Source organism: Oryza brachyantha, chromosome 1 (assembly GCF_000231095.2).
Source record: "Oryza brachyantha chromosome 1, ObraRS2, whole genome shotgun sequence".
Classification (NCBI taxonomy): domain Eukaryota; kingdom Viridiplantae; phylum Streptophyta; class Magnoliopsida; order Poales; family Poaceae; genus Oryza; species Oryza brachyantha.
In genome coordinates, this window is record NC_023163.2 from 16,885,515 (window position 1) to 16,991,176 (window position 105,662).

At 42.1% G+C, this 105,662-nt stretch overlaps 10 protein-coding genes and 1 pseudogene across 13 annotated transcripts; 5 read left to right on the forward strand and 6 right to left on the reverse strand.

Annotated features, from left to right (window-relative positions):
* The first annotated feature begins 7,471 nt into the window (after positions 1 to 7,471).
* Positions 7,472 to 11,829, forward strand: LOC102715634 (glycerophosphocholine acyltransferase 1). Its single transcript, XM_006645979.3, has 8 exons — positions 7,472 to 7,628; positions 7,797 to 7,880; positions 8,236 to 8,293; positions 8,392 to 8,492; positions 8,818 to 8,913; positions 9,003 to 9,096; positions 10,374 to 10,611; positions 11,176 to 11,829. The coding sequence occupies exons 1-8, from the start codon at positions 7,569 to 7,571 to the stop codon at positions 11,546 to 11,548; spliced, it is 1,104 nt and encodes a 367-aa protein (XP_006646042.1). The 5' UTR covers positions 7,472 to 7,568; the 3' UTR covers positions 11,549 to 11,829.
* Positions 11,830 to 12,893: 1,064 nt separating this feature from the next.
* LOC121053309 lies at positions 12,894 to 13,620 on the forward strand. The gene has a single exon (XM_040520094.1). The coding sequence runs from the start codon at positions 12,958 to 12,960 to the stop codon at positions 13,450 to 13,452; it is 495 nt and encodes a 164-aa protein (XP_040376028.1). The 5' UTR covers positions 12,894 to 12,957; the 3' UTR covers positions 13,453 to 13,620.
* Positions 13,621 to 20,490: 6,870 nt separating this feature from the next.
* LOC102717842 lies at positions 20,491 to 21,383 on the reverse strand. Its single transcript, XM_006644250.3, has 2 exons — positions 21,192 to 21,383; positions 20,491 to 21,090 (listed from the first exon to the last, which is right to left on the reverse strand). Exons 1-2 carry the CDS (start codon positions 21,291 to 21,293, stop codon positions 20,647 to 20,649), a joined length of 546 nt encoding a protein of 181 aa, XP_006644313.2. The 5' UTR covers positions 21,294 to 21,383; the 3' UTR covers positions 20,491 to 20,646.
* Positions 21,384 to 39,593: 18,210 nt separating this feature from the next.
* On the forward strand, positions 39,594 to 44,141 carry LOC102718120 (protein ALTERED PHOSPHATE STARVATION RESPONSE 1-like). Of its 2 annotated transcripts, none has more exons than XM_006644251.3 (6): positions 39,594 to 39,962; positions 40,072 to 41,348; positions 41,527 to 41,711; positions 41,974 to 42,197; positions 42,891 to 43,221; positions 43,464 to 44,141. In XM_006644251.3, exons 2-6 carry the CDS (start codon positions 40,433 to 40,435, stop codon positions 43,866 to 43,868), a joined length of 2,061 nt encoding a protein of 686 aa, XP_006644314.1. In that variant the 5' UTR covers positions 39,594 to 39,962; positions 40,072 to 40,432; the 3' UTR covers positions 43,869 to 44,141. The 2 variants fall into 2 exon arrangements, with proteins under 2 accessions (XP_006644314.1, XP_040378926.1); XM_040522992.1 differs by having other exon boundaries at positions 41,533 to 41,711; positions 43,464 to 44,130.
* A 4,870-nt stretch (positions 44,142 to 49,011) lies between these two features.
* On the forward strand, positions 49,012 to 50,356 carry LOC102715908 (annotated as a pseudogene).
* A 629-nt stretch (positions 50,357 to 50,985) lies between these two features.
* LOC102718402 (serine/threonine-protein phosphatase 6 regulatory subunit 3-like) lies at positions 50,986 to 58,568 on the forward strand. 2 transcript variants are annotated; one of them, XM_006644252.3, is made up of 19 exons: positions 50,986 to 51,218; positions 52,091 to 52,194; positions 52,757 to 52,843; positions 52,929 to 53,004; positions 53,089 to 53,163; positions 53,330 to 53,383; positions 53,646 to 53,705; positions 53,779 to 53,895; positions 54,083 to 54,177; positions 54,459 to 54,661; positions 54,840 to 54,937; positions 55,770 to 55,873; positions 55,952 to 56,117; positions 56,189 to 56,311; positions 56,409 to 56,491; positions 56,570 to 56,711; positions 56,962 to 56,991; positions 57,194 to 57,264; positions 57,345 to 58,568. In XM_006644252.3, exons 1-19 carry the CDS (start codon positions 51,180 to 51,182, stop codon positions 57,934 to 57,936), a joined length of 2,319 nt encoding a protein of 772 aa, XP_006644315.1. In that variant the 5' UTR covers positions 50,986 to 51,179; the 3' UTR covers positions 57,937 to 58,568. The 2 variants fall into 2 exon arrangements, with proteins under 2 accessions (XP_006644315.1, XP_006644316.1); XM_006644253.3 differs by having other exon boundaries at positions 57,348 to 58,568.
* Positions 58,569 to 58,888: 320 nt separating this feature from the next.
* LOC102716183 (histone deacetylase 2-like) lies at positions 58,889 to 60,953 on the reverse strand. Its single transcript, XM_040525073.1, has 2 exons — positions 59,937 to 60,953; positions 58,889 to 59,317 (listed from the first exon to the last, which is right to left on the reverse strand). Exons 1-2 carry the CDS (start codon positions 60,951 to 60,953, stop codon positions 58,889 to 58,891), a joined length of 1,446 nt encoding a protein of 481 aa, XP_040381007.1.
* Positions 60,954 to 64,064: 3,111 nt separating this feature from the next.
* LOC102718876 (SNF1-related protein kinase regulatory subunit gamma-1-like) lies at positions 64,065 to 66,864 on the reverse strand. 2 transcript variants are annotated; one of them, XM_006644254.3, is made up of 6 exons: positions 66,670 to 66,864; positions 66,145 to 66,306; positions 65,618 to 66,060; positions 64,998 to 65,264; positions 64,657 to 64,829; positions 64,065 to 64,572 (listed from the first exon to the last, which is right to left on the reverse strand). In XM_006644254.3, exons 2-6 carry the CDS (start codon positions 66,302 to 66,304, stop codon positions 64,263 to 64,265), a joined length of 1,353 nt encoding a protein of 450 aa, XP_006644317.1. In that variant the 5' UTR covers positions 66,305 to 66,306; positions 66,670 to 66,864; the 3' UTR covers positions 64,065 to 64,262. The 2 variants fall into 2 exon arrangements, with proteins under 2 accessions (XP_006644317.1, XP_015691417.1); XM_015835931.2 differs by having other exon boundaries at positions 66,660 to 66,864.
* Positions 66,865 to 67,265: 401 nt separating this feature from the next.
* On the reverse strand, positions 67,266 to 69,068 carry LOC121054702 (probable WRKY transcription factor 72). The gene is made up of 2 exons (XM_040525100.1): positions 69,018 to 69,068; positions 67,266 to 68,279 (listed from the first exon to the last, which is right to left on the reverse strand). Exons 1-2 carry the CDS (start codon positions 69,066 to 69,068, stop codon positions 67,407 to 67,409), a joined length of 924 nt encoding a protein of 307 aa, XP_040381034.1. The 3' UTR covers positions 67,266 to 67,406.
* Positions 69,069 to 74,865: 5,797 nt separating this feature from the next.
* Positions 74,866 to 79,320, reverse strand: LOC102719153 (probable V-type proton ATPase subunit d). The gene is made up of 10 exons (XM_006644255.3): positions 79,005 to 79,320; positions 78,013 to 78,133; positions 77,790 to 77,897; positions 77,608 to 77,710; positions 77,432 to 77,512; positions 77,253 to 77,338; positions 77,075 to 77,134; positions 76,938 to 76,986; positions 75,859 to 75,993; positions 74,866 to 75,328 (listed from the first exon to the last, which is right to left on the reverse strand). The coding sequence occupies exons 1-10, from the start codon at positions 79,183 to 79,185 to the stop codon at positions 75,197 to 75,199; spliced, it is 1,056 nt and encodes a 351-aa protein (XP_006644318.1). The 5' UTR covers positions 79,186 to 79,320; the 3' UTR covers positions 74,866 to 75,196.
* A 3,023-nt stretch (positions 79,321 to 82,343) lies between these two features.
* Positions 82,344 to 85,711, reverse strand: LOC102716468 (protein QUIRKY). Its single transcript, XM_040528509.1, has one exon. It carries the CDS (start codon positions 85,709 to 85,711, stop codon positions 82,532 to 82,534), a length of 3,180 nt encoding a protein of 1,059 aa, XP_040384443.1. The 3' UTR covers positions 82,344 to 82,531.
* Between the last annotated feature and the right edge of the window lie 19,951 nt (positions 85,712 to 105,662).

A 105,662-nucleotide genomic window follows, 5' to 3' on the forward strand; every position in this document is an offset into this window, starting at 1 on the left:
AGTGAAAAGAGTGCACATTAGGGTTAGCATTTCTTGTATATGAGCACGAGTTGTGCTGGACTTGGGCCAATATATGCTAAATTGTTAACTAAGCCTATTTTGATATACACATGAATAGCAATAGTAGGTTCCATAATTGGTAACGGGGACGGGTATATACAGAACGTCTTCGTACCAGCCATACCCGCTGGGGGTGGATTTTTGCCCATTTTAACACCCGCGGGGAGAGATACGATCCCATACCCATCCCCTAATAAAACGAATACCTGTCGAATATCGCCATATCGGGTATCGGGGCCGTTGCCATCCCTAGCCACCAGGATAGCTTTGGCCCGATGGCCCCGATCCACATAAACAGTTAATAGTTCACTCACGTGGGGCGGCGAGTGTGCTGTGAGGAGCGCAGCAACGACGTGTACGGGGTCCTTCAACGACGCCTCCACCTACATTCACCCCGTACACAATGTTCGCATACTCCTAGTAAATAAAAAAAACTGTATCCGTGCCATATTGGCATGCATGAGCTGCCAGGTAAGCATGCATTGTTGGTGTCAGGGCCAAGGCCCGGCTAGTCTGGTTGACACCGCCACCGCCGCCGTCGTCTCGATAGCACCCGAAGGCCACACGAGGGAGGAGGTTATCTTTTAGCTTTTTAATAAAAATAGAAAATAATATTTATAAAAAACTGATTTGTTAAGCGAAAAGACGAGGATGAAACAATTTTCGTTGATTGAGCGAGCCACTGGAACGGATTGGATCAACTTGCATCGTTAGGATTCCATCGGGCTGGTTGGCAATGGAGGGATGCGGTTGGCAAACAAATGCAATCCTCGTAGTTCATGGAATCTGCAATAGGGGATTTAGCAAATTATATTGGAGGATATGAATAAATTAGATAAAGCTTTAGCTCGTTTTTCATTGACTTTTTACACAAAAATTTAAAGTAGACTTAATAAAAGCTTACATAAATTTAACGGTGATAGTAAGGGCTCGAGCTTACACCATCTTCTAGATCCGCCCTTGCCAATCCATAATGTGCGTCCACTCCTACAAGGAACGCCAGCCGTTCATGAGAGTGCCAGTGGCTGGCCCGATCCGCCGCCGGCCGCGACGAGCCGACGATCTTGCCGTGCGCTCGCGTTCTTTTCTTTGTGGCAAGCTGCTTCTTCTCTACATTGTAGCACTTACTGTACCAGTACGCGTCAATGGTGCAGCAGCCTTCGCATTATCGTCAGCGAGGTTGAGCCCAAATTTTGCCACTACGTAACTGTAAGTAACCCCCTTGTTCCACTTTCCATGCGTTGTGATCGATCATGGGCCTCGATGGCCCTTCTTTACTTGCTTGCAGGTGCAGTACTATTCACCGATGTTTGGGAAACTGTTATAAGCTCTTAAGGAGACGTCCCCTCGTTTATCGTATGTCATTTGTAAAAAAAAATATAAAAAAATTTATGAAGGTAAATTAATATGTGATATCACTACACAAACATACAAGTTAAAATATGACTTCTACAATCTATATCAAAAATAATAAATATACAATTGTGAGGATGTGTATATTATTCACAGTTTAATTTGTTATTTTTGTTATGGATTGTAGAAGTCATATTTTAACTTGCATGTTTGTGTAGTGATATATCACATATTACTTTATCTTCATAATTTTTTTTATATTTTTTTATGACTATCTGAATAACATGTAATAGACGAGAAGCCGAGACAACCCTCAAGAGTTGAATCCACGCTCGGACAATGAACCATAGGAAAGGGGAAACACTTAAGTCGAGGAAGAAGGGCTAGGTCATCATCTTTTTTACTTTTGTTTTCCATTTACTTACAAATCAAAATTTAAATTTTTTAAAAAGATAGTTATAATTTTATTCATCATAATTTATTTTTTAGAAGAACACATTAACAAATTATTTTCGTTTGTATTATACAGTTTGGAGCAGGCCAGCCACACGAGCTAACAGTTCAAATGGACCGGGCCAAAAGCTAGCCTGGTGACCCAAGCGGTGAACCATCTACGATGGATAAGTGAAAGCAGACTTAGCCCTGGTCTACTGTGAACAACTTAGGCAAATATATTTATGACCCAAAATAAAACTTACTTTTTGTATAGTTATATATGCTGGTAAGTAATAATTTGTCCATGGTTTTGGCTGCAAGGTGAACAGACCCACAATGTCCCAATGCAGGCAAAGCGCCAACCGGCAAAAGATGGGAGAAAAAGATGTAAGATGGCAGTGCCAGGCTGCGCACCGTGGATCTATGGGCAAAACTGGCAGCTGCACTGCAGCCAAAAGACGGAGCCTGTGGGTCCTCAAGGCCTCAAGCCCATGTCCATCCCATAATGATGGGCCAGTAAGGGTGCCATATCTTATTTTCTGTATCATGTATAAAACTTTACCATCATATAAATAAATTGGCAAATAATTATCCCTTTAATTTGTTAGTGATATGTGCAAAATTTTTGTTTTTATTTCTACTTGTATTTACGGTACACTTCATTATTTTATTCTAAGCTTCTTTTATTTTGTGTTGTATAAAAGGAGACAGGGGTATTGGAAATTCGATACCTTGATCAGAGGATAACTCGTTTATTGTATGAAATATTGGGTCGCCCTTCTTTCTTTGTTTACTAGATATATACCGGTATATTCTGCATTCCGATGAACATTCGCTAGAATGTCCCTTCATGACACATGGTTTCCATTGTTGTCCTTGGTTTCAGTTTTTCAATTTTCTCAACAGGTTTGATATAGAATTTAGCATCTGCATAGAATGATTCTCGCCGCCGTGAATGGTTTTTCATCAGCAATAATCCTAATCGTTTCTCCTTATTTATCCTTATATTTGATGCACTGGTGGAGAGTGGATGGTACATTTGTTTTTCATGCAGCCACGAGCACCCCAATAGTGTGTTGTATGAAGTGGCAGCATCTATTACATGGAAAGTCACAATCGCTAGGGCACGGTAACGGTTTTTGCAATACGGTTTGGCAAATATCGTCTGATTCATTTTTTTAAAAAAAATGGTAGGAAAATCAAAAAACATCATAATGATAGTTATGTTTTTCCTAAATTTAGTGCTAAAGAAATTTTCAAAAAAAAAGACATGAATCAATTAAAAAGGGCAAAAGGTGAGAATTGTTTTTGAAGATCAAACTGTTTCTAAGGCCCAATATGGCCCAGTGGGGAGGAATTCAAAATCGTCGCGATAATAACAGCAAATCGCATGATTATCCAATCAAAGCTGTGATTATTGTTGTATTCAAAATTACGCGATAATCATATCAAACCGTGCGATTATCGTGATCAAAGCCTTGATTATCATTGTCTTCAAAATTGCCACGATAATCACACCAAACCGTGCGATTATCGTGCCCTACCACGCGGCAATCACTTCAAAACCATGGTGACAGATTGTTTAAAAAATTCGAATTCAAATTCACGCGTTTTTTGAGTGATTATCGCTGATAATCGAGTTACCGTTAGGGGCAGTTTTGGTAGCCTCTACGATAAATGGAACCCTGATATGACCATGGCCCAAGGCTTAGGCCTAAAAACGTGTGAAGTTTGATTAATTCTTTTTGTACCATGGTAAGCCAATCATTGTCCAACATTAGGAGAAGAGAATAATGTAGGAGAGGGAAAACACATATTGTTTGGTGGTAAAGTCATAGGTGTATGACTTCACCCATCATGGTTCAAATTTTAGTGTCCACGAATATTACCCACACGTAAGTGTATTTGCAATTGAAACTTAATGAATGTTATAAAACAACATGTTTAGTATCAAAACTATATATTCTAGAGTTTAAATCGCTATCACTATAATTGTGTTGGAGCTATAAACGTTATAGTTTGTGATATAATTAGCACTAAACCTAGTAGTTATGCAATAATTTTGTTACTAAATATGTAGTTTCTATGACACTCAACATAAAATGTATAGATTTATGTTAAACTCGTGTTGAATCTATAGTTTTGTGACTTAACAGTTTAAATATATAGTTTTTGCGATAGCTCGATGAAAGCATATTTAGTTTTGTGAAGTTTACTTGAGAAGAAAGGATAATGTAGCTATGTAGATGAAAAATATTCAGAGGAGGATGGTTATGATTGATTAACATTGGGGTGAGTAAGTGTGTAAATAACTTCAGATTTAGGACGGATGGAGTATGGCGTTGATATGAATGTGTTTGGCAAGTTTAGGATGTGCGCAACGAACTGATGACCGTGCCAAATATAAGGCCAACTTCATAGATTATTTGTTTTTATAGCTATTTAATACTATAAAAGATAAAATTAACTCCTATAAAATTAAAATTTTACTCTAGAAAGATGAGATGATGATCTTATATATATAATTTTTAATAAAAAAATATATTATTTAGGAAAACATAGTACACAAAACAAGAAATAATTTATTTAAAAAATACGCAACCTATATGTGTCACATACTCGCTTGACGTTAGTGGCAGATCCGGAAAGGGTTCTCCAGCCTTGCTCTTCTTATCCCTCTCTTATTTTTTTATAGGAATTTACGCGTGTAGACTGACTGATGCCCTGTAGTTCTCATACTATATCCGTTCCTGTATGACGTGATCTTGTACTACCTTCGTCTCATAATAATTTTATTTTTTGTTTTTCCGTGTCCAATGTTTAACTATTTGTCTTATTTAAAAATTTTTACGATCATTATTTTTATTATTACTAGATGATAAAATATGAATAGTACTTTATATGTGACAATTTTTTTTGAGTTTTTTATATAAATTTTTTAAATAAGACAAATGTTCAAACATCGGACACGAAAAATAAACTTATTCTCCGCTCGCTGTCGACTGACGTGTGCAGCACGCACGCACCAGGGTGTGTCGTGACTCGTGACACGCTGAAGACATATACGCTACGGACCAGTACAGTACACCGCGCCGCACATATACACAAACAAACATGAAAAAGAAAAGGAAAAAAAAAAAGCAGCAGCAACAACAAACTTGCTGGCCACCCCAACCAACGCAAGCAAACAAAGCCTTTTCCCTCAAAACATCAAACATCGAAATTTCTCTTCTTTTACCAAAACATAAAAGCAAAACAACCCAAAAGGAAGCAAAAAATCCTTTTATTTTACCGTTACTGATTCTCTCGTATGCATCCATTATTATTTCTCTCTTATTAAAAGCTTTCGTTCTCAACCTCGCTGAACAACCTCACTTGAGCCCCCACGTGTCTCCCACCGCTGCGTCGGACGCTGGTCACATCGAACCCGAACAGCAACACCAACCCGCGCCAACCGCGTCCGACCTGCGGCGCTGCGCGTAGCCACAGATAGAACATGAGATATCAACAGGAAATTCATCGTCCGGGATTATCACCGCGTCCCCGTTTCCACAGAAATAAAATTTTCCTATCCTCATTCCCGTTAACCATGATGGGGTCTATAATCAACCCATCCCCAGTCACCGCGTAAAAAATTTCTCTGTGGTTTCCCCGACCCCGTGACGCTCTAGTTGAGATAGCGCGTGGTTGACTGGCGTTTGGGCGCAGGTGGGTGTGGGCAGGCGCCGGAGAGGGGCGGTAAGCGTCGGTGAGCGGCAAAGAGGCCCACGCGCGGAGGCATCGGCGTCCCGTAAAATATAAGGCCTAGTTCAGAGTACTAAGTAGAGGCTCAATATCGAGTATCAAAAAAAACTAATGACGTTTATGCAATGATTGTATTGAGAAAACACTCATGTCGCTTCAACAAATTTAGAATTTAGACCGGACCTTTATTTTCTTGTGGAATAAAATCTTAAAGAACTAAATTGTTATATATACTTATTATACGAGACAACTTAGACTGATTTGTAATTAAAAAACCCAAAACTATTACATATATTTAGTATACTTCGTAAATCTTGGGGCCCATAATTTTCGGGGCCCTGTGCGCTCGTCCACCTCGCACGGGTCCCGGGTAGGGATAGCAATTCGATACGGGTCCCCGTGGGTAATATCCGTACCCGACCCGAATTGACGCGGGTATAGGTATGGGTATTTTTCCTACCCGTGGGTAGCCCATCGGGTACTCGAACGTAGTTCACATATTGAATTTTGTCTAAAAACTTATTATATTATTCATGTAATAATATTTGCGATGTACTCTTTTAGCTAAAAACTTTGATATGACCTACGTATTATGAGCAAGATATTGTATTTGTTGAATATGTCACTCAATATTGTATTATAAGCAGTATATTTATTTTGTCGTATATGTTGGAATGGTTATCTTGATGCGCTTTTGACATGTGAAATGGTAGATCCGACGGGTACCCGATACCCGGTGAGTACGGGTATCAAATTTTACCCACGGGTACGGGTATGGATAGTGAATTCTACCCGTAGCCTTTAAGTTGGCGGGCGGGTAATTACTCTACCCGCACCAACCCAACCCGTTGCATCCCTAGCCGCGGGACGTCTCTGGCGAAGGCGGGTGACGGAGAGGGCGGCGTCAGTAGAAGACGGAGTGGCCGACGCGCGTCGGTGGGCGAAGGATAGGGCGGTGCCGGTGTGGGGAGGCAGACAACGGAGAGGGCGGCGCCGACACGCTGAGGCGGGCGACGGAGACGGTGGCGCTGGGGTGCGGAGACAATCAACGTCTCGATGGAGAGAGCGACGCTGGCGCGTAGAGGCGAGCGATGGAGAGGGGCGGTGGGTAGGGTCAGCTACAGAGGTGGAGAGGATGGAGATTTTGAATAGGTTTTGCTTTATATATCTTAGTTATTGGGGTTTATTTTTGGGCCAAATAATATATAAAGTCTATAGTTGGTCCCTCTACAGGGTAAACGGGTCGCCGCGTGGAGAACGAGGACGGGAAATGGTGCACCGTCCCCGTCCCCGCCATCCCCAACGAGGATAATTTTTGGACCATTTGATTTCCCATAGGTGCTAGATACCAACCATCCCTGTCCCCAAATGAGTGAATTCACCGTGAGAAATCGATGATCGGTCCCATTGCCATCTCTAAGTTACCTGACGCGAGAGAGCATTCGTGTTCAGCCGCCATCGCGCTCCGCCTCCCATGCACTAGACGCCACGCGAAAGCCAGAGACATTTAACTTTTTGCCACTTTTAGAAATAACACATAACATATTTATCACCCGCTATCTATGACACATGGGCCCTCATGTGTGTATGATACGTGGACCCAATAGTAGTGCCATTTGTAAGAGTGATAAAAAGTTAATTATTCCCAAAAGCCAAAACGGAAAAAAGAAAACAAAAAACAAACCAACTGCGTACTAGGCGACGTCGACCAGTCCACGTGAAACGGACGGTGAGGATGAAGCGACGATTAGTTAGTTTAATTAATCTGCTGGCTCGTTTGTTTGTTTATTAAAATCCACGGGAGGGGAGCGAGCAGCAGCAGATGGGACAGGAAAAAGGAAGAAAAACGAAAATTAAATTAATCAAATAATTAAAATTAGTTAAGAAGGGAAGGAAAGGTGGTGTTGATAGAGGAAGGAAGAAAGGAAGCCTTCGGCTTTACGGCTTCGGCGAGGAGGAGGGGACTTGAAGGTTCGATGGCGTCGGAGGTGGAGGACGCGCTGACCAACGGCGGCGCGGCGGAAGTCCGGCGGAGGGTGGGTTCTCTCGGTCTCTGTCTCCCCCCGGCCGCCGCCGCGGCAGCCGCCGGCCATATCTCGCGTTCCCGTTTTGTTTATTGGTTTTGTTCTTCTCTCCCCCTAATTTTGCGGTTTTTTATTTTCTCTCTCTCTCTCTCTCTCTCTCTCTCGTGGTTTGATGCGCAGAGGGACCAAGCGAAGGAGATTCTGTCCAAGCAGGCCGTCAAGATCGCCACCAAGGCCGAGGAGCACGAGCGATTCATCTTCAAGGTCGCTTCTCCTATCCTCTCTCTCTCCTGAGTCCTGACTCCATCTTCTGCTTCTTGCTCAAAATCTTGGGGCTGTCTGCCCGTGTTATCTGTATTCAAATTCGGGGATTTTCTCTCCATTTGTACCATTGTCGTGGGCATTGCGTTATGCAGGGTATATGTATGTGTTTCTGTTTTGGGGCGGCATTTGGGCAGCAGAATGCGATACTGTAGCTCACAATTTTGTGCATTTATTGCCATGCACTTGAAGTATTTATTTACTACCAAGAGGACAAGATTGCGAACAATAATTGGATGGCTGTGCCTTGGCGTTCTTGCTCTCTTACAAGGTGGGCACTGGGTTTTTTAATGTGCAGGTCACACACTTGCTGGGTGTTCTTGGATTTGGGACATTTTGCTACCTCTTGGGTGCCAGTAAGCCATTCCAGCATTAGTACTGTATTGTGCTGCGTGTTACTGCATCTCAATGCTTTTTTTTGTCGCTAAGAGTGCTCTGATTTTTTTCTTTGCAGGGCCACAGGATGTGCCATATGTGTACTGCCTGTTCTACGTCATTTTCGTTCCTCTCCGGTGGATCTACTACCGCTATAAGAAATGGCATTACTATCTCCTGGTAAATCCATTTATGTTTCAAAGTTTATTATCCTGCAAATGGCGAAAGTACCGGTAGATATCGTTATTACAGCTATTTGTAGTATTGAAGGCGGGATATTAGGAATTGCCCTTTACCTTATGAATGTTATACCTGTGATTCTTATCCAGTTCAGCATTATGGTGTCCTGTTTCACTATGTAATGTGAGTGTTCCATTTTGATTACTGAAAACTGATTCCCTTTTATGCTCTTTTGATGGAAGCATTACAGTTTCAATCCATTAATTGTCTATTAAGTCATTAATAACAATTCCCCTGTTTTATAACCATCAATACTTCTCTACAGGACTTCTGCTATTATGCCAACACTTTCCTCCTTGTTATGATTCTGTTCTATCCAAAGGATGAAAAACTTTTCATGGTTTGCTTCTCATTTGCAGAGGTATGGAAAGTTAGAAGTATTCATGTTGATTTCTGGTTTGCACCCGTAGCATGTGTGTGATTTTTTTGGTTTCCCGTGAATTCTTGCAGGGGCCGCTTGCTTGGGCATTAATTGTCTGGCGTTGCAGCTTGGTCTTTAGCTCATTTGATAAACTTGTTAGTGTCCTGATACACCTTTTGCCTGGTAAGTGATCTCATGTTTGACACTTCAATGTCCCAGTTTACTCTACGTGATATGTTAGTTATGCATGTAAAGCATCATTTTAGTTTAGTGAATCACATGACATACTTGTTTATGGAATATATTTTACCATCATTTGCAAGTACGCTACAGAGGCTTTATGGTTATACCTTGTAGTAATGTGTTATTCCAATATGCTAGCTCATGAGTTTTTAAACTAGTGCATCCATTGTTAGTTACCGTACTTCTGTTCTTTTTCTTATTGCTGACAGTTTCATGATCTGTTCTAATAAAGGGTGTTATTTCCTTGTAAATGTTGTTTGCAAGGGAAAGATAGTCTATCCATCATGTTAAATTAAATTTATAGGAAATCAAGAGTACAAGTAAACTGGACATATACAGTTTAGCAGTTGTCAAGCATTTTTCAAGTTGTTGTACAGTAGAAATCCTCCTTTATTATAGCATGGAAAGCATTCTAGCAAGCTGAGTTTAGTCAAATCTTGCTTCTTCCATCGACATTACTGGCAGTTCCATTCTATATAACTAGATCCTTGTTTTGTTATCAAATAGACATGGATACTTATGTCTTAATTTTGAACAGTAAAACCATAACAAAGCTGCATTTGAGGGCCATTTTGCCATCAAACACTAAGGCCAGATGGTTATTTGTTAGCTATTGAATGTTATTTGCATGATTGGTTTCATGACAATTACAAGTGTAGTGGCCATTCGAAAATTTTGAGCAATGGAAACGTTGAAATGATCAACATTTTATCCAAGGAATTTGACTTAAGTGTGTGAGCGAACCTCCTGAAACTATTGGTAGTGTGGTCACTGGGTGAGTAAGGTCCGCAAACTGGGGGACAGGACTTCTCCCTGTCGAACTAATAGCCTCTGCTGCTTGTTGGACTAGTTTTAGATTTATTGTTTGATTATCGTGGGGTACAATTATACATAGGGATGACTGGGTTGCCCCATAAGAGAGAAATTTTAATATTATTGAAACCAGCCTGATCGTTGCTGTCTCTACCTATCCACAATTTTTTCTATCCTTGTTTGCCTTATTGTCAAATCTTCCAATGGGTGCCGCAAGGATTGCAATAAGTGCTGGGCTACTGACCCACGATTATAATAGTTGACCCTCTCAGACTCCAGACATGAAACATGCCTGTCTGTACTGAATATATTTGGGTTTGTAAATATGCACTTACATTCTCCAGATAGCAAATTTTTAAATGTTGAGTTTACATGACTGACATTTGGAAAAATAACTTTTGTAGGCATAGTTCTGTTCACTATCCGGTGGTGGAATCCACAAACATTTGCTGCAATGCATCCAGAAGGAAGAGCAGCCAGAGTCACATGGCCTTATGTGGAGGACAAATCATACCTTTGGATGTGGCTGTTTGTTGTTCCTCTAGCTGCCTACACCTTGTGGCAACTTATGTATTTTCTCATAGTAAATGTGCTGCGCCGGCAAAGGCTGTTAAAGGATCCTGAAGTCATGACATCATACAGGTACATCTTTGTCCTTCTAACAGTGTATCTATGTAATGTGGACAACATTGCTTGATATACATTCATATCCTGGAATGTTTTATTGATATTGACTTAAATATATAAACTCATAGAGCTAAAATGACTGGAATTATGAACTAGCGGAGTTAAAAAGATAGAATCCCAATGCTAGGTTAACATGGATAGTTTTTTTTTCGGGGAGTTTACATGGAGGTTGTGCACCTGGAACCCTGTGAGTGGCATACTCAAAAGTCATGATTGTATCCTTGAATGGCATTGTAGTCACATTTGCATGTATGTACTACTCTATTGATCCAGTTTTTAGTTTTTTTTATTAATAGAGTTCAGATTGACACAATTTATATTGGTTTTATTTCCATCTTTTGTTATTTCCTTAAGTTTATGGTCCTATTCATTTCTAGCTGCCTCTTTTACTTTACAATAGTTTCAATTGTTCTAGTTGAACAAGTTAGTTTGGTAGCTGTTCACAGTTTTAATCACTGCTTAGACATGAAAGAACTCGAGGCAGTCCATAATGTGTGTATCTTCGTAAACTTCTTGCAGGGAACTCTCAAAGAAAGCACAGAAAGCAAACAACATCTGGTGGAGACTCAGCGGGCTTCTTGGCGACAGGAACCGGCCACTGATGTACATACTACTCCAGGCGCTGTTCACGGTGGCTACGATGGCGCTTACCGTTCCCATATTCCTGTCCTTCCGGATGCATGTGGTCTTCCAGATACTCAAGGTGTGCGCGGCCACATGGAACGGCGGAAGCTTCATCCTGGAGGTGATGCCTAGGCAGGTCGTCCAGAAGGAGAAGAAGAAGCTAGAGATGAAGCCCATGGAGCAGGCGAATCCGGCACGATCTGCTGTACAGCCAGAAGAGAGCCTACCAGCTGACGGCCAGCACTCATCTGAGCAGCTAAGTCACTGAAAAAACCAAACGATCGTAACTGTAGCATTTTTCAGTTTTCACCAGCTAATACACAGTGGAATGTCGAAAGCTTTCTGTGTCTACTGTGCTTGAAACAAATTATCGATGGTCTCATGGGTTGAGAATTTTGATGCGTTTGAGGTTTGATCCAGCCAGGGAGCATTTCTCCAGTGTTGCCATTGTCACTAGAAATTGAATTTGCAGCAAGTATGCCTGAGTACATGGTCGCACAGCTGGAAAACAGTTTTTTAATCACACAATGTTACCCGTTGTTTGCATGACATTTTAGTAGTCATAAAAAATATAAAAAAATTGATAAAATAGATAATATGAGTTATATCACTTTATAAACATGCACATTCAAATTCAACATGTTGTAACAAAAATAATTATAAATATGCGTATACTTAGTTTCAGTTTAATTTATTTTTTTCAATAACTTGTAGAAGTTAAATTTAAACTTGTATGTTTGAGGAGTGATATAGCTTATATTAATCTATCTTATCGATTTTTTTTATATTTTTGACGACTATTTAGATGACATGCAAGCACATGGGTGAATGTCCACCTATATGCTAAAAACTATTTTCCCGCATAGCTGCTCTTTAACCGTCCATTTTAACTTACTATTTTGTCCTCCCTCTGACCTAAAATATATGTAGTTCTAGCATTTGAATTTGTTTTCACTGTTTATCTCATTAATTAATTTTTACACAAGATTATTTCTATTTTATCTCTACATATCCTCCCACACCATCAATTTCTTATTTATTAAAGGACATTATAGTTTTTTCTTCTTAATTCTTACAAAATAATTTAAAAATATTTATGTTTTGGGATGGACGTATATTTTATTTTCCTACCTTGCAAAGGTCTTATTTTTTCTTTCACTCTTTGTTTTTATTGAACACTTATAAAAGTTCTATTCACGGTTTTTCCGTTTCTGTTTCCCAAAAAAAAAGCTGAACGATGACCACCGAAGTTTGAAGACTTCTGTAGTTGACTAGGACTGTATGCACTGCACGGCAAGTTACCTAACTTGCTACTACAAGTTCCACGAAGATTCCAAGTAATTAACACTCTGTGATATCTGTCTATATATACGCAGCTGGTCCAGGCACAAAAAACTTCCTTTTTAGCTGCTCCCGCTCCTGCTTAACCTCGTATGTCGCCGTCGGGACGGATGAGAAGAGCGTTAATACAATAGTCAAACAAGTCGGTCGTAAGATTTTTTTTATTTTTTTAGTATATTTATATAAATAGTTATATAAATAGTTATATAGTTAGCTCATTATAATTAATATATAATATTTTTTATAGTTTTTATTCTAATATTTACGATCCGCTTCTCCTCTTTCTCGCTTTCTCAATCTCTTCTCCACGTCAGCATTTGCTACCGTGCGTAAGCCATGGTGCCCCGCCCACGCGACGCCCCGACGCCGCCGCTGCCGCTGACCGCGCTCGCGCTCGTGTTCCACGCGCTCAACACGGGCGCCGCCGTGTACCGCGGCCGCCGTGACGCCAGGGCCGTGGCGTCCACGCTCGCGCCCTCGCTCGCGCTCGCGCTCCTCCTCCTCTGCGTCCGCCTCCTCGAGGGGACGCCGCCAGCCGGCGCCTCCAGGCGCCGGCGCCTCCGCGCCGCGGTCTGGCTGCTCTCCGCCGCGCTCACGGTGGCGTTCGCGCGCCGCTTTGCGGCGGCGGTGCCGCCCTCGGGGGCCGCCCTCGTGTGGGCGATGAGCGCCGCGACCGTCTCCGTAGGGTTCTACGCCCTCGTCGTCGCCGTCGGCCACCGCGGCGGCGGCGTCATCGTCGTCGCGGCGGAGGACGAGGCACCCGGCTGCTTAGCGACGCAGCGACACAACAATACACGGCAAGGCAATACAATGCCAGCCATGGGGGATTGAAGTAGCGCAAGCAACATTGCTACCAATAAATAAAATGATCTGATGCACGAGCTGCATTCTCTGTATTGTTTTCGTTTCATGTATGCAAGCGAAATGTCATGTTAGTTAATCAGGTGATCCATACACAAAATAATTTGATTAAATGGATCGCAGTATACGATTGAAGTAGCTCATATTGAGCAGTGAGCAGTGCCATGTGTACGAACAATCGTGCGTACAATTAACGGCAAATCATGGCGACGGCACTCATGGTCTTCTCGTTAGCTCCACGAGGAGTAGGCTAGCCAATCTGAATTCAAAGCCTCACTTCTACCTATTTAATTGATAGTTGATATTAGGTCCTTTTAAATATCCAAATTATTTTTTTCGTAGCGCACACCAGTTTGAAGCCCATATTAATCGGGTGAAAAGTACGTAATCAATATAATTATAGGGAAAACAGTATATAAAATATAAGTTTATTGTTGGATTGGAGTATGAGCTGGAGTGGAATACTTTACGCTCGTGTATTCAGTCCAACTGAATGGATGCGGTAATACATAACACTGGTTGCTGTAATGCTATTGCAGTTATACGTTGTGAACTATGTGTATCTGGCTGTTGATTTGGCAGCGGTTTGATCTATGCAAAGTAATACAGGGAAGACACTTTATGTAACTATTGATGAGATATTTAATATGGTTAATTTGATCCATACCATCGTAATTATAATCATTACAATTTATCTATTTTTAGCCATGTCACTCAAATTTCACAAAATTAGAACGATGACATTGTCGTCACGTTTTCCATCTTCTTCCCCATCTACATGTGGAGCTCACCCGTCAGATTCATCTTTTAACCTTTCCTCCTTTATTTCTTTCTTCCTCCTTTCTTTCTTTCTGCTCCTTCTCTTCTTCTCCCTCATAGGACAGCGGTAAGAGGGGAGATGGGGAGAGGCGCGACCACTGGCCGGGAGGACACCGGGGCGGCCGGAGCCAAGGAGGGGTGCGGTTGGGCATGGCTCAGCTAGGGGCGACGTGTAGGCGGTCGGGTGACGGCTAGACACGAGAAAGCAGTAGCCGGAGGAGAAGCAACCGGAGCACAGGAGGAGACCGGGTGGAAGACATCCAAGAAAGACGGCGACCTGTTTGGAGGGACGCCGGTAGGAGAGGAGATGGGTAAAGGTGGGACTTACGGCGGGGAGGACGGCGACAACCTGTTTAGAGGGGCGCCGGTAGGAGGGGAGATGGGTAAAGGCGGGACTTACGGCGGGGAGGACGAGCGACATAGCAGGAGCTGGGGAGGGGTGCGGCCAGGTGTGGCGCGCGGCTGGGGGCTCTGTAGTGCAACGGTGAAAGAAATGGTGAAAGGGAGAGGATGAACCTGATGGGTAGGTCCCACATGCAGACGGGAAAGAAGATGGAAAATATGATGATAATGGCATGGTTTTAATTTTATAAATTTAAGTGGCACGACTATAAATAGACGAATTATAGTGATATTTATCTGAATGCACATAGTTATAATGACACATATTGAATTAACCCTATTTAATAAAGGATGGTCCATACATCGAGTGATCACTTTTTCTATCACTAGACCAACAATTTAGTTCATGGATTTGCTAGTTCCCCTAGGACTGAGCCATTTCTCCCTGACCGTTGGATTGAAGTCCTCCTCAAGCTTCAAGCTGGTAGAGAAGAAGAAAAAGCTGGGAAAAGGAAGAAATTCATAACTCTAACAGAAAACCTAGGGTTTAGGTTTTTAGATGGATCAGAAAGGAGGAGTTCCTGGTGGAGGGGGAAGACCGGAAGAGAGGTTTTTCTTGGGCTTAGAGGAATGATCGAGGGCAATAACCAGACTAGTGATGGGTGGCGATGTGGTCAAGGCACCACCCGAGCTGTGAGGATGAAGGCTGGTGGATTAAATTAGTGACGAGGCAACAGAGGCGATGGGGTTAAAAGATGGTAGCGTGTATGGTAGGGAAGATGGATAACAGTCAATTAGAGAGGGCACTCTTTGTCATCTAGCTTAGAGAGGATGGGAGGAGATAGGGGGGTGAGAGGAGGATGTGGCCTGCCAGTGCTGTTGGTGCCTTCTAGTGTTGGCACAAAGGCAATGATTGATAAGGAGGTGAGATAGGGAAAGGCACGGAAAGAAGGGGGAAGGGGGAAGGAGGAAGACAGGATAGGCCAAGGAGGCTTGCCAACTCCTACGAGGCTGGGAGCGGCTAGCTGGGAGGGAGGGTTGAGGTGTTGCGGCTATGGGACTTTTTTTTTTATATGGTGGATGCATAGTATTTGTTTAGGGTGATTTGGGTTGTTTTCTTGTAATTTTTCATTTCAAATTAAAATTGCAATACAGCTGAGAAAACCTAACAGTATTCCTATAATTCAAAAGTTCTAAAGTTAATCTGGGGGCAGCGATCATACTCGTAGAAATTAGTTGATTTTCTAATAGTAAACTAACTGGTACTAATGTTGTTTGTAATTATTTCTTTTTCATGGTACCTCACATTCCACATAACTGGTATGAATATAACTGTGACATTATTTTTCACATAACTGTTATGGTTGTTCTCATAAGTTAGTAATAGGTTATTTGGTCACCGTCATATTTTGTTACCATGTGCTAAGAAAAGTTTTATGGCTGGTTAAATTGGTGTTGTTAGAGATATGATCCAAATCAATATATTTTGGATTATATTATTTGTTTCCTAATATGACTCCTAGTATTTTTCCTTTAGGACTCCTAGAATCTAATAGGACTTGTAGTCTTTTTCTATTAGAACTATTAGATTTTTCCTTAAATATATCTCTTGTTAGCTGTATGGGAAGGGTGTAACGGTCCTTTGTATTCTCATGCATTGTAATCTCATGATAGTTATTATCGGTTAACGTTCATGGTTTTTCCCTCACAAGGATTTTCACGTTAAATCCGTGTCTCCGTTTTGTCTTTATTATCCCTAACAAGTGGTTGTTAGCCATATTATAACAAGCTGAAGGGGATCTTGCTATACTTCTGTGAGTCATTGACATATCGAACATGTTTTTTGAAATTGAATCTTGTCATAATTATGACTGCAACAAACAACTGTCCAGTTGGTCAAAATTGTCTAATCTTAAATATGAAAAACTGTGTCAATATATAAATAACAACTAAACAACCCCTAAACATTTGAAAAGCTATGGTTTTGAGATGCCCTGCCGAAGAATCTTTTACCCGTGCCTACTAAAAAACTAATATATTACTTCTATCTCTAAAAAAGGTCCAACTTTTAGGAATAAATCTAGACACCACAGTAGATTCATCTTCAGAAATTTGGTTTTTTAGGGCATGTGAATCAGTCATGGTACTACTGTAGTATGTCAAAAATAAGTATAACCCTTTTTAAAAAAATTAAACTATAGCATTAATATTACTACAGCGTAGTGATTGCATTCGTCAGTAGGTCGAGGAAATTGACAGCGCAAGTTAAGTACATTGACGTTTACGGTTTACCCAGTCCTTTGACAAGATAAAGATATGTACGAGGAATGGACTCAGCAATTGTAGTACTCTCTCCATTTCATAGTATTTCCTCCACCCAAAGTATAATTAGAAACAACTATAGTTATCTAGTTGCATATCTAAATTATATTTTAGGAGGTATAAGAAGGGAGATGACATCCTTCTGAGGCCGCGTTTGGCATGGTATGAGTAAGTTAACTTATCTTTGGCACGGAAAACGTAGCAATAGATTAATACATGATTAATTAATTATTAATTATAAAAAATATAAAATAGATTAATATGATTTTTTAAAACAACTTTTCTATAGAAAATTTTTATAAAAAATACACCGTTTAACAGTTTAGGAAGCGCGTGTAAAAAATAAGAAGAGATAAGTTAACTAACGGGGGTGACGAACGCGATCCGATAGAGATGACTTACGTAGTTATTTATGTAATACAGCACTGGTATCTTGGTTGTGAACAACGAATTGTCCACTTTGTCGAGGAAAGCGGGGGAAATGCTGAAGTACAAGTGAATTCTTAGGTTTTACTCGTCAACTTAGTAAATGTAGTCGGACCATTACAAAATATATTTATTTTTAAATTGTTTAATAGAGACTAAATTTAAAAAGAAAAGATTTCGATGCTCTTCAATAAATATGAAATGAAAATAGAGTCAGTAGGTTAGGTGGGGCTAAGATCGAAAGAAATTTGAATAGGAAGTGTCGGTTCTCATGTTCCGACTACGATGTTCGGATGATGCATGACCTTATGGTACAAAGGGTAGTCATGAAATGCAACTATAAAGAAAATTTGGTGGATTTACACTAGTTCAAGTCTTCGGAGTGGGCAGTAGCGCTAAGCTAGTTTATATATAGGCTATAGACAATGAAAATGTATGATGAGTGTATACCTAGCCTACCAACAAATTTCGTCGAGAGGGCAGAAATTATAGTCTGCAACCTAAGGCGGCTAAGGCTATATCTCCCGATAATCTGGATCAATGTTCTATTTCATATTGTAAGACCATATATATATATATATATATATATATATATATATATATATATATGAACGAATCCAATTAACATTAAAATATCTTATAATATAAAACATGAGTAAATATTATAATGAACAGAGTGATCAAATGGCTTAAGTAACAGCCAAGAGGGGGTATTTATAGCATGTGATATCTCATTTCTAAGTAGAACGGAGGATATTATTGCCGTATACGGTTAAAATTGTTGTAGTTGTAGCCGGATTAGACTAAGTTGAGTTGTTCTTATCCATAGCATCTTGTACCATTGCTCGTAGTCATAACTATATCTAGTTTGTCTTTTACTACCTCCGTACCGAAATAAGGTCATTTTACAGTTTTTAGATACAATGTTTTGACTCTTCGTCTTATTTGTAATTTTTCGTGATTAATATTTTTATTGTTACTAGATGGTAAAACATGAATAGTACTTTATGCGTGACTATTTTTTAAAGTTTTTGCACAAATTTTTCAAATAAGACGAATGGTCAAAGCATTGGGTACATAAATCGAAAAATAATTTTATTATGGGACAGAGTTAGTATATTACATTCGGTATGTAGATGATTGTTTCCATAATTATAAGGTATGTAATATCTAATACTCTATCAGAAAATGATTGATGCAGTATTATAAATAATTTTAAAAATCCTTGTATCATGGAGTAAGATTTAAATTCTAAATATATATATATTTTGGAATGGAGACAGTATGAATCGATTGGTAGCATAAGTATGATTGGTCTTCTGCATCTCAAAGTCCATATAAGGTTCTTTGCATTGCATCGAATTAAACCACTTGCTCCACTATGTCAAGTCCATATAAGGTTCTTTGCTTTGTGTCAAATTAAACCACATGCTCTGGTGCTTGTGCGGGCATTGTCAATTCCTTTGAGTTTCATTTATGCGAACATGCTCCCCGGATGAGATACTTAACATGTTACCTACAACACTGCACGGTCGACGTGCACAACAGATAATCCAAAGCACATTTTAGATTTTTATAATTAATTTACTTTTGTCGCTAAGTTCTCTTTGTTTGTGATCATTTTTTTTCTAATATACAATCGTTCCTAACTATAATGGACTCGGTCATAGGGCACAAGTGACAGGAAACTTACATGCGGAAAAGTTGCAATCATGCAAGGAAAACACGTGATAAATTAAACTAATATTCACTACTTTTGGTGCATGTTGCTTGCTGAGATAAATAATGCAGCTGTCACTAACCCTTCTCACCGAGTTTATCCAGCGAACAAATTAAAGCACATGCTTGCGTTGTAATATGTGACCTCACTCGTCCATGATCTCTCCCTCTGTCCTATGACATCATTGTTTATCTCATTTAATTTTGTTTGAAGCCTCAATCAATCGCAATAATTCATAATTAATTTTTTCCCATGTTTTCCCATTTCAATCATTATTCATCAACTCAACTTTTATCATAATGATATCATTTTTATTTCACATTATAACATGTTATATATATTGTACTAGTATTTATTAACATATGGATGAATCCGGTTAGTATTAAAATATCTTATAGTATAAAAACGTGAGTAAATATTAATTAATGGAGAGATCAAATGGCTTATGTAACAGTCAAGAGGGGTATTTACGTAACAGCTGCATATTTGTATTGTCTGACGCAAAGCCCTGGACAACAAGCGCTCTGATAGCCTCGGTTGGCTTCTACTTATACTTATAAATACTTATAAGTCAAAATTTAAATTTAAAGTTGATTTTAAGGTTTTTTATTAGTAGTTTATTTTTTAACATTTACTTTTAGATCACTAGGAACACACATAAAAATTTTATTTATAAATCATTTTTTGTTTGCAAATATATCGTTTGGCTTTTTCAACAAAAAGTGAAACAATGATCCCATATTGTTTGAGCTATAGTTAATAAGTTATGGAAAAAATAAAGCAATAAAATTTTATTAGTAAAACCTTTATATCTAGGTTTATAAGAGGTGAAATAAACCTCGATGACAAAAATCATAAAATCAATTATAAAATTAAATTTCAAAATATACGGCGATAAGCGTAAAAATGATACATTATCTCTTTTTTCACTTTCCTTTCCTCATTACACAATAATCGAGAATAGCCTCAAATTGCTCGAGAATTCCACTGTTTTCATCCAGAAACTCCGTAGTAGGCTATTGTTACCTCCGTTTTCTTATATTATAAGATAATTTAGTTATTTTAAATTCATATGAATATTAGGCTTCAAAACCCTGTTTTTAAAAAAGTAAATCTATATACATATATAAAATATACTCCCTCCGATCAACAATATTTGTCGTTTATGACAAGATTTGATCAAACCTATAAAACTTCGAGAAATAATTTTGTGTTAAACTAAATTTATAAAACCTAATATGTTTATGATAGTACTTTTCGAGGAGAATCTTTATAGAGCATTAGTCTTTTATTTAAACTAAGCATTTAAAAATAATTTCTTGTTAAATTTTAGAAGTTTGACTATTTTTTCCTAAACGACAAATATTTTTTATCGAAGGGAGTATTTATGATTTATGGATAAATCAAGTAAAGCTAAAACATCTTATTATAATAGGATGTAGTATGCTAAGCACCGTATAAAATACGTAAATTAATACGTACATGTATGTCCTAGTTGACGAAACTCTGCAACAAGGGAGCGCACTGGCTACTGTTCAGTCCGACTCCTGCAGGCCGGCGAGGACGACGGAGCCGACGAAGAGCCCCGCGGCGGCGGCGAGGAGGAGCGCGGCGAAGACGGCCTGGAGCGCGACGAGCGCGGCGGAGTCGTCGGGCACGACGACGACGGCGGCGACGGCGGCGACGAGGAGCGGGAGCGAGACGGAGGCGAGGGCGGAGGGGGAGGCCCCCGCGGCGGTCTCGACGAGGCTGAGGAGGCCGAGGTCCTCGGCCTTGGAGAGGAGCCCCAGCTCCTCGAGCGAGGAGAGCGTGAGGCCCAGGCCCTCCGCCTTGGACAGCAGCCCGGCCTTCTCCACCGTGCTCAGCACCTTCCGCTTCTCCAGCTTCCTGAACACGTCCACGTCCACCTCCTCGCTCCCCTCCGCGAAGATCCCCGCCCCGAACCACTGCTTCGACCAGTTCTCGTCGTACCTGTTCACCTGCACCCCACCCCCCAATCCGCCATCGATGATGCACTCCGCTTTGGTCTCGTCTCTCCGGTTTACTTCCACCACACAAGCTGGAGGATAATGTAGCTTACCTTCTTCTGCGGCGCCATGGCCGTCACCGTGAAGCGCCGCCTGCTCGCCGGTGGCCGGGACAGGCAAGGCGAAGAGCAGGCGGCTGTTAGGACGGCAGCCATTTCCTCCTCCTCCTCCTCCTCTGCTCTGATCCACAGCAAAACACGCAATTTGGTGCCTTTTTTTTTTTTTGCAGGAACAGAGGAGGAATCGGGATGTGGCCAATGGTGGCCAGCTTATCGGGTGGGCGATCAAATGCATGAGCCACAAAAAATGCCACGTCGGACGCCAGCTGCGGACGTATCTCAGCCGTTCATCGGCCACTTCTGGCTAGCAGCTGGGAAATCGGACGGTTGAGGCGAGCCTACTCGAACTCTCTCCGCCTCCGTATTTTGTTTGCTTCTGGGCCAAATTAAACAGCCCGGCCCAATTAATGCGGGCCCATGGGCTTAGCCCAGCTCGCCCAACCACCACCACAAGTCCACAAGACAACCCCGCAGCTCGACCGGCGTGCCCACGGTTTCCTTCCTACGCCGGAATAAGGCCTGTTTAGTTCCCACAATTTTTTTCCAAAAATATCATACTAAATTTTTTGATACCTAAATAAAACATTAAATATAGATAAATCAAAAAACTAATTACACAGTTACGTAAGAAATCTTGAGACAAATCTTTCGAGCATAATTAGTCCATGATTAGTCATAAGTGCTATATTAACCAACATGTGCTAACGATAGATTAATTAGGCTCAAAAGATTCGTCTCGCGGTTTCAGCTTAGCCGTGAAATTCGTTTTTTCATTCGTATTCGAAAACCCCTTCCGACGTCCAGTCAAACATTTAACGTAACACTTCTCCTAAAAACTTTCTTAATCTAAACACCAACTAATTAACTCTTTCCACCACTGCTCGCTGCTTCCAACGGCTCTCTCGCTCGCTCTCCTGACTTCCGGTGGGTGGGCGGCGGGGCGGCGAGGCTATGCGATGGCGGCGAGGTCGTGGAACTACGTGGTGACGGCGCACAAGCCGACGGTTGTCGCCCACTCCTGCGTTGGCTGCTTCACCGCGCCCGACCACCTCAACCCCCGTCGTCTCGTAAGCGCTCGCTCTCCTGACCTCCGGTGGGCGGCGGGCGCGGCGACGCGATGGCGACGAGGTCGTGGAACTACGTGGTGACGGCGCATAAGCCGACGGTCTTCACCCACTCCTGCGTCGGCAGCTTCACCGCGCCCGAACACCTCAACTCCTCAACCCCCATCGTCTCGTAGGCGCTCGCTCTCCTGCCTCTCTCGCTCACGCACGCACGCGCCTCCTCCTCCTCCGCCCGGCTACTTTGCGGCTGCGCATGGGGTATGTTTTGCTCCGCTTAAACCCTAGATCTGTTCGTCGATGTTTACGGTAGCAAGTAATGATCGATTCGGTGTTTAGTTGCCTTCGTGCTAAGTTGATCGTACTACATTGAGCTGGAGGAGCTCTGTAGCTTTTTTGGGGGGCGACCCAGATTTGGTTAGGGTGGGTTTCGTGTCAAATTTAACACAAGCGTTACAATTGGAGCTCCCACGTGTATTTGTTATGTTATTATGTGTGCTTGTTTCATTGTTTGGAATTGTTAGTTCGTGGAGAGATTTGGATTCATTAGTAATTGGCATATGGGTTCTGTTGGAGAGGATGTTAGGCTACAATTTTTCTTTAATTTTTTTTGCTAATGTGATGATGGTGAAGCATTAAAACAACTTTGTATAAAGAAAACCTTGATTGATTGTGTTTCTGTTAATGTTTTTACTGTATTTGCCTTCTGTTTTCCTCCAAAATTTTATGGGCGCCCTTTAATTTCTTTTGGCAAAGGTTAACTGCATAACAACTTTCAGGAAGATTTATCTGCTCACTCATCAGGGCCAGGTCAGATACATTTACCTCCCCAGAATATGTCAATTGCTTCTGTCCCTGGCAGGGCGGAATCAAGGGTGGGGCAACTAGGCTTAAGCCCTAGGCTTAGCTTTATAATCCCACTTATATCTTATAAATTTACTGTGTAAATTCCTGAAAATGGTTAAGTACACGCTAACTCAGCCCTACATGTGATCAGTCCCTGGTTCCACGCCTGGTCGCAGCCTATCTACTGTTATGAATATTGACAGACTGTGCCTTGTCATTACTTGTGAAAAGGTGGTATTTAGGGTTTTCACGATGGCTATTGTTGTTCAGATTAACGCTGATATGCTTTCAAGTTGACTAGTTAGAATTTGTTCTGGTAGATCAACTGGTTACATGATATTCTTGCAACTATTACCTTCTATTTCCTTACCAGCTTATGCTTGATGTACCTGCGTATGGAAGAATTGCAGCAATTTACCTCTTCCATCCTTGTGTAAGTTTGTACTCTGTTTCGCTGCCTAAAAGTTGAAAGATCTCCCTGCCTTCAGATATTCTTGTTGTAGAATTAATCTTAAGATCTTCTGTTCCCTTTCCTAGGATGAAGCTCAAGATTCCCTTTTCATTTGTATGGAAAGATACAGATATTGTGTTCTTCACTGGGATGGGAGAAAGTCAGCTTCTTACAAGGTTTGGTCTCTCCGTAATCACATTATTTTATAGACTGTAATTGTTAAATTTGATTCTTGTCTTAAGTTCCTTCATCAGTAGATAGTGAATATGTCCATGGCTACAGTATTTTTCCTGCAACCATATGGTGATATAGTTCTAACGAACATATACATGTGATAGTGACCTGACTGCCGGACGGAATTTAAAGTCCAACCCACCCCCTTTAGCCTCTCATAGAATTCATTATCCTTGGAGGAGCTATAAATTTAACATTTGCCACCTTAGGAGTGAGTATCCATGGGAAGGTTTTGCTCAATTTAAGTATCTGTTGGTCCAGTAGACAGGGAAAATGTTTCAGTATGTTAGTTTTTTATGAAATGTATGATTACGAGGTTCTGCATCTTTACATTGGGTATTGGCTTGTATCAAGTTCCCACCAGCTATCAGAGCAAAGTCATCTTGCAAATGAAAATTTTGTTTGCAGTTTTTGTTTATTTGAATAAAGGACAATCAGTATATAATATGCAGATCAGAGGGAGATGCTTATAATTACATTGGACGCCACACGGACAAGGGACAGGTACTGAGATTCAAGATTAGAAGCATTTATTTTTCCAATTTGTGTTCTGTGCAGTTCTCAGTTATGCGTTTCTTGTTGACAGACAGATGGGCCCCTTTTTTGCTAAGTAATCCTAGTGGGGTGTTTATGATTTGATTGTATAATTCAAATGTAGATTGGAGCCAATGATGCTCACTGCCGTTTGATTGGTCTCCACATATATGATGGCATGTTTAAGGCAAGTTATTTGTATGAACTCTTTTTTGTTGAGTTTGCCATGCGGCTACTTCAGGTTATGCTAAAACTTAATTATCTGAATAAACAAGTTAATAGATTTAACTAATGAATGGAAACCGGTACCACTAAGATGTGTTCTTGGTGTTGTGGACTTGGAAGTCTGAAGGCTTGGACCAGGTTCAAATCTTAGGTCAAGCAAGGGTAAAAAGGAAATCTTCTTTCAAAAATTGAAGCAGTGGGAAAACAGTGACAATGTCCAATTACCATTTGGAAGTCAAATAAGTGGAACCATGGCTATTTCCAGGTTATACCATTTGGTAGCAAAGGACACCTGGATTATCCTTTTGATATCAGGTACTGTACTGATATATAATTATATATTCAATTACTTTTTAAGGTAGATAAATAATTCATTATCTGCTTGAAGATATCCAATTTTCATATGAATGTGTGATGCTACAACTTTTTAATCACTAGCCATCCCTTACTGCTATTGCTTTGATTTCCATTTTCTTTTTCCAGTTACCTTTTGAGTTGATAAATTATAGAATAACAGTAAATGGCATATGTATTGTTTATTGATATATTATTGTGTAACCATGTGTCAGTTTTTACATTGTAACATTAATGACCTTCCATTTCCCTCAAATATTTTTTTTGTAATCTATAAATCAATTATGATATTTGCCACCTCACTTGTGCTTTCAGTTTCGATACTTGGGGTCTGATGCAATATTTTTTATTTACTCAAGCTAATTTATATGTTGCTAGCAATTATATTTCCTATTAAGAGTTTTATATTCACAAAATCACAAAGCATTTGTTCAGCAGACCATTTCGCTATTAGTGATTGTTGAGAGTCGGAGAGAATGTTGTTTTCTTTGTGTGCATTAAGTCCTCTTCTCTTGGATGTGCCAGGTTTGAAGAACTTCTAGTATTGGACATCAAATTTCTTATGGTTGTGACATACCTACAGTAGTACTCATTTACCAGTTATGCTCACACCTACACAAGAATGTGTCGTTAAATAATTAACCCCCAGAGCATCTAAGCTGTGTCCTTTGTTTCACATCTTTTGTCCATCATCTGAGGATCCGCTATTTCGCAATATGCTTCCATTGAGTAAATGAAGAGTGTATTTATTGCAGCTTTTTTCCTCTCTCTACTCCTACGTTAATGGTTTGGAAGATGTACATAGTTTGTAATTTCTCATTTAACAGGGGCCTGAATGTATAATTTTCGTTATTTTTCTAGATTTAGTGATCGTTCGGTTTGTACAATATTGTGAAACCCATCTTATTATCTTTATAGAAAAATGTAGGTATTTAAACATCTTATACTAGATAATCAACATTGTTGATTTTTTGTGTTCTTGTTATTAAAGTGGGGAGACTTTTTTTTCTCTTGCGTAGGAAACTTCTATCCATTCTATATTTTGTTGGCTGATGTCTATTGTTCTGCATGAACATTCCTTGAATTTTGGTGTAACACCCAGCCCGTTTAAAGCCTGGTAGTAGTGTGTGTTTGGCCCATGTGATTCAGAAGTGGATGTGTAGCGGTGGTTTAGCACCACCTTGGAAGCTTAGGTGGGTGAGGGCTTACTTATAAGCCTTGGTGCTCTAACCGTGGTATCCCCGAATTAACCCTTTTTACACGAAGCGAGGACGAAAGTGTAAGTGGGATACTATACGAACGTGAGTCTGCTCAACGTGCAAAGCGAACTAATGCGGATTTTGGACGCAGGGTGTGATTGAAGATGTTACATGTAATTGTTTCTATGTAGCATAAAGTGAACATCCCTTGAATTTTGTAATGCCGACCGTTCTTCTTTAGCCCCCTTGATTTGCATATTTGTTATGGGTATTTCAGCCATGTTAGTAACTAACCTAGTGATTTTTGTTTCCATGTACAGGACTACAATGGTGCAAGACATGTTAAGACATATGAAGTTGCATTGCAGGATGATGGATTTGTTTAAGGTCCTTTGGTCTCAGAATAATTTCGACAACAGTGCTAATCTGTTAATGCCTGTACCAGCTCCACTAGGGGGTGTCATAGTTATTGGTGAGATAACAATAGTTTACTTCAGGCCACAACCTTTAGAGCTCTGTCTATAAAACAGGCAAGGCTCTTTTCTTGTTTTTAGCAGCTGTACTCTGCTGTGTCTGCCCACACTATTTTCACTTCGGTAATCATTTGTACTTGCTCCTCAAACTCCTTTTTTGTGTGCAGTCTATCATTGAATCTGTTGGACAGGTCGATGCAGATGGTTCTCGCTATTTATTTGGCAACAATAGTGGTGGTCTGCATTTACTTGTAGTTACCCATGAACAGGGAAGGTATCAATCCATCTAGTATTAGTGGAATTCAGAGTTTCCAGAGTCTTGAAATAAATTGGTAATCACTGCATTTAATTTTTATGTTTACATTGTGGTGGCATTCAGGGTTACTGATTACTACATGGGAGAGACATCAATTGCATCAACATTATCGTGTATGGATAATGGTGTTGTTTATATTCAATGTTCACAATTTGGTGACTCACAGTTTAGTGATGTTAACTTTAAATTGCAGCTATCTATTTACTTACAAGGGTGTCAATGCATGATCTTTTATCATGACACGTTACCTAAAAATACACTCATCCCATGTGTACATGAGCATGCCTGCATGTACAATATGACCACATTTTCATGTTTTAGTGTGACCTCGTCATTCGGACCCTGTGAAAACTTTGGGGTTCTCCATTCCATCTTTATGGGAAGTGGTGCTGTATTATGTACCTAAACATGTTATTGTTCTTAACAGCTGATAAAATTGAATAATAAAGCTGATGGGAGTGGACCGTTTGTTGGAGTTCTTGAACAATGTGTGAATGTGGGACCAATTATAGACTTTTGTTGTATCAATCTTGATAAGAAAGGGGCAAGGCCAATTAATTACTTGTTCCAGCGCATACAAAGATGGTTCAATTCGGACAGTTCGAAATGGAGTAGAAATTTCTGAGCAGGTGTGATATTTCCCATTTCAATTTATCGATTATGCCTGTGGCTAGGGTTACACTGTTCAAAGTTTTCTTCATGTGTAATCAGGCCTCAGTAGAACTCTAAGGCAACAAAAGATTATGGTCTTTAAAATCTTCATCCAATGATCCTTATGACACATTCTTGGTAGTTACCTTTATAAACAAGACACGCTTCTTGCCAATGGGTATCAAAAACGTATTGGAAGAAATTGATATATAAGGATTTAATTCACAAACACAAACTCTGTGTTACCAAAATGCCATCCATGATCAACTTATACAGGTTTATGACTCATCTGTCTATTTTTTTAATGTCTTGTTTAGACAATAACTTTCAGATTGTTGCCTATTTTTTGAGATTTATGCTTGCAATTGCTACTTTACTAATTTTATTCTTGGCAGGTTACTGCTAAGTATTTTAGTTTAGTCAGCTCCAGTTCTAAGGAATTACTGGCTCAATGGGTTGCACCAGAAGGATTTTCGGTCAATGTTGCATCAGCTAATGCAAGCCAGGTTGGCATACCTTGTGTTTGACTTTGAATACCCAAGTACCTTACTAGAATTAAGATATTAGATAACTATCACAATCAGAAACACATGTGATTCACATGATACATCTAATCACATATTCAGGATCTTACCTTTTTTATGCTGCTCATAGCTTTATGTTATAGTTTGTGATGCGATACAGTGATCTTTATCTTGCCGGTTTTGTTGGCAACTGGTGATGTTCATCTTGTGTACGTAGAAATTGCAGTCAGTAAGCTGGTTTAAGTGAAACATATACAATTCAAATATGAGATTTCTTTTCTTGACATAAATCCAATTGTTGAAGATCTACATTATAGTTTCTATGCAGCTGTTGGGATTTGGACAGACATAAGCATTGGATTATTTTACTTCCTGACCTTGAACTTATTAGGAAGGATAATTTAGGTGGAGAAATTTGTTCCTCATTCTGTTCTGCTGTGTATCATCGAAGAGGTATGCTCCTCATGTCACTCTCCTGCCAAAGAACAATTGGTTCATTGAGATTATGGAGGCTGCGCCTTTTTCCTCAGGTGTCATATTTATTCTGTGCTCTTGGAGATGGGCACCTCTTCAGTTTTGTATTGAACACATGTACATGTTAACTGTCTGACAGAAACAAGGTTTTGCTGAAGACAGAACCAATCAGCCTCCGTGCATTTGCCATGAAGAATAGAACCCATGTGTTTGCTGCGTCAGATAGACAAGTGTCATATAAAGCGGTGAAAAGAAGCTTCTCTATAGTCATGTCAAATTAAAAAAAAAAAAAAACGATGTGTGCTCTTTTAACAGAGCTGTTTTTCCTTAAAGGTCTCTCTCTCATGTTACCTCTTTCATCAGCAATGTTTCTCGTGAATTTTCATTGAGCCTTCTTGTTGGCAGTCTTGCGGTAGCTGAAGAGTGTAAATTTCAGTTCAATCAATTGATGATGTCAAAAAGCTTCGTATCCGCACAATTCCCTTGAATGAACAGTCACGTTGCATCTGCCTCCAGGAACAGTTCCGGACAGTTTCTCTCTGCAGTATCAAGAGCTTTCCCGAGTTAAGCGAGTCACATTTTGTTCATCTATTGGATTATCAAACTTTTGGGGTTTTGTCAACACATACTCTTGCTACTTGTGAATGTGGTCTCAATGTCATCAGCTGTTCATTCTCTGATGTTAATAATGTTTACTACTGTGTGGGAACAGCATATGTTTTGCCTGAGGAAACTGAACTCACAAAGGTAATGTTATCCAAACTTGTTTCATGTACAGTGTACTCATTTTAAAGCTTATTTTGAACTAGTGTTTCATTAGTTTATCTAATGGTCCTACTGTATGCAGAATCCTGAAATTTCTTTTCAAATTATATTAAAAAGTAATATACCCCTTATTAATTGCCTCTAGTCTTTTGTTCTTCTCTTGTCTCAAGTGTGCAAAATAAAAGTGTGTGGGGTGGGGGTGGGGATCTAGTGGAAGTTTGTTGTTCTTATGATTTGCTTCTAGTTATCTTCAGACCCACATTTCTTCTCTAGCAAGTTTGTGGTGCTTATTATTTGTATATCTAGCCACTGTCCCTGTGTTATGATATATTGAGCAGTACTACATGCTTATTTTGGCATAAACTCTAAAAAACTGTGTTTCCTTTTTGTTTTTTTTTTTGCCTAGAGTTGCATCTAGTCAAAAACTACCGTAGGAAATTTAGCAAAAATCAGAACATCGAATCACTGTTATTTTAAAACCAATGCAACTTTGTGTAGGGACGAATGGAAGGGGTGATTGTGTGGGTTTTCCAGGGAAAACATTGCATGGCATATTTGCAAACGAAAAATAATTTGTTAATAAAACTTTTATGTATGTGTTCATGGCGATCTAAAAGTAAAGACTAGAAAATAAACTACAATGGGAAAACCATAAAATCAACTTTAAATTTAAAATTAAAAGTTTAGATTTTTGGCTTATAAGCATAAGTAGAAACGAAAAAATGGTGGTAAAATTGTTAGCTACTATCAATCAAAAAAGATCCGATTATACAAGTGGTTGTTACAAAGCAATAGTACTCATGAATTGCAACATTGTGCCTACGGTGGGCATTTTTATTGGCTTTGTACACTCAAACCTGTGGTGACTTCATTCTGGTTGGAGACATGACGAGATCAATATCTTTGCCAACTACCGGTGTACATGGTATCCATAATTCTCAGTTCTTCCATCTTTTGCATCTTAGGTTTTTGAAGTTTGCAGCAATCTCTGCTTGATACTAACTGCTGGTGCTCCTTCCTATTGGGTAGCAAGAAGAAAGCCTGATTAAAGAGGTGGCTAGGGATTATAACACAACCTGGATGACTGCAGTTGAGATGCTAGACAATGATGTTTACATTGGCGCGGACAACTGCTATAACCTGTTTACCATGCTCAAGCCCAACGATGCAGACAAGGCATTAACGGGAGGCTTTCTAGTCATTGGGCAGTACCATCTGGGTGACTATGTGAACAGATTCCATCATGGTCCCCTCGCTGTGCACGATCCAGGCTCAGAAATAGTTGATTGGTGTCATTGCCTCTCTTCGACATCACCAATATATGTTCCTCGAGAAGCTGCAGTCCGTCCTTGTTGATTACATCGAGGAGGTGATGGTTTGGGTTTTTTTATAGATAAAATCAAACGATATATTTGTAAAAGAAAAATAATAAACTCATATAAATAAACTTTGGTGAAAAAATTTTAAATCAAATCTCAATTTAAAGTTGAAACTTTAAATTTTATCTTATAAACATAAGCAGAAACGAAAAGACGATGCGAAGAGTGTTGCCAAGTGGCGGTCATTCTGTGATGACAGGTGCATAGGTGCGGCCCAGGGCTTCTTGATGGTGATCTGATCGAGTCTTTCCTCGGCCTGGAGCCAAGCAAGATGGAGGAGGTCGCGATGATGATGTGGCTTGATACGGACGGACCGAGTAAAGATAGTGTGAAAGCGCCGAGGAAACTGCACTATCATGATCACAGAATAGAAGGCAGCTAGATTCTGACCTCCATTTGATGATGTGCATACATGACTGGATGGAACATCTGGGCGTAGCTCCATCGTCTATCAGCTCTGCAAGGTAAAGATGTTAGAGGTACTATTTGGAGCTTTAGGGCCTGTTTGTTTCCCTCTAATTTTTTTAATTTTTAAGTTCTTGTCACATCGAATGTTTAGACACTAATTAGAAGTATTAAATATAGACTATTAATAAAACCCACCTTATACTCTAGACTATTTTGCGAGACGAATCTACTGAGTCTAATTAGTCCATGATTAGCGAGCGCGATGCTACAGTAAACATTTGCTAATCGTGGATTAATTATGCTTAAAAAATTTGTCTAATGAAATAGCCTTTATTTATACAATTAGGTTTACTATCAGTCTATATTTAATACTTCTAATTAATGTCCAAACATCCGATGTGACGAGGGATTAAAAAAGTCACGGATCCAAACAACCACTTAGTCTTAACTACTTTTTTTTTGAGAACCTACTCTTAACTACTAACCGGACACATAAGAACGGATTGTGTAACCCCGTGGGTCTACTGTGGCGGATGCAACAACACATAGCCTGGATTGTTCATTTTCCATGTATGGTTGGGATGCTAGGAAATAGAGTACATGTGTTAGAAGATGAAGATTCATATATGATTTACTAGAAATCTATTTTTTGACACAGATTCATATATAATTAGTAATTATTATGTTATAATATGATTTATTATTATAGAAACTTTAAGTATGCTTTATAATTTTGTATATTTAGATATAAATTTTGAATAAGACGAACTGTCAAACGTACATTTAAAAGTCAATAGTGTCATATAAAAAATATGGAGGGAGTATTAAGATTGCTTGCTTCCGCTTTAGAGTGACAAAATTGTCAGTCTCACTCTAGTTTTATCATCTTGATTCAGTTTGAAATTATTATAATCCAGCTTATTAAGAGTGAGGTAAAACAAACGGATTATTGTGACGGATTATTATAATCTAGATCTCAGATTAATATCCGGTAAGCTTCTCTAAAAATATTATTTTTAAATTATTGGATGGTTAAAAACCCACTGCCCTTACATACGCCTCCAACGTGCCATTAACAGGATCGTACCCCATCCTCTCCGAGCGCGAGGTGGACCGAGTAGTTGCTGCCGATAGGGCAGGAGAGGCGGCAGCGACGGCACACTGGGCACGACGTGGTTGCAGATCGGCTGATCGGGGCAGGCGACGACGACGATGCTCCAGGCGGAGGCAGGTAACGCATGTCGTATACGTCTGGCCTTGTATTCTTTTGTTCGTACTGGTTATATAAAATCACAAAAGAATGAATCACGTATAAAAAAACTTAAAGGTATTCAATCTAGACTTTAACCATATAAACTCATTAACCTAGGACTCTACTAATCCATAAAACAAACAGATCATTATTCTACTTCAGCTTATAATAATCCAACTTATAGTAAGTTGGCTTAATAATTTAGATTAAATTAATACTAAGCTAAATTAAACAGGACTCAAATTCATAGGAACATGCACTACGGTGAATTGGCCTCTTTGGCCAAAGAATTGTTCTTTTAAAAAATAAGATGAACTACATAAAATTCATATATTTTTAAAAGGCCCTTAGCTAGAAAACGAGTACCCCAAAATGGCCCACCCACTAGGGTTGACAACGGGGCCGGTTAGAGTTAGGTTAGACAAGAACGGCCCTGGCTCTGAACTTCTCCCCCACCCCGATCCTAAAAATAAAAATGGGGCCAATGTCTTCCCCGGCCTAGGCCTTGGATGGGGCCGTGACACCTCGAAAAACATTGTAAAGAGATAGTAAGGAGTGTTGACGGCGACCACTGTCGTCGAAGAGAGGGATGGCGAGGTGTTGGTTGACGCGTCGTCGCTGGGCCACTACGTCGCTGCATGGGTTGACGTCGTCGCGCCGCCACCACGCTACCCTACCGGGCCGTCGGGCCGCCTCGCCATCACCTGCTCCCGTGAGAGAGAGGAGAGAGAGGGAGATAGCATGTGAGAGAGAATGGGAGAGAGTGACAGAGAGAGGACGGTGGGGTAGGGGTAGGATTTAAATGAGCTTTTATCTTTTGAGGCTTTAATTTAGTAGTCTTTACTCTTTTAAAATTTAATCTACCTCTTTAGGTCTCTGTGGGGATAAACCCTCCTCCGGCCTCAGCCTCCGATCAAGACCTGTAGGACAAAATGCTCATCCCTACCACCCACCGCTTGATATATATAATACTCGTCGTGTTTGTCTCTCTGCCCTCCCAAAGTCCAGGGGCCCCTTCTTTTAAGAAGAAGAAAAACAGCCTGAGCTGGCTCTTAATGAGTTGCTGCCTTCGCTCGTAGTTACATGCTCGATGGGTGACGTCGTGCAGGCAGCGGGGAGAAGGTGACTACTGACCTTTTTTGTGTCCTCCTCGTGGCCTTCCCCGGGTCAGGGATCCACCCATCCACCCAACCGAATACACCGTCATCATTCTCGGCCGAACGTGCCATCATTTCTGGATCCAACGCCAACCGGTGGCTTGGCCGGCAGAATTACGCTTCGCTGCTACTAGTCCTACGACCACGTACATACCCAACCGCGTACACGTACACTGCTCACTCTCACTGCGGTGAGGCCACCACGCAGAAGAGATTAAAACTTAAAAGCTCCCGTTGTTTTCTAGTTACAACTAATTATGTAAGTTAAATTTTAAATTTTAATTATAGACTTGATTTTGTAGTTTTTTTTCATCATGGTAACATGTATATGAAAGTTTTGCTCTTATATTATTTTTTGTTTGTAAAAACACGATTCCTCTTTTTCTTCCTAACAGTAAAATGATGGGAGCCTAAGACTCAGAGTCCCTTAGGTTTTGTTGTCTCCCTGACGATTCATCTTGTTTAGGAATTAGTAGGGCTTTGAAATAATGTTTAACACATAAATTACGTTCCGTTCGTTGTTTCGCTTATGATGATCATAAACCATAACGGTTTGTTGGCAAAATATAATTTATGACCGTAACTTTTATATACGTGTCGGTAGTAATTTAAAAGTAAATGCTCAAAGTAACTTAAAAATAAAATGCTCAAAAATAAACTATGATGGAAAAAACTTTTAAAATAATTTTTAAAATTCAAATTTTGGTTGCAACTTATTTCCTCCATTCCAAAATATAAGTATTTCTATAATTCATTCTTTTACTACAAGATAGACATTCATGTACTAATTCACATAATTTCAATAATTCTAATGATTACATAGTCAATCAAGTGCTTGGAAAGAGAATTTAATCAATTCAAAATTATATAAAAAAATAGCTCATTGAAGTGACTAAAAACGATTTTTTTACCTCACCTTAGTATTTGCTAAAGAAAACGGAAATGTTTGTTTTGAACGGACACAATATAAGCATATTTTTTTAGTAATGTGTTTTCAAAAGGCAAGAGTTATAATTAAATTTTATAGAAAGGTTGTGATTTATTTTAAAGTAATTTTGGTTAAGGATATATTGGTGTAATTTGTACTCGACGATTCTTGTATCTTTTTATATTCATTAGTAGCTACAGTTATTGTAGATAGGTTGGCTTTTTTTCTGAAATGAAGCAGGAGCTCTTCTGTTTCATTAAGCAGAAATAGGAAGGCTAAATTTTTCTAACAACAATAAAAGACTGAAGAACTCTCCTTTGTTTTTATCATATTTGCTTTTACTTCAAATCTATCAATTATAGTTTATCAAAAATTTATGTATTAAAGCAATGTTAATTGTGGAATGACTCCAACTCCTACTACGTTGTCCAGTTTCTTATGAGACGCATATAAAAATATTGTCCAGTTTCCATTTGAGATGCATATATCAACCCCATGTTGTCCAGTTTGTATATGAATTGACACAACATGGATCATAATTAACATTGAGCACTTGTTGTTAGTAACATATGCCATGCAATTTGAAAAAAAAAACATTGTACTTTTGTATACAATATATCACTGTAAATCCGTTGCAGCGGATGGACACCAACTAGTTTTTAATGTGGAAATATCTCTTTTTATTACATAAAAGACATACACACAGATTATATTTTAGACAAATTTTGCTACACATCATGACTTCACAGTTTTGGTACACAGTATGAAGTGACTTTTGGAGAAAGATACTATGTAAATGTGAAACTTATCTTATGGACACCTTACTTATTAGAATATTCATTTCATGTTGATTAGGAGAAACAAAAGCACATGAAAGTTATGAAATACCTCTAGACCCATATGTCAAATCTCCCATCTCTATATCTGTGTCTCTCTTTCACGCACGGTCCTGCATGTAAGCTTGTAAGTTTTAAAATGCCATCACCAGTCGTCGAGACACTCATGCACCGTGGCCTTCACATCTCCGACGATGTCGGCTTTCTCCCACTGCTCCGTCGCTCCACAGGGGATAACCGACATGTGAATCTAGGGGTATTTCAGGGGATGATTGTTTGGTCTTTTTATATAAAACCAAACGATATATTTGTAAATAAAAAATAATGCATAAATAAACCTTTTATATATGTAATTCTTGGCAATTTAAAGACAAAGTTAAAAAATAAACTACAGCGAAAAAACACCAAAATCAACTCTAAATTTAAGGTTTAAAATTTAAATTTGACTTGTAAGGATAAGCAAAAGCGAAAAGACCGGGGCTTAGAATTTTCACATGGTTTCTCAGCCTTATTCAACCATAACTGAATATTCTATTAGGTATATATGGTGTCCACGAGCTAATTTTCATGTTCACGTTGTCTCCCGCAAATCACTTCGTAGAGTGTTCTACTACTAAAACCACTGAGCCACCGTGGTCTACGGCTAAATACAGTAATACACCCTCTAAACATTGACTCGACAAGTCCAATAGCAAACCTCTAACCTCACTTACATTGCATGGTCCGGTACTTATGTTCCATTATTAAAAGTTCCAGCAAATTTCACCATCAGGTGCTTTGGCTATCTATTCCTATTTGTTTAGGAGGCCACAGTTCCTTAAACACCTATACTGTAGCAACAACGATCTGAATAAGACAGCATAAACTGTGCGTTGTCACATCGAATGATAATGTTGGTTACGAGCTTTTGCATCTTTAAAAAAAAAGTTGAGTTCGTGGTGAACTGTACCATGGATTTTGGAATATTAGTAATCTACTTTGCAAAAAGAAGAACATAGAGCACTTCCCTGTTGTTTTTTTTTTCTTTTTCGAGTACAAGTCGAACACAAATGAATCACACTCACATCATCTTGATTTTGATAGGAGCGTGCATTTGATATTTCTATAAAATTCCTACAGGATGGTTTAAAATCATGGGATTTTGAAAATTTTCTGAGATGAGATTATTTTCATGGTAAAAAAATTTCTTGTGTATCTCTTTCACAGCACACTCACGCCATCTTGATTTGTGCTCCTTTGGCACAAAGGGGTGTGCATTTGAGATTCCTACAAAATTCCTAGACGATGGTTTAAATCATGTGATTTTGAAGGAGTTCTGACATGCGATTATTTTCAAGATATTTCACAAAGCCCTATATTTTTTTTACCATAAGGCATCAAAACAACAAATTAGTTAATTCGAATATATTTTTCAAAATCCTAAGGATTTAAACTAGACACATGCCACCTTGATCCTAGGTTTCTTCTCATGTTTATATGTTTTACGGTTCCTACATGGGCGCCCTTGAGACAAATGATTCTTTTGTAGAGGAATTTTTGTAGGATTTGAATGTTATGGAAAATATTTTTATTTGGTTGTTTGGAATAAAGGATTGATATTTTTAAAATTATATGCCTTAAGACATGATGATTTTTAGAGGAAGTTTAACACGAAATCTAACCTTATGAGATTTTCCTCCAAGTAAATTATTTGTATTATTTTTACATCCAATCCTATCAACATTGTGTGTTTCTTGCTCATGATTTATTTTCTGGTGGCACTGCGTCAATACCATAAAGAAATAGTAGCGAGCTAATTAGTCAACACTTCTTTATTCCACTGTGGTACTTATGTTAGGTGTATTATATCTCATCTAGATGCACGCTTCGTCCTGCCGTCAGTGTTTTTGGAAAACTGTTAGCGCCACCCACAAGCTAACCCAAACTTGTTACACGGCTTGTTCTATTAGGAGTAAGTACACTTTTGTTGTTAAGTAGTTGCAAATTAACCAATCAGTTTTGACTCCTAGGATAGATCGTTGTACTAGGTACACGCTACTCTGACGTGTGCAATATCTTTTGAATTTTTTTTCAATAGATAGGTACGACAATAATTTGTCTTCTAAAAATTATCACTTTCACAAATGAAGATTGCTTAACAACCTAATCAAAAGATTTGGTATATTGAGAAAATCCAATATTCTTTGTTGGAATATGTCGATGTGTATGGGAAGGCACTTATCGCGTAGGTGGTGAGTCGTGGGTGATCCATCAACTAGAGTTTAAATCCTAGTGTCCACGAATATTACGTGTGTAGATGAGTTTTCAATAGAAATTCAATGAGAACAGGGAAGTGCCGTTGGTTCCTGTCTCTTTGAGCATGGATTAGAGGGCACATTCGCAGGCATATGAATGCAGTGTGTGCACGTGCCCATCTGTAGTGTAATTATAATTACAAAAAACATGTCAACACGTATGAGTGTGGTGTGTGCGTGTGTCCATCTTTCGTCATGTGTACCAGCCACACAAGATAAGTGCAATTTGCAGTAGACAGGTCATGCAATGCTTTCAAAATTTTATTTTAACAACAATGGTATATGTTCTAAGGGTATATGTTTTTAATTGTATGTCTTTAATTTAACATAGAATAATAATATACTAGAACACATTTATTCTTGTAGCTTATGCATCTGCTTCAAATTTTAAACTATAAAATTTAATTTTAGAGTTGAATTTATGTTTTTTATTGTAGTTTATTCTATAATATTTGCTTTTGAATTTATGGATATATATATATATATGGGGTTTATCCATAAATTATTTTTTTTTCGTAAATAAGTCATCTTGTTTTTTTCTTCCAAAATACAAAACGATGGAAGTCTATATTTGCATCCATAGCGGGTTTGCATCTGTGTAGAAAGGGCACATGACCTTCCTTACTATCTTACTTACACCATAAAGATCCTAAGGACAGATCTACCACCACTCAGCCTCCGCAACAAAATTTCTAGTATTACTAAAGAGAATGAAGGGCTATAAGCAATTCTCTTTCGTTCAGCCCCTCCTAATATTTTTCCTGGATTTGTCACTGAAAGATCCATATTATGATCATGCGTGGAAATATATTGAAAATTCAATCCCATCGGTTCTAAACAATCTTATTTTCCTGCACTTAAAAGAAACAAAGAAGCCATCGCAATTACTGAAAATAATAATGGATTGTTTGGTTAGCTTCCTAAACTTGTCCATGAATACCACGTGTCAAATTAGACGGGAATAAGTAAGTATGTTTGGTTCATAGCTATAATTGTGACAATATTTCTTTTTAATTATATAGGCTCTACATGGAATTAAAAATGTGGCAAGAATGTGCCATGCTAATCAAAGTGACTCTAATTTTTTTATTCACATTTTAGCCAAGTTAGCTAAAAAATTAAGTTAAAAGACGGGCTCAGTCAATAAACTCAAAATTAAATGACAAGTTGAAATCTATCGTCAAAATAGATGTCTCACCAATAAACTCTATTTGAAAATTATCTTAAGATTATTATGTTATTACCATATGATTATTTTGCTCAAATAAACATGGAAGAATATGAGAAAGTAAGTAAGACCATGGTGTGCTACCAAGATCGAGGGAGAATAAATGACTCGGCTACCATGTTCTCGAAAAGAAATCGAGGGCATCTCATCAGTTCTATTGCCTCGGTCATATAAGAGGGTCCTTGCTGTAACCACTATTTCAAAAACGTTGTTTTACAGACGATCGGGAGGTTTATTCACATGGATCCATAATCCCTCCGAGGTGGTTGTTTCTTGTGAACATGGCAAAAGCTCATGGTGAACAAGCCGGCGTGCACGTAACGAAAAACAAAACCAGAGGCAATGGAGAGAGAAGAGGACAAGTGGTGAGGAGTTTCGGTGGCAGCGGAAAAGTGGCAGCTCTGACCACATTCCCTCTTTCCTACACCACCCCCACCCACCATCCATCCATTCCCCTCCTGCACAACTTCTCCACTGGAGTGCTGTATTAAAAAAAGTACCTTTAAAATAACAATTACTATATTGTTTTTTATTTTATATTATAACACTTTATAGCATTATTTAGATTTATAGGTACGCGTACAAAATATGAATTTAGACGTACGCAGAAAGTCTCATAATATAAAACATAAAACAGATAGAGTATATTTTAAGAAAATATACACGATGTAAGGACAATTTAATTTAGGTTGAAAAAACGTATTATAATCTTTTAACGGTAAAGAAGATAGGAAAAAAAAAGACGAAATACCTTTAGACGAATGTAGTAGTAGTACTGCTTTACTGCTACTAGTACCTGCCCGCAAAACCAACCGAAAATCCCCACTCTTCTTCTTCTTCTCGTTGTCCTCGCTCGCTCTCTCTCCCAATTGTTGCCACCTACCAGTCACAGTCTGTAATTCTGTAGTTGTATCTTGGGGTTGAGAGAGAGAGAGATAGAGAGGAAGGAGAAAGATGGGTTCTTGGGGGTTGAGAAGGGTCAGATGATGCCATTGCCGATTTCCTCCGTCCTCTGTCCATCCTTCCTTTTGCCTTTCTTGGCATATTCTTCTCTTGTGGATGTGTAGATCCTTCTTTCTCCAATCCTGCTTAGCTTCCAAGCTGACCAGCAACTCCGAGATTGGTGACCTGGGCTGGGAGGGAGCAGTTCTTGCGGATGTGTGGAGCCGTTTCTGGGTAAGGCAAGCACTCGCCCGCCTCGCGCTTCTGCTCGAGAATCTGTGGCTTTTTGTCTTTTGCCTTTCTTGTTTGCTGTGTCTGATATCTTGATATCTTTCGTTTTTAGATCAACTCCGTTGGCTGCAAGAATTCGATGCGAGAGTGAAGGGAGGGGAGGGGGGGAGCGGCAGGATGTAATTTAGTGGGCGGTTGTTGGAGAAGAGGAGCAATTTTGCAGTTCGGTGCAAATTGAGGGCAATTTCGTTGAATTTCGTCGGAATCAAGGAAGCTTTGTTTGGGGATTCTGTCATGTACATGTTCCATGACTGAAATCCGGGCCACGTTACGGCGTGTTCTTCGTGATTTTGGTGTGAATTGCGACGAATTCCAGCCAATTCGGAATTTGGGGCAGGAAGGCACGCTTTTGGGGGTTCAGTTTGTGGTGCGATCTCCATTCGTTCCAAGATTACTGGTTACCTGCAGTCCAAATGGGTTGCACGCACTCCAAAGTGGAGGATGAGGAGGCCGTCAGGAGGTGCAAGGATAGGAGGAGGCTGATGAAGCAGCTAGTGCGCCGCCGCGTCGATCTTGCGGCGGCGCACACTGCCTACCTGCAGTCACTCCGAAACACAGGAGCAACACTTCGGCAATTTGCCGAGGTGGAGTCTGCATTATCACAGCAGGCCCCTGCAGGTGTTGCAGTGCCTCCATCACCATCTCCACCGCCGCCGCCGCCGCCGCCACTGCCGCCGCCAGCACATCCGGCATACTCAGTGACATCTGCAATGCCGGCATACTCGATGACATCCTCATTGCCACCCTCACCGCGCCCTCCACCACCTCTACCGTTTAGTCCGATAGTGATAAGGAGGAAAAAGAGAGATGATCAGCTCGATGGGGACGATTCGACAGACGATGACGATGACAGTGACAGCTGCTCGACTCCTCTACCACCTCCCCCACCACCTGGTTGTGACTGGGAGTACTTGGAACCTTTTCCAATGCGTCCCTTAAATTTTCCATCTTCATTGGCCGATAGAATTGATAAAGAAGTGGCCTCACAGGTGACCATGGATGATGATAACTGGGTGGAGACTAACACAGAATTTGATGGATATGACGATGAAAGTGTTTCTGGCAATGTTGATGGCATTGTGAGCAGTGTCCAATTGAATCAAGTCAAGAGTAGGGCTCTAGGTGATGACAATTCATCAATGGTTAGTTGGGTGACAAAGGACTCAGACTCTTCAGCGGCGGTCTGGAGGAGTAAAAAGTCGCTGGCAGGAATTGCCAAGGAAATTGATGAATACTTCTTGAAAGCAGCGGCGAGCGGAAGTGACGTTGTCATACTTTTGGACTCTTCTGGTGGGCAGCCAGATCCCTCAGAGTTAGAGGCAAGCAAAGGTATTATATTGAGTATCTTGTCATTGTTTACCATTAATTTAAGGTATATGTATGTAGTGTTTAGATACCCCAAAATACATATATACATCCATGGGAAGTGAAAGACGTTTCAAGACCATGAACATTCCATACATATATACAACCAACCACTTCGAAAGAATAATACTTGTTGTTCTAGGTGCAGGAAAGAATTCCAAATCCGCCAAGGTTTTTTCCACACTTTCATGGAACTGGTCATTCAAATCTGCACAAGCTAATAGACAATCCTCAATGCATTCGAGTGATTCCTCTGGATACGGTTACCATGGCAAAACACTAGAGAAACTTTATGACGAGGAGCAAAAACTCTACAAGTTGGTTAAGGTGAACTACACAGGTCCTAATGTTATTTTGTTTTTGAATTTCTTTACAATACATTGCACAATGCTGTCATGTAGGAGTTAATAGTTCGTATGGTAGATTTCAGGTTTCTTAATATCTGGGAGTTGTTTCTCCAGTAGAGAAGTTTGTAATCCATTAACAGGATACCTTAATACATGATAATGAAATGCTTACCTGCTACCAAAGTTTACCGACCAAAACTCAAAGTCTATATGTTGTTAATTGTTATCATCTTATGTTGCAGGATGAAGAATTTGCAAGGCTCCAGTACAGAAAGAACAGCTCTTTGCTACAAAGACTAGAATCAGGTGACCATGATAAATTGCATGCAGAGAAAGTTCGAGATAATATTGAGGAATTGCAAGCTCGGATAATCTCTTTGGAGGAAGCTGTTGGTTTAACATGTTTGTCCATATCAAAGCTCAGAGATGAGGAGTTATATCCTCAGATTATTGAATTATCTGCAGGGTGAGCTTCAAACTTTTGATGTGCACAGTATCTGCTTTCAGTTCCTAATATGCAGTAGTGCTATACAGTAATGCATTTCAAACATTATTCCCATTGTTAATTCACATTTATATTTCATTCAGAGCTCCTAATTACTCCCTTCAAAAATATTTGTCGTTTAGGACAAGATTTGGTCAAACTTCTAAAATTCCGACCATCGATTATTTCTTAAATGCATAGTTTAAATACAACACAAATGATATACAAAGATTCTCCTCGAAAAGTAGTATCATAATATCATAAAGTTATTAGGTTTTATAAATTTATTTTAACACAAAGTTGTTTGTGGAATTTTAGACGTTTGGCCAAATTTTGTCCTAAATGACAAATATTTTTTATCAGAGAAAGTATAAGCTTTTTAAGTTGGTATAGTCATACCCTCTGAAGTTCATGATAGTTTCCTAGCGAAATATAAGCTATATTACTCTGAAGTACCCTAGTTTTGATGTGCGACACCAATGTGGTAACATGTATGTTTTTAATTATTTCCATCATTTACAGATGAAGGTATCAACTATCAAGTTATTGTTGCAGCTTAGTGCCATGGCCACAATGCTGTTTTGCTAATACTTCAAAATTTCCTTGTTTTGATGCTATTTTGTTCTATGATATATCTCTTCTGACGCCCTTCTTTCCTTGCTTCTTCTGTTCTAGGCTTGTGCATATGTGGAGAAACATGTATGAGTGCCATCAGGTTCAGAACCACATTGCCCAGCAAGCCAGTCTTGTAGGCAACCTACCAGGGAATGAGCCAACAACTGACTCTCATTGTCAGGCAACATCTCAGCTGGAAGTTGAAGTTTCTGCATGGCATAGTTCATTCTGCAACCTCATCGCCTTACAGCGTGACTACATTACCATCCTTAACCAATGGATTAAACTCACTGATTGCCTGCCTGACAACGATGGCTTTATGAAAAGTTCATCGGGAATTCGTAGTCTGTGCGCAGAACTCCAGCGAGCTCTTACAGGATTACCTGAAAAGGTAGAGTGAAACCAAACTGTTTTATTACTTTTAATTATTATGCGGTGAAATCAAGCTTATAGAAACTTTTGCTTAGGAAGATGTCACTTTATTAAATAAAGATGTTCCCATCCTTATATTGTACTAATGTGCTGGAATTTGAGCTTTATTTTTTTTTGACGCAAGAACTTGAGCTTTATAATAATCATTCACTTTGATTTCCTTCTTCATGTTCTTTTTCTAAATGTTCTGTTTATAAACAGGTAGCGGCGGAAGCAATAAGAACTTTTCTGTCAGTTATACACTCTATAGTTGTACAACAAACTGAGGAGCGTCAGCTGAAGAAAAAATCTGACAACATTGAGAGCAAGTTCCATTCCCTGTTAGAGAAACACAGCAACAACACAACGCAAAATTCGGGCCAGCCTACATTGGCAAAGCTGGACACGTTCAGAAAGCAGGTCGAGGAGGAGAAGGCTAGGTATCTGCACTCCGTGAGGACTAGTCGAGCCATGACACTGAACAATCTTCAGACGAGCCTTCCAAACGTGTTCCATGCCCTGATGGGATTTTCAGGAGTATGCGTGCAGTCGTTCGAAGGTATCAGCAGATGCAGTGAAATTGTTGCCAGCCACTCGGGTGCAGTTTCACCTGCCATTTCTTCATGACCGGCATCCGGGAAATGCTTCCGTGATTGTTCATTGTAAGTAGGCAAAGAAACTGGTTCTACGTGAATACGCTTCTCTTCCAAAACTTAAAAAAGGGGAAGAAATTTAGCGACGATTTTAAGTCAGTACAGGCATAGTAGTCTTTGAATAGATCACATAATCTTAATCTGGGAAGAGGTGGATGTGTATGAGGTTTTACTGGAAATGATTCATGTGTAGCTGAATACTTGAACAGTTGAATAGTAATCTGTTGCTGCATGTTTTTCGTGTGCACGCTTTCTAAAATGTTAAACGGTGTATTTTTTATAAAAATTTTCTATAGGAAAGTTGTTTTAAAAATTATATTAATATGTTTATAATTTTAAATAATTAATAACTAATTAATCATATACTAATTTATTACTACGTTTTTCACGCCGGATAACTTAATCCTCCCTCTCGCCCTAAATGAACGCGGCCTGTATACTTAACCCAATAACTTGGTAAGGGGATTATATAGTTTGTATCATACAAATATCAAAGTCATGGAATGATGACACGCAAAAACTATGGTACTCCCTTTTTAAAACTAAGGCCAAAAGATTTGCTATTCATCGTTATATAAAAAGAGAAGAAATTAATCATCCTTAAGGGAAACAAAAATCATAAAAGAGGGACATATGGACTACCCGGAAGGTCCAATTAAAACACCTTATGCAACCACAGAGCATGTGCCTCAAGATACAACCAAATTGACACAACTATACATCGTTCACAGTCCAACAATTAAGCTCAGACATAGCTAATAAAGATGCACAAAACGCCACACCCAACACTTTTACTATGATTAGGATATACCATGACACATTTGTTCTAGGTTGCTATTAGGAAATGTATGACAACGTGACATGTTTGTTCTAGGAGACTATTAGGAACAGTTCTCGACAATAGTTGAAATGCACAATGTGACACATTTGTTCTGGGTTGTTGTTAGGAAACCATTAGTAATAGCAAAAATGAATATCCAACATTTACATGAGACACACATCATACATATGCATCACGCTAGACAAACTCATACAGTCATCAATACATGAATATAATAATAATAATTGCACATATGACAATAGATATTTTCTACTCTAGCAAATTGGCTATACGTTGTAATGGGATTTCAATTTAAAATAATCATTATTAAACTGTAAACATAATTTTTGCATGTATTATTTCTTAATTTAGGCATCTATTTGTTAATTATATTGATTATCTAAAAAATAAAGAGTTGGTGTAGTGGATTGGATTAACACGTGTGCCCTATAAATCTCGTACTGTCTTTTTTTTTCAAACAACTAGAAATTTGATGGCGGTGGAGTCACCATCCACCGTCATCACTATTCCTTTTCAGAGAAGCATATATAGTTAGCATTAGATTTACATCTCACAAACCTCAAATAAAAGACAAGGTATATCACCTTGCTTTCATGTAACCAAGCAAATAAGAATACAAAACTGTCACCATGCGTTGAATTAACAATCTCCAAGTTGTTCTGTTTCCAAAAACCTCAATAATTATTAGGGTAATGCTTATGAGATGACTAGGATAGTGTCTATAATATCAATTGAGATGCCACATAGACAATTTGCTGAGGTGGAATAATAGTTAAAGAGGAGAGAGAAGGACATCGTTTCTCATGCACGACACCGGGTCGTTTCGCATAACAAGGACTCATTTTAGCATTGGAGGCAAATCATCGTTTCCATTCCAAGCATTTTCCCTTTCTCTAGGATCTGTTGTATCGTATCCTCTCCATCGCCAAAATCTAGTTCCGCGCCAACCTTTCCCGCGCGTCTGAATATCCATTCTTCTCTTTTGGCGCGCTAACTCCAAAAGAACCCATCCCCAAATCAATCTCCCTTGATTGATTCTCTCCGCAACAAGCTCTGTACTCGATTTGCTCCACGGCAAGAACCCATCCCCAATCAATCCTCCCCAAAGAAACCTAATTCTGTGAAAGGATGAATCAATCTAGAAAGGGAAGCCTACAACCAGGCAAGAGATTGAAGAAACCCTGTTCAAGTTCCAAACGAGCTAAAGGGGATCTTGCCACCAGAGATGCTGCCACTCATTCCGCGGTCACCGGAGCCGCAGCCGGAGTTGATGTCACCGGAGCCGAAGCTGATGTTGCTAGAGCCGCAGCCGCATCCGTCGGTGCCCGCACAACAGTCTCGGTCGCCATGGCCGGAACCGATGTTGCCGGAGTTGCGGTCACCAGAGCCACAGCCACATCCGTCGGGGCTCGTGTAGGTCCAGCCATCGATGCTAGTGCAACAGCCACCTGCAACTACTTTTGGCAATTCGTTTGTTGTTGATTCTCTAAACAACTCTGAATGGTATGGTCTATAGTCTATACGATTCTGTCCATTTATATTATATGAATTACTAGGTCAATTTTTCTGTTAGTTCAATATTGCTGCTTAACAATGCAGTGAAGTTAGAGTTAAAAAAGCTCGTTAATTTCCCTAGAATATGCAGTACATATGTGAAATTTGCAGTAGTACATGCATTGTGAACCAAGTCTCATTAACATGCAGCAAAATCCATATTAAGTGAGGTTCTTCTCCCTTATTTTTCAGGCTGTATCCACCAGGTGGTTTCATGAATTACATACAGAATCCAAATATTGGCCAATCGTCACATTCATTTGTTAGCTATCCTAATGGAAGTCATCTTCCTGAAAATTTCCATTTTGTTGATGCTTCACTGAGCCAGACTACAATGTCACCTGCAACTCCATGTTCTAAAGGGATCCCATCACCTTGCAATACTGCTCTAAATGAACAAATGTGTTCACAAGAGAAAGAAGTAATTAGTATTGGCGATGATGACACCCTCCAGCCTCCTAGAGCTGAAGTGCAATTGACTTGGTTGCATGAAGAAGATATTTGACTAGTAAGTTAGCTTTATTAGTTTTTAAAACATTGAGTTTATATACATGTCCACCTTGAGTTTGAGAAATTATTTATGTTTTATTAAAAGGTTTATTCTTTTCCTAATTGTAGATTAGTGCTTGGCTGCAAAATTCAATTGATCCAATTGATGGAAATGATAAGGAGCTTGAACAATATTGGGGAGATGTTACTGTTGCGTATAATTCTACAACGAAAAGTAACCGTAAGAGAAACCGTAATCAACTGAAACTCTGTTGGGAGCGCATTAAGAAACCAGTTACTGACTTCAATGGCTGCTGGGTAAGAACAACTAAAGTATACCAAAGTGGGAGGAGCGATGACCAAATCATGGATCAAGCATTGGAACTATATGCATCAGAGCATGATGGAAAGGCATTCACAATGCAGCATATATGGAGAGTATTACGACATGAAAAAGAAGTGGTCTGCTTATGTCAAAAAACAAAACAACGAAAAGGGGAAGAGTGCAACTGTTAATAACCCAGTTCATGTCGTGAATGTGGAAGATATTGTAGGACAGCGTCCTATTGGGCAAAAGAAAGCCAAGGATGAACACAAAGGAAAACGGAAGGCATCACTTCCTTTATCTGAGATGAATGAAGAACTTGATAAATTTGTCGAAGCAAGCACCATGGTTAGGAAAGAGCGTGAGAAGATGTCAGAAGTGCAACAAAATTTGGCAAATAAGAAGGTAGAAGCAGCTAGGCTTACACATAAAGCAACACAGAAACATACAAAGTGTAAAATGCTAGACACTTACAAAGAATTATTCCTTGCTCCCACAAGTCATCTTTCTGAAGAAGCCTTAGCAGAGAGAAGCAAGACAATGGAGAGTTTGAGACTAAGTATGTTTGCAAAAGATGATTAAGGTATGTTTTCTAAACAAATATACGCAGTTATTTTTATTTTTCATACCATGCAAATGCAAACAAGTCTGAACCCATTATTTCACTAATGCAAACCAGAACAAGTCTGAACATATTTTTCCCTCATGCAAATGTGAACAGGTGTATAACTAAGGCCTTGTTTAGTTCCCAAATTTTTTTTCCAAAAACATCACATCAAATTTTTGGACACCTAAAGAAAGCATTAAACATAGATGAACCAAAAAACTAATTGCACAGTTGTGGAAGAAATCTTGAGATGAATCTTTTGAGCCTAATTAGTCCATGATTAGCTATAAGTGCTACAGTAACCAACATGTGCTAATGACAGATTACTTAGGCTCAAAAGATTCGTCTCGCGGTTTCTAGGCTAGCCGTGAAATTCGTTTTTTCATTCGTGTCCGAAAACTCCTTCCGATATCCGGTCAAACATTTGACGTGGCACTTCTCCCAAAAATTTTCTCAATCTAAATTAGTTTGCAAAAATTTTTGCAAAAACATCACATCAAGTTTTCGGATACATATTTAAAATATTAAACGTAGTCTAATTACAAAACAAATTTCAGATTCCGGCTGGAAACCACGAGACGAATTTTTTGAGCCTAATTAATCCGTCATTAGCACATGTTGGTTACTGTAGCACTTATGGCTAATCACTTTCTAATTAGGCTCAAAAGATTTGTCTCAAGATTTCTTCCGTAACTGCGCAATTAGTTTTTTGGTTTATCTATGTTTAATGCTTTATTTAGGTGTCCAAAGATTTGATGTGATGTTTTTGAAAAAAAATTTTTGGAACTAAACAAGGCTTCCTTCCTTCGTGCAAATGTGAACAAGTGTGAACAAACTTTTATTCCCTCATGCAAGTGTGAACTAACTTTTATTCCTCATGCAAATGTGAACGAGTGAACTCCTCTCTAGTATACATACACATACACACATTCTCACTAGTATGCCCATCCTCTCTCCCACGTTGTTTGTTTTCCCTTCTTCCTTCCCGTGATGTCCCACCAATCTGAAAGTCCTTTGCCAAGTGGTTCTTCTCCCCCTCATGATTCTGCTGATGAGGTGAGTAGCATAGACACTATGGAAGAATTCCTAGCGGAGCAAGAAATATTGGAGGATTTCTCAGATCATCTGGTAGATGAAACAATGGGCGATGTTGAAGCTCTACAAGATCAAATATCTAACACTATCCCTGGTACAAGGAGGTATGTGGTCAGGCCTCGTGAAGAAGCCAAACAACGGCTAATGGATGACTACTTTTCTCTAATCCTATTTATGATGATAATTTTTTTCGTAGAAGATTTAGGATGAGGAGATCCCTGTTCTTACGCATAGTTGATGCCTTGAGTGGTTGGTCTCCATTTTTCACCTTAAGAGTAGATGCTCTTAATCGTTCAGGGTTCTTGCCAATTCAGAAATGCACGACGGCTATTCGCCAATTAGCAAATGGCAGCCCTGCAGACCATCTAGATGAGTATTTAAAGATGGGAGAAAGCACTATAGTAGAGTGCTTGAAAATGTTTGTGAAGGGTGTGATCAGCGTGTTTGGTGTAGAGTATTTGAGACACCCCACGGTAGAAGATGTTGAGCATTTAATGCAGATTGGTGAGTATTGTGGGTTCCCTGACATGTTAGGGAGTATTAACTGTATGCATTGGTATTGGGAAAGATGTCCGGTAGGATGGAAGGGCCAATATACACGTGGTGATCATGGTATTCCTACGATCATTTTAGAAGCAGTTGCGTTGCATGATCGTTGGATATGGCATGTCTTCTTGGGTGTTGCTGGATCCAATAATGATATCAATGTTCTTAATCAATCACCTCTGTTTGTCGAGCAGCTAAGAGGGGAAGCTCCTCAAGTGCAGTACCATGTCAATGGAAGATAATATACTAATGGATATTACCTTGCAGATGGGATATATCCAGAGTGGGCTGTTTTTGTTAAGTCAATACGCGCACCACAAACAGAGAAGCACAAATTATTTGCGGAACATCAAGAGGGGGCAAGGAAGGATGTTGAATGTGCATTTGGTATTTTGCAATCTCGCTAGTGTATTTTGCGTCGGCCTGCACGTCTATTTGAGCAAGGGGATCTTGAGAATACTATGCTAGCATGTATCATTCTCCACAGCATGATAATTGAGGATGAGAAAGATATAGAGCAGATTCCTTTTGATTTGAATGAGACAACAAGCACATCGATGGTTCAATCAGCTACAATCTCACATGGACATAATATAGAAATGGAAGAAGTACTTGAAACAAATGCTAATATCCGTCGTCGTGATACTCATAAATGATCGAGCATATGTGGAATAAGTTTGGAACACCAAAATAATTAGGTACAGATATAGATCGATATACAAATGCTGATGATTTGCTAATTAGCCATTTTAGAGTATCTATATAGTTAATCTTTTAACATGATGTACTAATGTTGGAGTATCAATTTTTTGGAACTGACATTACTTGTATTTATTTTTCTTGCAGCTCAATGGTACCAGCTTACGTCATGCCTCTTCAGTGTTGCCGTGCAGTTGGCAGAGCGACTTCTTCATGATTATCACCTAAATATTGTCCAGTTATATATAATTATATAATCTCATGGCGTCACTGTCTAAATTCTTATGGTCATTGTAATTATAATGGGTTGGGATTCGAATGACTTTGTAATCAATGAAGTTTAAATCATGTTAAAATTTCATGATCTTGAACATTGTGCTAATTGTGCAATTATTTTTATGTACTGATTGATTTTTGTAGCAACAGAAACCACCAAGCAGTGAGGTTAATCAGCCTTTGTTTCCTGATTGCAATTTGCTACGTGGCTATTGCCACAACTAATCTTCTTGTTTGTAACCCATTATAATTACAAAGCATTGGAAAGGTTAGGTCTAAATAACTACTTATTACGCTCTCTCTCTCTTCCAATAACACTAGGTATAGACATCATGCATTGTGATTGCTCTTACCCCCCTCAAATAACATTTACCTGCACCAAAGCTTATTTGATTGAAGAAAGTCAGATGCAGCTTTTGTAAACAAGCCCTCACAAATCATTGACCCATCACCATCCAACCCCTCCTCCCCCCCCCCCCCCCCCCCAGTCTTCGGCCAAAAAGCAAATTAACAGCACCCCCCGCAAGCACACAGTCACACAGAGCAGCCAGCCTCCCATCCAAACCAAAAAAAAAAATCAAACCACCCCCCGGAAGAAAAAATATACTAACAAATAAAAAAAAGCGTGCTGTTCTTTTTTCCTCCTCTCGTGCGCCTCCCCCTCCCCCACCCTCTCTCTCTCGCCTCGCGATCCCAATTCGATCCGCTCTGCGCCCCCTCTCCCCTCCCCCTCCCACCTCCCGATCCGCCGCCGCGCTCTCCGGCCGCGGAGTTCTGCGCGGCGGATTCGCGCGGTGCCGGCCTCGGATTCGTGGCCCTCACCGCCGCCGGAAACCCTAGATCCGCCGCCGCCATGTTCTGGCGCATGACCGGGCTGTCCGCGGCCTCGCCCGTGAGTGCTTTCTCCCTCCTCCCCGGCTGCCGGCTCAGCTCTGTTGTAGGGATTGGGTGTGGCGGCGAGCTGGCGTTGATTTTGGCTGTTATTTTTTCTCGTTGGGTGCTTTTGGGTTTGGGCTGCGCGCGGTATGGGTGAGGCGGTTGGGCTGTACCACTCGCCCGTGTTGAACTGTGATTTTGCGGTGGGGGAGGACTTACTTCTGCAGTTCTGCTGCTCTCGGCGGATTTGGATGGTGTTGGTGGAGCGTATGATGCTGCTTGCGGATTTGGAGGGTGCTGGTGGGCGCTGTGCTCTCGATTTGGTTAGGTTTTACTGACGATTTCGGGGAGGATTGGATCAGCCAGGGATGGGGGCTGCATTTCTGTGCTAGGAGAGGGAGCTGGTGCATAGCTGCAAATAAATTCTGGATGTCGCGTGAAACAAGCTTTAAGTTTCATTTGTATTGTGAGATGAAGATTCTGATGCATTGGACACTATCAGCGTTGCTGAAATAATTTATATTTTGTGAATGTATCGTTGTGCTAGTGCAACAGGCTCTTGCCCTTTTTTTTTGGCATTGTAAATGGGAAATCTATCCTTTTGAATTACTGAACTTATGGTAAATTTTGTTTGATGTATGATTGCTGCCGATCTCATATTTGAACAAAATGCCATGATTAATTCCATTTCAATGTTATAATGTGTTCAGTTCTGGAACTTGTATTGTAGGACCCTAATTGAGTGAGAACCGTCCCCCCCTCTTTAATATTGCCCTTTTGTTGTCACTGTAAAATAACCTTGTATCTGCTTGATGCCTGAAGTTATTGACACACATACAGGTAAATGTTCTGGTTAACTTGCCTAACTCGACCTTTCTGTTGCTTCAGGTGGACACAATCTTAGACAAGGAAAATTTTACATTGGAAGAGCTTCTTGACGAGGATGAAATTATTCAGGAGTGCAAAGCCTTGAATACACGACTCATAAATTTGTAATTTCCTTAAACATTTCTGTTAATAGTTTAAGGGGCTTCGATCTGTTGCAAGTTGCAACTTACTATTCTATTCCATTTAGCAACTGGCAACAACCAATTTACCATTCTATTCCTTGTAATGTAAGGGTGTAGCAAGAAACATGTACCAGTGCTCTTATGATTTCACTTATTCATTGTGATTGATGCGAAGGCAAGTTAACTGCTTCTTAGATAAGCTAATAGCTTACAGAGTGGTTGTTATTTTTTGCTGGAATTTTAATGTTTGTTGGATCTGCAAAATTCTAAATCCATAGTTTCCCACTTGTTTATAGATTGTTTTTTTGGGAATATTGCATGTGATAAAGCCTTTTTATCCTTGGTATACGATCTGAAAAGTTCCTCTATTATGTTACCATGACTGTCTTTTTTCCCTTTTCTGGGGCTGAATTCCCTTAGGGAGCAGCTGGTTGGTTGTGTTACCGTATAGTGATTCATTTCTGCAACGTAGTGTTTCTTCAAATAGATAATAATTGTTACATTTATTTAGTTTGCCCATAGTAATTGAAATTTTTGCTTGTAGCTTGCGTGACAGAGCTCAAGTGGAGCAATTGCTTCGTTATGTTGTGGAAGAAGTACCAGAGGATGCTGAAAAAAAGCGCTCTTTCAAGTATAGCACTTGTTAATACATGCCATCATTTTTTTCTTGTAAAGAGCTGAATTTTCCCACTCAATTTGCTGTCCATATGTTGTAGGTTCCCATTCATTGCTTGCGAGATATTTACATGTGAAATTGATGTCATTTTGAGGACTCTAGTAGAGGATGAAGAGGTTGGCATTTCTTCATATTAGTGGTTGTAGCTGATTGCAATTGTTCTGCTAATGTTTTTTATCCTTTCCTTCTGTGTGTTGCAGTTAATGGAATTGCTTTTCTCATTTGTGAAATCTGATAATCCACACAGCACATTGTTATCTGGTTACTTCAGTAAGGTACTTCATTTGATCTGGCATTATTTATAACTTAACTATGGGTAAATTCATAAAATAAAATCCCTGTAGAAAAGTTTTTTTTTGGTGCTTATTGCGATTATGATGTCAAATTCCACCCTGCTGTGTTTCCTGGGTTGAAATCAATTTGATTAATTGTTTGTGTCAGGTGGTTATATGTTTGATGCTGCGGAAGACGGCTCCTCTTATGGCTTATGTTCAGGTATTCCTCATATTTATCGCATAAATGAACTAATTTATTGATTCTGTTTATGTAGACTTGGTCTGCCATTCAAACATTTGATGTATCTGTCCTGGCCTCTGTTGACTTTATTTGTCTTGCCCTCTTCCAATTTAATGCTGTTTTTAGCATAATAGATTGTTATGCACTTATGCTTGTTTATTGTTTATGCTGTGAGCTTTTATTTTGTCTGGGTTGACCATTTCAGTGGATTTATGACACTCCTAGTTTTGTACTTCTACAGGCACATCCAGAAATAGTTGTCCAACTTGTTGACCTGATTGGCATCACATCAATAATGGAGGTAAGTAGGTTACCAATAATTATTAGTTACCTTGCACTTGCACTTGGCTGATGCTGCCCTTGGGGTCCTTCAGGTGTTGATACGGCTGATTGGTGCTGATGAGACAATATATTCAAACTATGGCGATACATTGCAGTGGTTAGAAAATACAGATGTCCTTGAAATGGTTGCCGATAAGTTTAGCTCATCGGTAAGTTAAAACCTGCTTGCCAAGAAGTGTATATAATAAACACATGAATGTATTTATTCATTTATCTGACACAGTAGGCCAGCACATATATCTGCTTGTAATTTCTATAGCAGTGTTGGGATGCTAATCCCTTAAATATTGTTATCCCATATTTCCATTTTTTATTCAGTATGCTGTTGCTATGCAGGACTCCCCTGAAGTGCATGCGAATGCTGCTGAAATTCTTTGTGCAGTGACTCGATGTGCACCTCCATCTCTTGCTGCAAAGATATGCAGCCCAAGGTTTCCATCTTATATCTTTGTTACACAGTCAGTTAAATCTTTATGTGGTGATTTCGCGAAACTTTTTTCGAGTGAACATTGTGCATGAGTTTCTAAAGCAGATTTATCAACTGAGGTTTGTTACACAGTCAGTTAAATCTTTATAACTCAAGTCTTAACTTTATCAACTGAGATTTTGAATGATTAAGAACAAAGCCCCAATCGGACAAGCAGGCTCTATATTGTTCACTTTTGTTTTTGTTACCTTCAATATTTGTTTCTTATGTTCCATGAAATTTCAGTTTTGTTGGGAGGCTATTCCATCATGCACTTGAAGAATCAAGGCCCAAATCTGTGCTAGTTCATTCATTGTCAGTATGCATATCTCTGCTGGATCCAAAAAGATTGGCATCAGCTTCCTATCAAGCGTTCAGAAGCAACTTAAGTCATGGGGCGTTGGTCACTGCCAGTCCAGAAACTGTTGATGGCATGCTTGAGAGCCTAGGTGAGTGCTGGCGATGCTATAATATGTTATAATATGGCACTTTGGTTAGGTTAGGAAAAAATGTGTTTAGTTTATCAATTCTAGATGTTATAATATGTTCCATGTTAGGCTATCTTGCTATCTGCCTTTTGCAATCTTATGTTTCTGTATATTGGGTATACCTGACATAATTTTTTAGGCAATTTGCTGAAGTTATTGGATACTTCTGGCGCTGAAAATGTTTTGCCTACAACATATGGATGTTTATGCCCACCTCTTGGAAAACATCGTTTGAAGGTACTGAATGATGCAAAATGATGCAAATCTGCAATTGTCGTTTAGAACTGACTATCTGGCCATTTCAACATTCAATAATTAATTTTTGTTCTCTATAAAGTCCTTCCATGAATGGAGGGATGTGTGCATTTGATAAAAATATTTAAATTGCATAGTTTATAGGGTTAGTCTTGCTATGACTCAGACCAGACTGGTGATCTAACCAGAAAAACATGACCTAGGAGTCATACTGGTCTGGTGACTCTGGTCAACCTAATTGGATTGGTTCTGCAATTGGCCCAACAGATTGGTGTTGACCCATGTGGTTTTTTGGTGGCACAGTATGATAGAATGTGGAACCTGGGCCATTTAAGGTCCATTTAACCAATTAAATTCATAAAAATGTTGTTCCTGCCAGGATTGAACCCATTACCTACAGCTACGGCACGTACGCCTAAACCAGTTGAGCTATTTCATTGCTTTTGCAATGTGAGTGTACATTTCAATATATAGAACTCCAATAACTTATCATTATTGTAAAACAAACAAAACGTGTGGTTTATCTGATGACCTGATGATCCAAACAGTGACCTGGTGACCTGAAAAATAACTCATTAGGCTGACTCTGATAACACTCTATTTCTGATATGTTCATCAATTTATTTTGTGGGAGATAGGAGTGTCCATGAAAACAGAGTAATGCCTGCTTAAGTCCTCATGACGTCAAATTTTCTTTTATCATTCACCTTTATCTGCAGTGTACTCTTCATTCTATTTCATTTTGGCATTGAGTGATTGACCTTACTTTTTTTGGTGCAATGATGCTAAGCTGGATTTATTCTTTTCCCCCCAGATTGTGGAGTTCATCTCAGTTCTGCTAACAATTGGTAGTGAAACTGCTGAGAAAGAGCTTATTAGGCAATCAGCAATAAAGAGATCAGTTGATTTATTCTTCGAGTAAGTTCGACATTTTGTGGTTTTTTGTTCATTTATTTCCTTGCTTTTATAGCTCTTTCATATAATTCTGAACCGCAGGTACCCATATAACAACTTTTTGCACCATCATGTTGAGAATATTATTGTTTCTTGCCTGGAGGGTAAAAGAACTGAACTTGTTGAGCATGTTCTTAATGATTGTGACATTATTGGTAAAATTCTTGCTGCGGAAAAACTTTCTTCTTTGTCAACAGAGTCTAATGGGGTAAGTTATTATTAGTCTCTGATGATTTTGACTGTAATAATCCCCTTATATCATTTTTGTCCCGTGTGTAGCCTACTGTACCTTCAGAAGGAAAAGCGATTCCCAAAATTGGGAATATTGGTCACATGACAAGAATAGCGAACAAGCTTATTCAGTTGGGAAGCAATAACAGCACAATCCAGACGCACTTGCAGGTGATATTTCCTCTCTCCATTGACTCAACAGTCTAGTTTTTGAAACTACGAAGTACCTGAGTTCTGCTAACTGTCATGAACTATTTTTTAACAATAGGAAAATAGTGAGTGGGTCGAGTGGCAAACAGATGTTCTAGTCAAGCGCAATGAGGTGGAGAATGTTTATCATTGGGCTTGTGGGTATGTGACTTTCTTTTTTGATTGCATGCTAAGCTTTCATATCTTGATTCTGTTCATCTATATGTCACGTTGCTGCAGGCGCCCAACATCACTTCATGACCGTGGTAGAGATAGTGATGATGATGATTTCCGAGACAGAGATTATGATGTGGCAGCTCTTGCTAATAACTTGAGCCAGGCATTCCGATATGGGATATATAGCAATGATGATATGGAAGAGGTGTGTGAATGTTATTGTGTATATTGCTTTGATGGTTTGCTTCAGTCAACATGTTCCACTGGGCACATTTTGTTAGGTTTAATTTGAGATGATTCCATGTGGGATAAAGTATAATTCTGCTACTCGTGCTATTACATTATCTACTTGAATGACTCATATCTCCATTGTTATTTACCATATTCCAGCTTTGCTGTTCCTTACAGCCTAACTACGGTAGATGCTAATAGACTTGTATACTTTGTGAATGCAGAGTCAAGGGCCACTTGAACGGGATGATGAGGTATATTTAAGGATGCTATTATCCTATTTTATTGTTTTTTTGGGTACAATTCCTTAATATTTACCTTAATCAACCATGTTCAAGTATGGAACATTGCATGGGGATAATCTAGCGTATAGAACCATATTTGTTTTCCTTTGGTACTAGAAGGTTGAAGCTGTACTTCTGAGTGTATTGATATTCCGTTGTTTTCCCCTTTCAGGATGTCTATTTTGATGATGAATCAGCAGAGGTCGTAATATCTTCCCTGCGACTGGGAGATGACCAGGATGGGTAATTTGTGATCTTAAAATGTAGTCTGGTACCCTTGTTTTCTGCCCTTGTACTAATTTATGTGTTTATATATTTAAAAGCAGCTCCCTCTTTACAAATTCAAATTGGTTTACTTTTGATGGTGAGAGAGGTATCACTGATCGTTTAGCTGCGGTTCCTTCATCTTCACCTAATTCAGAGGAGATTTCCCCAGACACTGAGGAAAACGATGATGGTGAGGTCATTGGCACTGAGGATCAAATGGACACCGTCTGTCTGGGGAATGGCCCTATTGAGGAGGTAGAAGATGCATTGAAATTTACTGAACATCTGGCTACTAGCATGGAGGATACTGAGCAACCAGAAAATGTTGAAGGGATTGAGCAACACCTGGATGTTTCAAATGGTGATACTGAAGCTAGTATAGAAGCTGCTTCTGCAACACCAGAATTTTCTGCCCCGTCATCTGAGATGCAGACAGAGAGAACTGCAGATGAACCCACTGGCTCATCGGATTCAGGTAATCCTGCCCCAGAAGTTTTGGCAGATCCTGACGATAGTAACACTGATCCAGCCAACACATCAGTACTGTCTGAACAAACTGTGGATAGCAAAGATGTGGAGTTACCAACTAAGGAAGTTCTGGCCATGGATGTCGAAACTAAAACCGATGAAATCAAAGCAAATGAATGAAGTGGCAGGATATCTAATGGACTAAAATGGCATAGCTGACCAGAGCATTTGTTAGACAGATCCCTCAGAAAGACAAGCAAGCCATCTTTGCTTCACCTTCTCATCAGGCATGGACAAGTCTGAAGCAAACTGCTGTACAATAAAAGATTGTACTATTTTTGCCATCCACAGTGGCCCATCCCTGTACAAATGAGCGCCATCATCGAACTGCACGCTCCTCGTCGCACACCTGAAACTGGTCAAAATATGTTTCCAAGTTCACCACCAGTTCATGGAAAACTAAAAAAAAACTTCTTGGTGCCAAACATCATTCGTCAGTTAGTCTCGCGTCGTGTCTTGATATATGCGAAGGACATTCTTTGGATGGCAGCTAGTTTTGGGCAACGTTGGGTCTCGTTTCATTTTAGGTTAACTTTTGAACTGTAATGTGGGATGTGGTATTTATTTAGCCTAGCTGTTATTGTAATATTTTTCCGATGGGGTCAGTTCAAATGGAACACGTGCTTTTTTTGGGATAAAATTACCTCTGCACCTTTTACCCACCCGATTTTTTTCTGCCCCAGTTTCATCATCAACAAACAATTTTTGTATCGTTCATTTGATCGCAACAACTTTATTCAAACTTGCACAAGATTCACATTTTTATTTCTTACTAGTAAAGTGCTCATGCTTTGTAATGGTATATTAAAAATTTTATAGATTCTTTGAGGGATAAACTTGTATTCTAGAGATAAAATAAGATATTAATAACATATAGAAAGATTATTTTTAACACTATAGGATATAGAGTACATATAGGATATAGAGTAAAGAAAGCGAGATATGTGGTGTGGGGTGGCAGATTTATTGTCATCATCATTTTCTTCTGTATACCCACAACCGACCATCAAACGATATTCATCAAACATACACGAACATTTATCAAACATTAAGAACATTTGTTTTTCTTTCTTCACTTGGCCTTTCGCAGCTTTCTGCTGCGCCGCTCGGTGTCGTGTGCCTGTGCTTGGCTTGGCACCTCTCCATGGGGGTGGGGCTCTCGTCGTCGTCGCCGATCGGCTCTTTCTAGGAAGCAGAGCCGGTGCAGCCTCTGCGAGGGGCGCTCCTCTTCCTCCTCGTCGCTCCGCTCGTAGAGCGCGTCGGCGTCGGTGCTCCGGCCGCCGCGCTCCTCGAACGGCACGCCCGCCGCCGCCTCCAGCCTCAGCTTGGAGAGGTTCTCCAGGGCCTTCTGCCTCATTTCGTCTATGGACCTGGCCGTGTTGCAGTTCTTGCGCGAAGTGGACATCGTGTAGTGGAGCTGGTACCGCTGGTTCTCGTAGAAGCGGTCGGTGCCGTGCTCCGGTATGTCGTTGGGGATGTCCTTGCCGATGGCCACCGCCGTCTGCAGTGACAGGAATTCATTAGCATCGGCGATTCAAGTTTTGAGAGAGAGAAGTATGTACATCAAATTTCATCCATGGATAATACTACAAAAAAAATTAGTAGTTTCACCGTAAACAGTTCACTTTTTATAAGATTCCACGTGCAAGCAAAAAGATGTATATCAATAGCTAGCCCCCCGTATATTTGGTTTAATCTGGCCCGCCTCTTTGAACCATCCTATCTAACCCTTACAAATTTTTTCCCCTAAAAATATATAAATTTTAGCTGACTATTTTATATCTAACCCTTTAATTTTGCAGGTAAAAAAAAAATCTTAGCCCATCACCTGACCCTATTGTGTACTACTCCATCTTAAAAAACAACGATATTTCTTAGTTTTTTTATCGAGCATTTGACCATCCAAAATTTTATAAAAAATTAAAAAATAATATTCATGTTTTATTATCTAATAACATAAAAATATTAATCATAATTTTATTTAAATAAGACAAAGAATCAAATATTCTATAAAAACTAAAAAACTAATTTATTTTGAGACGAAAGTTATCCGTGTGTATTCTGTGTAATTGGGAAAAATATCCACACAAAAATCGATTGAATTTTTAATTCTTATCTACCTCGTTGCACCAGCAGGAGGCGACGTGGTTGATGGTGTAACCACCGCCGCCGAGGAGGAGCGGCAGGTTGAAGCTGCGGATGAAGCTGACGCAGCGGGCGTGGCCGTGCAGGGTCAGGCTCAGGTCACCAAGCCGGTCGCCGGCGAGAGAGTCCGCGCCGCACTGCAGCACGACGGCCTCCGGCTGGAACACCTCCATCACCCTGGCCATGATCGGCTCGAACAGGCGGTGGTACTCGTCGTCGCCGATGCCCGGCTTCAGCGGCACGTTCAGGGTGCAGTACTCGCCGGGCTTGGTGCCGACGTCGGCGACATTGCCGGACCGCGGGAAGAACTTGTCGCCGTACTGGTGGAACGACACCGTCATCACCCGGTTCGACGCCTCGAAGGCCTTCTCGACGCCGTCGCCGTGGTGGACGTCGATGTCCACGTAGAGCACGCGGCGGAAGTGGCCGAGCAGCTCGCGGATGGCGATCACGATGTCGTTCACGTAGCAGAAGCCGCTCGCGCCGCCGTGGCACGCGTGGTGCATCCCGCCGGACCAGTTTATGGCGATGTCGGTGGTGCCGCTCCCGAGGGCGCGCGCCGCGGCGAGCGACCCGCCGGCGTAGCGCCGGCAGTACTCCCAGAGGCGGTCGAACACGGGGTTGTCGGCGCCCTCGCCGTGTCTGCCGGCGACGCCGATGCCGCAGCGAAAGGCCCTGTCGCGGACGCCGCCGTCGTCGCGGAGGTAGCCGTCCGGGGTGAGGCCGCGGAGGAGCGCGACGTAGCCCCCGTCGTGGACCTCGGCGATCTCCGCCTCGGTGGCCGGCGCCGTGCGGAGGCGGCGCATGTCGCCGAGCAGGCCGTAGGCGGCGACGAGGTCGTGCGCCATGGTGACGCGGTACGGCACCATGACGTGCCCGTCGCCGTAGTCGACGGTGGAGATGCCCGGGTCGTAGTAGTAGCACACGCGCCGCTTCTTGTCGTCGCCGCACGACGCCGACGGCAGCGAGTTCCCGCCGCCGGCCATCGCCATGTGTAGACCTACCTGTGCGCGCGCCGGCGAGGGGGGACGTACACACGCACTCGTCACGGCGGCCGCGCGTTCAGGTATGCAATAATTCCAGTAGTGCACACGCACATATTTACGTACGTACGTACGGCAGTAGCCCGTTCGTGTCCGAGTTGGTCTCGCAATCCGCTGGCAGTGCCGTGCGAGCGGAAAAACAAGGGGATCGGTAGCTATGGTCGAGTTTCATTTGCGTCCCTAAATCGGACCAGAGATTGCAATTTCGGTTCGAAATTCTCAAAATTCCCGAAATTTCGGATTTACCGGTGGGGTCCGGTAGCCAGTGTCTACCGGTTGAATATTTCGGTGAAAATAAATTTTGGAAAAAAATATCTAAACTAAACACTAATATCCTATCCAAATCCACTCCCCATCCCCACTGGCTGCTGCTATGCAGGTTTCCTCCTGCCCTCTTCTTTTTCTCTGCATTTTCTTGATTTTTTTCAGAAATTTTGACTAAATTTTAAATTTGAATTTGAAAATTTTCGTCCGAAATTCCGAAAAAATTCCGAAATTTCCGGTTTTCAGAAATTTCGGTACCCCCCGATAGAAAATTGCAAACCGAAATTTAAAACCATGATCGGACAAATAGTATAGAATGCATCCCTCAACATCTAATAACATTGCAAATTAAGGGGGTGTTTGGATCCCCTTAACTTTTTTTAGCCCCTGTCACATCGAGTGCTTGGATACTAATTAGAAGTATTAAATATAGACTATTAATAAAACTTAACCGGTATTTGGACTATTTCGCGAGACGAATATATTGAGCCTAATTAGTTCATGATTAGTAAATGTGATGCTACAGTAAACATTTGTTAATCATGGCTTAATTAGGCTTAAAAAATTTATCTAATGAAATAGCCTATATTTATACAATTAGTTTTGTTATCAGTCTATATTTAATACTCCTAATTAACGTCCAAACATTCGATATGATAAGGGACTATAAAAAAGTCCCTGTATCCAAACAGCCACTAAGTCTCTTAACAGGATTAGAAGTAGTGTTGCCTGACATGGCACCTGCATGGCATGTTTAACTTGGTTTTCGTCGTATGCGATTTTGACGTGTTGCGTATACGACACCCGAAGAAAGATAAATACTAAAACAAATATATGGGGCTCATATGTCAACTAAATAAAAAATTAGATTGTAGTGGGACCCACATGTTAGTGGCTCCCACCCCTTTCTCTTTTCTCCTCTACTAGGATTGGCAACAGGACGGGTCAGGACCGGGTTGGTCGAGAACGGCCCCCAACCTTGGCAGGTCCCCATCCCTGATCGGGACCCTATGGGGGATGGGACGCGACGTCGGCTAGTGAGCGTGCGATTGCCACGGGCCCATGGTGGCCGGCAAGGGCACACACCAATGCAGAGGTCAGCGCGGGCAGAGGAACCGAGGGGTCCGTGGCGTTGAGGGAAAGAGGGCAGCGGCAATGACGGTTAGGGGAGGAGGGCGGCGGCAGGAGGACTGGAGGGAGGAGGCTAGAGTAGAGTAGATAGGGTCTAGGGTGTTTGGGGGAGTTTATATATGAAGTTGCTATTGAGTTAATTGAGCTTAAAAAAATAAGAATAATGGTGGGTCTACTGGCCTATTGAGTATTTTGGGTCCCCACGGGGGTAAAAGATTTCACGTCGCCAGCCCCAACGGGGATTTTGCCAACCCTATGAGCGACCTAGAGTGGTCTTTTTCTTTTGTTTTGTCCACGTGATTTGTTAAACGGGCCAAATTGGCTACGGCCAGTTCTAACAGTGTCTCACCAGTAAGAGAGAAAAAAAATATTACCATTCTACTAGATAATCATATTAAAGAAACAACAGGTTTGAAAATGGAAAATAATTTATGAATAAAACTTTTATATACATGATCGTAGCAATCTATAAGCCAAGTATAAAAAATAAACTACATTAAAAAATATCAAAATCAACTCTAAATTTATGGTTGAAAATTTAAATTTTGGCTTGTAACATAAACCAAAAGATGGGGATATAGGGGCTTGATCGAAACGGAACTCATAATAACTTTAAAAACAATATAACAATTGAAGTTGTATATCTATAGTTCTATAAATAAAAAGAAAAAAGAGTAATGTTGGTGACGGGCATGGAATCCGCCATCCACATGACCCACCAACAACTCTATTTTTATAAAACAAAAATGATAATAGGATCAATGTTATCAACTACGCCAATAACTATCTACTTTTTTTGGAAAGGGAAAAGAATATTTCTGAGACCGATGGATCCGTATGTTTATAATATAACTATCTACTTTTTTGGAAAGGGGAAAGAATATTTCTGAGACCGATGGATCCATATGTTTATAACAAATCAAGAGATGATATATGTAGAAAATAAATTAAAATAGCATGTTAATGATTTTTTAATAAAGTTGCAATGCACGCACAATATCCTCCTAAACTTCGAACCACCATCCTAATCTAGCCACTTCAACTTTATGATACTGCTCATACAACTCCTAAATGGTGATTTATTTGCACTTAATGATCGTTGACGCCGTGGAGTAATAGGATATTACTCTTATCATTCTAAAATATAAGTATTTCTAGATTATTTAGTAGGTATTAAGGATGAGAAAAACTATAATGCTCTCAATAAACAAGGAATGTGCGGTATTACGAGGGTAACTGGGGTTAAAATAGATTAAATTTTAAATGAGAAAAGGGTTGATGGTACAAGATTCAAAACCTAAAATTACTGATATTTTGAAATGGAGGGCATATATACAATGGTACATACGTGTAGTGCTTTCGGAATTGGTATAAATGGGTGTTTTACTTTATATTGGATGACATACTATAATCCATGCAATTTCTAGAAATGTTATATTGGCTAATCTTTTATTATATGTAGCTACGAGTCTGACTCCCATCGTCTTATACCTTATATCTTGTTTTTAGTTACCAGTAATATGTATGTGTGTTGCTTGGACACATGCAATTAGAAATGAGTTGTATAACTGATGATGCGTTGGTAGTGGTTTTTCGGGGGGTGTGGTTTTGGCGCACGAAACGACAACGCACTAAAGTAAGATTTGACATTAGACCAAGGTTTAAGAGGGTATACGAAACATTTCCTAAAAATTTAATAACACAAAGCAATCTACATTGAGACCACGGAGCAACAGCGCCATTCTTGTTCTACACACTTCCACTGCAGCAACACCACAAATTAACCTGAATTCATCAGAGCTACTACAAGTGATCTGCTCCTAAATTCAGTCTGTTATTTTGGCGTTCGTGCTACAGAAAAGCTCAACTTTTGTCCACCGAACCGGCTCCTTTGTCCTCAATCTTATCCATGGCGGACGCCACATAGTTGTCGCAGTAACCAGGAGGCTCATAGATAAAGCAAGAGATCACGTCTCGCAGTGTCACGACACCAACAACTTCAAAGTCACCGTCCACGACGTATATTCGGTGGGTTATTCTTGACGCAATGCTATCAATCACGCTGCCGAGAGAAGCATCAGGCGAACAGGTAAGAGGTGGCTTCACCAAGCCGTTCCCTGAATCAGGAAGGGTGGAACCTAGGGTCTTCATGAATTCCATGACAGTAAGTTGCCTGTAGGAAGATCATCATTAGGACCATGGAGATGCAAAGTTAAAAAAATTGTCTGAGAGTAGCAAATAGTTGGATGGATCATACCTGAAATTAGAAAACAAGTCAGGCCTAAGTAATAAAAAGCGAATATCCCTTATGCTCACGCTGCCAACGAGTTTTTTGTTGGGACCTTCTACCACAGGCACACCACCAATCTTGTTGTCCTTCATGCACTTAAAAGCTTCCAAGATTAGATCGTCACTGTTAACAGTGATAACCTGAAGAAAGCATAATAAAATTGTTAGTCACAATTACCAGTGTATCGCAAAATGAAATGAAAAGAAAGCATAATATTGTAGCTCGAAATGGAAATTATCTGGATATATATGGTACATGATCTTGCATTAAAAGGCTTAAATCTAACTGAAGAAGGGAGATGCAGCAACCTCGTCAAATGACATAAATGGAAGTCCCAAGTCTGAGAGAGGGAGTGCTGAAATGTAGTCAAACCAATCCCTTCCTTTACACTGCTGAAGTCCTTTAACAACACCAGTTTGAGTAATGAAGTTCTTAATAACTGGCTTATCAGGCTCAATAACTGGGACATTCCTTAACCTGTACTTGGATAGCAATAGTAGTACAGTGAGCATGGAACTGTCCAGCGTAATAGGGAGAAAAGGAGACCAGCGGTAGGATTCTACAATTGATTGAACCTACATTAATATGAGAAAGAATTCAAATTAGGAGGATTTACATCAGATCATCATGCAATATTCAACTGTGATCAAGAGAACATATATCCAAACTACATTTTAACAAAAAGATGCTTTGCAGCTAAGAAACCACAAGGAGTGTTTAAATCATGCCAAGATGGAACATATAATTCTAACTAGGATAGCCAAAGTTCATTGTAACCACACAGCAGAATCCTAGAGCAGTAAGTTCAGGATAGGATAAATGGCAAATAATTTGAGACAAAGTGGGCTCTATGATTGATAAACGAAATAAGAAGTGCCAAATATTTATGCAGCATATAGTAATTCATGATAAAGAGTAAATGGCATACTGTGGTTGATTTGAAAGGTTCTTGCTGAAGCAAAACTTTGTAGAAATCTTCTCCTAAATGATCAGCAGCAGTTAGTCCATCCTTGGCCACACCCTTTTCTGCTGCTAACCCACCAGCAACAGCAGCACCAACTGCAGCGGCAGTCAAGCCAGCAACAGCTGCAGGTCCAGTTGCACCAAGTGCTGCCGCCCCTACTGCACCAACAGCACCCATGCCAACTCCAGCCATGGTTGCCGACCCAGCAGACAGAGCAACAGCGGCAATCTCAGCATTTTCCAGCACCCAGAGGATGATAGCCGAGTAGTCGATGATGCCAAGATACCTCCCTTTCCAATCAGCTGGAGCCGTAGATTCCGGATTAAGCACAGGCGCTGCCCTGATGTTGTGTTCAGAGAGAATTCTCACAGCATCAAGAACAGAAGTGTCACCTGGAATTTCAATCACTGAATGCAAATTGTGTTAGATTATAAGTACAAATATGTTATGCGGAAAACAAACTAGTTATTTGTTTCGGCAGATGGGAATACCTCGGCCATTAGGAACATCAGGAAAGGAGGATACAGGAATTTGGGCGAAGGCAGCAGTGAGCGATTCTTGTAAAGATAGAGGTAACTTCTTCTTGGACTGTATAGTGTCAAAGTATGCATCACAGCTTGGCAATTTCACATTTTCATCAGGCTGGTCCATTTCTACAAAAAAAAAAAAAACTCACATAAAACAAATAATCCATCATCCATCCACACATCATTATTCCAACACCAGCAGATTGCAGCAATCTGGACCACATGCATCATACTCATAGCTAACCCGATCACAAGTTCGCAACAAGCCTCTAGCGTATAATAGCATGTAGCCCACCGATTAAGCAGTCGGCGGTGGACCTAAACCCTCCCAATCCAATCCTTTCGGAAACAAACCGCCACTACTCGTCAGCACTTAGGTCAGAGCGAATTCGAGCAAAAAAGCATCGGGATCTAGCAGAGAGGCTAACGCGAACTCGAGGATTAACAACAACAACCGTGAAGAGAGAGGATGCGCGTACTGACGCTCACCGGCGAGCGAGGACGCTCGAAGGAGGAAGCAGAAGCAGCAGCAGGCAGTTCCGCCGCCGCCTGCGCCGCCGCTTGCTCGGAGATCGGCGGCTGGGCTGGGCTGGGCTGGCGATTGGCGGAAACTGTGGGCGGCGGAGGGCGAGGGGAAGATGGATGCTGCTGCTCCCTCCCTCCTACTGCGGTGGCTCGCCAACACGGGGGTGGTGTGCCACGTGTGCGCTTTGGTGGGGCCACGTCGTGCGACAGGTGATTTTTTTATTCTTTTTCTCTCTCTTCTGCTGGGCCTGGGATGATCAGGCCCACGATCGACCTGGCCCAGAGATTAACACACGAAGTGCGGCCGAGTTCTTTCACTCGTGTTAGCAGGTTCTCCCGTTTTTCACGCGCTTGGACCGTTTTAAAATATGTTTTTTAAAAAAATTATAAAAGATCGTTTTAAAAAACATATTAATCTATTATTAAATTATTTATTACTAATATATTTTCCGATGATCCTGAATGCGGCGTGCATATCTTCTTGTCACATCACAAATGATAGAACATCACAAATGATAGAAGGTTCAACTTTTATTCCCCAAAAATGTGTACATTTAGAATTTAAATAAACAAAACTAACCAATGCAACACTACTTTTTTAACCTAAAAATGGCAAAAAAGAAATTAAATGTACATACGAACTTGAACAAATAAAATGTACATGTATGCATCAGCAAATATCATTTGTATACTTCGTTTGGTCAGCAGCGAGGAGCTAGGTTGAAGAGCTCCCCGGCGCCGCCGCCCTGCTCGCGGACGTAGCTGGCGACGGCGGCCGCCACCGCGGCGCGGAACTTGGGGTCCAGGGCCGCCTTCGCCACGACGTCCTGCACCGGGTGCTGTTGGCTCCACGATGGCGGCGGCGTCGGCGACAAGGTGCTCGTCGCCGCCGTCGCCGGCGCGCCCTGGCGCTCCGATAACGTCGACGGCAGCGGGAGCGCGGCGGCGTAGGGCGTGAGGGGGTGGTTGTGGACGCCGTCGTAGGTGGTGACGAGGACGGAGGTGTCGCGGGCGCAGCGCTGCACCTGCTTCTTGACGGGGCAGCCCGGCGCGCCGGTGCACCGGTAGTACCCCCGCGGCCACGGGTTCCCCTTCGCCGTCTTCTGCCCGTACTTGCGCCACTGGCACCCGTCCTTCACCGTGGGCGCGCTGCACCGCGTCCTGAGCACGACCCGACCTGGCCTCCTCTCCGGTGCCGTCGACGTCGATGTCGCCGTGGCTGTGCAAGGCCGGTCGTCGTGGCGCGCCGGCGCCGCCGCCACGGCGGCGCCACCGTGTTCGCCGCAGACGCTGCCGCTGCCGCTGCTGCTGCTGCTGACCGTCTTCTGCCTCTTGGCGAGCGCCGTCGTTGGCTCGTCGGCGGGGTGGCGGCGCAGCGCGAGGGCCAGCTGCAGGTAACCGTCGTCGTTGCCGGTGTCCGCGTGGACACGACGGCCTGAAAGAGGTAGCCCTCGCAGTCGCAGCGGCGAGCCACCATTGACGACCACTTCGTCCTTGTTGCTCGTTTCAACAGGCGATCCGAGGCTAAGTCTAAGTGACAGGAACCCATCATCTATCGCACGATGGCGATTAACCTATATAGCAAATTAACAACTGATTAAGTGATTAGCCACCAATTTACTTACTTAGCATGTAATTAATTGTAATATACTGACAGAATTAGACATATTGTTCATTAATTAGCTGTTGGATTCAGATTCAGAGAAGAACTCGTAAACAGTAGCAGTGAAACATAAAACATAAATACATAAATTCATGTATGCCGAATTGCCGATACAGTAAAAACGTAAAGCACATATGTAAGTGCAATACATAAAAGTTTGCACAAAATGTTGCTATTCTCTATGATAATCGCCCAAATTAATTTGATATTATATGTGACATGGGGTCATTCATATCTTATGAAAATGCAACGACAGTAGCTCAATTTAATCTGAAATGGAATAATCTTTTATCCTTTAAACTGATCGATTGAGAACTTGAGACTTATCTTCACACAATACAAAAGATGCACTATAACATGGCCTTTCGACAGTGTTCATAATTCCCAGGTAATTTGTAGAATATATGTTGCTAATGGATTTTTTACAAAAAAAAAAACACAGATTGCATCACAGGACATTACAAACAACCACCGATTGGCAATGAACCATTTAGTTCCAACAAAAGAAAGAATTTTACCACGCCACTTATTTGATGTTTCTCATAGAGCAAAAATGAAACAGAGAAACACAAACCTCCTTAATATCAAAGAATCATCTCGCTGAACTAATGAAAAAAAAAGAAAGGCACAAACACAAACATATGTATACCTTGTCCATATCTTTGTGCACCTCATCCCTGAAAAGGGCAAAGGTGTTCATCTCCACCAACCTCTGAATTCAGACAGAGCCCACTCTTTCTTCTCTCCGAGCCGATTACCTATAGCTTCTATTCTACCTAAGATCTTTTCTGAAATACGCATCCTGCAGCGTTGCTCTTGTGCCTGAATATATATAGTCGAAGCAGCACCTGACAATGTCAAAAGCTGACCAAATTATCCAACCACTTCTTGTGCTAATAACGAATTCAATCTCTGACAGAGCCCCGAAGATGCCCGGCGCAAGCAACGCATGCGTCAAAACGAGAACCAAAAACCGGTTGAATTTCGTCCGGAATTCGAGACGTGACTGCTTTGGTCATTTCAATTCTGACGATTTCTCTTCCTCTAGCGGCCTTATCTTTCAGCTTATATTTATATTTTTAAGTTAAAATTTAATTTTTCTTAATCTTAAATATAAGTAGATTTTAAGGTTTTTTTTAACCTTGTTTATTTTTAGTCTTGATTTTTATATTACTAATAATACATATGTAAAAGCTTTATTTATATATTATTTTTTTATAAATATAATGTTTGTCTTTCTCTGTGAAAAAAACTAAACAATCACCACTAGCTCGCACGCTGGAAAAATTCGCTGTGCACGTGCGTGCGTGGTCTCGTCAAAACTCGGTCAGAAATTCAGAAATCCTGAACTAAGCTGGTTGGTCTGGGTCGGGTATTTTTCTAAGCCACAAGCTGGGAGGATTATCCCTCGTGATGGGTACTTGTCACCAATAATCCATTTGCCACACTCTTTTTTTTTCTTTTTTGTAGTTTTATATATGCTGGTTTTTTTGATAGAAAGAGAGACGAATTTCGTAGAAAAGTATGCAGTGACGTACCGTATTCACGGGAAGGAAGTAGATTTGAAAATTCTCGAATTACGGTGACATCAGTCAGCTGCACGCATTAATCAAGGGCTAAGCATAAAAATGATGTAATCAAGGCGTGTATGGTAGAGATGTTGTTATCTTTAGGACATGTTCAACCCACATACGACGGTTGTCTCTAAACATCTCGAACAGTTAAAAACACATGTCATATAACTCATAGTCTATTTTATTGTCTATAAGTTATTTAATGTTTTTATGTAGTTAAGATAAACTATAAATAAAATATTAAAAATTTATTGTTTACAAGCTATATGTAAAATCATTTATTGCAGAGCTGCTACCGTCTGCTGACGAGGAGGCGGCACCATTGTTTCTTGGGCCAAGCAGAGTTTTTTTTTTTTATATAAAAGTGCCGTCTCCAACGCCGCCGTTTAGAAGCTTTTCACGTCATCGTCGTCTAACAAAAAGTGGTGTGGAAAACTGTTCAGAAGGTACGAGGCAGACACCCAAGGTTTGGCTTTGCCCGCCACCGTTAGTTATCTCCAGATAAGTTTATCTTTATCCCCTCTTATTTGTATCAAAATAAGTTTACATATGTCAAAATAAAGAAAAATAAATACATTAGAACTATATAAGTACGGGACAATTGCTTTGAGATTTGATAAATTGGAGAATATTTTTTTATCTTTTTGATTTTGTATTGGTATGTGTAGGATGGTGAAAAATAAAATAATTTTAGGTAGATAAAGTACTTATTAAAAAATATTAAACAAAATATGGAAACACCAAAAGACATATTATGATAGATTATGCATCCGGAATATTATTTAATTCTAAAATTCAATATTAATAGTTAACAAGTAGTATATGATATACACAGTTTTTTAATCTAATACACTATAATTCAAAATATAACCAACAAGTTCAATCACAAGTTCTATATAAGATTGAACTTTTAATATTGAGAAAACTAACACTAATAACCTACAAGGAGGGATAAAGAAAAGTCCTTTGTTTCCATATATAAATTTCTATGGCCATTATTTGGCCCAGCATTAGTGTTGATGAAACCTGTTTTATTTTGCCAGTCTACTGTGTTCAATTTTTCATAAAGACAAGCATTTATTTTAGCATCAACGTAAATGAAACGATTGAAGGATGCATGTGGACAGTACTTTTTAAGAAATTGCCGGAGTAAATGAGCCATGTGAGATGAGAGAGCTCTTGGTCACGTTCATGCATTTCGCCAATTTGTTAATATAGAATGGCCCTGACTGGCTGCGGATTAGCATGTAAGCCAGTGATTTGTTCCCTATAAAACAAAGGATCATTTGATATGGACCACGTGAAAATTGCTTTTTTTTGGCCAGGTCGATGTTGAGGTATGCGTAGTATAAGAAGATGTGCACTGAATCAGGACTGTTTTGATAGGAGATGACACATACAAAAGGTAGCTTTGTGTACACCCAATAGGCATATAGTACTCGAGTAAAACGTGTAAAAAAATTATGCTGGTATGATATTCTAGTTCTCTCGATGCAAAGATGCAATAGTTCTTTGCAACGTACTTTAATTTAATTTATGTGTGTGTTCCTCTTGGTCTGTCCCTAACCTTGGAGGAATTAATTTGCTAAATTTTGCTGATGGGATTTGTTTCTTAACTGACATATATCTTTCATTTATACACAAACACTACAAGAAAAAAAAGTTGGTATGCTGTGATGAAGAAAAATGTTAAATTTGTTACATCATCATTGATGTGGAATTTATCGTCCGTCCAATTTTATTTTATGATGACCGATTTAGATCACAAGCTACAGCAACACCCCACAGTACACCTCCGTACATGCTACGGTACCAGAATAAATTTTAGCCCTGGAATTTGAATCCGACGGCTGGGTTTCGGCTAGAAAACTAAGTCGTTTCAATTCTCCTCTGGGCTTGACTTGCCACATATCGAAAAAGAAAAATTCAGCATAATCTTCAGGTGTCATAGCTGACGAAACAGGGCAGTTTTCAAAGAGAGACCGAACGACTGAAAATCTGGCTAGATGCAGCCAGTGTTAGTACATTTTACGTTTAGTAAACCACGGAAGCTTACGTACAGTAGCAGTAGTGGTAAAACCGCTTGATTAATGGTCAGGTGTTTGGATACTTAATTGCCACGAAAATTAACTCTGATGTTGTCTGATAGCCATGACCTTTTCCAGGATTCTACGAACTTTCTACGGATGTGGATGTGTATTCTACGGTTGTAGAAGAGAAGAGTCTTCTGAAGAACAGGATGTATTTTGGTATAGAGGTTTTACTGGTGGCCAGTCTTTTACAGAGAATATTTTACCGTTCTAATACAGAGTGCTCCGTGTGGAGGTTTCCATTGCATATTTATTCACCCTTTGAATTGGTTGCTCGAAATTGACAGGAGCATATAGGCCGTGTCTTTTTATAGATAAAACATAAAAGATTATTTCATAGATACTTGATAGTATATATAATGAAATTAACTATTATAAATTGAAAAAACTACTCTACAAAGGTGAGTTAATAAAATTTTATATAAATTCTTTAAAAAATGCACTGTTTAGTAGTTTCAAAAATACGCTCACAAAAACCGAGAAATAATCTAGCCTAGAAGAATACATGCATAATATATTATTTCTATGTTTCACAACGTAATTCTTTCTAGAATTGTTTATATTTATACGGGTACCGATGAATCTAAACATATATATAAATTATATGTATTTATCAATGGATGAATTTAGTTAATGCTTAAAAGACTTGCAATATGAAACATGAAATAGAAGGAATATTGTGTTATGGAGAGAGGGCTCAAAGAAGTTGCATTGTTAAGGGGAGACAAGAAGAGAAACATGCATGGTTTAATGGTACGGTGGGTATAAATTATAATAATATTATAGATCGATTAATACAACTATATACAAAATACAATCAAGATTGTCTTTATAAAAAAAGAACCAGGGATTGAATACAAAATCCAAAGGTATATAATCTACCGCCACAAAAAAACTCTAGGAGTTCGATTGTGGACCATACAAACATAGTTAAAAAATTGCTAAACAGGGTGTTCTTTTTGCCTTTTTTAGAAAAAAAACGAAGAACATATTTGCAAATAAAAAATAATTTATGAATAAAACTTTTATATACGTGTTCATAGCGATCTAAAAATCAAATCAATGCTGAAAAATAAACTACAGTGAAAAAATCTCAAAATCAACTCCAAAAATTTGATTAGCCACAGTTGTCATAATTGAAACAAGTAAAATTCTCATAGCATATTTCCTAGGCTTAGGTAGCAAAAAGAAGTTTTAATCATTCCTGTAATCTACGAGATCAGAATAAAATTGCACAGGAAAATACAAGTAGTATAGTGGAGTTATGGGTGTATAACTCCTGTCAAATCCTGGTCCTAGTTTGACAGTTTGAGCCTGTTAGCACAATTATGTACTGTATCAGGCGTCAAATAGTTTCACACTTTTCAATTAAAGAAGAGAAAATTTCTTATATGCCACTCAAAGTTCACCGGTTTCCTTATATGCCATTGAAAGTTCTCTATTTCCTTGATTCCTTCTATGCTCCTGCTTTAACTTTTCGTGTACTCTTATGCCACTCCGGTCACTTTGTCGTGAAACAACCGTTTGCCTCACACATGAAAGACCGGACTGCCTTTTGCCAGCAAAACAAATCCTAGTGGAGATGGCAATGTCACACCTCAAGCTTAGACCAAAGTAAAGGACATATGCTCTGTGTCACTAGACAGTCCAGCGATGGGAACAGGAAACAAAAAGAAGCTTACTGTTTAAATTTAGAGATTATTTAGTATACAATTTAGTATTTGGAACTAAAATGGTATTGTAATGCCTTGATACATGGTGGATGGTGCGTTGGATGCTATTTGGCAGTGACAATATAGCATACACTGCACTGGATGTTAAATTTGGATTCAATTAAGAACCAGTTAATATGAGCAATTTCACGGTCCTTAAGAAGGTAACAGGAGGTATTAAAATTTTAGTATAAAATTTTAGTACCTCTTGGTACCTAAGTACTAGAAGTTACTAAAATTTTGGTACCTTTCAGTACCTACTTAAGGATCGTAAAATTGCTCAGTTAATATATTTGTTAGTTAATTGATGTTAATTTAGTATATTGGCAGTTTGATACATACTCTTATATTGTACAAATAATGTATAAGTATTCTATTAACAACCACATTGCACAAATATTAGCAAACAAAAGGTAGTCTGGTCTTTCCGGTGTGGGGTAAACGTTTGTTTCACAACAAAATGACGAGAGTGGCATAAGAGTATACAAAAAGTTAAAGCAGTGGCATAGAAGAAAATAAGAAACTTTCAATGGCCTATAAGAAAACCGGTAAACTTTCAGTGGCATATAAGGAATTTTCTCATTAAAGAAAATCTTAGCAACTACTCTATTTAATAGAGTAAGATATTTTGGATACATCTAGATTTATTTATTGATCAACTTATATTATTTGTATTTATATATAGATTTATTGATATTTATATAAATCTAGCAAATATTAGAAAGTCATAAAACATGTCTTACATTGTGAATGAACGGGTAATATTTACTCCGCTTGGTCAATCTGGAGCCTCTCTATTTTATCATATTGTAAGACCAGTCATGGTTGCCCGGCACCGACGTGCAAAAGCTTGTGGTGCAAAGGGGCAACAGGATGTGCATTAAATTCAAGGGTAGAGAGGGGAATTCATCACCTTAATTTGAATTTCAAATCCCAAAACGAACTATAATGTGAAACAGAGGGAGTACAAAATTTTGTTTGAATATAAGATGCAACTACTACAGTGGTGAGCGAATCTGAGCCCGAAAAAAGAGACTGATTTCCAGGAGGGCAACTTCAAGAGCATACCAAATGTTAAGATAGAGAAAAAGGATATCTTTAAATTAGGCTACAAAGTAGAATATGATGCACCAAAAGAGTTGGGCGCACATTAGATGTTGTCAATAAGCCAATATAAACCATTTCATGTACACTGGACATATTGATGTTACAGCTTCTCCCAAAATCTCCCAAAATAGACAGGATTTATTTAATTTACCAGAAGATAATCAAGCCTTTATTTTACTACAAAAAGTAAGATAATAATACATTCACTCATGGTCATGCTTTCCAGCAGCGTACAAAGAGAAATGAAGGGGCAGAATAAGTCCTGTGCTTATAATGAGCGCAACCGATTGTGCCATCGTCAAAGCTGGCATTTTGTACAATCATCTGTGGAGTGGCAGGAACAGATCAAAAGATGAATACAACGCTGTCATGCACCCTGTTCTTCTGATTCTGTGCAACACACTCTGATATCCACATCAGGTTCCTGATCTCCTGCTCCCGTAGCCTTATGTAAGCAAAGAAAACAGCATAGTGGAACTGCACAAGCAAGAAATGGAGTCAAAGATCCCAACATGAGAATCTAGAAGTCAAGTCTGCACCAGTGGGCATAGATGCTGACTAGTTGTTATCCCCTTATATTGGACCTGGGACAAAAAAAAAAACCGAACAGAAGAAAGTGGAATAGCGGATCTGTGCATACAAGCATGTATATGGGCATCAGTGCCGTGCAAATTCTTTTAGCGAGAGAAACAAGAAGACCTTTACAGTGTGATTAATAGTTAAACTTGTAAGTGAAAGTAGAACATCCCTTCAAAGTAAGACACACAGACAGAAAGCTGGTACTCCCTCCAGTCACTTTTATATGTTGTTTCTGACATCTACAACGTATTAGTTCCAAGTCATCTTTTTAGTCAGAAAGAACCAAGTATTTCCGTCTGGAGGGAGTATCTATTAAAGTCGAAAATGAGATTGCATATGCATCCCAACCAAAGAGGATCTAAGGTGCACATTATAATCATTCAGATTAACAGTTCATACACGAAGCCAGCAAACAATGAAAATCATACCTGTTGTTCAAATGACAAGCATAGCCTCCGCACTTCCTCCTCGTAGAAGGCCTTATCCAACATTTGGCTTTCTCCATATGAAATTTTGGCAAAAATAGACTGGTATGGAGGATACTTCTCCATTACACCACGCACCTACATGATGAGAAAGGCAAAAGGTGTTACGTCAGTCCAAAAGAAAAGGAACAATTGATGTAATGGTGAGGCTTTAGTTTGATGAGGATACAGCTTATAGTGTAGCTCTAGCATATTTTACAAGCATTCTATCTTGAAATACTAAAAGTCTTCTAATGGTGCACCATGCTCTGCTCTCTTTTTTATTCATGCAACAAACGTAACAAAACGATCAGCACCAAGCTAAAAACAACCAGTTGCTACAAATGACAAGCACAGTCAAAGACACAGGACCAAAACATTTATGATAGATAAAGCATCCTTCCCAACTGCTGCAGATGTAAGGCAACAGACAAAAATAGTTTGGTGGTAAGCGTTGATCAAGCATAAAACATGTGTAAGACCAAAATAATATCCCATTCCATTACTCAAGTTTCCAGGTTCCAACACGGATAAATTTCAAGCAAACAAATGTAACTCCCTTCCTCAAAGAAGGACCTCTTCGTCTAAGCTTTGACTTGAAATACCAGGTCTAATACAAGTATTGAAATAACTACATTGCGTCTTGGCTGAACCAACTACCCCGCTAACATTGATATAGAGAAGTTAGAAAACCAAGTTTGATGTATGCCCATCACACGTGATATGTGTGCCACAAAAACCTCTCCCATGGAATACCACGCTTCTCCATTTCTTGAGGAGGAGGCGCTCGGCCTAGGGCCTGATTTCTGTTTAAGAGGACATGCGTGAATCTATTTAGTATGACAGGTTGTCCTTTTGCAGAACACATTGGCAACACTCTAATAGATGTTCCTTCTTGTTTAGCAGTTTAATGGAACTTAACCCCAAACCACAAAGTTGGCCAATGTGAGCAAATATGAGCATTGCAAGATGTGCTTCATCAATTGAAGAACTGTATGGTAAAACATACTAGCACTGAAGTAAGAGCATAAATTAAGACAAACCTGGTCAACATCTTCACAAACTGCCAGTTCTTCATGACCATATGGATACCTGGAGGACACGAAAATATTACAACCAAATGTGAAAGAGGTGTATCTTGGCTAAACGTACTATCGAGCTGCTTCCAGTGGAAACCTACAATAAACCAAAGTTGGAGTACAGCTTCCGACGGTCATCTCTAGTCAACTCTGTTCCAATACTACAAAAGACGACAGAGAGAATCCAGTATCAGGTGTTTGCAGGCATAACAATAAACAAGGAGGTATGTAACACAACTAAATGGTTTGAAATGGAAAATAGAAAACTCGGGGATCTACCTGTTAATCGTAATGTTCACGGCTCTTCTGTCAGCTTCAAATGACAGCAGATCACACATAATCTCAGCAGTAGCACCACCAAGTTTCTGTACACCATAAAAAGTAAATATTGATAATATAATAGATGAAATTGGAGGGGAAAAAAAGAGTTGGAGCCACTATATCTGTGGAGTACATACTTCACAGAATTTGTAAAAATCCTCAAGGTATGCTTTGTAGAGAGTGTTCCTCATAATTTCAATATTCATGTCATCCAAATCCTGTACAAATTCAGGCAAATCTCATTAACCTTGGTGTTCAGATTATTATAAGGAGATGAATTTATTGCACAACACAAAAGTTTACAACTATTTACCTCAGATGTAATGCATTCTGAGAAGTATGGGGCTAAAGGTGTATCAACCAAAACCAATCTATAAAGCTCACGCATATTCTGAGCAACCGCAAGAGACGCAATGCTGTTGCATGGCAAGAACACTAAGTATCATGAGAAGATCTCCATTCAACAGAAACCATAAAGAACACAAACACGTATACCTGTCAAACATTCCCAATGGATGGCATTTCTCCAATAGTTCATTAACATCTCTCTCATGCAATGTTCCGGTAACAATAAGAACAACATTATCAATCATGTGCCCATACCTGAGTAAAATGTTTATCCCATCAGAACAAATTTTGTTCCTGCACTACTGTCAGGCACATTGACAAGTGCACAAGTAAAAAAAAAAAAGCATATCCTAACAATACTGTCGCTTACGTTATATACTGTAAGAATGTGGATAGTGGTTCTGTCGCCTGGCACATCATGTGTTTGTACTCATCAACCAGTTTAAGGGTGCACTTCTCCACAATTGTTGTTGTGTGCAAGGGTGAAGGTTCTGCAATTAATCAGAAGTTCATAGCATGTATCACAGATGCATACAACGAGCATACACTGATGCACTACAATAATATCACAAGGACAATCTGCATTGCAAATAGAACAGGCACATGGCGCTTATACATGACATAGACTCCTTGGCAATTAAGAACCATGTGGGCACATGCTCTAAGCATAAAAGCTGAACTTAATAAGCGAAAATAGTTTATTAGAAAGGGTGATATCATTTCACTTTTTGCTAAATGAGATACCACAACAGACTGAAACTGTAATGAAGATTATAGGAATCTATTGCAAGGCAGGAGTGAAATTCATAAGGGGAAACGTGCTGAAACAGTTGTATGATCACAGGGACATGTATTATGAGAACTATAGTAACTCGGAGGAAAATTCTCAGAGGTTTGTAGGAAAATGACCAAAGTATACCTTTTTGATTGGTTACAAGATCAGGCTTAACCTAAGTTGCACGAATTGCTTGAATTCACTCTGCTAGTTTAGACGCTCTACATGTACTGGACAAATCGCGCCCTGCTACTGCTGTTCACCTTAGAGAATATGAAAACAACCATGGCCTATGCCAATTCACTTGGTTTGGAGGATATACGAATCGCGGGCTTAATCAGCTAGTTGAAAATGTTAAAAGCAATGAACGGTATTCTAATTCTAAGTCAGATAGGGCAATCCCCAAATCCCCAATTGGCATCGCAATTCGCACGGAGCGGATCGGGGGGCCACCGATCCCCATCAGGCGCGAATCGATCGGCCGTCCACGGCGGCGCTACCCAACCCGATCCCCAAAACGAGAAGCGGGAAGGAGGAGGAGGCATCGGCGGCGGCGGCGGAGGGAGATCTGTAAGGGGGAACCGTACCGTTCTGGAGGTAGGGGCCGTACTCGGTGGCGGTGAGGTGCATCTTGACGTCGTCGAGGTTCTCGCACTGGCAGAGGTTGTTGTAGTCGGCAGCGGTGAGCAGGCCCGATCGGTTCCCCCTCACGATGGCCTCCAGGAAGCCGTCGTGGATGTTGAACGAGAGCATCTCCCACCCGTACATCCTCTCTCTCTCTCTCTCTCTCTCTCTCCGGCAGCAACGGCGACGGCAGCGGCGGCGGCGGGGTGGATCGGGATCCGGGGGTGCGGATGCGGCGGGGGTTTGCGCTATCAGACTCGGGGCGAGATCGAGGTCGACGAGAACGGAAACGGGGGTCGCGCTCGCGTGACCCTGTGGGGATCGAGGATTGGCACGTCGACGGTGGGGCCCGCGCAACGCGTCAGTGCTCCGGGACCTTCCGGGCCGGGCCTCGTTAGGCTGGGTATTGGGCCGGGCCTGGATGTCCTCAATACCTGCCTGTTGAAGCTGTGCCAGGAGTTGGGTGCTTTGACTGGACTCATGTGAGTTTGTTGATGTGGACAGTAGTGCTCCTTCTGATTTTTTTTTCTTTTGCGGAATACTTCTTCAATTTTGAATTTCTAACGTTGTACTGTAGAACTTTGGGCCAATGCTATTCATCTTATCGAGAAAAAAATTATGTGATTTGTGATTTGTTTTATCATTATCTGGTTGTGATTTGTTTTATCACTATTGCTACTTTAGGTATAGGTTATACTTTTATTAGTCGAGATCTCGAGATATATTTTTTAATAAGATGAATGGTCAACCGTATTTATAAAAGTCAATGGTTTTAAATATGGAAAAACGAAGGAAGGGTCCAACTATGAAATACTACCTCCGTTTCATAATATGAGATGTTTGACTTTTATAGTTGCAACGTTTAATCATTCGTCTTATTCAAAAATTTAGTACAAATATAAAAATAACAAGTCGTGCTTAAAGTTTTTATAATAAAGTAAGTCACAAGAAAAATGAATGATATTTTTATAATTTTTAAATAAGGTAAATAGTCAACCATTACAAGTAAAAAAGTCAAACGTCTTACATTATAAAACGAAGGGAGTAGTATCCTGTTCTTAATGTGGAATCTAACTTCTTTAGACACAAATGTAGGGGAGGAAGAGCTTTGTTCTAATGGAATGAGGTTCCTGTCATACTTTGTATAAAAAGGAGTACTATTTTCCTGTGCATGTTATCTAGGTGTGTACCAAGTGATTCCTTGAAACATCGCTATCACTTTCTAGATATCCTACCACAAAATATGATAGAATGGGTCAGAAAATCCTGCAGTAGCGTCGGTAACGGAATATTTGTCTTTTTTCCTTATAAATTTATCAATACTTTATCGAAATATCATGATATGAGAATGCAAATAAGGACTCTGAGACCACCATGTTCCTTGTCTAGACAAATATAGACACACAAACATGAAACATTTCAACCAAAAAAATGTTCAGTTTGGTCCATAGTCAAATAGTCAAATCGTCCAAAGAAATTCCCACATGGTAAAATGTTTAACGGTGCAAAATGCATATAGCACTCATGTAACACAAACGTGTCCTACTAACCTTAAGATTTCAACAATAGGCTGAAATTACAATAATTATTGTTGATAAAAAAAACCCAGCCCCTTGTATGACGAAGCAAAGGTCTAGCAACCTTCTATTGTTTGTACAATTGGACAGAGAAGGATTAGCTTAATGTCTGACTCATTATTTGGAGAAGAAACTGGTGCAAGCATAGAAACTACTGCATTTGTTTTCTGAAAATTATGTTAATGACATCCTTCTGTTACCCTGTATGAACTGAATGATCGATATTTTGGAGAAAAACTTATTTTTGATTCACGTTCTAATCTCTGAAGACTGCAGATTTAGTTGCAGACTTTCTGCTAGTTTATTTTTGGAACCTCCTCGGATGTTCTGTTTGAGTTGACTAGTTACATAACGGAAAAAGCAAAGCGTGATGCAACTGTAATGTTTTTTTAATTAAAAAAAGAAGAAGAAGTCTGATGCTAAACTGCTAGTGTATCATGATAATGAAGAGATGGTAAAGGTCCACTTTGTCTCGGGCACATCAGCCATGAGTCATCAGATATTCTTTCGCTCAAACAGCATCCAAGAACACTAACCTACTCAAGAGCCTCTCTGAAGCATTTCTTCAACCACAGGTACCATTTTTTTTTTCATTGCCAACAAAAAATGAGACCCCGGGGGGTTAAAAGGTCCAGTATGTATGGATGGATGGCACAATTTATTGCAAGTTATGAGAATTACATTAGTAAATGCAAACCACATTTCTTACCAGTGTAATTGTTACTGTATGCAAATGCCTAATGGAATGTGAAATTGTGTGTTGGAAGTAGACTCTGCAGACGAAGGGGGTGATTGTTCTACATATTTGCAAACAAAAATATTTATATATGTGTTCTTATCGATCTAAAAGCTAAGATTAAAAATAAACAACAATTAAAAAACATAAAATCTACTTCAAATTTAAGGTTGAAAATTTAAATTTTAGTTTACAAGCTTAACGAGAAGAGAAAAATATGGTGCTGCAAGATTTTTATGTGTATAAGTATCCATTACCGTTATGCTGACTTGTCAAATGGTATCAGAGAAAAGCTTCTTTCCGTTGTTAAAGGTAAACATCAAAGTGATGCTGTCGTATGGTCCATGGCTTACTCTACAATCTACATGCATTCATGCATCAACGAAATCACCAAAGTTCATGATATCATAAAGGTCAAGTCCATGTATAGAAGTGACCAGAAAATTTTGGAACTGCCCAAGATCAGCAAATCTAGTGAAACCGTCCTGTTGACATGTGAGATTAAGGCCAACCTCCACAGTGACACAGTCCATCTTGACAGGGGACAATCTTCTTTGATGGATCAGGACATGATCATCGATTAGAGGGAGGGGGGGTGGTTAGGTGAAGAAATGAAAAGTTTCGAGTGTCACATCAAATGTTTGACTGGATATCTAAAAGGGTTTTTGGACATAAATAAAAAAACGAATTTCACAGCTCGTCTAGAAATCACGAGATGAATCGTTGAGCCTAATTAACCCGTTATTAGCAGATGTAGATACTGTAGCATTTATGGCTAATTATGAACTAATTAGGCTCAAAAGATTCATCACACGATTTATCCTATAACTGTGTAATTAGTTTTTTATTTTACCTATGTTTAACATCCTATTTAGATGTCCAAAGCTTTGATGTGATATTTTTAGAGGAAAAAAAATTAGAAACTAAAGGCTCTGTGACTCCGGAGCAGAGTAAAGCAGCAATAGCTTCACTAATGATGATGCTATCTCTCTGCTGAAGCAGAGATGAACTCCCCAATTTATCATTTCAACTGTGGCAAATCACCACTTCAACTATATATAAATATATGTAATGTTCAAATTGTGTATATATGCTTATGAATAAAGTCGATTTTGTTGTTTTGTTTTCTATCCACACTCATTATTACAGCAAAACGGAAGTGATTCCTCGAGAAAGTTCAGAGCATCCTGTCCGAGAGGCTGGGCAGCCGCCGGAAGAAGTTGACGGCCGCCGGCGGCATCGGGTCCCGGAACATCGGGTGGCGGAGGTAGTAGAACCCGCCGGCCACGGCCACCATCTTGGGCGGCATGGCGTACAGCGCCACGGCGACGGCGAGGCAGACGCCGACGAAGATCCGGCTGGCGCGCGGGTCCCTCCAGCTGACCAGCGCCTGCAGCCGCTCCCCCTGCGCCGCCACGTCGCCCATGACGCGCTGGACCCTGCCGGCCAGCGTCCGGAGCCTCTCGTACCGCGCCCGGAGGACCTCCGGCGGCGGCACGGCGTCGAACTCCTCCTCGAGGTCGTCGGGCTCCACCGTGTCGGCCTGCGACAGCCGCGCGTCCATGCCGGCGGGGCCGCGCGGACGGAACCTGTAGTACCAGATGCCGATGAGGAAGACGTAGAGCGACGCCGTGGGCACGACCAGCTCCGGGTACCAGACGAGGACGAGGTAGAGGACGTGGACGAGCACGGTGGTGGACGGGTTGCGCCACCGCCGCACGCCGTCGAGCCAACGGGCGAGGCCGACGGCCCAGGCGAGCACCCCCATGATGCGGAACCAGTTCGCCTTGGCGCGGCGCACGCTCCACGTGTGGGCGTCGACGTCGAGCATGTGCCGGACCACCTCCCGCCCCAGCGGCGGCTCGGAGCGCTCCAGCCACGCGGCGACGATGCGCACGGCGGCGGCGCGGAGCGCCTCCTGCTGCGCGACGCCGATCGGGCGGAGGTAGTGCATGCGCGGCAGCAGCGGCGACGTGTAGGTGGCCCAGGTGTCCGGCAGGTGAGCCGGCGACGAGAACCGCACGGCGAGCTGCACCTCCCCCATCTTCTTGAGCCCCGAGCGCAGCAGCACGAGCAGCGGGTACGACGCCGTGTACGCCCGGTTGCTCTCGAGCGTGGACACGCGCACCCGCACCTTCCCGATGCGGTAGTCCTGCCGCTCGTCCCCGGCGCCGGCAAACATGCGCCAGTTGTCGAACACGGCCACCGTGAGCACCGTGCACGGGTCGTACACCTGCCATGTGTACTGCTCGTTCCACCGCGGGTTGAGGCTGTCGGTGACGGTGCGCGTCCGCACCCACTTCTTGCCGTACTTGGCCACGCAGTAGGCGTCCGTCGAGCCCTTGGCGCCGCCCTTCGTTTTCATCGGCAGCAGCCCGCACGCCCCGATGATGCCCAGCTCCAGCACGCCCACCGGCGGCTTCCACAGCTGCTTCGCCGTCGGCCGGTAGTCGCTGCACACGTGCGCCGCCTCGTCGAGCACGTGGTAGCCTCCTTCCAGGCAGAGGCGGAGGTGCAGCCGGCCGGAGTAGAACCCCGGCGGCCCGCCGCCGGCCTGACCGGGACCAATGCCGATGTCGGACGTGCCCCCCTCGAGGCTGAACCACCTTGACGCGACGAGCTGCCGCTCATGGAGGCGCTGCTCGACGGAGTTGACGGGGATGGTGGTGTGGCCGAGCAGCGCCGGCTCCTTGATCATGGAGCGGTCCTCAACGAGCACGATGAGGCTCTCGTCGAGCGGCTCGGACACGACGAACATGAGGTCCTCCTCCCAGGCGAACGCCGAGCCGCTGCTCCTGCTGGCCACCGACCGCCGCGTCCTCGCCGACTGGAACCCGACCTGTATCTTGACACGCACATCGAACGGCAGCCCCGGCGGCGGCGCCGGCACCCGCACGTCCTGCGCCTCGATCACCGAGGCGCGCAGGTACCACAGCTTCGGCGACTGGTACACCTTGGAGCGCGTGTACGCGGCGTACGGCGCGTCGGTGTTCCACGCCTCCGGGAACGCCTCGTCGGCCTGCGTGCCGATCCACACCGCCACCATGATGTCGCCGGTCACCATGCCGGGCTCGCCGCCCTCGAGCCGGTACCACTGCGGCGCCAGCGGGCCGTCTGGCTGGTCGCGGACCGGCACGTCGGAGAGGTCGAAGCAGACGCCGCCGAGGAAGGCCTCGATCGGGGAGGGCGCCCCGCCGTCCCAGACGGATATCTCCAGCGTCGGCTCCGGCTTGGCGTGGTTTATGGCGAACACCTGGTTCCACTCCGGGTTGCCGGTGCCGGAGATGTCGCGGCCGGGGCGTGACCGGAGCGTGTGCGGGCCGGCCTGGATCTTCACGTAGGGCCCCTCGCAGGCGCGGATGCCGCGCACCCGGACGATGCGGACGAACAGGTAGCGCATCGGCTCCACCAGGTCGTACGACGACTGCACCGGCTCGACGGCGTCGCCGGTGGACACGAACCGGCCAGAGATTACACGCGGCGAGGTGGCGTAGTACTCTGGCCCCAATCCGCCGCTGAGGTGTCGCGCGACGCGGACGCGCTCCGTGCTCGACGCCATCCGCGTCTTGCGGACCTCGGGCGGGTACGCCGCCTCCCCGCCGTCCGGCTCCGGTTCGGGGTCCGGCTCCGGCTGCGGCTGCGGATGAAGATGCGGCGGCGCCCTTGGCCCGTGCACCGGCGGCATCATCGGGCCGTGCGGCCCGTGCATGTGCGGCATCATCGGATGCATCGGCGGCGCTTCCTCCACGATGATGACAGGGGGATGCACCGCCGGCTGCTGCACCTCGACGGCGGCCTCGGTCGGCGCGGGGATATCCGGGAGCTCCCTGGGCGCTTCGGGCGGGACCTCAGGCGGCGGCGCGTTGTCACCCCCCTCCGGAGGCCTATCCTCCGGCGGCGGCGGCACCGCCGGCTCGTCGTAGTAGTAAATCTTGAGCCCCACCTCGCCGTGGATCCAGCTGAGCAGGCTGCGCTTCTCGAGCGGGAAGTAGACGATCCCCTCCTCGCCGCGGCGCGAGAACTGCGAGCCGTAGATGCGGACGCGCCCGAGGAAAGGGTTCTTGCCCCCTCCCCCTCCCCCTCCCCCTTCCCCGCCGCCACCGCCGCCGCCGGAAGGGTTGAACCGGCGGTCGTGGTAGAGCGACACGTCCAGTGACTCGGCTTGCATGGCGGCCGGGTCGTGCACGGCGAACTCCAGCCGCTCGTGCCACTGCGGGCTGAGGTCCCTCGGCACGGTGCGCGTCCGCTTCCTGTCCCCGTCGAACTCCACGACGGCGTACGCGCTGGACGTGCCGATCCCGTCCTTGGGCACCAGGTCCCGCGCGTCCACCACCTCCACGGCCAGCCTCCGCACCATTGGCATCGGCATCGGCGCCGCCGGCGGCGCCGGCCCCTCGCCGGCCGCCATTAGAAAAAAACACAGAGCAGAGAGAGGCGAAGATCGATCGAGAGCAGCGAATGGAATAGGGTTCTCTTATGATGTGCCCCTCATGGATGCTTTTTCTTGCTTTTGGACGCAGCAGCACGCTGCTTTTGGAGGAGAGAATCTGGGGCAAGAGTGAGGAGGAGGAGGAGGAGGAAGAAGATGGTGGCTTTCTTGACCTGGAAGCTCTCTGGCTTTTGGCGCGGGCAGAATCTGATCTGCTCGCTGCTTCCTTGCTTGCTTTTGCGAGTGTGTGCAGGTGATGCGCTTGTGATCTAATTGTCGCCGTCGTCTTCCTCCTCCTGCTGCTGCTGCTGCTGCTGCTTCTTCCCGCCTTTTTTCGCTCGCGTTCCCAACAGAGACACGCGGCGCCGAATTTTTATTTTTTATTTTTGTTCCAAAAGAATCTGTGTCATTGTTAGTTCTCACTTAGTTTGTGTAAGGCCTTATTTAGTTCTTAAACTTTTTTTCCAAAAACATCACATCAAATTTTTGGACATCTAAATAAAGCATTAAATATAGATGAATCAAAAAACTAACTACACAGTTATGAAAGAAATCTTGAGACGAATCTTTTGAGTCTAATTAGTCCATGATTAGTCATAAGTGCTACAGTAACCACATGTGCTAATAACGGATTAATTAGGCTCAAAAGTTTCGTCTTGCGGTTTCTAGGCTAGCCGTAAAATTCGTTTTTCTTTTTTTATTCGTGTCCGAAAATCTCTCCCGACATCCGGTATAAACGTATCTCATTTATGTTTCTCCCAGGAGAGTGAGCACGTTGCAGAGTGCAGAGTTCTTTGCTTTTCCAAGAATCATTGCGCTAAGATTACATTTAATTTGCAAACATGCTCCAGTGTGTGCAATGGTCACGTGCACCAAACTATATACTACTAGAAGAAGAATGTTTTTTTTTAAAAAAAATTTGCTCAAAGCTGCGAAACATTCTTACACTCGACGAAAAAAACATTTTTAAATTTAAATTTATCATATAAAACATGCTACTTCATCAGTTTTATTTTTATTTATATCACTAAAATCATATTTTATATCGAGAAAGAGAGAGCGATTTAAAATTTTAAATCACTGGAGATAAACCGAGGTATAGCTCCAGCCTCCACGTCGGGTAGCAAAATTAGACCCATGCCCAGCAAAGCACGTGCGTGTCATGCCGGTAATACTTAGCGTGGCGCTCAGGCTACGTGGAATGTGGTGCTCTGCTTGGTGCTCATGTGATGTGGCGATGAACATGAACTTTACTATCTTTTGCTGTTGTTATATAATTATCAATTATTTTGTCATAATATAATTTATTTAATTATTATAAAAACTTTAAGTATGCTTTATAATTTTGTATGTTTAGATATAAATTTTGAATAAGATGAACTGTCGAAACTTTGATTCAAAAGTTAACGGTGTCATATAAAAAAATATAAAGGAAGTATTAGTTTTCTCCCTCGGTGCGCTTAGCATCTTCCGCATGCTCCTGGATTTCATAATATTTGACATCGACTCTATTTTAACCACCGATATATTTTAAATTTTAAATCTTTTTACTATGATAAACAAGATTAATAAGCATACCACCTCCCTCGTAAAAAGGTTGTCTTTTTAACTATCTACCCAGATAAGAATATGTCCAGGATCATAAAAAGAATAGGTCTTATGAAATGAGATAGTATATATTATTTAATGCATATAAATTCATACATAGAATAGAATAGGAGCTGTCAAACTAAAACATAGCAAACCTCTTAGATATTTCCCTCTTCTCAAATATCACCATGTGTGCACGCCGTGTGCTTGTACCTCTAAAACATTTTCCCTTCTTCTAACACTAGTACACGTTTATACCTGCCGGTCTATTTTTTTTCGTTTTACTTGTACTTGTAAGAAATTTTTTGGGTTTCTAATTTTAAATATAGAGTCGATTTAATTCTTTTTAATATAGTTTATTTTTCAGGCTTGCTAAAGACATAAATATAAAATCTTTATTCATAAATTATTTTAGGTTGCAAATATGATGTCTTTTTTAAAAAAAAAACCAAACAATCATCCCGTTGCTTTTGTAGTCCCTTTTCCATCACATTTTGACTCAATGTATCATACTTGGTTCCTTCATGCTATTTATTTTCAATCGTGCGCATCGTTTTTATCTAGATCCAACAGTTTCAACGAGACCAGCATCGCCTTGCCACAACTTTGTCACTCATGGCCCAGCCCACCGTCATCCTATCTCCCGAGGAACAATACTAGCGATGTCAACTATGATGTCTAGTTTAGTTTAGGAATTGGATCACATGCAGTTTATATTGGGATTACATGTTAGGCTACTTTACGAATCCTCATTCATTCAATTTTTTTTAATGAATGGTCCAGATCATCAGCAATAATATCAGTTATAGGTGTCTATCATACATGCTGTAGTGTCAAATATATGTTAGATATAAGATTCTAATCTAACAGCTAGTGAATTGTATAAGTTACGGTCACACTAATAACTAACTGTAGAGTATCCGAATTTCTAATTTAGTACTATTATAATAACCAAGCCTGTGAAAGGAGAAAGACGAAACACATGTCTCTTAATTTAGGAATGTATAACCTATTTTCTCCACAAAATATTGGAATGAATCGCAACATCAAGAACTCGACCACATGTTTCTATAAAAAACCACGTGATCCACAGTGACATGGATAATGGTTCTGAACTTTTTTTAAAAAAAAAATCCAAAGATTATATTGCCAGCCTCCATGTCCACGTGCTCCCTCCATTCTAAAATAAATTAATCTTTCGTTTTTTACCTAGAATGTTTGATTTTTTATCTTATTCAAATTATAATTAACATTTTTTATTATATAATAAATCGTGAATAGTATTTTATGTGTGACTAAATTTTTTTAATTTTTTTAGAAATTTTTATAAACATGACGGATGGTTTAATGTTGGATACGAATGATAAAAAAATATTTTATTTATTTTGGGACAGGGCAGTAACGCCGAAACACAGTACCCGGCTAGAGATCGATGCTCCGTGCAGGGAGGCATACATATATGCTGGTATTTTGATGTTGAGATAGCTACGGCCGCTGGTTATGAAAGGCGGAATTTTTTCTATCTGCGCGTCAGAAAAGTCACAGGCTACATCCTTTTTTTTTTAAAAAAAAAGTCACAGGCTAGCTCCTACGCCCACGTACGGCGTCTGATTGTGCGAGTATAATTCTACTTCCTTCGCTACAAAGCGTTAACCTATTTTAGGGCTAACATATTTATAAATAAAAAATAATTACAAATATATATATATATATAAACTAAATTAAAAAATAAATTATGATAGATTAACTTTAAATTTAGGGTTATAAATATAAGCAAAAGATAAAAAAACGAGACGGATGGTTTAGAAACGAGTGAGCTCCACCATGGGCCAATATTACCACCCCCACAGTGCCTTACCTCCATTGTTGCCGAGCAATGACATGGCGGTGACGAGCGTGTAGAATCTGCAGGTGCCGCCACGAACTAGTCGGTGATGGGCAAAGACGGTTCCACGCGTTCTTTCCGTGTCTCGCTGGCCGTAAGTGATTAACGTGTGTACGTTTCTGACGGGAAAAAGTCTAATAGTCCCTAAACTTAAAAGAAGTTTGTTTTTCATCCTTTAACTGTAATGTGAGAAATGTATATCTGAAATCTGTTTAAAAAAGTCCTTCGACAGTATTAACGACCGATTTTACTGACGTGGCACGTGGTGGTCCCATGTATCAGTTTTTTTAATTTGTTTTCTCTCAACTTCTCTCTTCCACTCCTCTCTCTTGTTCATCCCTTCTCTGCATCTCTAGCTAGAACGGGGCGGCGGCCGGCGTGTGCTGGAAGACGGAGCGCGGCCAGTGAGGGTAGGTGCGGTGGCAGCCGAGCCGGCAGCGACGGCGTGCGACGGCCGGCGCGAGCGGGCGGCAGCCGACGAGCGGTGGCGTGCGACGGGGGCGGCCGGGCCGGCGCGGGCTTCTGCAGCGCGGTGGTGGCGTACCGCGGCCGGCGTGGGCTTCGGCGGTTCGGCCGCGCATCGGTGGCGTCGTCACCGGAGCTGACGGGGAGGATGAGAACGACGTGCTGCTCCTTCTGCGCCGTGGTCACCGAAGTTGGGCTGGCCTCCGCCGCTGCCGTCCGCCGATGTTCCACTTCGACGCATGGAGCTCCCCCGGAAGAGCTCCGTGGTGGAGGACCGGAGCGCCGGCGTGGTGTGCCTCGGGATGGTGAGCGCGCGGGGGATGTCGGTGCTCGGCAGCATGCAACAGCAGGACATGCACGTCCTGCTATCATGTACGACGTCCATGGAGGCTTGCTGTTGTTTGAGCCTACCAGATGCAGCGATCTTTAACTAATTTTTAGGCAGTTTGGTTGTACAATTGTGGATTTGTCTCAGAGAGCTATCTCGTATGTGTTCATCTTTTATGAAAGAAGTAAGTTCATCTGAGTATACATAGCAAGTTTCTAAATGAGGACGGAGTTCTTGAGATCGTACAGCACGTGGAAGCCCATTTGCATGCTGCTGCCGATGACCGAGGTGCTCGCCGTCGACCTTGTTAGAATTAATCTTGTTGTTTTATATATATTTTGTGTGAGTTGTGTACGTGCTTAGTATCTCACGTGGCTTAGTGGCTAAGAGAGGCAGCCATGGTGGAAATGCTTGTGTGATCAGGCGCTTAGTCAATTAGTGGTGAGTGATTAGGAGCAAATCAGCTGATGCATGTGTTAGTTAGTTTGGTCAGTCATGCATGCGCACGTTGGCGTGGAGTTGGGGCCAAGTCAAGTGAATCAGTCATGGCTAGAAGAGTGGATCAAATAGCTCGTGCATGTAGTGGTTAGTGGTGTGATCTGCATGTAGAGAAATGTGCTTTGCATGTAGAAAGGTGATTAGTGTGTGGCCACGGGAGAGTTTGGCCGAGTCGTGCGGCCAAACGTGGCTGAATCAGTGCGTGTGTGTGCTTATTTAAGCTATGTTATCAGTGGTGTGATTATACAGTGAGCTGAATATAAGTGCAAGTTCTGGTGCTGGTGTACAGTACCGAATAACTTCTGTGTGTGCTACTTCTTTTGTTCTTGTGCATCTGTGTGTTTCCATCCACCGAGAGAAGCTAGCGAGCTTGTGTTCGTGTATACACCACTGAGATTGTGAGAGAAGGTGAGCTGGGCCATTAGCCTCTGGTTATTATTATCTGTCGAGAAGTAGTTCATCCACGGAAGCTCCATGTCCATGCCCTCGAAGTGCATCGTCATCTTCGGCATGGTGGCGTTGCCACCCGGGTCGACAAGGAAGCACGGCCGCCTGGTCCTCCCCCTCAGCTCCGGTGACCACCCCAGCCCAGCCCGCCAGCCGCCGCCACCCCCGTGAATAGAGGAAGAAGATAGAGAGGAGAGCACCGGAGAGAAGGAAGAGACAGAAAAACAAGGGAACAAAAAAAATCAAGGGACTATCTAGCTGATGGGCGGCTGAAAAAAATTACAGTTTCAGCTGTTTTTTCAGCCGTACGATCGAGACACGTGTCATCCAGTATCCCGAGCGCAGCGTTATGACGGCCCCTACTTTTGTTGCACGAACAAAGCCGATAGCTTACTTTTAGATCGATAAAGATATTTATATAAAAATTTTACATATGAATTAATTTTTAATCATTAATAAATTGTTGCGCTTATGTTTAATTTCAACCAAATAATCGTTGTTACTTAAGTATGTTACAGGCTGTAATTATGGAACTAAAACTGACGGTAGATGCTAAAACAAAACCTAAATTGATAAATCACTATAAATACATAAGCATCAATGTAGACACCATTTATACCTCACATCAGCTCGTGAAAGAGCATCGTCTTGTTCCTACAATAAAAGCAAATTGTAAGCCTAGCACTCTAGCTTGGACCTAAGGATTAGAACCATCCTTTTCTCGCGGGTCACATGAGGTGAAACATCATTTTACAAACAAAGAAACACACAAAAACAAAACAAAACAAAACAAATACAACTATTGCTGACAAAACTAAGTTAGCTTAAAATAATCATGCTTAGGGCTGACAAAACAACAAAAGGAACAAAACTGATGAATATAGATTCTATATGCTAATCCATCCTCATCTGACAAAACTACAAAAATAACAAAACCAAAGAGTATATGACAAACTTATATGCTGTCATGTATCAGTCATTATGTCCTCCATATTGGTTGCAGTTTTAGAAATCATGATCGAGCTTCACATCGATATCCAACACGAAACTCTTGGACACCTGAACCGATACTACGAGAAGCATCGTAGCTGCATCACACACACACACACACAAAAAGAGCCACGAAGAATCCTCGCGAGTGATCATCGGAACCACTACGATTACCTCGCCGATGGCCCTGGGAAAAAAGCACATCGAAACTCACTGTCTCCACTGCCGAAGAAGATTGCGAGGGCATATATCGTGACCGCATTGCGTGTCTGCGGCTCTCCGCCATCCATGCTGGTCTCTGTCGCTCTCCGAGTCTCTGCGCGCGATTTTGCCTGATGCCACCGGTGAGCCTTCTTGCTTACAATGGGTTGGGATCTACGACGCACGAATCTGGAAGATGATCGAACGGCCAACAAATCCGGCTGACGAAACAAAATTAAACAGCCGGCTGTTGTCTAGCAATTCCCAAAAATCAAACCGCTGATACGAGGGACCCACAGTATGCCACGTCAGTGAAACTGGTCAAAAATAGAGTCAATACTGCCAAGAGACTTTTTTGAATGGTTTATGTGATTTTAGAGGTATACATTTCTGGTTTTGAGATTAAGGGACCTGAGTTAGATTCGACGCAAAATTAAGGACCTATAGTGAACTTTTTCCTTTCTGACGTATCGGATTTGATTTTAGATTAGCCGTCTGGGCCTCCTTCCGTACGGCCCATTATAGAATTACCTAATGAACACAGTTAGCTGTAGTAAAGGCCGCGTTTTTCTTAAAGATAACGATATGAGACGTAGGAATTTCTTGAATTTTTTTCATTATATTCACTTTTTTTAGAACTCATTATATTCACTTAAATACCCAATCTAGTGTTAAACATATTAATTGTGGATTAAAATATACGTATTTCAGTAACTTCAACATGTTACTTGGGTAGATTTTCAACAATTTTCATAATTATATCCAGGTGATCAATCTATTTTTTGCCAGTCAGCGTCCATCTTTGATCTTTGTTGGCTCTAATCGGATTTCATTGAATCAAATTTTCCATTTCACATCGTTTTCGTGAGCATGTCATTAATTTACTGTCTGAATTGAACTTACTTACAAATACTTATCAATATTATCCATCAAGTCAATTACAATTCCTGGTGGAGAGGATCCTGTGCGAGACGACGACGCCGAGCGCGAAGGCGGCGACGGCGGCGGCGATCGCCGTGCCCCTGTCCCACCGGGCCAGCTCCTTCTCCTTCTCCATGTCCAGCTCCATCTCCCTCACCGCCTTCGCCTCCTCCATCGTCGCCACGACCGCCTCCGCCGCGCCGACGGGGGCGCGCTTGGGCACGGTGAGGCACAGCGTGCTGCCGTCGAAGCGGGCGGCGATCCGGTCCACGTCGGCCGTCGGCGGGAGCTGGAACTCGCGGCGGACGCGGACGTGCCCCGCGGGCCGCTGCCCGCGCACCGTCACCCTGCCGGCGCCGTCCACCTGCACCCGGAACTCCTCCTTCTTGAACCCCGCGAGGTCGAGGCGGACGACGTAGCCGGCCGCGCCGTCCGTCCACTCCATCTTGGGCTCCACGTCGACGTCCCGGGGCTCCTCCGCCGGCGCCGGCGCCGCCGCCTTCTTGCCCGATCTTGATCCCCTGGCGGGCATGCACGTCGACATGATCGCCGTCGATGCTTCGCGCGGTGGATCGATCAGTGCAGGTGGGATCGATTATTTGATGGATGGATGGATGGTGAGATGAGATCGAGCTAGAGGCGCCGGCCATATATATACGTGCTGATCTGATGCATGGTGTATTGGTGTTTGTGTGTTGAGTTGGTTATTCGATGCGTTTTCTTGAAGGTGATCGATCGGAAGAAGAAGAAGAAGGAATCTTTGTGTTTGTCTAGGCTGCCAAGCTAGAAGAAGAAGTTGCAAGAGCTACGTACCTTTCGGCATGGATGTTATACCTAGGACTACTACGTACGATGTTAAGAAGCTTAGGTTACTGGCAACCATGAGAAATGTGCAACTCCTTACGTCCGAAGAAAACCAGGTAGGAGTGTAAGTGGACTGACCCATCAACCTGATTATAAGCTAATTAAGCCGATCAATCCACCAACCTGTTTATAAGCGGGTATATTATTCGCTTAATTAGCTCATAAACGGGTTGGTGGACCGGTCCACTTAATTAGCTTATAAGCGGATTGATGGCCGGTCCACTTACACCCATAAATCCAAGTGGGTGACGAAATATTGTAGTGCTCGATCGATGTGGAGCGTTTGGCTGGCTGCCATCTCTATGTCAGCGACAGATCGATCCAGCATACAGAATCGTTAAGACTCTATTTGGATCTATAAAATGTCCCTAGGACTTCTAGGAAAAAATCTCTCAGGTTCCAAACAGGGGGACTTTTTTTTGGGTGTAGTCTCTTAAAAATTAGTAGTTCCTGGGGAGGGGCTATTAGGGACTTTTTCTGTCTTTTTCCACGTGTTGCCCCTCTTCTCTGCAAGACTCGCGCAGCCCTCTGTTGACGCTGAAAATGACAATCAACGGTCACACACGTAGGTCTGAGAATCAATCTTAGACCACTCCAGTGCATGATCTAATACTGGGCGTGCCAATCAGTTTGATCCTGTAACTGATAAGATATAGCATAGAAAACAGTTAACCCTGAAATCGCTATCAGTCGGATAACCGATATCGTCCCAGGACACTAACCAATAGACTAGACGATCGGCTTTACAGGAATTTCATGATAGTAAGCGTAAAATTTCCCAATCGGCTGGATCAGAAGCAGAATAAATACTAAATAGACCAACCAGCTAATTAATCTTAAAAGATCGGACCCAACCAAGACAGTCTTAAGATTAATCAGCCGATCGGACTACTTCGGTACTTATCGCACGTAAAATTGACAACCGATACAAGACTAAGTATAGAATTAAACATAAACTAGCATGCTGTACTAATTACCAGCATGAAATAACAATAACTGACAGCATGCATTCTCATACTAGATCTAGGAGATCGAACCTAATCGAGACAGTACAGATCTAGGCATAATCACACATAAGATCAATTATTTATTATAACCTACAAATAATCAGGCAACGAACCAGCGTAATTGTCATGCCCAGAAATTCCTCACACGAATTTCTGAACTTAATTGTGTATTAAAATCTCTGTCCAGGACCAGCCAGGGTACACAAAAAGACAATGTTGATTGCATAACCATCGTTCTTAGAAACAACTGAAAATAACACTTATTCTAACGAAAATACAGCCGAAAAAAAGGTAGATTAGCTCCAGCGGGTACGGCTCCAGTCCACAGGCAAAACTTCGATGGCAGACCAGCTCACTCCTGAGAGTCTCCTCCATCGGATTCCACTTCTAATTCTAGAGGGGGAAATTGGGCAAGGATGAGTACAAACCACCATACTCAACAAGTAGCACGAAAGAAAGGGTATAAATGATGCATAAGGATCATCAAGGACAGGCTTAGGGTTAGTTGCAATAAAGCAGCACTTAAATAAATAACAGAGATTAAATCGAATAAAGGTAATTAAATACGTTAAAGGATAAGTAAATATCAGTTGTAAAATACTACAACACTATCCAACGTTACACCACGTTGCGACAGGCCCAACCACTGCTCAACGTTACACCACGTTGCCGTAGTCCCAAGTGAAAACCAGTTTACCCAAGTCATTAAAGGTTCACTAATCACAATGAAGCTGGGAGTTCGCCCGTAACCGTGGGCACGACTATTCGAATAGATTATACTCTGATCAGAGGTGTACTACTGTACCCATAAAACACGACTCCACTACACTTGAACGTGCGCCGACATACCACCATGGCATACCGGAAAGGAGACCGTGATAGGACCCGTCACATAACCCTCACTATTTAATCGCACCGCACTTCAGGTTCATCCCGTCCTTTACACCAAGTCGGGCAGTCCCTTCTTGTGCCTTGGTAGATCCGTAAGCAGCAGAGACTTTCGTTACACCACGATTGCCCGTCCATACTCCATCACGCCTACCCTTGCCTTGGTACGTCAAATAGTTCGAAGCCATGCTCCAGATCCCACCTTACCCATTCGGCATGTGGTTAGCACTAACTTACTTCCAGGGTTTCCCGCAAACCGGTCCTTAATTGCCATGGGTGCAACTCTCAAAACCATGCACCCACAGCCCACCATTATCAATATTTTAATAGACATTAACCTGAATCGTGTGATGAATCATAAGTAACAGCTATCCAGAACTAGTAATGATTAAGTGTAATCCCATGAGCTACTTGTTCTAAGCACGGCTAAGCATTAACCTAGGCCTAACTCTACTCAAGTTACCCCTGGTCTTACATGAATAAAGTTGGATAATCAACGGCATAATAATAAGGATTATCCGAGAATAAATATAGTAAATACTTTAATTAGAACAATGCATATTTGAATAAATAAAGCGGGGAATTTGCAATAATAGGTTCAATATGATCAAAGATGAGTGACTTGCCTTGCTCTGGCCCCTGGGGTACTTCGGCGACAATCTCGAAGTAAACCGGCTCTTCAGTGGGGTCTGAATCTAAGCGACAAAGCACAAAAATAAATAAAACGGGCACAAACTCTACTGAAACAGTAAAAGAAAGTATTTTTAATGGATTCTTGATAATTTTATGAATTTAATGAAATTTGAATGGGCCTAAACGGAGACTAGATGAATTAGATATGAATTTTAGAAGTTTTCTGGGTTTTTAACTAAACAGAAAAGTCCTAAATCAATTATTGCGCAATTAATGGGGCTGCTGACGTCAGCGAATGAGAGAGGGAGGCGGCGCCGACAGGTGGGGGCCACCTGTCGGTGGGAGAGAGGGGAGGAGAGGGGATGACATATGGGGCCCACAGGGAAGGGTGAGGGGATGGGGAGGCCGGCTGGCTGACATGCCGGGCCCACCCAGCAGCGAGAGGGGGAGAGGGATGGGAGGCTCGGCCGGTGGGGACCACCGGTCGGTGACCCGGGGCAGAGAGGGGAGGACGACGCTAGCCAAGCAGAGGAAGGCGGCAACGTCTGGCGCGGAGGGCGGCGACCGGCGGCGGGCGGTGACCGACGACGGGCGGCGCGAACCGACGAACGGCGGCAAACGGCGACGACGCTAGGAGCGGTGGCGCGAAAGGGAGGATGGCGGTGGCTTGGGGAGGGCGATGTCGGCAGCACGGCAGGAGGGAGACGGCGCTCCGGCGTCGACGGGATTGCGTCGGCGACGGCCGGACGAGGGTGTCTGTCACGCCCAGAAATTCCTCACACGAATTTCTGAACTTAATTGTGTATTAAATCCCTGTCCAGGACCAGCCAGGGTACACAAAAAGACAATGTTGATTACATAACCATCGTTCTTAGAAACAACTGAAAATTACACTTATTCTAGCGGAAATGCAGCGGAAAGAAAAACAAAGGGGTAGACTAGCTCCAGCGGGTACGGCTCCAGTCCACAGGCAACACTTCGACGGCGGAACAGCTCACTCCTGAGAGGCACCTCCATCGGACTCTGCTTCTAGCTCTGGGTTGGGAAAGTTAAGCAAGGCTGAGTACAAACCACCGTACTCAACAAGTAACACGGACAAGGGGAAAACAAATGATGCATAGGGATTAACAAGGACAGGCTCGGGTTAGTTGCGATAAAGCAGCAATTTAAATAAATAACAGAGCTTAAAGAATAAAGGTAATTAAATACAGTGAAGCATAAATAGGTAAACAGTTGTAAAATACCACAACACTGTCCAACGTTACACCACGTTGCGACAGGCCCAACCACTACCCAACGTTACACCATGTTGCAGTAGTCCCAAGTGATACCAGATTTTACTCAAGTTATTAGGGTTCACTAATCACAGTGAAGCTGGGAGTTCGCCCGTAACCGTGGGCACGGCTATTCGAATAGTTTATACTCTGATCAGAGGTGTACTACTGTACCCACAAGACACGACTCCACTACACTTGAACGTGCGCCGACATACCACCACGGCATACCGGAAAGGAGACCGTGATAGGACCCGTTACACAACCCTCCCTATTTAATCGTACCACACTTCAGGTTTCACCCCCTCCTTTACACCAAGTCGGGCAGTCCCCTCTTGTGCCTCAGTAGATCCGGAAGCAGGAGAAGCTTTCGTTACACCACGATTGCCCGTCCATACTCCATCACGCCTACCCTTGCCTGGGTACGTCAAATAGTTCGAAGTCATGCTTCAAATCCCACCTTACCCATTTCGGCATGTGGTTAGCACTTATTTACTTCCAGGGTTTCCCGTGAACCGGTCCTTAATCGCCATGGGTGCGACTCTCAAAACCATGCACCCACAGCCCACCATTATCAATATTTTAGTTGACATTAACCCGAACCGGGTAGTGAATCATTATCTCGGCTATCCAGAATTAAGCATAATTATATGTGATCCCATGAGCTATTTGTTCTAAGCATGGCTAAGCATTAACCTAGGCCTGACTCTAATCAAGTTACCCCTGGTCCAGCAATGAACAAAGTTGGATAAACAACGGCATAATAATAAGGTTTACCCGAAAATAGCATAAAGTAAGTACTTTAATTAAAACAATGCATATTTGAAATAATAAAGCGGGGAATTTGCAATAATGGGTTCAATATGTTCAAGGATGAGTGTCACTTGCCTTGCTCTGGCCCTTGGGGAACTTCGGCGACGATCTCGAAGTAAACCGGCTCTTCGGCGGGGTCCGAATCTAAGCGACAAAGCACAAAAATAAATAAAACAGGCACAAACTCTACTGAAACAGCAAAAGAAACTATTTTTAATGGATTCTTGATATTTTTATGAATTTGATGAAATTTGAATGGACCTAAACGGAGACTAGATGAATTACTTATGAATTTTAGAAGTTTTCTGGGTTTTTTAACTAAACAGAAAAGTCCTAAATCAATTATTGCGCAATTAATGGGGCTGCTGACGTCAGCGAGGAGAGAGGGTACTGACGGCTGACAGGTGGGGACCACCTGTCGGTGAGAGAGAGAGGGAAACAGAGACTGACACGCGGGACCCACGGGAGGAGAGAGGATGCGGGCGCGAGGAGCGACTGACGGGTGGGACCCACTCGTCAGCGAGAGGGAACAGAGAGCTGGGGACCGAACGCGCGGCTCGGCGGATGGCGGCGACCGGCGGGAGCGGCGGGCGACGCGGCGGCGGCGGCGCACGGCGACGGCGACGCGACGGCGACGGCGCGACGGCGACGACCGGCGTGCGGCGACGGCGCGACGGCGACGACGACCGGGGCGGCGACGCACGGGCGCAACCCGGCAGAACAGCGGCGACGGCGACTGGCGAGCGGCGGCAGCGCGGCACACGTGGGCGCAAGAGACGGCGGCCAGACGTCGGCGACGCGGAGGCGACGACGACCACGGTGACCGACGGGAGCGGCGGGCTTCGGCCTCGTCCGGCGACGGCACGCGACTCGGCGGCGGTCGGCCGGAAAGGGGGAGAAAGAGGGGAGGTGGGTGCGGAGGCTCACCGGCGGCGGCGAGGGTGCGGACGGGTCGGCGAGACCGAGGCGAAGGTGGCGACGCGGGCGGGTGCGGGAGATCGGTGGTGGTGGTGGTGGAGATCGATCGGCGGCAGCGACGGGCGAGACGCGGCGGCGGCCGGGCGACGAGGGAACGCGCGGCGCCGAGGAGGCTCCCTGGTGACGGCGAGGGCGGCAACAAGTCGGCGACAGAGGGACGGAGGTGGTGACGCAACAGAGCGGCGACGACCGGCGACGGGCGACGAGATTGCGCGGTGGCGGCGAACGGCGGCAGCGCGGCGGCGACTCGAGCGACGATGGAAAGCGAGCGACGGCGCGGCGGCGAAGGGGATTTATAGGGTGGCGGCGACCGGCTAGGGCGGGCGGAGGTTGGAGACCGAGTCGGCGACGACGTGGTCTCGGCGGCGGCGGATGCGGCGGCGGCGGTTGCGGCGGCGGCGCGGAGTTCGGCTCGGACGCGGCGCGGGCGAACGGCGAAGCAGTCACTGACAGGTGGGCCCCACCTGTCAGTGGCGCGGGAGAGAGGAGGGAGGCGGCGCGGACTCGCGGCGCGGGCGACGCGGCGAGCTGGGCCGAAGCCGCGGCCCAGGCGGGGGCGCGCGCGGCGGGCGGAAGGAGGCCGGCTCGGCTGGGCCGGCCGAGCGGGAAGACGGGCCGGCTCGGCTGGGCCGGCCCGGGAAGGAAAAGAAAAAGAAAAAGAAAAAGGAAAAAGAGAGGGAGGAAAATTGGACTTCGGCCCAATTTGAGAAGGAAGGGAAAAAGAAAGGAAAAAGGAGAGAAAAAGGAAAACCCCACTTTTGCCGAGTTTTAAATTAATTTGTTTGGCCGAATTTTATACTTCTGCAATTTGAATTTAAATCCTGTTAGTCGATTTACGAGCCACGATTTAATTGAGTTAATTCCTTTTAGAGGGATTTTTCCTGAGTTAATTAAGCCAATTGTTATTTACGGATTTTTTTTTACGATTTAGGCTTAGGACGAAACTCCGGGTGTGACAGTGTCGGCGAGCGGAAGGACGACGGCGAGGACCCAGGCGCACATGCGCGTGGCGGCGACGACGACCTCGGCGACGACGACCTCGGCGACGGCCCCCGGAGAAAAAAAGGATGGAGGGGGAAAGCGGCGACGACTCAACGGCGACGGGGACGGCGGTGGCAAGTCGGCGAGACGGCGGGACACGGGGTGACGGCCGGTGGTGAGGGTGGCGAGGCGTGGGCGGCGAGATCAACTGCGGCGGCGGAGGAGGAGGGTGCGGCGGCGGTTCGGGCGGACGGAGAAAGGGCTGCGGCGACGCTCGTGCGAGGGGGTTTTTTAGAGGAGGAGGCGCCGGCTAGGGCGGGATGGCCGGTGGAGACCAAGTCGGCCCCAGCAGCGGATTTGGAGGCGGCCGTTGCGGGCGCGGCGGTTGCGGCGCGGCGGTGTCCGGCTCGGACACGGTGGGGAGGCGACGCGGACTTGGCGCGGGCGCGGGCGAGCTGGGCCGGTTGCCCAGGCGGAGGGAGGAGGGCGTGCGGGAGAGGAGAGGGAGGCCGGTCGGTTGGGCCGGCCCGGGAGGAGGATGGGAGCTGGGCCGGCTTGGCTGGGTCGGCCCGAGGAGGAGGGAAGGAAAACGAAAAAGGGAGAAGGAAAAGGAAAAGAAAAGACTGGGGAAAATTGGACTTCGGCCCAATTTGAGAAGGGAGGGAAAAAAAAGGAAAAAGAAGGGAAAAAGGAAAGCCCCACTTTTGCCGAATTTTAAATTAATTTGTTTGGCCAAATTTTATACTTTTTCAATTTGAGTTTAAATCCAGTTAATCGATTTGCGAACCTCGATTTAATTAAATTAATTTCTTTAGAGGGATTGTTCCTGAGTTAATTAAGCTAATTATTATTTACGAATTTAGGCTTGGGACAAAACTCCGGGTGTGACAGTAATCTATCAACCAATTCATTAAACTCAGCCGATCGGACAACCTTCTATGAGCAGATCACACCAAATATATATAGATCAGACCTAACCGAGACAGTATGTAATCTAATACGATATAATCATAAAATACGAAGATCGACGAGCTTAATAAACCAATCAACAGATTTTTGAGCATAATGCTTGCTAAAAACTCCAGCGATAAGCCCTCGCGAGCCCTTCATCCAATCTGCTAATGTGCACCCGGCAAGCCAAATTGATCGGACCGAACCTAGTCAGAATCAAGCTAACCAAAACCATGTTACCAGATTGAACAGAAGAACTCATGAGGACTTGATCGAGAACTAATACTACTTCAAGCTAAAACCGCTTAAAGCAATAATAGCACTCAGCACGCCGACCAACTAGGCAAGAGATCGAACTTAACCGAGACAATCCTTTTCTAGTTGATCGACGGGTTTTGATGAGCAGGAACTTACATTGCGAAGCTGACAAACCCCGCGCCGAGAGCTCAAGTAAGTCGAAGGTTTGAGGTGATGCGCCAAATTGGATTGATCTCAAGATAATTTACAAAGACACCGGGCACCTATATTTATGGTCCCAGGTATTAACTAACCTAACCGGATAATAGCCCGTTCCTAACTAACTTACAGGGTTCGGACTCTAACTACTAATCAAACTCTAAGATAAAGCCTAATTATTCTACACGGACTCACAACTAACACCGAATCTACCACTGAGCTTTGAGCCCAACCGGACTCCAATTCCTGTCCGATTCGAACTCTATCGGCGGTCACTTTGCCGTTTCCAGATTCTTGCCTCCAACCGATTCCCTTTTCCTATCTGATTCGGTTTCTAGCCATGTTTCGATTCGTAACGTTAATTTGCCAAAATCTGGCGTTAACACCCTCACAAATCCCCTCTTCTCCACTTACTCCACCGATGCGTGCCACAGCCGACACCAAGTGGGATCCCGGCCGCCTAGCCGCCGGCGCGTCGTTTTCGTCTGCCGCCAAGCAATCGCTTCCTGCTCCGTTGGGGGCGTCGTTTCCGATCTGTCTGGTGACATTTCTCGCCGGTAGAGATGATGGCTGGAGCTGATGACGACACAATGGACTTCCTCTCCCAGTCCCCAATGCCACGTTTCTTCTCCTAGGGAGCAACGTCTTCCCATGGTGGAGGTTTCGCTTGAGGATCTGGCGGCGCCGGTGGACAGCCGGACCGGCCCGAGCACGGTAGTACTTTAGCTGGCCCAGGCCCAGCACGGCACGCTAGCCTGTGGGTCGTGCCATGCTTGGGCCGACGCCTCAGCCCGTGGGCCGGCACGACACGAAACGTTTACTGTAGCGTGTCGGCACGACACGACCTAGGCATGACACGGCCCACCAGCCCATTTCTTTTTCGTATGATTTTCTAATTTTTCCCATATATTTCTCACATATTTTATTTTTTTTCCCACATTTTATCCAATTTGTATCATATATTTTATGATATATTTCCTAAATTTTCCTAACATTTATCCTATATTTATCGTTTTTTCCTTCATATTATGTTTTTCTGCTTTTTTCTTTTTTCCCTTCAAATTTCAATTTTTATGGACCAGATGTACTAGTGGGCCGGCTACCGGCCCACGTGCCGCTACAGTAGCCATGCTGGCCTGGCATGGCCCAACACCTCCTTGGGCCGTGCTTGGGTTGAGGCCTTGGCACATCGGCCAGCACGGCACGGCCCGCTACAGGAGCCATGCCTAACGGGCCGTGCCGTAGTGGGTCGTGCCGTGCTGGGCCAGGCAGCCTGTTTGGTCTGCTATAACAGGGAGCCGGCGGAGCGGGCGGTGAGCTCGGGATGGACGCCGGTGGCTTCGACCTCAACTCCCAGGCCGATGGCTACGCCGAGCTCAGGATGTTTTGTTTTGTTCCTTTTGGTTGAAATGTGTTGAAATTTATATGTGCTGAAAGAGTATATGTTCTGTTTTGTTCCTTTGTGTTGAACAGTACAATTTTTATGTGCTGAAATTTTACTGGATTTGAGCTGAATTTTGTGCTGAAGAGTACAATTTTGCCGCCACCGGACAATAGCTAGCGCAGCCGCCGGACAGGAACAGGGAATGGGTGGCAGAGGTATGTGCAGCAGGGGCATTTTAGTACTTTTATACTGCAAATAGAGACTATTAGTCCCTCTTCCCGAATAGGAGAGACTAAAAAAAGTCCCAGCGACTATTAGTTTTTAGTCCAGTTCAATATATAGTGATATTTCTATCCACAACGATGTGCTAATATCAGCCTAAATTTTGAATACGCACCCATATGGGTAGAGTTTGTGCTATGTTTAAGGAAAATTAGGGTATGTTTGGATCGAGGGATTATTAGTTTGTGCTATTATTTAAGTGCCTCAATCCAAACATGCCCTAATTTTCCTTAAACATACCACAAACTCTACTCATATGGGTACGTATTCAAAATTTGGGCTGACATTAGCACATTGTAACATCCCAGCCCAAGGTTTAATAGGATTTGATAGATACTCATACCAACAAGTTGTAACTTCTTTTCTGGAAGCTTATCTCGAGAGAACTCCAAGGTTAAGTGTGCTCGGCCTAGAGCAATCTTGGGATGGGTGACCGACCGGTCATTTCTCGGGTGCGCATGAGTGAGGACAAAGTGCGCAGAAAAGACATGTGTGTTGGTTGTGTGAGCGAAATCTTGATCTCCTAGAGCACAGGCCCGACCTAGTGGGGTTCCAAGTGTAGACATGCGTGTTGGTTGTGTGAGGGAAGTCTTGATGTCCTAGAGCGTATCAGAGCCGACCCTAGCCGACCCTCGCGGTTTCACGGGCACGTGGGGATGTCCTAGAGCTCGCATGTTGGTTGTGTGAGGGAAGTCTTGATGTCCTAGAGCTTATCAGAGCCGAGGGGGTTCCAAGTGTCCAAGTGTCGGGGCGTGATACACATCGTTGTGGATAGAAATATCATTATTTATTGAAAAAAAATAATTAGCTATAGTGGGAGTATCCGTCGACATGAGCAGCTAGATTCCACCGCAATGAGTAATAACAGCTGAGCCACGCTCGTTATGTATAGTACCGAAACACTCCATCAGCCATAGATATTTGACGTTTGGCATAAGAGTTGATCGAACTTTTAAAACTTACTGTTTAGTTTGTCACACTTTGTTTCTCTCATGGTGAGTTTTTTTTAAAGGCGTGTATAATTTGTCACGATTATTTGTTATGAAAAAGAATGATGGTCAAAATTCTAACAATTTTACAAAACCGGCCTTGTCATAAATAGCAAACATAATATTTATGACCGAATGAAATATAAATTTGTCACGGAGGAAACATTATAAGTATGACAATTATACTGTCTACATTTAACGACGTAAGACTTTCTAACATTGTATATATTTACGAGGATGCTAAAGATTCTAAAAATATATAAATATACATCTAAACATAACCAAAAAGTCTTCTAAAATGACACAGAGGGAGTACATAGATGCATAGTCTACTTATCAGGGCTTTAAATTTTAAGGCCCATGATTATATTTTTAAAGAGTCCGGTCAGGATAACCACATATTATGGGATATTACTAAGGAACGACCCATAATTCTTTTATATCGGAAGAGAATATTTGAAGCGGGAGGAAGAGGGGGATAAAGAGAGGGAGGGGCAGTGACAAGTGAATATAGGTGAAGAGCATAACCACATACCAATGTTTGATTAGAGATGAGATAATTTTTTTTTTACATTGCCGGGGAAAGGAAGTGGAATGTGAGAGGGAGCTAAATAGCGGCTTTTCGGATGCACTGTTAAGGGCTAAATAATATGCTGGGTGTGGTATGTTACTACCTCCAGTCATTTATATATGATGTTTCAGATATGTAAATTAACTATATTTTGACTATAACAGTTTATTCTAATGATAAATATTAATGACTTGAGGGAGTAGTTACATGATCAGGCGTTTATCGTTTATAAGCATATGTGACACATTCGTTCTTTTCTAGTGGTTCATGGTCGATGAGTATGCTAAAATAAAATATCTAAATTGTATATTAATTGGGTTCATATTGTAGGTTTTTATTTACATATACGTGTATTTGGCCCAATTGGCCCGAAGTAAATTTAGGTTAGTCTGCTATTTCTGATATCGGAGACACAAACCTAATTGGTCCAAAGTAAATTCGGGTTTTTTTACTTGGAACCTGCAAATACAGCTCGGATATCGG

What these genes read in the sequence shown, in the direction of transcription:
- LOC102715634 (XM_006645979.3), top strand. Translation starts at nt 7,569, where the DNA reads ATGGCGTCGGAGGTGGAGGACGCGCTGACCAACGGCGGCGCGGCGGAA. An exon ending in ACGAGCGATTCATCTTCAAG is followed by an intron (nt 7,881 to 8,235) that starts GTCGCTTCTCCT and finishes TTTAATGTGCAG; the next exon opens with GTCACACACTTGCTGGGTGT. An exon ending in AATGGCATTACTATCTCCTG is followed by an intron (nt 8,493 to 8,817) that starts GTAAATCCATTT and finishes ACTTCTCTACAG; the next exon opens with GACTTCTGCTATTATGCCAA.
- LOC121053309 (XM_040520094.1), top strand. Translation starts at nt 12,958, where the DNA reads ATGGTGCCCCGCCCACGCGACGCCCCGACGCCGCCGCTGCCGCTGACC.
- LOC102717842 (XM_006644250.3), bottom strand. Translation starts at nt 21,293, where the DNA reads ATGGCTGCCGTCCTAACAGCCGCCTGCTCTTCGCCTTGCCTGTCCCGG. An exon ending in CCATGGCGCCGCAGAAGAAG is followed by an intron (nt 21,091 to 21,191) that starts GTAAGCTACATT and finishes GGTGGGGTGCAG; the next exon opens with GTGAACAGGTACGACGAGAA.
- LOC102718120 (XM_006644251.3), top strand. Translation starts at nt 40,433, where the DNA reads ATGGGTTGCACGCACTCCAAAGTGGAGGATGAGGAGGCCGTCAGGAGG. An exon ending in AACTCTACAAGTTGGTTAAG is followed by an intron (nt 41,712 to 41,973) that starts GTGAACTACACA and finishes CTTATGTTGCAG; the next exon opens with GATGAAGAATTTGCAAGGCT. An exon ending in ATTATTGAATTATCTGCAGG is followed by an intron (nt 42,198 to 42,890) that starts GTGAGCTTCAAA and finishes CTTCTGTTCTAG; the next exon opens with GCTTGTGCATATGTGGAGAA.
- LOC102718402 (XM_006644252.3), top strand. Translation starts at nt 51,180, where the DNA reads ATGTTCTGGCGCATGACCGGGCTGTCCGCGGCCTCGCCC. An exon ending in TCAGTTGATTTATTCTTCGA is followed by an intron (nt 55,874 to 55,951) that starts GTAAGTTCGACA and finishes TCTGAACCGCAG; the next exon opens with GTACCCATATAACAACTTTT. An exon ending in GTTTATCATTGGGCTTGTGG is followed by an intron (nt 56,492 to 56,569) that starts GTATGTGACTTT and finishes ACGTTGCTGCAG; the next exon opens with GCGCCCAACATCACTTCATG.
- LOC102716183 (XM_040525073.1), bottom strand. Translation starts at nt 60,953, where the DNA reads ATGGCGATGGCCGGCGGCGGGAACTCGCTGCCGTCGGCGTCGTGCGGC. An exon ending in CCTCCTGCTGGTGCAACGAG is followed by an intron (nt 59,318 to 59,936) that starts GTAGATAAGAAT and finishes CTGTCACTGCAG; the next exon opens with ACGGCGGTGGCCATCGGCAA.
- LOC102718876 (XM_006644254.3), bottom strand. Translation starts at nt 66,304, where the DNA reads ATGGACCAGCCTGATGAAAATGTGAAATTGCCAAGCTGTGATGCATAC. An exon ending in CATTTATGTCATTTGACGAG is followed by an intron (nt 64,830 to 64,997) that starts GTTGCTGCATCT and finishes TGCTTTCTTCAG; the next exon opens with GTTATCACTGTTAACAGTGA. An exon ending in GACTTGTTTTCTAATTTCAG is followed by an intron (nt 64,573 to 64,656) that starts GTATGATCCATC and finishes ATCTTCCTACAG; the next exon opens with GCAACTTACTGTCATGGAAT.
- LOC121054702 (XM_040525100.1), bottom strand. Translation starts at nt 69,068, where the DNA reads ATGAACACCTTTGCCCTTTTCAGGGATGAGGTGCACAAAGATATGGAC. An exon ending in TGCACAAAGATATGGACAAG is followed by an intron (nt 68,280 to 69,017) that starts GTATACATATGT and finishes TTTGCTATATAG; the next exon opens with GTTAATCGCCATCGTGCGAT.
- LOC102719153 (XM_006644255.3), bottom strand. Translation starts at nt 79,185, where the DNA reads ATGTACGGGTGGGAGATGCTCTCGTTCAACATCCACGACGGCTTCCTG. An exon ending in CAGAATGCATTACATCTGAG is followed by an intron (nt 77,513 to 77,607) that starts GTAAATAGTTGT and finishes GAATTTGTACAG; the next exon opens with GATTTGGATGACATGAATAT. An exon ending in GTGAACATTACGATTAACAG is followed by an intron (nt 77,135 to 77,252) that starts GTAGATCCCCGA and finishes CGTCTTTTGTAG; the next exon opens with TATTGGAACAGAGTTGACTA.
- LOC102716468 (XM_040528509.1), bottom strand. Translation starts at nt 85,711, where the DNA reads ATGGTGCGGAGGCTGGCCGTGGAGGTGGTGGACGCGCGGGACCTGGTG.